Source organism: Colossoma macropomum, unplaced genomic scaffold, assembly GCF_904425465.1.
Source record: "Colossoma macropomum unplaced genomic scaffold, Colossoma_macropomum, whole genome shotgun sequence".
In the NCBI taxonomy this organism is placed as follows: Eukaryota; Metazoa; Chordata; class Actinopteri; order Characiformes; family Serrasalmidae; genus Colossoma; species Colossoma macropomum.
The window spans coordinates 34,903,095-35,047,273 of NW_023494805.1; the positions used below are offsets into that span (position 1 = coordinate 34,903,095).

The following is a 144,179-nucleotide window of genomic DNA, read 5'->3' on the forward strand; positions in this document are numbered from 1 at the left end:
TCAAATCCAGTGGTTTTGGAATTAGATGTTCAACAGGCATTAGCACTTTTTGAAATTATACAAGACAGTTTTGTGATGTAGCAGAATGGCTGTTTGAAAAAATACATTGCTTCTAAAAAAAGTCTCTGTCAGTGTGCAGCAGTGCTTAGTGAAGCTGGTAGCCTCACAGCTAACGTTACTATCTTTTCTTTGTGTCAACAGTACATGATTATTTTCTAAATACACTTCACAGTGTCTTCTAATGTTTGTGTTCTAATGTTAACATATAAAGTATTAGATATCATGAAAATATGGGGACTTGCAGTTTAACTATTTTAATGTATGAAATCTGCAACTTTTACATGGTGCTAGTATAAATGGGATGTCAGTATCAATAGGTATAGCACATATGAATGTGATGCAGTGTGATGGGCTGAAAGAATAATTGGTTTTATGTCAAAATCACAATTTAAAAGAGTGCAATTGGGAAAATTGAACGTAATAACTTGTGAACTGCATGTAGATAAGCTAGACTGATCACAGGCAACCAAACCTCCATGTGTTGTAATGTCACAACCACAAACTTACTAGCAGTCTGGCACACTACACTCAGGGCATGGCTGGTCAACACCAGCAAAACTATGTTGCGTTCTGGACGGTGCACTGGGTGACCAGCTAAACCAGCTTGCATACTGGTCTGTGCTAGTTATTTTTCAGCAGGGGGGTCAAGCCCCAAATCGTTCATCCCGAAAGGATGTCCACATACTTTTGGCCATTCTGTGAATCTGAATTCATCCTACGAAACAGAAGCTTTTGAGGCACCGAATAACAATCCAGCAAAACTTTTACCTTCTGTGATTTACAACGTTAAAGCCCAGATTGTGTGATAACTGAAACGCTTCTTTCTAACTCCACCCATTTAAAACCCTTAAACATCCGCTCAGCTACATCTCCTCTCTGCCGTGCGCGTGAACGCGCGCGCGCTCCAGCGCGGGAAAGAGGAGGAGGAGGTGAGTGAGTGAGTCAGTCAACGCGCTATAAATCCTAAAAAAGAGCGAAATCTTCCTCCTGTTTCACTCCAAACGGGGTTTTCCTCACAGACCTTGTCGTTCAGCTAAAAGTGACTGAAGGTTTCAGTCAGTAAGTCTGGCTGAAAACTTTCAGTCACTCACCGGGCGAACTGCAGGCTAGCGCGGCTACTTCATTTAGTTTTTCTTTTCCTTTTTAAAAAGCCTCCTTAAGTCGTCCTGAGCGCCTTTCTTTAACATTTCGTGGTAATATTCTGTCCAATGGTTGTGAACAGTATGCCAAAAACGCCCTCAAACTCTCTGGAGAAACATCTGGATGTGCTGGAGAACCCTGTGATACAGGTAAGCCTCGAGTTTTTTTCCATATATTTCTCATTTCAGTGAGGTAAATAAAGTTTACTCCGCTGATAGGGGGTCTCAGGTCTCTCTGACCGTTAGTTAATGAGCACGAGAGCCGCAGGCTAAGTGTGTTCTCTGAGGGCGGCTGTGAGGATGTAGTCAGATCACTGCTGAAACCAGCTGTATCTGTTGTGGGACAACAAAACTGGAGAGCGCTGATCAGAGACCTGCTCCCCTGTCTGAGGTGTGTTAGTTAAGTTACAGCAGCGATTTCCAGTCCTGCAGTTCTGCTCTTTATAGACTTATCTGCGCTCAAACACACTCAGACGAGTCCATCATGTGTTTAAAATGGGTTTCTTCAGAGCTGAAAACACTGAAATGCGCAGAGCAGGAACACATCAGGACCAGGACTGGGATCAGTGACATCTCTCTCTCTGTCCATCTCTTTTTCTATTCTTTTTTCCCCTCTTTCCCTCGACCCCTCTTTCCTTCTCTCTCTGTCTCTAACTCTCTCTCGCTCTCTCTCTCTCTGTTTATCTCTCTATGTTTATCTCTGTCTCTCTCCCTCTCTTTCTCTTTCACTTCTCTTTTCGTTATCTCTGTCTGTCTCTCTATTCTCTTTTTCCCTCTTTTCTCTCTCTCTGCCGCTCTCTATCTCTATCACTCTTCTTGTCTTTTTCTTTCCCTTCTCTTCTCTTTCTCTCTCTCTCTCTCTCTCCCCCTCTCTCTCTCTCTCTTTCTCTTTGTTTATCTCTGTCTCTCTCACTCTCTTTCGCTTCTCTTTCTCATAATCTCTGTCTCTTCTCTTTTTCCCTCTCTCTATAGCTCCCTCCCTTTTCTCTCTCTCTGGCTCTCTTTCCCTCTCTCTATCTCTCTCTCTCCTCCATCTGCTCTTTTCCATTCCTCTTTCTATGTAACTCTCTCTCTTTCTCTCTCTCTAACACTCTCCGTCTCTATGTCTCTCTTTTATCTGTCATTCTCTTCTCTTTCTCTTCTTTCTCTGTCTGCCCATGTCTCTCTCCCCTTTTCCCTCTCTCAATATGTCTCCCTCTCTCTCTTTTTTCCTCTCTCTCTGCTGCTGTCTCTCTCTCTGTCTGAACTTTTGTTCTGGAGTGGACAGCGCTAAAATAAACATTACCCACCCTGCTTGGCTGGTCTCTTAGTAACAGGCAGACTGGCAGCCTTCACGACTGTGCTTTACGTGGCCTCAGGGAATGTGCTGTTGAAAAAAAAGACATTAGTGATCAGGAATGTTTTGCAGTTGCCATTGGTGACATGTCAGTTCGTTCAGTCTGGATTTGAGTTACAGTATGATCACTGAGAACTGTCCAGCCTGGCCTGCTTTTCCTGTGCCAGCCACTATAGAGCAGTGTATGTGTGTGTGTGTTTGTGAAGAGAGAGAGAGAGAGAGAGAGAGAGAGGGAGAGACAGAGAGAGAGAGAGAGAGAGGGAGAGAGAGAGAGAGAGAGAGAGAGAGAGATTAGCATCCAAAACCAACAGACTACATTCACAAAAAAGGAACACCCATCCAGTTTGTTGTTTGAGTCACTTTCTGATCTTGTTACTGTTTTACCCTTTTCAGTTTTTGTCCACTTCTTTCTGCAGTCTCACGGAAGAAAAATTCGAAGGAAAGGACGATTTAACGGTTCAGATGGAAGTACGTCCTCAGATACCACAAACAACAGCTTTGTGCGGCAGGTGAGATGATACCACATGACGACTGTTCACTGTTTGCAGGTTGAAAAGCCTCAACTGACCTGGCCATGCTCCGCCCCCAAATGTGTTCTTTCATAGCTACTCACTGGTGTGTATTCAGTGGGGCATGGAGGTTGGGGGGGGCATGATCCTACAACTTTTCAGAATTATACAAGATAATTTTGGGGGTCTCAGGGTGGATTTTTAAAAATTACATAGCTGTAAAATACTGTCAGATATCGATTATTACATACCTGTCAGTTACATTTTAAAACTTACTAATAAAATTGTTGTTTTCAAGACATCTTTCAAGATTACTTGTTAACTTACATAACAACAGTTTTTAATAATTCTTCTTATTTCTGCTTAATTATCATCATTATTGAGGAATTTTGTTAAAATTTTTTCAACAAATCAGATGAAGAATAGTGACACAATGGAAAGAAATAATGCTGCTGTAATCAGTATCACATTATTATTGCTGTGAATGCTATTTTTTGTTTTTGTGTGTCAATAATTACATATAAAGCATTATACAAATATCATATCTCTAGTTGTAGGCATACTGTGCTTACCTAGTTTTAATTTTTGTTAGTTTCGAATTGCTATATGTAGGCTTTAGCAATGTTGGCTATACCGTCATTGCCCCCCCCACTTGTCAGACTAAAGTTGCACCCCTGTAGTTAGTGTTGTGCTATTAGACAAGCTTTTGCAGAATGTTGGCAAAAATGTCATTTAGCATAATGAGAAATTAGCATTCTATATTATATATATAGTATATATTATATATATACAAACACACACACACATATATATATATATATATATATATATATATATATATATATATATATATATATTGTTGCAATGTTAGCATGGTGGCAAATGTATTGTCATTTCCAATTTTAGTTTCGATTAGTAACAACTACAACAACATAGTCCAGCTTAGTAGAGTACCATTTTAAACTAAGAACTCAATTCTATGTAGCAAATCTAAACTCCAACCTAAATTTCTTACATTGAATGGGATCTCGAAACAGTCGCTACAAAGGAATGCTTTGTCGGTTGGAGCTTAGATGAGTCAGTTGCCTGAGTTTGAGTGTGAACAGCTGATAAAATAGATGTTTTTGCAGAAAATTAATGCAAGTGCTTGCACATCTGTAATAATAGTGTTGTTTCAGGGCTTGAAGTGAAGTGGGGGATTATGAACATTTACTCAAACACTCGTAAATATTCCAAACAAGCATCTACTTGTAGGTTGACATCTACTTACCAGTTTGTTTTGATTTATTAAGTGTAGTTTTAAAGGGCCAATATCATGGAAAACTGAATTTTCCTCACGTCCTCATTAAATAAGAGTTTTGTGTAGTATATGAACATTACTGAAGTTTTAAAGCGTACCATTCACTCTCCAGTCCATACAGTCCATCTGTTAAAACTGAGCGGCAAACACAGCCCATTTTGAACTCATTATTTTCAAGAAATCCTCAAAAATAACACATCTGCATACATGTATAGATGCCTGTTCAGTCTACAGCAGTTTAGCCTCTCCTATTCATGTTGAAGTTATAAGTTATAAGAGTGTTTCAACCCAGGCTGCTTTTTGAATAAGTATACGGCAGCCAAAAAGAATAAAGGTTATGTTTAATCTTTAAGCCAAAGGTAAAGATAAAGGGAAGTTGGAAAAGGGTCATGTAAAAATACAACCAGACAAATGTCAAAGTGGACAAAAATACCCCCAAAATACCCCCGAATTGTTAATTATTACTTGAACTACTTTGGTAATCACTTCCTATCTCTCTCTCTTTTGTTGCTGTGTGAGTGCGTCAGTGTGCACTGATATGCACAGATGATGATGATGCAGTGTGGGCGATCAAGCATTTTTAGCTGCTTTTGAAACTCCTACCTGCAGTTACATAAGCTGAGTAGAAGCTTTGGATGATGGTTAGGTCATGCTCTTCAGGTCATTAGCAAAACGCACAAGCACACACACTCATCAGATTGGCACTAAAATGCAGAACTGCCAGAGAAGGTGATAGATGTTTTCCTTTGAGAGTGTACGTAGTATGAGTGTGAATGTTTGTATGCCGTCAAGCAGAAGGCTGCAGTAGGAACACAGTGTTTATGGTCTGAAAGGCGTCTGGTCTTTGTTGCTTTGACCTGCTGCTCCACTCCTCTCCTCAACACAAACCTCTGCAGGAATGCTTCTGCCTTTTTAGGAACAGCGACACACACACACACTCGCAAAGCACAACACAGTAAAGAGATGGACGCAGGCAGATTTCCGACCATTTTTCATCTTGTTCTTAAGAGTGTGTTTGGTTACACACTGGTGGCTTTGTAGTAACGTAATGTTACATTACGCTTTCCTGAACACATCGCAGATATCGTCAGTATTTTTAGAACACTGGCACATTGCATGCTTCATAAGAACAGAGATTTAGGCCAGTACTAGAGAGCCTGTAAATAACAACCGATAATGTCAAATCAATGAGCTACTTAAGTCTGTGCATTACAGCGATTTTCCCACGGTTAAAGAGGGGGAGGTCAGTAATTTTCAGTGCACTTTTGGTAATATTTGGCAAATATTACCAATACAATATATATAATTGAAGGAATAAATCTGGACTCTGTGGCTGCCTTAGGCTCTGTAAAGGAGATAAAACAAAGTGGACAACCCAATATTTAACCAATCAGGCCAAGGAGATGGATCTAATTGCCTGTCAATCGTGTTGCACATCCACAGCGCAGAGAGGAAAGCCTAACCACACAGCTAACGCTTTAGAAACCTGAGTGACCCATATCTGTAACTAGTTAGGTCTGAAAGATGTCTTAAAAAATCCCCACCAAAATAGCCAATTTTGCGTCTACCTGTAACGGCTTATGCTGCCAAACAAACTTGAAAAGAAAGGATTATGACTTCCTGATGGTGGACAAAGCTAAGCAGAGGTGATTTATAATCAAGCCACATCAAAAACAAATAATTTTAATCATACTAGCAATGGTATTTCTGGATAACAATACTTTTATAACGCTACCTGTCAATTCATTTTCCAACTTAATTGAAAATAACCTTTTGGAGCTTATTTGTTTGCAGACTCTTGCATTGACAATGCTGCTTTTATCCACTGTCTTGAAACCAAAACATTTCAAAATGAGTTTTGTTGCATTTCTTCTCAGTTAGTATCTTTTGGAGGTGCAGAAGCACATGCAAATGCCATTCTTACGTTTTCTTAAACTTGAGGACAGAATATGAATCCAATTTCTATTGTGTATTACAGATACTGTAGAAAACTTGTACCATGATGTTGTTTTATTTATTTTGCCATTGACTTCAGTTTTGTTCTCTAACAGTAAAAGGTTTTGCAATGTTAGATTTTTGCTTCATTGCCCACTCCTGGTTTGGAAAATGGTTCTACTTACTGCAATGTCTTGATGTACTAGGACTGTGTAATCTCACAGTCCTGGTACTGGTTAGGTATACATTTGGTCAACAAATGCTCAAATATGTGACAGAAGGACAACAGAAACTGAGACAATTAGATAGAGAGAAAAAGAGGGAGATATGGAGGGGCAGCATGATTTAAAAGAATAAATTCACAGCTAACTTAGAGTACTTGCTGGCATTTTTTCACCAATAGACCACAGAACCATGCTACACCACTTTTCTGGAAGGGGCCTCCTGAAATAGCTCCCCTTCCAGTAACTGTTCAGTTGTTATAAAAAAGGCACTGTTTTTACATTGTTCTGTCATAACAACCCAGTGACCTTATTGTGCCACAATCTCACTCACTCTTTCTCTCTCTCTCTCTGTGCCTGATAACTCTGACTCATATACCAATATACCAGTAACCGACCACTTCCCCTACCACTGAGGGCTCAGTTTCATCTGTTTCATGTCAAGTACACATGACAGTGGACCCAAGAGGATTTCATTTTTTTCAGTTTTCATGAATTTCAGTAACTTTGTTCTGACCCAGTTGAAGATGTTTAACTGTGCTGGAGGTGTCAGCGAGTCAGATGCTTACTTTCAGCCATTAGGGAATGAGTCAGACTCCTATCATGCCTGTGGGTATGTTTCAACCAATCAAAGAACTGGAAGGGTCGCAGGGTGATAAGCAGGGGATGGTGATCCATCACACTCTACTCCTACCTCTACACTCAGCTCTCAGAAGTGTGTGCATGAGAGAGAGGGATGATGTAAAGCTGAAATGGTTCTGTGTGAAATATAGTCTGCTGCATTACCTGGGATGTTATTGCTAATACTACAACTAATGATTATAATCATTTACAAATTGTCTTAAATTTATAACTGTTCCAAAAACAGTACGATGTGATCCACCCATAGGCATTTTTGTGAACAATTTCTTATGCATCCTGGAAACATTAGTGCTTTGAGAGTACCAGGGTTGCCCAGTGTTCATTTTTCAAAGTCACTGATGGATCTTTGTTAAATATCCTAATAGACAATGTTATCGTTTTTGGGTGGGAGAAAAACAAAAAAGAGTTTTAAAAAAGTATTGAATAGTATTGCTAATACTTTATCAGCATTGATAAATGATTATTTAATTATGGATATTTTGAGGGCATACTAAGCCCATTGTTGGCCTAACAGATTACCAAAACGCATTTATTTCTTAATTACAAAATGGTGCCCTTTTTTTTGGAGGCCAAGGTTTCTTTCAGTGGAGGCATTGGTTGGAATAAACAGCGCAGTGCATATACCACCTATCTGATATTACTTAATCAACTGCTCAGTAATATACTTTGTCTTTGACTGCACTGCCATAAGTACACTTAAAAAGAACTCAATGTATGAAGTTCTGGCTATTTTTGTTAGACATTCCTTTGATTCTATTACCTACATAATGTTTCATGTGTAAATAGTCTGATTCATGTTTAGTAGTTGGGTGTCTGTGATTAGGTTTCCTGAAAGCAAATTATTTGTTATGAAAGAATAATAAAAGCAATTGTATTTAGTTAATGATTGGAAAAATGACCTACTTATATTTAATTGGGGTGATATAGATAGTGTTCATCCATAAAAATGCACTGTGAGAAATCGGACATGTCTTTACGCCTGTGCTTGAAATCAGTAGGGTGGTCCTGAATACCATTTTATGGGCTCTTAAGCTTTGACAGTAATCAACAGCAGATATTAGAAGCTTTGTCCCATGGGGGGTGGGTAAGAAAGTCGTTCAGAAAGTTGTTCAGAAAATTCCCATCTTACACGTGTTAAAAGCACATCCGTACAGCTTCGCTCCATCTACCATGCCTGCTAGCTTCTCTTAGTGCTAGCCTCTCTTAAGTATGAAAGGCGTACATTGTGGCCCTAGAGTCCAGTACAGTGGGGCAATGGTTACAGCCGCGCTGGGAATACATGCTGTCTAGCACAGCGTTAGCGTGATGTCAGGCGCCTGAGCTGAGACAGTATATATCTCCACATTTTAACAGTGCAATTAAAAGTATAAATATAGTATAAGAATATACGGACAAAATGTATTGCCATGTATTGCATTGTCACCACGCTGCATTTTAAATAGTTAAATTTTTTAAAGAGAAGACATGTTTATGCTGGCCTGTCTATGGTTCATTCATACAAGGACTTTTATGTTAAGAGCCTGGACTGGTGGGTTTTCCCGGAGTGTTTGTACCTGTTAGCACTGGAGAATCTCTCCGTGTTTGGTGCTGTTTTCAGTAAATTAAAAATAAAGCTGCATTATGCACCGTAATCTTGAGTTGCCTTGCGATCTACAGTATTTACAGTATTTATTATGGTATTACAGTTACAGTATTTTGCAGTTCAATGATAGCCTACATTTAGCCAAAAAAAAACTCTGAATCCCAAAATTAAAATCTGAATACCTACCCAGTGAATGCAAACCTGAATATTAGGGTCCAGCCATAGAAATCAGGGAAAGCTTGAGTGCGTTTTTGGCCTAAAATAGTTTCGAAAAAATACCACAGCACTGGTGAACTTTGACTCCAATGCTTCCAATAGAAGTGTTCTTCTATTGTTACAAGCTTGACATTGTAAAAATAGCAGAAGCACATTTGGTGCTATATACAACCATTTTCAAAATGGTTCTATACAAAACCATGTACATTCTTCATCACTCTTCATCCATTGTCTTTACTAAAGAACCCTTGAAGAACCATCTTTTTTAAGAGTGTATATTAGTTTGTGAATCATTTAACAGAGTAATGAGCTGAGGCAGTGACTTTACTGCATAACTTGTCCCTTCTCCATAGCTTAAAAGGAGATTTAAATGGGTTCTGACACTGAGTTTGCCTGTCTGTCTGTTTTCGCTTATACGTCAGTGATCTCTGTGGTTAGGGAGGGTGGAGGGTTTTTTAATTAAAATAAGAATAAAATAAATTCATTTGAAATGCAAGGTCAAATGCCAGCTTGCTCTTGTTGTTCTGGCAGCCATAATATTATCTGTGCTTCTCTCCTCTGTCATTCAGACTTACTGTGCAAACCTCATGCATGTTCAGCTGTTTTGTTCCATTGCCTATTTGCTTTTATTTCATCTTTCTGAAACAGTGTTCTGATGTGCTCAAATGAGTTTACCATTTTTATTTTGCTGTAGGCTGTCTGCCATCACAACAAATGTCATATGTTATGAGTTATGACATGACAGAATGACATGTTTGTACTAAAATGTTGTTATCTTACCACTGCTTTAATTTAATTTAATTTAATGTTACAGGCGCAAAATCAGTTTTCCACAGTATTTTACTTTTGAGCATTGATTAACCTGTGCTCATCTTCTCTAGTTCTGTATTTGTGTGATGTACTCTGTAAGTCAAAAAGTTACACTGCTGTGAGGAATTGATTGCAATCAGCCACTAATGCAGCCTGGTACATTAATGTAGTCTGGTACTGATGTAACTCTGAGTGATGGAGTGATGTGATCGGATATCGTTGGTGATTGACAAGTAACCCAACGGTAAGCTTGCTAACTAATATTTAATAATATGTACACATGTTTTATTCCTTTCTACTGTTAGAACATTGGGTTATTATGGTGCCTTTAAAAACTGGCAACACTTGAGGAAATTCCCTACTGTCTCGTCATGTTTGCTAGAGTGTGACTTACTATCTGAGAAAAATTTGCTGCACAATGTCCTGGTGATAAATTAAATTATGAAAATAATGAAAATATAATGGCCTGTGATGGACTGGCGACCTGGGTGTATCCTGCCTTCCGCCCAATGACAGCTGGGATAGGCTTCAGCACCTCCCGCGACCCAGAAGGATAAGCAGTTTAGATGATTGTGTGTGTGTGTGTGTGTGTGTGTGTGTGTGTGAGAGTGAGAGTGAGTGAGAGAGAGAGAAAATATAATACTACATGGTTTTCCGAATCCATCTATAGCTTAATTCAAGAGTGACTCTGCTATAACGATAGAAAATGTGGGCGTGGCTTTGTCAAACACTTGCAGTCTTGATGTTTCTCCAGCAAGGGGTGCTATTAGAATGTAAGTCGTTGTATAGGCATGAAGAGACATGGATCAGGTCCATCCATCCATTTTTATCTCCCTTTGTGTCTGTGCAAAGTATGGCTGACATGATTATGTTAGTAATCGAGTATTCTAATAATGGGCACTGACTTGGATTAAACATTGGGTGGGGACAGAAACATAACTAGGTACAGGATTTTTTAAATGGTGACCTAATCCAGTGAAATATTTTGGAGGGGTGTGGACGTATGAGCAGGAATTGTGAGTAAATATTTTAAAAATAGGTACATTTCATATAGGGAAGGAAGGGTCTACCCATTGAATTAAGAGAGTGTCAACATAATTACAAAATACTTTATTGGAAAAAAGGAAAAAGAAAGCCCTTAAAAAGACTTCTTTAAAAACATGTAAAAACAGTATATGACAAAAACGGTACGTTGGGCTTTCTTTCTTGATGTAGGAGAGACGAGTAGGAGAATTTAAAATCTGCAGTATCGTCATGCAAACTTCCAAAGAATCATTGCTGATTTACTGAGAACATAAATTCAGTTATTTCTTAAATAGGGTAACTGAGTAATCATGACAGCCCTAGTGCTGGACTTGACTCAACATATTTCATTCCATCTCCTGGGGTTGCTTTCCAAAAGAACTGTACTGTTTATTTCACCGTTACAAATATGAATACATAAGAGGCTCTCCAGAGGCTGGTCATCATGAAAGAAGGCACATACACACGCATGCACAACTTCTAACAGAGGAGGTATTGGAGTGATGGAGTGTTATTTTAAACAGAAGTCCAAAGTGACTTTCACCTGAGCCTTTTCAGCAGCTGTATGTGAAGAAGTTTACATAACTAACATAACTCATATCTTTGCAACTGCATGTCACCTCCTGCTGTTTATAAAAGTGAAATACTCACTTTCTATTCTCTCCACTGCTCCAGTGCTGCTCTCGCCCTCAAACATACAAATGTTTATACAAATATAACGTAGGGCCAGATTTATCAGTCCCTTGGGTATGTGTTAATGGAGTTGCATTTAACACTCTGAATGTATAATCTTCTGGCTTGCGTGTCTTTATACAGCTTTCTTTTAGTTAAAGATTTATGTAATATTCCACTGTTTGTATTTTTGAAATTAAGTCTACATAAAAAGACTCTGAGTGTCACTGATGCAAAGCATTGCTTTTTTGAAGCATCAAAAACTATCTGAGCGCTAATACCACCCTTTTGTAGAGGTTTTTTGCAGCCTTCTAACCATGAATGAATGACAGACACAGACAGACAGACAGACAAGCTAGTTACATTAGGAATTGTATCGATTATATAAGGTTATATCATTTTATAAGGTTATATATTATATAAGGGTATCACCCACATTGATGTATAATTCCAGTTATATAGAAGTACCAGTTATATAGACGCGTTGCTGTTTTCCACATTTTAGATTAACATCAGACATCAAAGTAATCAAAAACAGATATGGAATTACTACAATCAGAACTATTGGCCTCCTACCAAATATTTTTTATTTTTATTTTTATTTTAATTTTTCCTTCATTTAACCAGGGTAATCACATTGAGATTAAAAATCTTTTTTACAAGTGAGCCCTGGTCAAGAAGACAGCACACAAAACAATCAACAAAGAAACAAAACCACTGCAACCAACAAAATCAAATCAGAGTCAAAACCAAAATAAAAACAATGATAAATACATTATAAAATATATAATATATATAAAATAACAAATACATTGCTCCAATTTCAATGTTTTTACAGATTATTCCATGCAGATGGAGCACTATATAAGCTGTATAGACCACCTTACTTCATCACAGAAAACATGTTTCATTAATTTTAACTTATCATTTAAAATTTAAGCATTTAAGCATAAACCTTTAGACTGTTTTAAAGGTGCAAACATTTGATGGGTACTGGATGTGAATTCATCAATGTAACTATCACAGAGTACTGAGTCTACTTTTTTGTACAGGATTTCTTGTTTTTTTATTGTAGTGGCATACCTTTTTCATGGTGTACACAAACCTTGTGGAAATAATTGTGATTCTTTTATTATGACACAGAAAGCATGGAGCTTAATACAGAGTAGCGTGTAAGGCTTGTACGGCTTGTCACTTCATTTTATGCATGTACAAATAGGCATAAAATAAAGAGAGCCAAAATTAAATTTGTAAATTGTGGACAAAAGTTGTGAAAGCACAGCAAACACGGGCTTTGGAGTTGAAGGTGAAGAAATTAAGGTAGCTAGCAGAAATATGAATGCATGAACTGACATGTCATGATATAGTAGACCATTCTGTGTGGTATATTAAAAAGTCCACCAATCATCACTTCTTATTGTTCATATAGCACAAATTCCATTTGAACATGTTTGAAAATATATTACAAAATATAGGGCCATTTATACTCACTGAGCTGGAGGCTTAGTATAAGGGCAGATTTGTTAAAAGAAGCATTAATTTCTGATGGTCTACACACAGTTTGCACTGGTGGGGATAAACAGTGTTCATGGAAACAAACAAAGGTGAGGCTGTTAAAACTTTCATGTTATATGTTCATGTGTCGACATCAGAATAGTGAATTGTGTTCTACATATTTTGATTTAGAAATTTTCTCAACATTTTGACTTAGCTTGTAAGTCAGAATAATGAGAAAACGTAGAGAAAGTACAAAAAGGACAAAACATTTAGGTCAAAGATAACCTAAAGCATCTCTGAGCCCCAGCAGTGGCCCCCATGTTGGCCCCTTAAATAAGATAATGCTGCTGTCAGAACATAACCTTGTATCTCCATTGTTTTTCAGTTTTTGACATAATCTGAAAATGCCTGTTGCCCTTTACATTGTGTATACATTTCATGATGAATGGACCAAAAAAATGGCCCATAATGACTTGCAAAACTGTGTGGTTCCATTGACTTACATTAAAAGTAAAGTAGATTTTTTCCTTCTTCTGTAAAGTTACCATTTTGGAGATATGAGGTTTTGATTTGACAACAGTGATAAGCTTTTCACAGGTGTTAAATACTGTGCACAATCATCAAGGCAGTATTTATTGTTAGCTTAGGTAAATCAGAGTAGGTGCTTCATTATAATAATCTCCTCCCAGTGTTTTACACTTTGAGTGGGAAACACTTATAAATGCACATGCAGTGAGGAAGAAGTGCAGAAGAGCAGCGACTGCCCATTTGGTCATTATATGTGCACTAAAGGACTATTGCACAGCAGTGACTTTTTAATGCCAAAATAGGGTTTGCAATGGCACAAAACATTACCCTTTAGTTGTTGAGCCCCTGACAGTATGATTGATACTGGCTCTGACTTATTTTCACTCAAATCTTGAACATTTTCAGAATGGGGAAATTCTGTGTTAAAATCAGGGTGGAAGTCTGAGCATCCTAAATAAAATTGGGAGATGGTGCTTATATAACAAGAGTTTAATAATTTTTTTCCCCAATAGACTTTGATTTTTTTCAATCACAGTACAATTATGGGACATTTATTAAGGACTGTTTAAAGAACTTGGACTATTATGAATTATAGCACTGGCCTTTTGTTGATTGGTCTGGCATGGTCTAAATGCACTCTTGTTGTTTGAGTTATCTATTTATACAGGCCTTGTAGACAACTTGTCTTGTCTAAATTTGAAGAGCTTTGAACTCCTTTTATTTAGATCTCTTTGTAATCTTCTAGTGTAAATAGATGTGCAAATGGAAATAAATTTGAACCTTGGAATAAGTCCTTGGTGTAAATCTTTGATGCTGTAGAGTGAATATATGAGCAAAAGCACTTTCCCTGTCCATATCTGCCCCTTCTGTACTTTTCATTGGGGGAAAGGCTTATGTAAACCGGCCCATGGCTTTTCTTTGCTGTGCCCATATCAGATCTGGCCCACTGGAGACTCTTACATAAACCTCTGCCAACCAGACACAAGCTCACTTCCTCTTTTTTGGTCCTAGTAAGGAGAGAACTCCCAATAACAATGTCTCTGAACATCACCTTTGATCTTGCTGGAATGACACAGTAGAAGTAGCAGAACAGTTATTTGTGTGGGGGTGCTCGCTTCTGGTTTTTTGAACCCATTAACCTTACTCAGTTAGCGATGTGTGCAATTTGGCCATACCTTAAAACATATTGAAACAAACTAGTCATTTTCTGAAATAATTTTGCAATAAATTATTTGTGCCCTTGCACATGTAACACTTTTTTTTTTTGCTCTAAATTTTCACCCACAGGAAATGAAACTCTTGTCAAACTGAAAGTGTTCTGTGGGTCACTTTGTTTTTGCCTGGCTATCCTCATTTTGGGAAAGAAGAATTTTTTTTTATTTTTTTTAATAGTTTGTATTAAATATATTAAAAAGTATTAAATATTTCAGTTGGAATGAGTCAGTTATTCCAGCCAAATCTCAAAGCAACACTGCACTCTGGTGGTGAAGGTATGTATCTGCAAATAATTGAACCCCTCCTACCTGTCCCACATGCCCTCTACACTGCTGTATGACACACTGTTCTTATGTGCTTTTATCAGCTTGGCTTTGTAGCTTATTCAAGACTGTGAAAAAATAACCTCTGCAAAGATTCAGTCTTGTGAATAATCATCATATTTAGACTGAAATATCTGCTTTTTTAGCTCTGTGTGTATTTTATCTCTTTGTGAAATTGGTTTTCTTGCAAATGAAATTACAGTCCTGCTGATTTCTGTTATATTAATTTCAGATTTCTAGATGTCCATATGTCAAAATAGGTCAAGAAAATATAAAGGTTTGTACGATGTCTTTTCTCTACATCAGTGATCTTTTATTGTTCTCACTGAGAATATTAGAATACGAGCAGAGTCGCAGAGAAAATGGAGAATGAGAATGAAATGAAGAGATAACGAAGAGTCAGCACTCATAAAGAGCTTAGAGAAAAGGAAAGTGGGACAGAAAAGAGAAAGACAGAGGGATAGAAAGAAAGAGTGAGGCAGAAAACCTCCACTGCTGCATTTTGTCAGTCTGCTGACTTGTCCTTTAGATGTCGTCTGCAGGACTACAGGAGTGTACTGAAATGAGTCAATGCGGAGCAGTTTAGATCCAAGCAGCATGTGCAGCAGGCAGAATTTGTGAGTTAGCGAAGACTGCCGCAGTTGCAGTCCTGAGACAGAGAGAGCAGGGGATGAGAGAGAGAACAGGGAGATGGAAAGAGTGAGAGAAGGGGGAATGGTGCGTGAAAGAAAGCCTGAGTGAGGGAAGTAGGGCATTCTCCTGGCTAGACCTGAACAATTGGAGAAATCCACAGACATGCTCTCAGATTTCAGCTCTTTTCCTTTTTTTCAGTGGATTTTCAGGATGGAAAGGCCACTCTTTTACTCACTGGTTGATAAAACCACACGCACACGCTTACACACACATCTCCTGCTGGTGAAATAAAACCAGGGTCCAGGCTTTCCTCAAGGATTTCCAGACTTTCCTTAAGGATTTCCAGACTTGCCTCAAGGATTTCCATACTTTCTTCAAGGATTTCCAGGCTTCCCTCAGGGATTTCCTTGAGACTGCATACACACATGGTCACTTTATTTTACCTTTGCACTTCTCTGGAGGACATGTTGGTGGAGTGGTTGATGATTTGTTCGTCTTTTGGATGCAGTCAAATCAGCAGCGTGAAAAGACAGTAAACTGTCTATTGTGGAAGCACAAGTGTCAGGTTGGTGTGTACAAGGCCTTGTTGTGACTTCATGGAGCACGATGGAAGTTGATTGGGTGTCGTGAGGGGACAGCAATAGAGGCAGCCGGCTGTCTAATTGCAGCGCCCCTTCATGCTGTGCTGTGGGCGGGGTCATCAGCGCGCACATCGCCTCCCTTATGTGAGTCGTAATAGGTTAAAACTGTTAGGTTATGTTATGTTGTGTTCTCTTTATGCTAACTTAGACTGTTAGTGTGTACTCAGCACTATGACATATTTTTAGAGGTTGATTGATCAGAAGGGGTGAGTTCAGGTTCAGAAAGTAAAAATCCTCCCCAGGATTTTGTTCTGACTGCCTGGATTTTCTAATAAGCTCAAACCAGCAGTGTCTATGTAGTTGAAACAAAATCCTGGGGAGGATCTGAATTTGTGAACCTGAATTTTCCACATCTGCATATTTTTGAACCTTTTCAGTTTGTTTTGATTTTGAAAAAAATCTGTTATTGTTTAGTTTCGTTACAGTCACTCACCGTAGCCTGTGTTGCTATCAACATGAATGTGTTTAATCTACTCCCAGAATTCTTTGGTCATTTGTCACCGCTTTGCAGAGAGCAGCCTGATTGGTTAGATTCAGATCAATACAAAATTAAACCAATCAATCAGAAAGAAGAGTAAAGCAGTGTAAAGAGACAAGATTATTATTTTTTATTCAATGTGATACAGGTTCTCCCAGAAGGCTTGCAAATTAGGCATCTCTGTTTTCACGCAGAAGAATGGTTAGGGTAATAAGTTCATACCAACAGTATATGTCAGTGTTTCCCATAGGCCTGAAACAAACCTAGGGGAGCACCATGGGGGTATGGGGGAGGTCATTTTAATGTAGGTATATCATAGCATTTGTTTACTTATTTAGGTATTGACAACCCCAATTCCAAAAAAGTTGGGACGCTGTGTAAAATGTAAATAAATGTAAATAAAAACAGAATGCAATGATTAACAAATCTCATAGACCCATATTTTATTCACAATAGAACATAGAACACATATCGGAAGTGAGACATTTTACCAGTTCATGAAAAATATTAACTCATTTAGAACTTGATGGCAGCAGCACATCTCAAAAAAGCTGTGACAGGGCCATGTCTGCCATTGTGTAGCATCCCCTCTTCTTTTAACAACAGGCTGTAAATGTCTGGGAAGTGAGGAGACCAATTGCTGGAGTTTTAGGAGAGGAATGTTGTCCCATTCTTGTTTGATGTAGGATTCTAGCTGCTCAACTATCCTGGATTTTCTTTGCTGGGTTTTTTGTTTCATGATGCGCCAAATGTTTTCTATTGGTCAATCATTCCCTGAAAGAGATGCTGTCTGGATGGGAGCATATGTTGTTCTAAAACCTCTATATACTCTTCAGCGTTGATAGTGCCTTTCCAGATGTGTAAGCTGCCCACGCCATAGGCACTAATGCAACCCCAGACCATCAGAGATGCAGGCTTTTGAACGGTGCACAGATAACAAGCTGGATGGTCCCTCTCCTCTTGAGTCTGCAGGACACGGCATCCGTGGTTTCCAAAAAGAATTTAAAATTTTGATTCATCTGACCACAGAAAGGTTTCCTATTTTGACTCAGTCCATTTTAAATGAGCTTTGGCCCAGAGAAGATGGCGGCGTTTCTGGATCATGTTGACATATGGCTTCTTCTTTGCATGATACAGCTTTAACTTGCATTTGTGGATTGTTCACAGACAATGATTTCTGGAAGTGTTCCTGAGCTTATGCAGTGATTTCCAGTACAGAATCATGAATGTTTTTAAAGCAGTGCCATCTGAGGGCCCAAAGATCACAAGAATCCAACATTGACTGTTGGCCTTGTCCCTTGCATACAGGGATTTCTCCAGATTCTCTGAATCTTGTGATGATATTATGTACTGTAGATGGTGGGATGTCCAAAGTCTTCGCAACTGTACGTTGAACATTTTTCTGAAGTTGTTCAACAATTTTTTGATGCACTTTTTGCAGATTCGTGAACCTCTGCCCATCTTTGCTTCTGAGAGACTCTGCCTCTCTAAAATGCTCTTTTTATACCCAGTCAAGTGTGTTAGCTGCAAATTGCCCCTCCAGCTGTTTTGTATTAGTACCACTTACTTTTCCAGCCTTTTGTTGCCCCTGTCCCAACTTTTTTGAGATGTGTTGCTGCCAACAAGTTCTAAATGAATTAATGTTTTTCATGAAATGGTAAAATATCTCACTTTCAACATCTGATATGTGTTCTATGTTCTATTGTTGATAAAACATGGGTCTATGAGATTTGCTAATCATTGCATTCTGTTTTTATTTACATATATTTACATTTTACACAGTGTCCCATTTTTTTTGGAATTGGGGTCATTAATAAGGCAACAGATAAGAGAACATTAAACCATCCATTTTTAGATGTGAAGCACCTCATGGACTTAGGGCTAAAATGATGAGTTAGATTGTGGAAATGACCACAGGTAAAAAGAGTAATGCTTTGCATCAGTGACACTGTGTGCTCTTGTTTATTCATAACAATCTAAAATATTTTCTTTTTGGATTTTTTTTCGGTGGGATGAATCAGATAGTGTTAATGTAATTCTCATAACCATTATAAGCAGAGATAACACAACGTACAAGCAGTGCAAAACACACTAGGAGTGGTGCTAGAACAGACAAAATGTTGCAGTGCCACATTTAAAATAATACGGTCAAAAACTATGAATATTATGATCATACAATGATTTCTAGCCAAAGGCTTCACACCCTGCGCTGCACTAAATCCAATTAAACAGGACTAATATGTCTGCATGTAAAGACATGCATTTGTTTAGTGTTCTTTATGTACTGACAATATCCACAGTGTGCTCAGAAATCATTTATCACGATAACAATGAAATCTAGGCATATTGCTTCAGCTGAGTAGCTGAAGGGCGTCTCAGTCACGTTTCAAATTAAAATGAAAACGTAACAGAATCTCAGTCACCTTCTGCATTCTAATCAGTTCATCTGATTATCTGAAGTAGTTTACTTTGTTTTCCTAGGCAGTGGACAAAAAGGAATGGCTGACCTTTGGGGGTTAGCCTTAGCCTAGCATGGACACAATACCAATTGCAGTGCTTTTTCTGATACCACCTGATAAGTCACCTGACTCAGTCAGCTATGGGCAGCAAGCCATGGACCAGCTGGTATTGAAGCGTGAATGACTGTAATGTTTACCTGATTCCAGCAGTGTCTGACAATCAGAGGCACAAGTACACAGACAAGCGTATTTGACAGATTACATGAGAAATTTGGTGAAGCTGAAGTTGGCTTCTTAATCGAAATTTCCCTTCCAATTTAAATGGTACAGCAGTTACATTTAGGTGCCTGTACAGGTGCCAGAATGTAACTGCTGCTCAATTTAAAGTAGAACGGAATATTCTAACAAAAAGTTGCCCAATAAGAAGCCAACTTCAGCCTTGTAGAAATTAAGACGTGAAACAACATGTACCACCATACCATGGGCCTAATGTTATTGATTGATTATGCCATGATATGCATAACCCCCAACTACTAAGTAAATGTTCTTTGGCAATAAAAAAAATAAGGTGGGGCCATAGCCATGATCCATGGCCCCAGTGTTTTCCTGAAGCTGTTTAAGCTCTAAAGAGATCCATTAAGATCTAGAAGATTTTGCTTGCTGCTACCAGTTTAGATGTCAACTCATCAGAGAAGAAGGTTTTATTGTTATGTGTGCTAAACTACTGAATAATATGGGCTTTCATTTTGTAGGAAGGGGTGTTAGCACAGCATGGTAAATCAGTACAGAGAATTCAAGGAGCTACACTGACCAATGACTAACGTTAGGATTGCACATTGAATCAGGTTAAGTTAAAGGATGCACGTTTCCCTTTGAAGTGAGTAAGTGAATGAGAATGACTTTAAAGATTGCTTTCCATTTAATAGTTTGTATTTCACATCATTTTTTAAATATAAATATGTCATAAAGCAGAAATAAACACTTGTTTATTTATCTATTTTCTCAGTATAACCTTATTTTATAGACTTTTAAAACCACTAGAGGTCATCCTCACCATTTTACCTTGCACACATAAATGTACTATGGAACTCACCTGGATTACTATCTACAAAACAGACAGCATTGTAATATGACAGATGAGTGGATCATATGCGAGACCAAAAAGGAGAAAAGAGAAGAAAAGGAGCATGTAAAGTTATGGAATGGAAGATAAAAATAATTCCTTATATTAACAGAAGATGCAGGAATAGATTTTTCCTTTGTGCTTAGATTCTTTGCGCTTTGTGGGCTTTTGCGGTTCTGCATTTCAGCATTTTGAGAATCCTGCAGTATTGTTCAGGTCGAGGCTGTATTTCTGACAAAGAGCCACTCAGGAAAACCTGATCTTGTGTGTGTGTGTGTGCTCACAGTCCTGAGAGGCTTCCGTAATTCTGTGTTGTGGCTGAGTCAAACTGGGGAAAGCCGCTCTACTTTGCAGTGGAATGTCTAGCCCTGAACTTGGCCGGATGGAAGTGCATTAAACGCTCCAGCTAGAACGAACCCAGCCGCCTGCCACATTCCACACACACAAATCTAGGCTAATTAAATACAGATCACTTCTCTCTCCCTCTCTCTCTTTCTCTCTTTCTTTCTCCTCTCTCTGTATACCAGGATATACAGTATTGTGCAAATGCCTTAAGCATCTGAGAAAATTATTTAAAAAAATGATCTAGACAGTGTGTAATTATTTGTTAAAAATGCTAACATTAGGATAAATACAAATAAAAATACATTGTGATTTTATGAGTATGAGTGTTATGAGTATAAGTGCAGTATTTACAGTTATCATCCAGTACCTGCTTCAGCTAATCAATCCTTCATTAAATCAATTGTACTACTGATGGAAATTAACATGTGATTCATGTAACGGCTGGAGTTCACTGAGATGTCATGAACCAAGGTTGTGTTCTTTTAACCGTATTCTTCTAACCAAGATATTTAGAGCATTTTTAAGAAAAGTTTACTATTGTTATAATGTATGGAAGAGTGTTTACAGAAAAAAACACATTCAATGCAGATGGACTACAGTCTTTAATTGTAGAACTACAAAGTGCACCAATATGGTAAAAGGAGCTGAAGAAATTGACAGTGGGTGATATACATATATACACTCATACACGTGCACACACACACACACACATACACATATGTGTATATATATATATATATATATATATATATATATATATATATAGATAGATAGATAGATGACAGAGAGAGGGAGAGAGAGAGAGACATATATATATATATATATATATATATATATGACAGAGAGAGGGAGAGAGAGAGACAGAGAGAGAGACATTTATGCATGTGTGTGACATGTTAAATAGTCTTCACTGTTAGATGTGGTGAATCAAAATTTTTTTATTCTTTTACTTTTTACAGAGAATGAGATCATTTTTTTGGTCTTTGCATGAAATTTCATAGATTTTTCCAGAACGCTGATTCAGTTATACACAGTACTGAGGTCAGAGAAAGAGAGAGAGAGTGAGAGTGAGAGTGAGAAAGAAAGAGAAATCTCCTTGGCAGTGCATCTGCATTCCTGTTGATTCCCAGAGGGACTGGAAGTGCATGGAGACTTCCGGATAATTGCCTCACAGACCAGCGAGTCTCGTGTTGTTTCTCATTTGTCTGACGTACCAGAGGGGCAGTTAATGGGGTTAACAGGAGATTTGAGTTATTGTAACGTCACTGCTCAGGAAAGAGTGAGACAAGTGTCTAGATCCACATGGAGACCAGTCTGGAAAGAATGACGCAAAACTAACTGTGTTATGTCACTGTGTGTGTGTGCGTGTGCGCCTGCGTGCATTCCCTGGCCAGACACTGGAAGGTATAATGATAATCTAGAAGACATCTGCATTTTTATTTTCCTTTTCTTGCAAGCCAAAATATATATGAGTATGTTCAGTCTGCTGCCTGCCTTTACATTTTATAACAGCACACTTTGATTTGAATTATTTTGTCATCTGAAAATGTGCACAATTAAATAAAGGCTGTTATAATTAGCGCCTGAGCGATCTGAATGTTTTATCACAGATAGGATACAAGCTAAAAGCTCTGATAACTTCTAATACTGACAGATTTAATTTAGGCTAGCATCGTTCAGCTAGCATCTGTGGTAATTAGCTAATGTCGCCTTACCCTTCCTATGATGACAAAGAGTTTTTTCTCCTCTTTATGCAACACCATGGGATCCTTTACCCACCCTGACATTAGGCTTCTGTGCTTTTAAATGCTTTGAGAAACTCTTTAGAATAGGGAGAGGGGTTGTGTATGAGATAAATATAAATGTCAGGAAAGCACAAATTTGGTAGTTTTTCCACCAGTTTAAGTGGAACCAGAAGTTCAGGCGAAACTGTATAAGGATCGCAGCTCATTTTATCGACTTTGTCGAGGTAATGTTTTTTCTCTTCCAAAGTAAGGTGATTAATTTTAGCCATCTTTCACCTCTGGTTATCTTCATGCAGAGCAGCGAAGCCAGAAATTCGGTCCCAAATATGGCAGCCACAACATAAAAATCATGTGACTAAAACCCTGGATATTTCTTAAAAATGTACAAGAGTAGTTTTAATATTTCCTTAAAAATTGTGAACTCTGTATGGTGTCACAAAATTTTAGAATGTTGTCGTGTAGAGTTTACCAGAACGGTTTTGCGTTGTAACATGCTATCTCCACGCTAAAGGTTTGGTTTGGATTCAGTTTAACCATAATGGTGTTTTAAACTTTCTATCGGTTGTTATTTGTGTTAGGAGCACACTTTCTTTACAATAACTGTATCATTTCTACTTAGTAAGTGTTTACTTAGAACAGAAGATGGATATATTAGATAACTTGTATAGGATAATGTTTGACCTGCAGAGCGTTTGCTCAGATTCTGAAGAATGTGATGCGACCTGTTGCTGCCCCTTAGCAAGATATTTGCTCAGCAGCTGTGACAGTGGAAGAACTAAACAAACTGTAATTAGCCAGACACTAACAGAACACAGTCTGGCAAACAAGATGGGCTGTGAAATGCTTTACAGACTGGCTGGAACAAATTGATATTCAGGTGAATCTGGAAAGTATTGAAAATAGGGATGCATTGATACCATTTTCTTCGGAGTACGAGTACATAATTTTTTGTGCTCGGCGATACCGAGTCTGATACCATACTGAGTGACCTACTTAGGTACTTAAGTAGCTGTTAGTGTAAATGCATGCAGTGTACCTTAAGAGTTAAATCATTAAAGTGTAGCTGATTTTAAATGAAGTGCATTTGCTATATTATTTAACACTACCTTAGATTGAGTAGCGCTGATGGAGACGATCGGCTTTGTTGGATTTGTTCCATATCTGAAAAGTGCTTCTGTACAGCTGTTGTTTTGCTCCTCATTTGTGTCTTTCTACAAAGGTCTCTCTAGCACAGAGACAGCAGTGATCACATCCGAGGCATCCGAGGAGCTCACTCGTGGATCTTATGTCTTCTCTGAGTCTTTTGTATGGCTGGTTGAGCTGTAGTTGAATATCTTCTAAAGCTAGACATTTACTGTGATTCTAGAAATCTTGTTCTTTGTTAACTCACACTGTATGTTTGAAGAGACCATTGTTTACAGACAAAGCCTATGATTAGTATACTCCCACTGTATGCAAGCGCTCCGTCCATGAACAGTTTCAAATAAAGCTGCGCTGCGTGCAGAGTACTGAGCAAACAAGCCGAGAAACTGAGCAGCGCTGCTAACAATTAGCACTGAAGCTGAAAGCAGGCGATAATATACACAGTAGGACAGTACAGTCTCTCTACTGCATATTTTACCAAAAGAAAAAAAATAACTGTAAATCACTGTAATGTTTGTGTCTTGCTATTCTACTCAGTCAAACAGATTAAAGTCAGCATAGACAGACTTTGGTAGCAAATTTCGACTGTTTATCGCCTCTTTAGCTGGCCTACGTGTCTCCAGACGTATTGGGGAAGTGATTGTGATTGTGTGTGTTTATAAATGGGCCGAATCATACAGTGTATTCCTGGTGGGAATCTGCCAAGGGGGATTGTTTAAAGTGACCGATGACTTTGTGTCTGACTGCCACAAAGTCAGTGACTCCTCTCTGTGTAAGCAGAGACTCCTTCTCTGTATTTGTTCATTAGTGCAGCTGTGTACACTCAGCTTATGTTACAGCTGGTATTGCTGATTGTTTATAAGTACAAGATTGAGTAAATGAACACAATAGCGGCTCGTTTAACCGATACCAGTATCGGTATTGATGCATCCTGAAAATTTTTGCTTTACTTTTCTATGTTTTGCAGAACTGTTGTATACAAGCAGTAAAACACTCGAGGTTGTGTGTTAATGCGACCGAATCACATTGGTGATGTTGTTCAACGTAACACAGGCCACAGTGCGTCAGTATACCAGTAGAGGTGGTGTATCATCCAGCACTAATTACAGAGATATTTACTGGCGGTTTAGTAAGCAAACGAGTGCTTTTGGAGTTTTATAAGATACATCTGTGGCATTGTTTCTGTAAGAACTTTCTTTTATTATCCTTACCACTTCTTTTTTTGAAGCCTGTGTGCGAGAGTGGTTCAATGTGTGTTTGTGTAGCATCTTGTCAGTTGTGCAGTATAGCGAAGATATGACGGGTTTCACATTAAACAGAGAGCCAGATGGTTGAAGGGTCTAATTAACAACCCTGTTTGTTTGTGTGTGTACGTGTGTGTGTATAAATGATCTGTGTGCACAGACATTACATAAAACTCAGCATTAGGAAAATGATAAAGATTCTTCTTTCCTACGTATGGAGAAGTTAGAGACTCTCTAACTTTATTAACGCATGTGATTGTGTGTGTGTGTGTTTGCACATAGACACTTCTATGCACAAAAACACTAACAGCTTGCAAGGAGGCGATGGGAGACGGCACTGATGAGAGGATATATGGAAGTGAGAGAAACAGTGAGAAAGACAGCAGAACAGAAAGAGGTGTGGAGTACTAGTGAGTGAGAAAGTGAGTGAGAAAGCAGTGAAGTGCTCCAGCTGAAAGAGAGAGAGAGAGAGAGAGAGAGAGAGAGAGATAGAGAGAGAGAGAGAGTGTTAGGACTGAAGTGAGAGAGGGCTTGCAGTTTCACCTCTCCGTGTTTATTACAGTAAACATGACTTATCGACTGTCAAATAACCACCTGTCCCTCACTATGACAACTGTGACCAAGCAGCACAAAACCATCCCAGCGGGGAGGCAAAGAGAGAGAGAGATATTTATAGGGGTAAAAAGAGCATAAATCTGAAGCATCATTTTTTTACATTGTCAATTCTAAAACTGCTTATCAAAAATAATAACAATGCATGAAATTTTTTGTTACATTCTGCCAAAAAATATCAAGCTATTTTCAAATGTAATATATGTATATATGTATATATATGTATATATATATATATAATGTATCCTACTACAGCTACTGGAATCATTTACATAGTAGTAGGATACAGACAATATATATATATATATATATATATATATATATATATATATATATGTGTGTGTGTGTGTGTCAATATATTGTTATAGTATCTGTATCTACTATATAAATGGTTCCAGTTACATATGTGTACTCTGTGTATTTTTTACATTTAAATTTGGTACAAATATTTAAAACTAAATAAAAATATTATCGTGCCAAAATAATGTAATCAAATTGAATGGTGGTGAAATTGGTGTGATTTCATCATGCATTTAATGTGTTTCCTAAAGAATCATAATCAACTCAGATCAGAATACTGTGAGATCAGAGATTTCCACCTTTGGAAGTAAATGAAAGTACTTGTGCTCAAGAAAAGAGGACAAAACATGAAATGGTGCAAGGATAGCGCTGAGGTCAGATATGTTCAGCACGTTTAAATCCCTGCCCCCTGAGTGTACCGTCCCTATAGATAAATGGATAATCCCTAGTTTTACTTCTCTGTCATTGGCCACCACATCTGCCCCATTTCCCCACCCTTTCCGTGTGTTTATGTAGTAATACCACAGTAAGCTCACTCACGGCAGCATCCGCCAAATCCCCGCTCTCTGATTGGTGGCTTTTCTCTGGCCCTGCTGGGTGGGGCTTTGCATATTCATATCAAGTCATCACTCCTCCTTCGGCGCTGAGAGTTACCACCGGCAACAAGGAGGAATCGAAGGTGGAAGTGTATGGAAGTTTTCTCACCTCGTTTTACAGGATGCTTTACTGCTGTTAGAGGAGTATGAGCTAATCTCATACATTCTCTGTCTGTTTGCTGCTCCATCATTCTTGCTTTTGCCTCAACATTACTGAAGTTGCCATGTCTAGGCTTCATGTTATCAGGCAATGCCCGGTCATGTGAAGCTAGAAGTTAAGGTGGTGGTTTTGATGAGTGACCAATATGGCTGACCTTCATGGAGCTCCAGCTGGACCCCCTGGATCCTGCATGTGTTCCTCGAGCAGAGGGCAGTGAGGCCTTTCCTCCTACCCCTCTAAATTGGAGCCTCACACTGCCATGCACAAAACACCCAAGAGCAAGAACGTCTCCTGGGTGAGTGTGGGTTGTCTGGATACGGCCCGGAAGGGGAATTGGGAAACTTTGTGCGTGTGTTTGTGTGTGTATGGGAGTGGCACCTTGTAATCATCTTCCCTCACACTCTTACACTTTAAGTATTAGTGTGAGTGTAAGGAAGAAATGTGATTACATGTGTCAGTGAGTCCTAAATAGAAGACACTCTCAAAATTACTTTTTGTATGGTGTTATCTACATGGTAGAAGGAATTCTGTTCCTCATGCAATCATATAGTGCTGTGTGATGATAACAGTTCAGCTGAGGCAGCGGCTTTTGACACATTAGACAGAAGACAGTGTGGAGAAAGAATCTATTACTTACGCAAGCTGTGATCCAAGCAAGTCTTCATGTTTCTGTCACACTTTCTTCTTTCCTCTACAGGGTGAGTGAATGTAAGTGGAAAAGTACAAGTGAATGCCTCGAGTGTGCCACTCAAGTTGCTCACAGGTGGTGGCAGGAAACACAGATAGACTTTGATGGAAACAGTAGTGATTCTGCTGATTAGCATAGTCATTTGTGTCGCATTTGGGTTGCAGAATTTAGTTGTGCTAACTGTGATTTTAGACTCTGCAGTTAATCACGTTAACCAGTGGTGTTATTCTACATCAGTGGTCATCAAACCTCTCTTTTCCAGCAGAGTTCAGTTCCAACCTGCAGCTAACATGCATCCCTCCCTCACCCAACATTCAGGGGTGGATTTAGTGATTCTGGGGCCCTAAGCAAAAGACAGGAATGGGGCCCACTGGATGTACATTTTTAAATTAAGTGAGGCCTCCTGAGTGGCATATCGATTTACACTGCAAAAAACTTGTATCTTGGCAAGCGAACTCTTCTGTTGAAAATATCTAATATTTCTCATTCTGAGATTGTTGTAAGAATAATATGATTATTTAACTTATGTGTAGACATTAAAATTTTATTAAGTGAAATTATCTCACTATATTAGCAGGTAATTTTGCTTGTTTTAAGAAAGATGCTTGAAACAAGCTAGACTATCTGCCAATACAGTGAGATAATTGACACAAGTGTCATGTATGGCCTGCTGAGCCTGTGCAGCACTCACTTCTGACTGAAAAAACAGTTATGACAATTTTTTTGCTTTCTTCCCTCTTTCACCGTGAGCAAGTGGTGACAAAACCTAAATGCTCACATTATTAAAATCATGAAGCTGTCTACACGTGCTGTGAGAGGCAGAGCGCGATATGACCCACTGTTTCTGATAGACAAAAATAGTTTCTATTTTTGACAGCTAGCATCTCTCTGCCATTCCACCTTCAGATGGATTAGGAGAAACTCTTCTATGAAGCGGAGAAAAGAAGGGATCTCTATGACCCTTCTAGTAAATATTATAAGGATTTTAACAGAAAGGAAACAATTTGGGGAGAAATTTCCAGAGTGCTGGAAGTTCAAGGTAAATGAACACTGTTTTGTGTCACTGATTGACTTAGCATATACACATTAGCAGATAAAACCAAGCTGCCCAACACAGTAGTATAGCAAGGAAACTCCTGTAGGGTTAGGGTTAGTGTAACCTGTAGTCTCAAGCTCTTTTCTGATATGTCTGTGGTGTGTACATTTTGACTTGACATGAAGGCAAATTGGCCATTTCCAGTGTAGACATCCTGAAGTCTTTGCGATACCACATTTTCACACTCGCTTGCTGCTGTTTTTGCGTTCCTCTGCTGCACTTGGATAACTTTTACCCTCTCAGCACCCAGAAAATCACTCTGAAAAACCTCAACTCCAGAATGGAGATCATTAGCATCTGTGTGTGTATATATATATATATATATATATATATATATATATATATATGTATATTTCAGAATAGATCATTGAACATCAGCACATACAGTATATCTAATTTGTATGATGAACTTATGTGCAAATGACTAAATAAACAAATGAAGAAATCTTATCCATCCTCAGCCCATACAATGGGAACATTCTTATTAACGCAAGGAATATTGTTAAGATTTCAATGATATTTTAGATGATGTGTTATAGTTGTGTTTGTCTTCAGACATACAAACCTTACACTAAAAAGGACAAATCATTGAAATGTGAACACAGTGGCCTACTGTACATATATAAGGCTAATTTGTGTATTTTCTTTTTCCCATCAGTGTTCAAAACACTAAATATTAAAATGAACTGTTTCAGCTGCTTTTAGTATTTCTGAATTTGGTGGTATTTTTACAGATGTGCTGTTGTTGTAGTAGATGGGGGGCTTCCTAAGACGCCTATGCTCTGGAGCTTTGCAGTACTATGATTCATTTCTGAGTTACAGGCTTGTAGTTTTTGATTGACAAGGGAAAAAATGGCAGATTTGTTGTAAGGTATTAGATTTGATTTTCCAGAATATTAAAACACCACAGATAGAGCAAACCAGGTGAGCAAGCAGTATGTGTATGTGTCATGGATATTTAACTGTATTGTGGAAAGTGAACTTTTCAAGGAGTTGAACAAGTATCAAGAGTGCCTATGAAAGCTGAGTAATATAAAAATTCCAATAACCAGTATTATCAGCTGAGATATATTTATCTTTATATTTTATAAATTATATTTTTGGATTTTAGATCGTAGTATACTCCTACTTTTGGAGTTACTGTTAATTTAATACTGACTGATATTTACATGTAGTTGTTTTTAGTGTTTAGTTATTTAGGGGTTCAGATTAGGTGTTAAATAGTATACTACAGATGAAAAGTTTACAATCGCTTGTCATATTAATTGCTTTTTTATTTGAAATAAATAATTAGAATTGATAAAATATGTATTTAAATACTATAAGAAGTCTTTGTCATTGGACCACCACTTTTGAAATATATTTTGATATTAATTGTATTATAACTTCATTTTTGATGTAATACAGCTTTCACTGTCATTTTATGGTTTTGGTTTCTAATTACCTCTTATTTTCCTTTTTTACATCAGCTCATGAGTCAGAATCATGTTTTTCTTTACTTATTAGTTAATTTGATGACAATCAGTCCATCCATTGTTTGATTAATGGTATATATTTGCTAACATCACAAGTAACATTAAAATATATACAGATAAGACAATACACAGTTGCATCACAGACTGAGTGAGTATGTGTGTGTGTTTGGACTGGTTATGTGTAGCACTAATCTCTTCTTGGCTGTTCATCTCTTGTCTTGGCTTTGTGTGTGTGTGTGTGTGTGTGTGTGCAGCTGGCACAGAGATTAATGAGAGTGGTTCTGTTATAATCAGCTCATGAGGGAGGGACCTTCTCTGTTACCCACAGTGCCCTTTGTCTGATTCGTAGATGATTCTGATCCTTTGACCTCGGGTTCATCTTCAGTTTTCTGTACTTCTGTATGCTGATGTCGAATAATGTGGTAAAATGCTGGTTAGTTTATAGTCAGTTGGTTGGTTGCTAGTGGTGTCAATTTAATAATTTAATGTGATATGATATGCATATTAATAATATATTTACTTTATTTTGTTTGTGATATGAGGTTGTGTGACAGAACACACATTGATTTATCTCTGACTTATGTAAATTGTTTTCACCAGACTTTGCAGTCTTTGCTTTACTAATTGGATTTTGACCAAAGAAATAAAGGCTAGGTTACGATGCCATTTCTCTCTATACTCCTTTATCAAAAATTTATTCTGTTGTGGTGCAAAAAAATACGATACATATTGTGAAATCTGTATATTGTAACACCCCTAGCTTCTGTATTGGTCTGTTTGATTTAGGAGCAGTTGTCCCATATCAGCACTGATATGGGAACTGTGAGCTGATGCGAATATCCAGTATTTTTCATACACATATCTGCTGATACTGATGCCAATACCTGAACATATGAAATGTAGAAAATTTTTGACTAAATCTGTCTGGATTAGCATTATACAGAGATATAACTATATATAGACCATATTTCCATATATACCATATTTCTATATGATTATAAATGCAGTGAAATAAATAAAATGCAGATATTTTAGCACAGTAACCCGGCATCGCCTAAACATTCTACTGTTGTATGAAGTAAGTAAGTAAGTAAGTAAGTAAAGTTTATTTATATAGCGCTTTTTACAACAGGTGTTGTTACAAAGCAGCTTTACAAGGAAATGTCCATTACAAAAAGAAATCCGGGTCCGAGCCCCCATGAGCAAGCCAGTGGCGACAGTGGCAAGGAAAAACTCCCTAAGAGAAACAGGAAGAAACCTTGAGAGGAACCAACACTCAGAAGGGGAACCCATCCTCCTCTGGTCGACACCGGATAGTAAACATTGTTAGTATAAAGTATTACAGTACAAAAACAGGGTAAAAGGTGGAGCAAACAATTAATTTGAATAGTTTAGTTCATGCAGCAGCAGCAGCAGCAGCAGCAGCATCAGTGGGGTCAGGTTGTGCGGGTGAGGTTTGCACGGCGAGCAGTGGCACCCGATCAAGGCAGAAGAGGCAGCAGCATCAGACGCACAGGATGGGCAGCTGTTCAACTCGGCAAAGGAAAGAAAGGAAAAACACACAGAGTCAGTTCTGCAATGGGTGATTGATTAATTTGAATTAGTTTAAATGATTGATTGGTTCAAGTGAATAATTTTGATTAGTTCATGTAGCAACAGCAGTAGTATCAGTGGGGTCAGGTTGTGAGGGTGAGGTTTGCACGGCGTTGTACAGCAAGTACAATAAATATTAGTTTGAAATATCTAAATATCAAATCGAATCATCTGTATAATGCCAATCATTTTTAAGAAATTATCTGCCGATACCATTATGAATAAGATATCCTTATGCATCTTTACTACATGTGATTCAGTAACTTTTAACTAGTAAGTTTTGTTTGTGAAAGCAGTTGTCAAAATTTTGTCAAAATTTTGTCAAGATTTTGTCAAAATTGAAGTCAGTTTTATAGAAAACTGCTGCTAGACTTCACTCTACACAGATTTTCTCTGCTCTGCTCTCTCTTCAGCCATTTGTAGTGCACAGTAGACATATGTTATACATAGATGTCATATGATGATGCAGGCAGAGTAGATGATGTCTGAGCATTTGAAAATAACAGGAGTCATTAGGTTAAGCCAGTCCATTTTAGATTGATACAGATGCAAGACGTCAGTGTGATATTACTTTTACTGAAATAGAATCAAGGTCAGCATTTGACAGGGATAATAGTTGGTTTCAGGTTAAAGGTTGAAAGTGTGATTGGGTGAAAGATATTCAGTGAGAATCAGCAGACTTACAAATTACATCATTTCCATGCTTAGCCTTTCACTTGAGTGCAAGTTGTTGCACATGATTCATTATTTCCATGATTCTGCAGTTAGTGTAAAGAGGCTGTTTCACCTAATAAAAGCTCCCTAGACCTTCTTACTCAACAATGTCAAGATTCCCTAAATAGTCATACTGTTAAATGGAAAAGTCTGTGAGAAAATGAGCAGAACATCAATATGAAAACTTTTAGTTTCCTTTTAATTAGGAATGTAGGTCATAACAATGGAGACACTCTGGACTTCAACTATATATGGCAGTGGGAGTCCATGTTCATAATTTTACAACACAGCCAAACCGCTGGAACACTTACACTTAAGCCATATGGAAAACAGAAACAATGGGAAATTCACTCCACATTGCCTAAAGAGTTATTAACACCCTGTAACAATAGTGATCAGTAATAGTAAAACATTACATGTGGGTATTATTAATATCATTTGGCTTGATTTTAGAGGTTAGACCTGTCAGTTCTCTTCATCAGCATGAGCGATTATTAGCTGTTACTTGTCAGTCATCAGTTACATTACCTTATTTCCCAGCCTCAGCAGAATGTGGTCATTTTTGAGCTCTTATTTTTCCACTTCTCCAGTTTGAAAACTGTGTGGGTGGGCTTTAATATTTAGGAGACCCCATGATGCTGCACGGTGAGAGACATTAGGCCACCATAAAGGGTGCGATGAATATTGCAGACAATTGGCGAGTTAGGAAGAAGCTCTAAAAGTGATGTGATTGATTTGTCTGATTTGAAAACAATGCAGTCCTGCCAGGAGTTTGATATGTGGAGAAAATAGCTAGATGATTCATTGCAATTAGATCAGTGACTCACATAACTGGTTTCAAAAACTGTCTGAAAAAGTTTAATGAACTAAATATACACAGACATGACTTGCACTGCAGCTATAAAAAACTATAGCCATATTTTTCCATCTGATTGTGTGATTGTGTGAATATGTGTGATATTTCCTTTATCGGTCCAGCAGAAAGTTCTGCTGCTCTGCTGTTCACAGCCTTGGTCTGTAAACAGCTTTGTTTCACTTAATGAGTTTTTTTTTCTGTCTCCTCATGTTTATTCTGTTGTCTATTATAGACCAATAGCTAAAGCCTAATCTCAGTAGACGTGTATTTTGCTTACTTTCATTTATACTAATTTTTTTTATTAAAACTAAAGACTGCAGTCTATAGTTCATTTAACTGCCTAGAATTGCGTCGGCCTGCAGTTGTTCCTGTAATCAGTTTCATGTGAGCTTTAAGCTGGAACAGATTTGCTTTACATTGCCTCTGCGGTTGTCGTGGTGATGCTGCAGTCGAGGATGTAAAGGTTCATATGCCCACATCAGCCCGTTTATCTCCGCACCAAAGGATTATGTTTCCAGATGGTGTCTGGAGCGCATCATGTGACTCACCGCAGCAACTATTCAGTCTGTTATGATCATCCGTCAGCCTCCTGTGGTCAGCTGACAGTGTCCTGTTATCAACTTGTGGTCAGTCTCCATTCCTGAAGGGTCAGTATGTAACTTGTAGCAGTCTAGAGTTTTTACTTTCATTTGGCCATGCTATTTAAATGTGATTATGTAATTATATAATTAATTACATAGTTGATTACATTAATTATGTTTACATTTGATTTACATTCTGTAAATTTGCACTTCCAACTTTTTTTGTTTGTTTTGATATGAAGTAACGACATAGCAAAAAAAATATAAAGGATGATATTTCTTTTTGCAAAGAGTGCAAAGAGTGCAAGCAGCAATTGTATCGAACTTGGATTAAACTACACAGTGAAAAAGGTGATGCATTTAGTTTACTTAATGGAAATGTGTCATGTCATTTATACACACAAGTAAACTTGTGTTGACGTAATATCTATATTTTGTTCATATGGAATGATGCACACATATGGGTCAAGTTCAGTAAAGTGTATCATGTTTTTCAGTTAATTCAGGTCCTGCTCTTCTAGATTTTAAGGACAAAACACCAGGCTTCGTTCTGTTAGTATAAGTGTATACTTTCCTGTAATGCTATCTAGTTACTGTAATAGGAAGCCAATTCTCTAATGCTAGACAGAATCTGCATTATTGATGTGGATCAGAGTGGGAGAAGTGTAGCCAGCCAAAAGCAGCACTTTGGGAAAACAAGCATGTCCAAGAAAGTTAAGGTAATATCAACAATTTCATGTGTGCCATTTTATTTTTTAATTTCTGTTTTTATTTGGATCTGCTTGCTTATATGCCAGTTTCTAAGCAAAAATAGAAAATAATGTCTCTAAGTGAGTACAATACTTTTCTCTTTAATCCTTGTTGAATTTATCAAATTTCATTAGTGTTTAAGCTAAATGCATGCTAATAAGATACATGTCAAATGTAACGGTATAATACATCCTGTTGTTTTTAACCTTTTATGCATTTTATGAGTGCTCGTACATATCAAGTAGGAAGTAAAGTATTAGAAATGTTTTTACAACTTTGAATAATGTTTCCAGCAGAACAGGTGCAATGCAGAGGAGGCTTAAATAAGGTGGTTATCTTGAAAGGAAAGATTAAAGGTTAGAAAAAGTTAATGTTTTATAGAAAATATAAAACTTATAAAAGTGCTGCTTTTCATTCATGCGTGTTTGCATGTTTGTGTGTGTGAGTGAGCTTGTTTGGAACAGAGACAGAACACGCTCTAAAACACATCATAGTAACAACAAGATAGTACAAAGCACAGCTAAGTTACATCACATAGGAAGTTTTATTTTATTTTACACTGTATAGATAAAATAAAACTGTCAACATAATTTTGGGAATTTGCTGACTATCTCTTCACAGACTTACTGAATGCGTTTACATGCATGTAATAAACCAATCATAATTGGATGTCTGCAGTTATCTGATTATTCAAATGGTCATGTAAACAGTATATTCAGATTTCTTCGACTGTAAGAAGAGTGAGGTCTAGAAATCCAATTAAGAAATCCGATAAAGAGAGATGGATTTTAGCTCAGTAATCAGATTTCTCAGCGCATGTATGCTCTTACTTGGATTTCTTTCAGATATCTCAGTCTGCACATGTGCGAAAACAGACCAGGGTACCAGAAATAAGCAAGCAGCATTGCTGCAAGATGGCAGCAATAGACTTTTAGAGTGACGCTCAATCCAACTACATGCTTGATGAATGAAGGATTTAAATATTCTTCGTCTTCTAGATGATGTATGTTAATATTTTCAGGTAAAGTGGTGCAATGATTTAAAAAAAGCTGAAAAAAAGGCATGAAGTTTGAGTTTTACATTACGTTTACGTCATGTCTTCTTCTGTGAGTTCATTGGCTGGTTGCAAAGCAGAAATCTGATTACTGCCCGACTCATATAGACCCAGAGTTTCCCATTATCTGATTACTCAAATGCATGTAAACGCATTGATGGGATTACTGACAAAATCTGATGTTCTTCAGTTATCAGATTATTAAGTGCATGTAAACACTCTCACTGTTTTCAAGGTTTGAAGTGAAATAAGTTAACCCCTAAAATGACCAAGGCCCACAATCTGGCCCAAAATTTTATCACGCACTTTTAAGAATAGCTCAGCCAGTTTGCACTGAAGTCCCTGTAGTTCCTGAACAGTAAGTCTGGGAATTTAAAAGGGGTTAGTATGTGACTAGGATTTGTAGACTGGGTTTAATATAGTATGGTAATAGTAAGTAAGATTGGGGCTGGGCAGTATGATTATATATATATTGTTATTGTGATAAATTATGTCACAGTAGAATGCAATATGCTTTCCTGAACAGTTGTGGATGTTGTCTGTACTTGTCAGTACTTTTCATTATAAAGTGAGCAAAATAAGTTGCAGTGATACCAATACAGTGTGTGTGTGTGTGTGTGCATGTGTGTGTGTGTGTGTGTGTGTGTTTGACCATATGCAAATGTGTGGTGGTCACTGTGAGTGGAAAAAAGCGAGCATCTTTCCACTCAATGAACTAATGAATGATGACAGCATATTGGCACCTAGCCCTTAAACCAAAGGGTGTGCGTATGAGAGAGAGAGAGAGAGAGAGAGAGAGAGAGAGAGAGAGAGAGAGAGACAGAAGCAGAGGGAAAAAAAAAAGCAAAGGAAAAAGAGTTGTTGTGTATGTTGATGTATTACTTACAGAATTATATACAGTGTACATGTGTTTCTGTTTTCCGGTTGCTTTATGTGTGATAAACAGCTAAATGCTTCAACAACACACCTCCATTTCTGTATGTGTGTGTTTTTGTGCCTCAGCTGGAGTGTGTAGTGAGTTATTGCAGTCACTCAGTGTGATCAGTCAGCTCACGCATGCTGTTCCAGGAAAGTATCCAGAATGTGTTATTTATGCATGTATGTATTGTTAGATGAGTGTAAGAGTGAGAGGACTGTTAGTGAGAGTTTTAGCTCAGCATTAATGCTGCGCTGAGACAGCGTCTATGTGGGTCGTTATGGGTTATGTAAACGGAACAGCAGTGATATAGTATCAGACTACATTAGGCAGGATTTAAACTTGGTCACTTTGGGATCGCTGGGTTGGTCACTCTGGGATGTTGGACAAGCCTACAATGTCTCCAAGACCTAAAGCTGTGTTGAATAGGGTAAGACTCTGTGTGTGTGTGCTTGAGTATGTGTTACACATTGATAAATGCAAAAGTTACTTGTTAAAAGGCTTACACCTACATGCTTTGAACTGCAAGTTTATTCAGTGACTAATCCAATGACTTATTATTCTGTAACTAGTATACATTATCCTGTAACTACTGTAAATTATTCTGGAACTACTGTAAAATATTCTGTAACAACTATAAATCATTCTGTAACTACTATAAGTCATTTTGTAGCTATTGTAGATTTTTGTAGATTTTGTAACTGATGTAGATTTTTCTTCTTTTCAATAATAACATTCAGCTGACACTTTGTATTCATATGTTCTTGAAGTCTGGATCTAGATTAGTACAATTTTGCAGTAAAATCAGATGGACTAGAATTTGATTAGCACCAGGTAATAGAAAATGTCATGGCATTCAAATGTCTGTATGTTGTACTCTATTGCTCTATCTACATGTTCACAGATATTTTTGAAAGAACAAAAAAAAAAAATGGGCTCCAAAAGCAGCATTTTAGGTCACTGACAACAGAGTTTTTGGAAAATGCTCTCCTGGTGGATATATTGAAAAATTTATTTTAAAAAAATGTGTGTGATCAGGCAAATTGAAAACACTGATACTGCAGCATGGTCATTGCTGTTCTGCTGTTCCATCAATTGTTTCAAAATTTCTGAATAATTTGGACATTGAGATGTCAACAAAATCATTCAGAGTAGTTTCATTTGAAATGCTGCATTCTAGTCAAACCCACCAATTCATTTTATTACAGTGGTGGTGATAGGAACCAGGGGTCACGATGTCTACAACACAAATATAGCCATTTTATCTAATATCCAAAATGCCCAGTGAACTTACATGTCTTCTTAGTTTGTATATGTCTTGTTAATAATGATACAATAGTGGTGAGTTTTTTGGGTACTATTTTGCCACACAAGACTCAGCAAAGCTGCTATAAAACAATGTCTCAAGCATCAGGCATTATATTTCATAACATTTTCATCTAATAACTTTCTGTGAGGGAACTGTTAGAGGCATTAAACTCTTCAGACGTCTGGCTCCTGTTACCGCCACTGTAAACAGCCTAAGTGAGTCAGAACTGTGAAATGGAACATCTTAAAGATTTAATCACTCAGACATTTTGAAAATTCTGTGGAATTCCCCTTTAAGAACTCTGTGCTTCTATCATACCTGATGACTGTAATATCAAGTTTGATTTCTTAATTTAGCTTTACTTTCTCATTTAACCATCAGTGCACACATGTGAATCCCCTTGTTTTGGTGCTCCTTGTTTCCTTATAACTTTAAGACACTGCTATTTTGTTGCTGGGTTTTCAGTAGGTTATCATGTCATCACTACAACTTTGTTCAATATGCAAGCTTGTAATATTCGTATCAAGATGTTTGTCATAAAACTGTGTGATATTACTGCTTTCTCCTGGGTTGGCATGCTCATGTCAGCATTTTTGAATCTTTTTTGCATTCTTGTGTGGACATTTCTGTGTGGAGATTTTCAAAAATGCTATTGGTATGGTTTTCAGTTCCTGATGTGTGGACGAGGCTTAAGTCACACCTGAGCAATGATGATTTTTCAGAAAAATATGAACAACCTTAAAAGCTTCAAGCATCAAAAACTTGTTTCCCTCAACTCTGAGATTCCATAATGCCCAGTTTTTAACATGCATTTCCACTGTTTTCACTACTGTGTTGTCACCTACATATGCCGTTCAAATGATGACTGAAGACTCAAAGAAATTCTTTGCTTTTAAAATCAGGTCCATAGCTCTAACCTGCTTGGATATGTGCATTAATAAATCTTCAAAGTAATCATATTCATTCAAAGCTTACATTGTAGAACCAAACTTATCGTTTGATAAAGTTTTAATAGAGTTAATAGTTTTAACGTTTTATCCAAACATCCCCATCATCGAAAGTAATTGTGCTTATAACTGGATTGACAGACAAGCACATAAATCTAATGGTTGCTCTGAATACTGATTTTTTCTCCCCTCAGCATTAGTCTGTGGCTAGTTTCCACTTGCTGTTTGGGTTTACTTTATTGCACAGTAGTTACTAACATAGAGCTAATATGTTTCCTCTGCAAGCAAACACTGCATCTTTTCACAATGCCATTGTCAAAACATGCTTAGAGGAGGGTGTTGACCGCTCAGTTTTTGTTTATCTAGATTCGCTAGTATCCCCTTTGTACTGACAGAGAGAGAGGAGAAAACTAGGGATGCACAGTGATATCAGAATCATATTGGTATCGGCAGATAATTGCTTAGGCAATGCTGGGCTTCTGTGCATTTTATTTATTTTACTGCATTTGAAACCCAATAGAAATGAATGCAATATTTATCTGTAATGTCATGTAGTCCAATTTCTACATTTTGTTAATATTTATGTATTGGCATCGCTAGATATGTACATGAAAAATGTCATTGGGAACTAATGTACTGCAATGTTTCTATAGTAAGGAAAATGCAGGACAGAAGAAAAAAGTGCTTCATTTTCTGGCTTATTTCTTGGTACATGCCCTGCTACTTTATTTTTTAGCAGTTTTTTATGAGTTGGGTGTTTGTTGGCAGATGCTTGAAACAGAAGTTTGACTTTTTTTAGGTCTAACAGATCTGAGGGCATCTTAGAACAGATGTGCCCTCTCTTTCTCACTCTGTTTCTCCTTTATACGCATGCATGCGCACACACACAAACACGCTCACTCTGTGTAATTACAGTGTGTCCTGGAGCATCATTACTTGGGTGACCATGACAACTGCTCTGATGGTGTGTGTCTGTGTGTGTGTCCAGTGTGTTTGTGTAAAATTAAGTAATCAGAGCTGCTGAGGTGTGAACTTGCTGTCTTTCTCACTCACCTTCTCACATCTTGCAGTGACTCAGACACTATCTGAATGCTAAAAACAACTAAACATCTGAGGCCAAAAGGACTGAAGCCTCCCACTAAAAGCAATATGACTTTAAATTCTTCTTTTAGCCGTGTTGCATACTTGCATTTAGGGGTGACCCCTGAAAGAACAGGTGGGTGGACATAGTGCTGAATCACAGTTTCAAATTCTGAATCATCAGAAGATATACAGCTTTTTAGAAAAGATTGTTAAAAATACAGTACATTTTTAGAGTATTGAGTATTCTGCAAGAGTCTGTAAATTACAATTAATAGTATCTATAAAACTTAAATTCTACGAAGGAAATTATGTAGCACACAACGTTTACATTTAAATTATGCTAAATTCTATAGATTAGGTCTGATGACTGAGCTGTGTGTCTGTTTGTGTTACTTGTTTGCACATAAAAGCACATTTTTGTGACGAGCCCTAAAATATATACATTTTTATTCTTTCTCTATTAATAACCAAAGTCTGACTGTAGTGGTTGCAATGGTGCTTTGCCTGGCGTGGACAGCTGGCAGATCTCTATCATCTTTCTTGTGACTAGAGCAAATGGAGATCCAGCTAATACTTTCTGTCTGACAGGAATAGGAAGAGTATGTCTGTGAGAAAGTCATTTTGGCAACTATTTAAGATCATTTTAAGCTCATTTAATAACTATTTTGTGCAGCCTCAATACCTCTGTCTGACAGATACAGACTTTTTAATCAGTGTTTCAGTTCACACTGGCTGTGTCAGACATGCATTGTACATCCACCAAAAAAGGAAGCCTATTTATTCTTCACTGTGCGAGTGAAACATGAACTCTCTAAAGATCCAGTCAAATCACACAGTCCCACTTTCTCAAGTGTTCTAAACTAAATTTAAAATAATTTACCACTGAAGTCGATGGAGCCCTGCGATGGACTGGCGACCTGTCCGGGGTGTATCCTGCCTTCCGCCCAATGACTGCTGGGATAGGCTCCGGCACCCTCGCGACCCAGAAGGATAAGCAGTTCCAGAAAATGTGTGTGTGTGTGTGTGTGTGTGTGTGTGTGTGTATGTGTGTGTGTGTATGAAGTCGATGAAGCCAACTCCTGACTAAGGCAGCTCCAGAGCCACAGATGCAAGAATGTAGCAAAAATGAAAGTATCATAAATGTAGTTTACACACTTTTTACAGGTGTAGCAGATCATATTGATATGATATTCCACTTCCACTACATTTACCTTATGTGGAATCTAGCCTAAATCATTAACATGCATAAAAAAAAGTTATAGACAGCTAATGTTTAAATAGGAACAAATACAACCAGCTTCATAATAAAGCTTACAGAGCAGCATGTAAAACGAAAATAATACAAATCATAGGCGAGAGGAGTGACTGGGGTGGTCTACAAGTTGCTTAAGTTGAACTGTATATATCTTAAAAACAATTTGAGGCCAGAGTTTGGGTTTACAGTGTTTAGTGACATGGAATAGGTAGAAGGACTCGTTTAGGCCAGCAGGGTAGTGCTCTGACGTGCTCACCAAACATAAAAATAATAAAAAAAAATACCCCACAAAACCAAACTGTTTCCTGCATTTTACAAGCCATCAAAAAGGACAGGTTTTGTGAGTAAATAATAAGATTCAGGAATACCGTTTTACTTTCATGAGCTGATTGTATCATTATGTCTATAATAGTTGTTGACACGTTGATTCCAAGCATTTTGACTCTCAGAATTGTTGGCCAACTACCCTAACTTGTAGGCGCATCAGAGTTGATGAATCGACTAGTTTTGAGTTAGCTCCCCATCACTAGATTGGACACATGCTGATACTCGTATAAGGATCACCATACTTACTATACTATAGACAATTTTGACACATAATTAAAAGAACTGAAAACTATTGACTCCAGACACACTTATTAAAGAAACCAATGGGCAGGTGCTTTGACAAACAAATACTTGAGTATTTTAATTATTTGAAATATTCAGGCCTTCCCTATGGTGTAAGTATTTAATATCATTGTGAACAAAATGAAAAAATGAGAGAGTGCCCTTTATATTGGGTTAGAAAACAACTTGCGCTATCTTTACACAAATTAAACCTTTTTCAGAAAAGCCATAAAATGCAATTTCCACCTGTTTTGGGGGGTCCCTCGATTGAACACTGAGACATTTTTATTTGTCAGTAATGTTGATGGAATATATTTCAGTGGAAATTTGTATGATTTACAAAACTGGAAGAGAACCGGATGTTCAACTTTGTACTTGAGCAAGCAAGTCAACATTTATAAAAGTGTTTTATGGTGTTTAAAAGCTGTTTTTAATTGCAGCCATTGTGCATGATCTTTTGATCAAGAAAGCTGCCATTGTTTGTTTTGTAAACCATGATAATCCTAAAATATTATGATGCAGTTTACAGTCTATAGCTCTGTGTGTGAGTGTGTGTGTATGTGTGACACATGACACACTTCCTGAATATGATCCCAATCCCCTTAATGAGCTTAAACCTATCTGTGGAGCTGTACACTGTAAAAAATGGCTCATCTGTTCAACCTAAAAAATTACTTCATGTGGTAGCAAGTAAATTGACTAGATTTATTCAACCTAAATAAATACTTTGAATGAATGATTCTTTCAATCAATGTAATTTTTTTAATTTGAATAAAACTAGTTCAATTGCTTGTTACTACATGAAGTATTCTTTTTTCAGATTGATCTGATGAGCTATTTTTTCTAGTGTAGATTCTCATGTTGTAGATGCCTATGATGATGTACAATATGTATTACAATGTTTAGTTTTGGTGAAGTTTGACCAGTTGAGATGGACAATATGCACCAATTAGTAGTGCCACATTTTAAAAAGCCTATGAGAAACTGAATTCAACACTGCTGGTTGTTTGCAGGCTTGCTATCTGTTATTATGATACATGCATTTAGGCCTTTACTCAGTGACAGTTACTGCAGAAACAGCCTCTAATGATGGTAAAACTCATTTACTGCCAGTTTAGAAACCAGTTATTCATTTATAGATTTATTTCATTTAAACCACTGGAAGACACAAGTATTCCCATGTGAGAATAATTGAACTTTTCAACATTGTGTGATATTCTACCTCAATACCAAATTTATTGTAACTAATTGTAGAGACCTGGCTGTTGAATATGCTTGGTGCTACAGACAGATGTGCTTTAAAAAAGGCCAAATGATACAGTATATATTTTAGGACATCCTCAGACCACAGCATCAGGTTTCAAACATCAGCTTAGAATTTGGGAAAAACTCATGAGTAAAATTACGTCTCAGCTCTTGTTCATCATGCAAAATGGGCCATTTAAAACAGCCTTAAGCAAAACGGCTTCAGAGAAGAAGGCATCAGGCTAAGCAAAGTGGTTTCAGATGGTAGAGATGGACCAAGCGTTTTTTGTCATACAGATTGTTCTTTAGCACAATCGCTGATGCCAATTCTGATCTGGGGTGGAGACAGAGTGCCAAGGCACTGCAATCTAATAAACTTCTAGTGCAAGATAAAATATTTTAATGCAGAACAAAGTGAGCATCAGCAACTGTTTTTTTCCACAAAGAGGAACATTTTGACTTTCAGGCTCGGCAGTTCCTCTTCTATTTGTGTTTTCATGCTTCCTTCATGAGTCACGTTAGTTTTTCAAACTTTACAAATAATATGAACTTGGTGTGAGTCACATATTGTAAAAACTGTCGGACTGACAAAGTGTTTCCTGTCACGTGGCAAAATTTGGCTCACATATTTTGCATCATTGATTGGCTCTCACTGCCAGCCAAATTAAAAGAATAATGGTCGATCAGAGATCATCTGTTTAGGCTGAAAATTGTCAGATTCCAACCTATAGCTGATCTATCTTTCCATTCCTATCTGATTGAGTTTGTTTAAATTTGCGAATTACAGTTTTGTGGCTAAATTGAAGATGACAGTAAACTACAACCACAATTTTTATTTTTAATATGTCCTTTTATTTCACAAAGATTAAGCTTCAGCTTACATGCTATTACTGGTCTTCCGGAGCTATTGAGCCACTGAGTGGCCTGCGGGGATGGTATCAGTCACAGTGGATGACCCTCACGTATCTGTGTAAAGATCAAAATTTATACCAACAAAGTCATGTAGTGATGATGTGACATAGGCAATAATCCATATGCCCTGTTCGCATAGAAGACGCCCTCCAGGAATTGTCTCGTGGAATCAGAGTGACTGACAACTGAGGATCTTGTAAACCTCATAGAACCACAGTTACTGGTATTGTATTTGTATATGTAAAGCACAGTTTATTACAAATGCCAACAAAGGCACAATAATTGGGATTTACCATTGACCAAGTAGCTATTGCACAGACATTCATCAATGAAACATTTTTAGAGACTTAGACATGCTTTAAGCCACCCAATAAACCCAGCCGAGTGCTAGTTGCTGGATGGACTTTAAAATGACCTCCACTATGTAGTGTGAAAGCTTCAGCTTTGACAGAAGAGCCCTTTTGTTTCTTCTGCTGAAGCAAAATAATAGTTTGTCTATTTGATAAACATAAGCTTGGATTGAGCGCATCAGTCCTCTTGTCATCTGTGAGGACTCCAGCCATCTCGGCAGGCATAGCAAGCGCATAAACAGAGAGTGCAGTTCTGTCCACTTAATGCCTGCTTCTAGCAATGTGTTAAAAAGTGGACCCCTCAGAACTTCACCAGGATACCAGACCAATCAATGTCCAATCAATATGCCAATTTATGTTTAATTTACGGTAATTTAATGTGGGTTCTTTGAGATGGTTTTGCATCAAAAATATAACAATTCTGAGCCCTGAGGCCATATTACAGAAACATTACAAAAACTTCTTGTCTTTAATCTTAAGGTCTGACAAGGTCAAGATAAGGTTTTTAGAGATTCATGCAACAGAAGCAAATCCTATCTTAATTTACTCAATCAGGCTCAATAATCAATTGTTGTATCTGTTACAAAGCAAAAATATACGCACAGCTTAAACGTAAACACGCATTCAAAAAACATATATGTTAGTTAGCTAGATAACTACCATTGTAAAAAATGTCATAACAAAATTATAATGCAATGAACTGGAAGTTCGAAAAAGTTATAAATATTGTGACTGCGCCCCCTGCTGTTTAACCATAGCTGCTCCCCAGTTTCAGTTTTTGTTTATCAAGGCTTAAGCCAGCGTACGAGCCACACTAACTTTATAACTCCTAATAAACAGCCACATGTTCAACTGTGTCTCCTCATTATTCATCACCATTACTGCAGTATTTGATTTCATCAACATTAGCACATACAAGTAATTTGAGGGAATCTGCAGTGTCAGAGATTTTTTGCATTAGAAAAAAACATCCTGTTCACAAGCGAAAACCACTGCTTTTGCAATACGAATAAATATAACACTATTATGCTAGCTAATGTGAACTTGTCATACTTGTCTAAAAATGAAAACATTGTCTTTTAAATATAACGAACAGTTAAAACAGAAGTTAGGACAGTATTTAGGAAATACTTTCTTGTTTTTGTCTTGTTGGGATGCTTCTGTAACTCTTTGTTATTTGGGGTAAGGGTAAATTATGAATTTAGGAACTGTTATTCTGTAATACCTACTGCACTAAATCCAATCCTAACTGAAGTTGTCATGGTGACTAGACAGATAATGTTTTGAATGTTTCTGTAATACAGCCCCAGGTATCCATATTTATGGTGCGCCACATGAGCTAATGCAGTAGAATAAACTCTGTGTAATTGGTGGCTACTGTGAGAAGTACAGTCAACAACGTGTCACTTACATAAGTGGTGCCGGCTGTGTGAGAAAATACAGTTTTACTGTATAGTACCATCTATACAGTTTCTATAAGTGTAGAAACGTTTTTCAACTTTTTCCTTCAAAAACAGTTGTGTTTATTCGGGTGCATGTTTATATGAGTGAGTGAAAGATGAAAGAAAAAAGGACAGCCAGAGAGAAATGAAAGATCAACTGGTAGAAAAAGGGCAGAGATTGTGTTCTGCAACATTAATCAGGTTTAAAACTGGATCGGACATAAAATGTGCCACTCGCAAGCACACAAACACCAAAACAAATGTGTTCAGAAAAGCTACTTTTCTTTGTTTTAATTTAGTTCAGTTCATTTTCTTTAAATTTATTATGTCCTGTTTTCTGCTACAGCCTTATTGCTTGACTACATATCTCTTCAAAGCTTCAAAAGCTTTCAGTATTACTAATGTGGCCCTCGCCTTCTGTAGCTTCTGTTTCCTCATCCTATAAAACCTCTTAAAAGTTTCATTTGAAACGGATCTTACAGACAGCACACTGTGACTAAGGGACACATGTTATCCATGTGCTGTGTGCGTTTGTTAGAGGTCTGCTACCCGACCCAAATCTGACAGGGCCTGACAAAATATCAGGTTTCGGGTCTGTTTTTCACATCCAACATCAGGCTAGAGTTAAGTGATTTTTAATATAGTAGATTTGTTTGTATTTGAACACATCTTTTTCTCTGTCTCTCTGTCTCTCTCTCTCTCTCTCTCTCTCTTTTTTCTCTCTCCAGTAATGTTATAGTATATAGATTCATTTGGAATAGCTCTGGGGTTTAAGGAGTGGGTGAACATGCCCCTGAATGAATCCAGGGATGAAGTACAAGAGTACATCACTCTCAGTCAGACCATAGTTGAGAGAGTTGTGTTGGGTTGGTGCTCATAGTGAATCTCTTGCTTGTTAAACTCACCCAAAGTGTGTTTAGCATTTCTGCAAGTTGCAGCAGTAGTGACAGGCACCTTAGCACAATGGGGCTGACAGGACGTTTCTGTTGTATCAGCAATTCCATAAAAATATACGGTAATAAATGGAATGTCATGGAATAACTGAAATTTGATGGAAGGATCAGGCTGAAACGCTGCTTTTTTCCACTCTAATGTCCTGTGTATTCCCATCTCTACCTTTTGTTTCCCACGACAAAGTTCTCACAATCCGCACCACCACCCCATTTCCTCCCTGTTCCTCAGTCCTATGCCAGTGCTACTACAGTGATAAGGGGGGGGTCTTGCCTTCAAGCTCCAAGAAGAAGCTGCCCAGAGATCTCTCCTGTCACTCAGTCTGTCTCCTCTCATGCTACCACCATATGTTGAAGGCACAGTCCAGTCTCACAACATGCATTACACTGTATTACAATTATGTAAAATACCAGTTTATCCTAGCTTGCCATTTTGTGTCAGTCAGTGCAAGCCCTGGGTAATAAAGAAAATCAAACCATTATCCATGACTTTGGGACCTGATATGACCAGGCCTGAGTGATACTGCTAAATTTGGACCAAACTGACTCAAACCTGCACAGTTGGATTATTGCAGACTTATTATCTCACTGATTTGATTTGTCACTAATTGCTTGAGTTGATTGACAGAAGATATCATGCTGGGATAAACTGAGATTTTAGACGTATGAAACACACTAACATTGTTTATTATCAGTGTGTTTTTGAGGAATGGTTGACTGCAACTGCAGAAATTCTTAACACAATACTACTACTACTAATAATAATAGTAATAAGAACAATAGCTTATTTATGGACGCTTCAGGCCATATTAACAAACAAAGAGGGAAAGATGCGGTGTGACCCCTCCTCCAATCCAAGACATTGCTCTCATCATACCTGGTTTCATTCAGGGGCATGTTCACCTGCTCCTCAAACTCCAGAGCTATTCCAAATGCAGCTATAGACTACAAAGGAAAAAACAGTGTTTAAGTACAAACAAATTTACTACATAATAAATCACTTATTAGAAAACCAACGCAAGCGCCCTAGCCTTATGTTGTACAGAAAAAAATAGCCCTAAACCCCATATTTTGGTGGGACCTGTTGGGTTTGGGCTGGGTAGCGGATCTCTAACACACACAAACACACATAAAGCACATGGAGAGCACGCGCGAAAGAAAATGCAAGACAGTACAAAGTTTACTGCTAATAATAATACATAAGAAATCAATCATTCTAAACAAACTGAGTGAAAAATCAGCCCGAACCTGTCAGGTTGCATATTTCTGGTGTGTGTGTGCAAATTTTGTATTAGTCTTAGATTCATATTAGGATTAATAGATGAGATTCATCTAAACAGTGATTTGTTTATGTTTTTCAGAAACTCGATATATTGCACACGCACACACAACTGTAGCTGCTTTTAGTATTTTCTGGAATTTTCAGTGCTGACATCTTTCTTTTTAACTCTGTGTGCGTGGGGGTGTTTTGTCATGTAGTTTTTGTTTTTCTTAGCGTGGGAAACAAGCAGACTAGCTTAGGGGCTGAGAGACAGACAGTGAACTAGAGAGAGAGAGAGAGAGAGAGAGAGACAGAGAGAGAGAGAGAGAGCCAGAGAGAGAGAGAGAGAGAGAGAGAGAGAGAGACAGAGAGAGAGAGAGAGAGAGAGAGAGACAGAGACAGAGAAAGAGAGAGAGAGAGAGGAAGAGGGGGTGTTCATGTCAAGAAAAGTAAGAGTCAAGTAAAGAAAAGTTTTTTTAAAGGAAAAGTAAATCGTTGTAAAGATAAATAAACTCGGTCACGTCACGGCAGACTGTGTACAGTGTCCTGTTCTATCACACAGTAAAGTCTGAGAGGAACAGGAAAAAGAGTCAAAGCACAGCCCCAAAAAAGAGGGAGTGAGGCTCGTCCCCCTTTCTCTCCTCCTCTTTCTGGGCCTGTCTGAAAAGTGGCTGGGTGGAGTAGCAAACACACACACACACACACACTTACACACACTCGCAGAAATGTACCTCTCAACCAGCGAGGAGTCCGACGTGGTGAGTCCCCGTTTAACGACGTCTTTACTCACACACTCGCTCTCACACAGGCACATATGCACAAACACGCGACGTTCACACAGCGTTAGACACACTCTTAGTGGACGAGTTTGATAGAGACCATTCGTTTGCTTTTCATCCAAACAAAGGAGTAAAAATCCGGCTCTTTTCTGGACCTTTCTGGGCCGGAGTCTCGGGGCGGGAATCGGGCATTTCCTGAACTTTCTGGACAGTTTTTTTCACCTACTGTCTTGTTATATGCGTGTATGTGTGTGTGTGTGTGTGTGTGTGTGTGTGAGTGTGAAGGCATCACTGTGAGGCTGTGATTGTCATAACTATGAAGCAAAGGCCTGTTAACATCTGGTTGGAACTGAATAGGATGAAATACTGACACTCACACACTTACACTGCAGGCTCTGGTTTCAAAGTGTAGCTGTAGATGCCGGGCAGACTGAAAGCATTGTTTTTCAAGGTGTCCCTTCGCAGTTTATCACATGTGCCAAACCTTTTTCCTGTTCTCCTTCTGTTGATACTTAGCATACTTTAATATTTATTTGTTCAAGGTTAATTAAGTTAGGTCTTGTGCAGATTAGTTTAAAAACAATGACTGAACGTTTCCGCTGCTCGATTAATCTGATTTGTATGTTGTTTGGAACATGTGGATGTTTAGCTGTATACAAGATGTACTGCATGGCGCATGAGTGGGACATAACGGAGTTTGTACATATGTACACATTGCTAAAGGAATTATATCCTAGGGCTTGACTGATATATGTTCTATAATGATATACTGTTATTTTGACATAAAACTATATTGCTTTTAGCAAAGCAAAGTATATGATTAATAATGAACATTATGTGCATGAGCTGCTGCCCAAAAAGCAGTATAGTTTCTGCCCGAGCAGTATGTGTTATTTTTACTATCAAGTATGTGATGCTTCAGATTGTTTTGGAAGAACAGTTTCATATCTGATTAATGCTCAGAATACTTTGGTTTTGTTTTAAGACAAGAAAATAGAACAAAATAGTCCAATCAAAACAAGCTATTTCAGGTTTGTGAAACATTCTTTTCTCCTGGGTTCATTAACTTTATTAATGCTCAATTACATCACGTCTCATACCATATTAATGTGACATATTTTGAACATATCATGATATTGAATTTTATTACCATTGCCTAGTCCAGGAGAGAAAGAAAAAACGAGATAGAGCTCATTTCAACTCAACCTTGGCTTCTCTCACTCATCTTTTTCTTTCAGCCAACGTATAACTTTAGCTTTAGTACCAGAGCATCAAAATGAGGGCCTAAAAGCGCGGACACATGAGAAGATATCTGTGAATAAAGTAAAATACGTGAGAAAACAAAATACAAGATGGTATGCTGGTAGCCAATAACAAATAAAATATCTATTGTCACACGGAATATCTGTCTAGTGAAAATATATTGCGACTTGTTTTTGACCTGCGACCTGGGCTGTGCCCTGCACTCAGTGAAAAGTGCACCTCCAGAAAAACACAGTTTGATCCTCCACTTATCTATTAGTCTGTGAGTCCACTGTAGTTCATATAGCAAACCATGTTAATATGCTGTAATGTGATGATAGATGTGTACTGTTGAACTGTGCGTGTGTGTGTGTGTGTGTGTGGCGTGACTGTAGTGTATGACTCTGAATGTCAATATGTAGACACAAAGGCAATTATTCACTAAACAAAGTGTCTAAATGGGTGTAATTTTGGATTTAGTGAACATCCATGAATTATTACAGTTAGCATGCTTAATTATTTACATGCACAAACACTTTGGATTTCAGGTATCTTGTAAGCACTGAAAGACTTTAATAAGGTCACCTTTTGATAGAGTCATATACATGTATATATCACTGTTGTTGGAAGAAAACCTTGTATCTCCATTTTTGTCGTTTTTCAGTTCTTGACAAAATTTGAAAATACCTGTTGCCCTTTACATTGTAAGTAAATTTCATGATGAACTAAAAGAAATGGCCAATGGACTAAAAGAAATGCCCAAAAATGACTTGGAAAAAAGTCTGATCCATTGACTTACATTAAAAGTAAAGTAGGTTTTTCCTTTTCCTGTAAAGTTATCATTTTAGAGATAAGAGGTTTTGTTCCAACAGCAGCGATATGTAAAGTTATATATCGCTGCAGTGTGAACAAAACCTCGTATTTTTGTTGTTTTACAGTTTTTGACATAATTTGAACATGCCTGTTGCCCTTTACACTGTATCAAAATTTCATGATGAATGAATCAAAAGAAATAGCCCAAAATTACTTGGAAAAATGTCTGGTTCCATTGACTTACAATAAAAGTAAAGTATGTTTTTCCTTCTACTGTAAAGTTAACATTTTGGAGATATGAGATTTTGTTCCAACAACAGCGATATATATGTATATACTGGGGATGTAAACATTTATTGTTTAAACATAATGAGCAAAGTATTTCTGAGTTATTACACTTCTACAAATTGTTAAAAGACTTCAAGAGCGATTAAAAACAGCTGCAACTTTGGCATACAGCTATTAGCTTCACCAAGGCTATCCAAAGCAGATATTAATTGGTTTATGCCAGCGTTTCCTACCAGCTCCTGGAGGTTCCCCCCCTGAAGAGTTTAGTCCTGTTCTAATCTAAAACACCTGATGCACATAATCAAAGTGTTTAGAGGACTCAGATTATTTGGGGGCTGTTTGATTAGGGTTGGAACTAAACTCTGCCTGAGGCTTGAATGCTTGATTTTTTTAACATCCCCAGTCTAACCACAGGGACTGAATTATGATGAAGTAAGCAGATCTATTATAAGCACAGAACATTATTTAGGGTTGTCATAATTTCTCGATTAAAGTCTAGTTGAAAAGGTAATTAATTAAAGCTTAGCTTTTCAATGAACCAGCAGTAATTAACTGGGACTTGGCATGATAATAATGCATATTTTATGTCCCTTACTAGTCCCTCTTACAGTGTGAAACAGAGCCTGATTAACACGCTTATTTATACAGTTTTTACCACATAGTGTTTTTGTTATCTTTACTGAATCTTTCTAAATCATCACTGTCAAAACAAAATCTCACATCTCCAAAATGGTAACTTTACAAGAGGAGGAAAAAAACATTCATAACATTTTATTCCAGTCAGTTTAAGACCATTTCTATTGTTCTGTTTATCATTATTTTTTTTACACTATGTAAAAGGCAGCTGGTGTTTTCAAACAATGTAAAAAAAATGAAAAACGACAAAAATGGAGTTACAAGTTTTTGTTCCGACAGCGACAAAGTGCTCCTAGTTTATCTTCTTTGAAAGGCTGTACATGATTTATTATTGTTCAGTTCATTGTTCTTAATTGGCCTTTTTAAAAACCTCTGATTACTCAATAACATGTCAAAATAATGGGTAGATTACTTGATTACTAATATAATTAATGGTGACAGCTGTACTATTATTTAATGCTTTTGTTTTGCTTTTATTTATAATGCTATTATGTAATGTTTTGCAATAGCTTTCCATTGTGTCTGTGTGTGTGTCAGAAGAGGGTGATTGTCCAGCACTAGCTAAAAGAGAGAGATGAATGATTCACGCCATCAATGCTAACCTTGAAACATTTCCCATAATGCAATAGAAAAAAATCACTAAATCACTTTAGTGCTTGTGTGTGTGCTGAAGGGGACATTGACATTGCCCGGTGTGTGAGAGAGTGTGTGTGTGAGAGAGTGACACACTGCGTGATTGGGTCAATATCTCTAGTTATCTGTAGTGCACGGTGGTCTATAGATCAAACCACAATACAACCGCTGGGTGGAACCAGCACATCAGGAAGGATCAATGTGTGTATGTGTGTTTGTGTGTGTATGTGTGCTGGGCTGTTCTGGGCACCAGCTTTTTGTGAGGACTCGATTAAGAGTTTGTGCCAAGCTGTCCATGGGCACAGCTGTTCTATGTCATTTGTATGTATGTGTATGTGTAACGGGTGAATTCAAAGTTAATTTAATTTGGGAGCTGACACATGAAAGTGCCCCAATGCCTTTTGCATTTGTCATATTGTGTCCATTATCATAAAATCCTAGGACAGCCGGCATTCGTCCTTAGACTTATTAAAGCAAAAAGCTGAGGTTGTGTGTTACAGTGATTTTACTGTAATGCCTGGCCCCGGGTGGCTTGTTGCTTTTAAGTGAATGGTAGCAAAATGCCATTTTTACCAATTTTTGGTAAATAATTAAATGTATTATTAATAATGATCGCAACAATGCCAACAGTAGGCTATGGTTGACAAGCAACATAACTCCAAATACATCAGCTTCACATAAGTGTATGTGAAGTATGCGCAATCTTGCGTTCAGTATGCTCTTTTTTCTCCATCTTTTTATAAATAAAACAGTTTTATAACAATTTTAAAACTTGACAGCACAGACATGTTTTTGCATTGAAATCACAATTACAAGTTTTTGTTTTTCGTTGTTCATGTCAGATAAAAGCCTCCAGACGTTGTAGGACAGTACAGGAACTGCTTGGCAACTACTTGGCCAACAAGATAATTACATTTTAGTACATTATTTTTTCAAAATAAAGTGGCAGTGTGTGATTTGGATCTCTTTTTTTTTTACTCATACATGCAAGTAGAAAAAAATAGCCTCTGTGCATAAAAAACGCAGCAGGCTGGAAGCGCTTGTGTTTTGACAGGTGTAAGACGTGCGTCCACAAACACATTAATGAACAAATAGACTTGGTTATGTGGTCTCTGACACTGGGTGACAAGCTACAAAAATAACTGCTACTGTTGTTTTAAGCCAATGCAACATGTTTACCAATGAATTTGTCAAATTCACAGCGACACATGCAGCACTCACACTCTCTTTATCGCTACTTATCCATCTATCTGTAGTCTGCTTGCCCCAGATTTCCTCTTTATACTATGCAGCATCATGATTCAGTAGTGTTGCATAATTCAAGGCTCTTGACAAAGTAGTTTCACCCTCTACATAAAGACACAGCTCAGAAGTGCCTTAGTATAAAAAGAGAACCTCAGGTATCATTTACATAGCATAAGAAAAACACTGTGCTTCTATCCTCCAAGCATTTGATGTTCGCTTGACCTTCGTTCCCACCAAAGGCATCTCATTATGTGATTAATGTGAAATGCACCCAATTATTGTATGTCATTTTAGAATTAGTGTAATTATGAGCTTCTGACTGGGGACCATTAAGATGTAACTCATTCAGTCAAATGGTAGCCTTGATGTTATTTAATGCAATAAATGAAAGCAGTACAGCCAATCTATATCTGTACCAAAAAGTAGTAGTAGCCTGCTTGACCAAACAGCATTTATTAGGGATGCACCTATTATGATATTTTACAGAATTTTTACAGGGTTTCAAACCCAAACTCACGCTGTGTTGGCTAAATAATCACACTAGCACATTTCCAGTACTTTCTATTTGCCAAATTTATTTTCTTTTTAATAGGCCTGGCATTTCTTAAACATCAGTTTAAGAAAGAATCAGTTGCCTATTTACCTATTTTAACATGAACCAGATAAAATGCTTAATTGAAACCAAAAAGCCACTGGCTATTTAGCACAATGAATCATGCATAATTATGCACGTAGTGTCCAAGTTTGGTTTAGGTGTAGCTGCAGCATTCAAATATAGCATGAGAGCACTTACTGTCTCACATTATCTCACATTATCATTATCATAAAATTACAACACAGATCAGCCAAAATAATCAACTACTTTTTTAAAATAAAAACTTATTTGCATCTGTACTAATCGTATATGGTCAGAAACACACTTACTGCCAAGATAAATAATAATTAAGTCATGTGCTTAGGTGCCCAAGATTTTGAAAAGTACTGTACATATTTACTCTCAAATATGAGCAAAACCATAACATTTTACAGTCCTGTTAAAACATAACAGCTGCATTTCATTGAATGGTTATTCTGCATATATTCTTCTGTGATGAAACGGAACACATTCTCGAATAGTGATTTCAGTATTGCAGTATTGCAGCTTGAATAGTTAACCAAGGACTCAAGTACTTGCGTTCTTGCTTAATATATTTATGAATATGATGTGCCTTTTTGAAGAAAAACACTCATCCATAATCACCTGTAAATATACAAATATTCAAAGTGTTCACTCATAATTGTAAGATAAGACATTGTCTTAGGTACTTTGATACTGTGGTTTGGTGGTTTGCGTTAATTTTTAAAGCTTTATGGTCTCCCTTCACTGATTTATCGTGAGCTATTTCTGTCTCTCTCTCTCTCTCTCCTATACTCGCTCGCTCTGTGATGTGATGTGATGTGTGTGTAAAACAGGCTCAGATTGAGCATGCTCACAGAGTCTCCAGAGAGAGAGATGCACTGTATACACTGCTGAACTTTAGAGTGATGAGGACAGGGCCACTGTATTGCTGTGTGCTTTTGTATCTACCTTGTAGTTTGTGTGTGTTTGTGCGCGCTTTTTTATTTACGTATTTATTTTTAATATTACACAGGGTTTAATGTGACTGCAGTGTTCCAAAGACAGAAACATTTGAACTAATAAACACAAATGCACACACACACTGAGATTCACACACAATCACATGCGCGCACACACACACACACACACAACTAAGCAAACATGCACAGACATTAATCACAGCAGAGAAAGAGCAGATGGAGGTGCTGTGAAGAGAGAGAGAGCGAAAGAGAGAGAGAGAGAGAGAGAGAGAGGGAGAGAGAGAGACAGAATGAGGGAGCAAGAGACAGAAGAGAGAGAGGGAGGATGGGAGGGGAGGGAAGAGCGAGAGGGAGAAGAAGGGAGGGGGGCCGAGTAAGAGCGAAGGTGCGGAGAGAAAGCAGAAGAGAGGGACAAGTGATCGAGAAAGAGAGAGAGGAGAGAGAAAAGCAAAACACAGAACAGAAAACGTAGATGACTAGAGCATCAGCCTGAGAGGCAGCTGCGCTGGACGAATGAGGAAAGGAGTGAAAGAAAGGATAAATGGATAGAATGGAGGCAGAGAACGAGTGAAAGCAGCTCACTGCAGCACCTGTGAGCCACAGCCAGAAAACAGCAGCAGCAGCGCCGTCATCATCATCATCATCCGCAGCAGCACTCCAGCCTCATTGACTTTGCTTTACCAAAAGCCAGACGCGATGGCAGCCTTAACCCGTAGGGCTGGAGGTCCGAATCGCTAATTGAAGGATAAAATGCCCACCAGAGCCTCTGCACTGGCCCCTAAAGCCCTCATTCGTTCAGCATGCGCTGGGATAGCTCGCTCACTCGCTCACGTGGAAACATCGGAACTCTCCGTCCCCACGGCAACAGCCACAGTGCAGCTAGCCCTGTTAGCATTAGCTCAAGCAATAGCAGGGACATCAGGTAGCAGCTCACTAAGGAGCTTAGAGGGCAAGTACAGTGCTGACATTAACTCTAGTAAGTGGTCGTAGTAGTAGTGGTAGTAGTACAAGTAGCTCAACAGACATTTAAGCATGATAGAGATTATGTTATGTTTAGATTTGTAGACTTTTTTTAATTACCTTAACTTTAGCTGTTTTTTGAGGGCTTTAGGGAAATTGAAGAGACTTTTTGCTGTATTTACACTAGTTGTAGCATATGTATCACCAGTATGAAAAGCTAATGTGCTCTCAGGTTTAGTTTAATTGTTTTCCAGTACTTTAGTTGTAGCTGTAGTGTTAGTTTGCACTAGGTAGTATTTAGTAGTGCCTGTTGTATGATTGTAATTAGTGGTCAGCTGCGTTTGTGGTTGGTATGGTGAGGAGAGCGGACGCTCTTACCCTACTGGCTGATGAAGGCCTCCTGGATACGGCTGCTGAAAAGAGCAAAGGGGGGTCGAGTCAAGAACGATATTGGAGTAAGAGGTTTCATACCCTACTTTTACAAGAGTATGCTGTTTGCTAACCCCTTAAACTGCAGGCTTATTTTTCCTTTTTTAATCTTAAGACTTTTTATTCAGAAACTAGCACAAACTTTCAGCATGAATTATGAAACAAATATGTAAATTATGTAGTTATGAGAGCAAAGAACTAAAAATGTGGACCCATGTATAGAGCCTTAGGGCTTAAGGGGTTAAATGAAACTGTGTGAATGTGTGGCTATATATTGTTTGGAGTGGATGGGTGTTTGTGTATATCATGCAGTATGAATGAGCTTCTAAGTAAATTATGGAACGTTCATATCTTAGTTTAGGCTGTGACTGCCGAGTGTCCTTAGCTGAACCTGCACTGTGTAAATGCAATTTAAGCCAATGAATCTTGCTATAATATTTTACTGGGCATAGAAAGACATCCGTGGTGTAAACGCTAAAATGACAACAGCTTATGTGACAGCAAGAGGCAAGGGAAGAGAGAAAACTGAGCACATTGCTGGCAGTGAGGAAACATTTAGGTCACATTTGAGTCTGATGTGTGAAGTGCATGAGAGTTAAAGGAGAATTCCACTGATTTTTCAACATTGTGAACAAAGTCTTGTAAACAAAGTCTTTCAGAGTGGTTTAATGTGGGTATCAGGTATCAACTGTAACCATTTTATTTACTATTCAAAATGACCAGAGAACCTACATGTGTTCTCAGTTTCATATGCAATGTTATTAATGGTAAAATAGGAAGGAAAAATCTTTGGGGACTATTCTGCCGTACAATGCCCTGCCTGTACCTCTGCACCAAAAATGGATTTTAAATGGATGTCAAAACATTTATAAAACAATTTCTCAGGCATAGGGCAGCATATTCATAACCATTATGAGTAATTGAGGTTTCAGAGGCATTAATCAGCCTAGTTCCTATCACCACTAAATTGAACAATTCTGACTTCTCTAGAATGAAGCATTTCACAGCAAATACTCTGAATGACTGTTTACCTCTTAACGACTTAATAATTCCATGGTTGACGATTAGACAGCAACCACATGATTTGTTCAGATATTAATGATGTGCAAAAATAAACACGCCTAATGTGTTTCTATAGATGTAACAGTTCTTACAAAACCGAGTGGTAGGCTCTAGCTGAACGATAGTATATCATACTATGTGCGTATTTAATTTTATGTTCGGCGAATGGACTGAAATAGATAGAAAGATAGATAGAAAACAGATCAGAGAAAACAGATCAGAGAGTTCCAAAGAGCTGGTTTCTTGGTATGTGATCCAGGCGCATATACTGGTCAGTACTGTGTGTGCTGAGATACCTTCTTTGATCTCTATTTAGATTGGCAATGTTTATTTATATCTAAGGAGCTTGATGTGTGTGCATGTGTGGGTGAAAGATGTAGTAGGGGTCTAAACCTCTGGCCAGAGAATGAAATGATACAATATTGATATATAAAGCAACAACATAACTTGTTTATTGTCTGAGAAAGTTTTCCATATGATCTAATTCAGACTGGTATGACAATGTTAGCAAAAACAAATTTGTTACTTATTAAAAAGGGCAGATTTCTGGTAAGCAGTTAAACGATAAAATGTTATTTTTAACAGAACCCAGAAGTGTATTTTTGTTACTGTTTATTTGGTACATGTTGTAATGACTCATACATATGACTGCCTAGATTTTAATGAGAATCCATGTAGTGAACATAGTATCCTTGCATGGTTTAGTTTCAGTTTACTGAATTTATAGCTTTTGACATAACCCTCTGTGTGTGAGTGGGTATATATTCATGGATATATATGCATTTACAGATTTAAAAATACCATTTCACCGTAACAAAGGGAAGTTCTAATGCCTCAGTGGTAGTGCAGTCAGCCTAGTAAGCCAAGATTCTACAGTTTACTGGAGTATTCTGTGAAGGAATGAAGGAATGTTTTGTGAAATATACACTAAAACTGAAAACATATGATTTCAGCACACATGTTGACTCTCAGTCACTTTAATTTTGTGAAGCCATTTGATTGTTTTGCTAATTACATTGTTATTTCATACGTTCTAATCTATAAAAAGTCCTTGCAATGCTTTGTGATTGCAGATGTTGTCATTGTTCTTGTAGTTTGAAAATATCCCTTTGTTCTCTCCATGTGTGCACAAATCAGGGATTTATTATAGAGCTCAGATATAAACATATGGAGAAAGTGCCATATTGTTTCATGATTGCAAAGTGTAGATGTAAAAAAATAGACATTGACAATCCTTCTATCGGACATGATTAATGACTAGCCTGCATTAATTTGACCACAAGTATTTACGTTGGTTGAATCATGTGAAGGCCTTGATTCATTGAAACACCCACAGAAATTCATGTGGAACATCTGAGATTAGTCAGGATACGCATCGCACCCAGTAGGAAATTTGATTTTTTTAAGGTCAACCTTTTGCGATATTAGTACACGTGAGGACAAGTCGCTAAACTTTTGGTGCCGTAAAACAAGGGTACGTCCTCTGGTCCATGCTCTTTTAACGTGCAAAATACAATTGGTAACACAAGCAAAACAAGGTAACTGTACCAAAACTGTAGCTAACGCAACTGTTTTTATTGTTGTTTATTTTTACTGCATGAAGTTTATTTTTCGCACACATGACACACATACACATGATTAATTTGAGTTTTTGGGGGACTTGGCTTGGAAATTTCACGCTCAGTTTTACACGTCTGGCCCTGCGAGACTGAGGCCAATGTTGCGATAACTAGTTACAAATGAATTGTTATGATATAGCATAGATGTAATTACAGTCTGAGTCAGTGTCTAACAGTCTTGAGCTCTATGGAGCAGCCCTGGGTTAAATGTCTTAAATAGTGGATCCGGACTTGTCAATCTTGCCATCATGACAGACCACAAGGACGCAGTAGAGCGGCCACTTCAGCACACCTGGTGCCTTGCTGTAGGGCACAGTGACAGTTGGCAGAACGTGGATAAACTCAACCACACTTCATTCGCACATGCCACATCTCATTCAAACACTGTGTCCACGCTTGCTGCCACCGCTGATGCTTGTCTCTAGTCCATGATAATATTTGAACCTCTGCCCCTTCAGGGTGCAAGTCAGGAGCCAGAGTCTTTAACCACTATGATGTTATCGTTCAGCACTATTGAGCACTATTGTAAACTACAGAAACACTTACAGGGAAGCTTGTAAGGATATACACAACATATAATTTATCAGGTATTATTGTGAGAGTTCTGCATTTGCAAAACTGAACCAATTTCGAATGTTCCAGAAGACTTTCTGTGGGTGTTTTGAGGCATCCAGTTGTTTACGTGATCCAGCAAGTGTACATACTTTCAGTGTTTGGCCAAACCTGAGAGATTCACCAGTGTGTTTTATTACAGCCATGTGCAAAAGTTTGGGCGCTTGTGACATGTTTTGTTGATTTTCTAATTTAAAATAAGTTAACACATTCTCTACAGAAAACACAATTCTGCACACTGTAATGCACAACTACTGTGTATTTACTGAATTTAACATTTGAAAAATTAATAAAAAAAATAAAATGTGGCTTGTGCAAAAGTTATGGCTAATTTTACATTTGTTCTCTGCAGACATTGTTAACTTATTTTCAGTTAGACAATCAAAAAAACATATAATTTGACCGGGGCTCTTCAGAGTTTTACATCCGAATGTGTATTGTGAGTAGGAGTGTAACAATATACAAATTTCACAATATGGTATGTGCTGTGGTTTTAGCACCACAATACAATGAATTCATACAGAAGTGAAAAAGAAATGCCAACACTTATTTTGCTTTAATTGTCTTAGCCAAAGTTCTTTTACCAAAACCAGACCGCAGCTCCTAATATTAAGAAAGTGGAAATCTGCTTCCCTGCCCAGCTTTCAGAGACGGTTAGTGGTTAGCAGTAGTTAGTAGTTTCTGCTTTACAAATAGAAAGGATACATACTATAGAATAGGACCACAGTGTGAATTTGAGAGAGTCTAGGGACCTTTCATAGTCTTAGCCAGGTAAGCTCCTGATTTAGCTTTTAGTTCTTGTTGTGTTGCTTACAGAGCTCCTGTAATTCTTAACTCAATGAAAGTCTAAATGCTTAATTGTAGTATGTGTGTTTTTTTTGTATGTTTGATGTTTTCTCCTTTCTTTGTGTACATATTTCCCTTGGAAGTCTGTGTCTCTGAAATCCTTGTAAAAAACGTAATTAACACAAACAAGTAATCAAGTCATTTTCTTAGAAGAAAAATAAACTGAGATAGATATTTAATCTCGTAAATGGACAGGACCCACTGGTGCATCCAAAGTTTTACTACGCACTTCTATAACCTAAGAATAACTCAGCAAATTTGCACAGCAGTCCATGTAGTTACTGAATAATAAGCCTTTTACAAAGGGTGAAAGTGTAAGTAGTTTCAACTGCAGCACATATGTTTTTTCTTTACTTTTATGGTTACCTCATGGAGTTTTAAATTGAATTTATGTCATAATAGTATAAAATTTACCAGTATTCAATTAACAGCATGTATCACCTCGCAACCCCTGTGAAGAAAAAGAACATTAACACCATAATTGTAAGACAGTGTAGTATCACAATGTAGAATATTGTGTAGCTGTAGTAACCTGTGAGTAAAAGATTCAGTTGTGCATTGTACTGTTTGAAGTATGCTGAATGTGATATGTTGGTTAAGTTTGTCCATCTGCTCTCTTCATAGGGTTCGGCAGACTCATACACCAGTCGACCGTCTGACTCGGATGTGTCTCTGGAGGAGGATAAAGAGGCTCTGCGCAGAGAGGCTGAGAGACAGGCTCAGGCACAGCTAGAGAAGGCCAAGGTCCGCTTCCATTCACCTGTCTGACTGTGTGTGTACATGTGTGCCGTGTCTTCTTCTGTCTCCATATCTAGACACATGCCTGTGTGTCTGTCCTGCCATGTCTGTTTGTTTGCTCATCCGGCTTCACTTGTTATCAGTGGGTCTGTGTGTTGAAGAAAGACTTAAAAGTAGTGTACTCTATCTCAGTTGTCACATTTACACTCTGTGCAGGTACTGGCGTACTCCAGTATTTGAATACTCAGATCACTATACAGTAGGGGTGTAATGATACACCGAATTTCAAGTTCAATTTGATATGATACAGTGTTGTCATGATACAATACATTTTTTGAACCAGCAAAAATAAGGAGTGCTTGAATAGGTGCCTTATATTAATTTGTAAATGTGTGAATGTTTGGACCATGCCGTCAAGGTTGAATTAGATTTTTGATACATATACACCGGGTTGGCTCAGATGAATGTTTTCAAATTGAGCTCCCAATGCATGTCCTGTAAAAAGTAAAAATCACAGCAAAGTATACAGAAAAGGAAAATATACAGACCAACAGGACCAACAATGTGGAACGCTGATGTTGTATTTGAACTGGGTGGTAAAGTGAGACAGTTTTGCTCATATTTGTGATTAAGTAAGCATATTTTTCTTTGCTACTACAAAACAGAAGTATTGTTCTGAAAACGTGTTGTTAAGGATGATGTTAAGAAGTCAGAGTGTGGCTATAACTAGAATATGTACCTTAGCTGGTGTTAGCTAGAGCCCAAAAACAACCTGATATTTCTGTGTTAGCTCTCGTGGTTGTGTTGGCACATTAGCTCATCTGAGGGCAGCTTCTATTACTCATCCAAAATGAAAACCTAGCGGTTTCGAAAGAATATCCTTTGGCTGTTTTTGTCTCTGCATCTGTTCTCTGTACTTGTCTTTTCTGTGGACCCAGGCTTGTTAGTTAAAGTTTTATGCAGACATTTGAGTCTGAATGCAGATTTGAGTGGTTTGAGGCTGTTGGAGACAGCTGAACTGCTATTGTTATCGTTCTTCAAGCTAAAATGTCTTCAGTGGCTCTGTTGTCATATTTCTTAAGTTGTTTACACCAGAATCTGCATGTGTGTGTCTACAGTGGTCTGTTCTTTATAGTGTGGTACTTGGTGATATCTTACTAATGAAGTGAATGTCTTTGAAATTACTTAGTACATGCACATCTATATACATACTAGGGCTGTCGCTGTTGATTATATTATATACAGAATCTACTGATTACTTTGGACGATGAACAGAGTAAAAATGGACTTAACCCCTTAAAACCCCAGGCTTATTACATACTAAGCCTTATTATTCAGTACTTACAGAGACTAGCAAACTGGCCTGTCTTAAGGGGTTAACTGAAACCGATAACTGATATAATCACTGTCGCTGTGGGACAAAACCTTGTATCTCCAAAAAGGAAACTTTACAGAAGCAAAAAATATGATTAGCTTTTGATGTAAGTTAATGAAGCAAGATTTTATTGTGAGTCTTTTTGGACCCTTTCTGTTGGTCTGTTTATCATAAAAAGTTGAGACAGTGTAAATGACAGCTGGTACGCTCAGATCATGTTAAAAAAACAACAATATATGGCAAGTTCTATCAAAATAATGTCATGTTTAAATGTAGTCAATAGCTAGGCTGCTTCCCATGGCAAAGCATGTTGATGTGACAGTCAGTTATGATATTTACACATTATCCATTGCAAGAACAAAAATGTGTAGAGATAAATGCTGTCTGCTTCTTCTGTTGGAGAGCAGTTAAGGTTTGCTTACCAGTTAAAAACTGGAGGAGAAGGCTAAAGCTCAAGCATCTCAAACTGCAGAGAGACATTTGACTTTAGGTCAACAGAAGCCTTAAAGACAGAGAAAAATGTTGTAATTGTCAGTAGCACAATTTATTATGCTTTATCATGATGCAAACTGCCAACTTATCACTGTAGATTCATCAAGAAGATACATTTTAACAGATTTTCTTCAAACCTGACAGCCCGTAAGCATCTCTCTTTGGTTTCATTTGATTTCTAGTTATTGATCCCAAAGTTTCTCTTCGATTTATAATGCACAGCACAGCATAGTGTCATAGAAGGCAGCCACTCCTGTCCAGTTTACTGTGGTGTAACTAGTTCTACATCAGTACTTTAGATGTGAGGGACGTGTACAAGATTGCATGTTTTGGCTGCACACTTGGGAAAGTGTTACATTGACCTACCTGCATTTCTCCAGCACCAGCAGTAAAGTTGTTTTCCATCTATCACAGTACAGAACTTTTTGTATTTCGGAGGAGGTGGCCAAAAGTGTCTGTCCAAGGACAAAAATAAGGAGGGAACGATCTGAATTTGGAGTCCCAAAGTGCTCTGGATATGAAATCCCGCTTTCTTTGTCTATCCCAAATGTGTCAGCACTGATTTTTTAACTAGTCTCAGAGAGCGAGTGGGGAGTGTGACCTAAGAAGCACAGTGAACCGCAGTGACTTTAAGGCTGTTTCTAAGTTTTTCTGGAACAGTGTTCGCTGCTGCAGTCCTGATTTCAGTGACCTAGTCAATGCATGCACTAACTAACCCTTCATTACCAAGTAGCTATTTCTGCCTTTTAATCTACTCTTATACATTAATACAATGATCTAGCAGTGCTGTTGTGCATTTAGTGGATATATAAAGAACATGAACTAACAAAGCTGCAAATATTGTTTGTGTCACAAGCTCATGTTTTGAGCAGGAAAACATATAAGTAGGAATATACATCAAAGGAAATACAAATGAAAGGAGAAATGGGAATAGACATAGGACAGTAGATGATGAGTGAGAATAGATGAAGATTATTAGTCATTAATAATGGAAGAATAGGTTGAGGGGACTGCTTTGCATCATGCTTTCCCGCATTCTTTCTCCTTCTCTCTCTCTTATTCTCTTTCCCTCTTGCCCTCACTTTCTTCACTGCTCTCTTTCTCTTCATTTTCATTGTCTTTCTTTTTTCATTCTGTCTCTCTCTCTCTATGTCTCTCTCTCTGTCTTCCTGTCTCTTTCTCTCTCTCTCTCTCTCTCTCTCTCTCGCTCTCTCTAATTAACATAGATAACTTGGGTTTTCAGATAAGCTGTTATGGATTAGCTCTGTCTGTGGTTATAATAGAGCTACTGTAAAAATAGCCTGTCAATGAACTCTAAGTGTAAGTTTGTGTGTGTGTCTGTTTGTGTGTGTGTGTATATATTTAAAAAGACCTTTAACTGTGATGGCAGTGTGTTATACATGAGTAGTGATGTACTGTCTCTTCATCTTTATATCACTCGCTTCTCTTTCTCATACACAGACAGCCACACAAATCTCATCACCCACGCATGTAATCTCTCTCTCTCTTACTCTCTCTCTCTCTCTCTCTCTCTCTCTCTCTCTCTCTCTCTCTCTTACTCTCTCTCTCTCTTTCTCTCTCTTCCTCTCTCGCTCTCTCAGAGACCCACACTCTGTTGCCAGGAGGTGTCTGGCTGCTGAATTTTAGACACAGCTCCAGGGTTACCTCAGGTCATTTCCTTCTTTCATTTTTAGTAAGAGCTTTCTTAGAGGCAAAATGAGGCAGGTGTTCAGAGTGAGGCGATTTTTCATACACACACACACACACAAACACATTTTTTTCTCAAGTCATGCTTTCTTTTTTTCTCTCCTCATCAGTCTATCCCCTTTTTCCTTTTTTCTCTCTCCAGCTATGTTTTTCTCGGCTGTGTTAAATTTAGCATTGGCCATCAATGTCTTCTGATAAATGTGTTGGACACATGAATATTCATAGCAAGGCCAGATGTCCACCAGCATATAGACACAGGGAGGGGACTGAGTGCTCATTAACCTTGTACAGGGAAATAGCCTTATTCTAACTAAACATATGCACACACACACTCACACACACATACACAACTAATTGAGCTTTCTGAAAGTCTGAAAGCCAAAGCACTTTGAGACATTAACCCACAGAGGTTGAGAGTTATTGATGTTGTTTTACTGAACTATTTAAGTGTCATTATGCAATTAAATGAGTAACTACATAGTTATTACATAATGAGTTACCTTTACATTTGGTTTATATTTTGTACCAACAGGTTCGAGTCTTCCTGCTTGTTTCAGTGAGCTATGGGTGAGAAATAATATCAAATTACATTGTTTGCCTGGCCACAACTGCAACTTGTTACCATTAAACATGTGACAGCTTATGGCTGGACTCCCCTGTTCTTCTACGGGAATTAGCTTGATCAAGAAATATATATTCTTTGAGCGTACAGTGTAAGTATGTTATATATTGCTGTTGTCAGAACAAAACCTCATATCTCCAAAATTGGAACTTTACAGGAGAAGCAAAAAGCCTGCTTTGCTTATAATGTAAGTCAATGGAACCAGAATTTTTTTCAAATTAATTTTGGATCATTTCTTTTGGTCCATTCATCATGAAATTTACACACAATGTAAAGAGCAACAGACATTTTCAAATTATGTCAAAAACTGAAAAACGACAAAAATGGAGATAAGAGGTTTTGTTCCGACAGCAGCAACATGAACATGCTAGTGAGATTAACCTCTTGAGGCCAAAGCAAAAAAGAAATGCTTTTTCTGCTATTAAATCTGCTTTTCTCCGTTAATAATAATGTTGTGTGAACATGCATGTGTTGTAACCAGTTAAAAGGAACAAAGACAGATTCTGTCATTGTATCACTGATGAGATGTTTGATACACTCTTTGGTTCTTTAAGGATTCTTTAGTACAGGGAAGGGTTATATAGAATCATGCCAACTCAAAGAACCATTTGAACAATGTGTGGTTAAACTGTTCTTATGGAAAATCTGTTGTATATTCTTCTTTAAACACGAAGTTGTTCTGTATTGCACTGAAAAGGGTTCTACTATCGTTACAACTCAAATAACCTTGTTTTTTGTGTATAGGGTTAAAGTAGTGGTTCATTTCCTTTTTTGTAATGTTGCTCTCTTAACCTCTGCATTTCAGTTTCTCATTCTTATAACTATACAGCTTCCATATTCATTTCACAGTAGTGACTGAATAATACAGCTGCAGTTTCAGGGGCGCAATAGATACAGTCTTACTATGCAGTCTGTATTATTTTTAGATGAAATGGTAAGGACTGAAATTGATGGGAATGGAAGAATGGAAGGACCTCATCCTCACACTCTCTCTGTTTTTCTCTTTCTTAAGCTTACACACACACACACACACACACACACACTCTCTCTCTCTCTGTCTCTCTCTCTCTCTCTCTCTCTCTCCCTCATGCTCCTGTGTGGTGTCAATACTGCATACATTATGGAAGCCTGTGTTGCATAACAGATGGCCTATGAGAAGAAGAGAGGTGCATAGAAAGCAAAATAGTGAGGAGGAAGGGAAGGTAGAAAGAGAAAGAAGTAAAATATAACCATTAAACCTTTCTGATTATTTTATTTCACCTCACATAACGATTAGTGTCATTTCATTAACAGGAGAGATGCTCTGTGTTTAAAGGTTATACTGACATAGGTTTGAATTAGCTCCTTGTAAAATAAGAGAAGAGAATGGAGGGAAGGAGAGATGGACATCAGCATTCTTAGCAGATCATCCACAGCAGAAAGGTGATGTGTGTGTGCGTGTGTGTGTGTGTGTGTGTGTATGTGTGTGTTTGACGTATGAGCAGCTTACCATCACCCATAACATTAGAGGACACAGTGTCCTCTGTTTGGCATACCCATAATTCATTCTGTGTGGGGCCGTCATGGGGATGCTAACGACATTGAGCCAATCCCTTACTGTTTCTGCCCTGCTACTGCTTCTCTCATTAACACACACTCACAGTTTTTGTCAGTCTGTATATGAGGAATAACAATAGTGCACTGAAAAAACTGATCCACTAAATTGACTGATTCAAATGTGTGTCATTTATGCATAATTACACATATATTCATATTAGTGCTGTCAAAGTTAACATTAATAACACGTTAACACAACAAATTATTAATAATACTAATTTTTATCTTTGTTACCGCATTTTACAAGTTTGATCCTTCAAACCATAGTTCAAGCCTAAAGCCCAGCTGCTTGCACGATGTTGCTGTGACTCCATGTCCGTCTCCTGTTGACATCGCTTTTAATGACAGCTTTTAAATGGCATGCTCCACCGATGGCTTTTTTAATAAAACCAAACTTATTTCCAGTCACTGCCATGATGAATTTGATTTTTACCAAAGGACATTGAGTCTTGAGTAAGCAAAACACAGCACTGAAGCCAGCAATACCAGTAATATCAGTAATGTTAGAACAAGAGGACGCCTTCAGCAGACTATGCTGGACAATGCCCGCAGGAGAACTATGGATAAATCAACCAGCAGCAAACTAACCAAAGCAACAGGAAAGTGGAAATCTACAGTTACCCTTGAAACAAGATGTAGCAGTATGAGAGGCACACAGTCACAGAGGAGTTGCCACTGTGGCTCTCACTAGATGTTGCAGATGAAAATTGGAAACTGTATTTACCCTACGGAAATCATGATTTCATGTTCAGGTTTATGTGGACCCTGGGTTCAGATGATGAAAATAATGTAATTGAATTATGGAAACTAATTAAGAAACCTATTTTGTCAACTCTTGTAGCTATAACCATTTTTTAAATGGAAAAAAGATCTTTGTTTAAAGTCAAATAAGAGAAATGGAGCTAGTCACCATTAACTACTCAAACCAATGCAGTTAATTGCAGGCAATTATTTTAATCATTTGACAGCCCTAATTAATATACATCAGATATATCAATATGCTTCTTGCCTGAAGGAAGTAAACTGAAAGACAAAATTCATCCATTTAGAAATAACACATTTAAATCAAGTAAACTTAATCCCTTCCTTTTAATCATCCCAAAAGGAAAGCATTAAGAGGAAGGGAAGCTGGGCTTTGAAGGATGAACTGGAAGGGATTGTAGAGAGAGTTCCATTATATAGTAATGCAGAGACAGCGAAGCTAAAAGATTGGTCCTCAGCAGTCATCTAATTTTAGGGATAACAAATCAACCCTTTAAACCATAAGGCTCTGCATGCGGTTCCCCACTTCAGTTTCTCACTCTCAGAAATTCATATTGTTGCTGTCAGAATAAAACTTTGTATCTCATAAATGGTAACGTTACAGGGGAAGGAAAAAAACAGTCGTAACTTTTAATGGAAGTTAATGTTTCCATCAATCCATTTATCGTGAAATAGACAGCTGGCATTTCAAAATATGTTAAAAAGACAAGAATATAAATACAAGGTTTTATTTTGTTCTGACGATATGTTACATATTAGTTTCATAGTATGCACTGAGGTGTTAATAATTATTCATATAATTAGGCTTAGGAACAATAATTTGATACTAGACCTAGGGTTCAAGTGGTTAATACATTAGAGCTTCATATTTTTTTTCTGATGCACCTATATACGTCTTTTTGACATCCGTCCAACAGCATCACTGTATGCGTGTATAATACTGGACACCACCTTCCCTTTCCCTCCCTTTTTCTTTCCCTGAGAGCTGAGGTCATTCAGGGTTCACAGGTGTCATATCATAAGTCTTGCTGCAGCTCTTTCATAACATTCTGTAAGCATTTTCACTGACATTTCGCTCTGCATGTTAGTCAGGTATTAGATCTGTCTGTTCTGTCCCATTAAGCCTTTACTTCACTAGCTTTACCCTGCATGTTCAGAAGAAAAGGGGCCAATGTCATCATCCCTGTCCAACACATACAGATTACTGTAGTAACATTTTATGTCATTTTATCTAATTCCTTCTCGTCAGCCCGACCTATTTTTAAACCGTTTGTAGTTTTGAAATCCCCCTCCCTTCTCAGAAATGTGTAATATGTTGGAACAATGATGGGATTTCAGCCCTTCTGCCTCTTAAGTCATCCAAAAACACTGAAGCACTGGGATTTGTACCTCCTCTCTATTGATTGATTCAGTGAGCTGGATAAGCCAGAGTGGAGAAGTGGAGAGGAGACGGTGGAGAGGAAGGGAAAAAGGAATAAATCTGTAAACTACTCTTCAGTTTTCCCTCTTTTGGCCTTTGAGTTGCTCCAACTGTAACACTATGCTCATCTCTAGGTGTCTTGTGTTGGTGTCATAAGAAGCAACATTTTATTTTTACACACAGTACTGTGCACCTAGTGGAAGGTGACTGTAGATACTGGGCTTCCTTGTGTAGAGGTTTGAATCGTTCACCAAATGCATTGACAGATATGGTCATACGCAAATGTTTAAACATCCAGGGTCAAATTACGTCTTGTTGATTTTCTATGTGAAAATAAGTACATATCCTTTACAGAGAACACATTTAAATATGGCACATATAAGTGCAAAATTTCTCTTCATTTGCTGAAAAGAAATTATGCACTGAAAATAAAATATATATATATATATATAAAATGTGCCTTAACTTTTGCACAGACCATATTTTTTCCCAATAAAATGTAACATTAAGCAAATAAACAGTAATTGTGCCTTAAAATGCAAATATGTGTGAACTTATTTCCACAAAACAAAGTTTTACAAATCAGCAAAGCATGTCATTTTACCACTGGTGCCCAAAATTTTGCAGATGAGTTTGTAAACAAATAATTGCTTACTAGCCAGATAAATGGCTTGTTGGTTGTTCTTTAAACTGTGTAAACATTTCGTAGTGAATGGATCAACAGAAATGTTCCAGCAGTAATGAGAACAAAATCTTGTTACATTAACAGATGATTTTTTTCCTATCTTCTATATAGATACATTACATTACAATGCAATGTATTTTGTATGTATTTTGTTGCTTTCTAATATAGTCAGCTTTACGTTGGCATTACTACCACCAAACCGTCTCCCTCTGTGTATACAGTATAGGGTAGCGTGCCCAATGCATATCAGTAAAACCAATAATTGATATGATCCTACCTCTTATCATGTTAGTGAAATTTACTGAAACTGTTTTGAAAAATCTTTTGTAGTGATGTCTCCCAAGAGACACTGTAGGTCTGCCCTTTGGATTTTGTTATGTTAACAAGTACTATTATTCTGATGTTTCACTCTTTGTTGCCTTCATGAGAAGTTTAATATTTAGAACTTGTAAAGCGTTTCAGCACTTTAGTCGCTCAATATGTAGTCATTTTAGCCATTAGCCTGCATCTATAGCTTAATGCTTAGTGAATAACTTTTCATAACGTCCTTTTCCCTGTGATTTTACACCATGCTGTCTGAGTTAGCACTATGTGCTCTATTAACGTAAATGTTAGCGTTCACTCGTGACTCATGTGTGAGTCAGACTCCATCGGTCTCTCTGAGTGAGGGCTATTTTTAGACCACTCACAAATGGTGGCCAGCCACAGTGCCACACGTTTACTCTAATAAAAAGCTGTTATCTAAACAGAGCAGGGGTGTACAAAGTACAGAGAAACTATCTATAAGTGAAAATATGGGTACTAGATATTGATGTGATACCACTTTTGCTTTTCCCATACTGACATTGACATTGAAACCTTAAGTGTTTCAATCCGATATTTCTTGCTTAAAAACCACTAAGCTTTAAAATGACCTATTTTCAGTTCACTTAAGATGAGCATCTATCATAAAGAGACTACTCAAACACTACACCCCACAGGAACAACAACAGCTAACAAGACAATGTCAATATGTGCTATATGAGACTAGATTTGTTACAGGATTGGATCTGATTAATTCTTTTATTTGAGTGGGATTTTGACACAGCACCAATTAGAGATGGCATCAGTATCGATGGGCATTGTTATTGGGCTGATGTCAGCAGAAAATGCTGAACCATATATCAGAGAGAATAACAAAATCAAATTTGATACAGTACCCCAGGTCTTTGAGATTTGTAATGAGTATTTTGGAGATCTAAACACAAATGTAAGGAGTAAGAAGTATGTTCTTACTCTTGGAAATGTAACTAAGTAAGAATATTCAATTTCAATAATTTTTGAGAAAAGGACAAAAACTAATAATACTAAATATGTTAATGAAGTAAAATTGCTAAGTATTTTCCACCTCTGAAACAGAGATGCTACTGTTGCAAACTGCTGTGTTGTTTAGTGTTTTCTAGCCCAAAGAGCTTGAAGTGTCTTTACAGGTCCTTACCATCTTCTTTCTGTGTTTTCTTTTCCATCCACCGTGAGCAGACAAAACCCGTAGCGTTTGCTGTTCGGACAAACGTCAGCTACAGCCCTTCCCTCGAAGATGACGTCCCTGTGCCTGGAATGGCCGTCTCTTTTGATGCTAAAGATTTTCTTCATGTAAAAGAGGTCAGTTATAAGCACACATACACACTCAGTTAATTAATTCACTCAGTTAATTAATTACACACATAATGTTAATTAAATGTATTGCTAATATTGAGCTGTAGTATGAAGTGTTGAAGATATAATGATGATGATGGTATGTTGTCTCGCTGTGTGTGCATTTCAGAAGTTTAATAATGACTGGTGGATTGGCCGCTTGGTGAAGGAAGGCTGTGAGATCGGCTTCATCCCCAGTCCAGTGAAGTTAGAAAACACGCGCATCCACCAGGAGCAACGAGCCAAACAGGGAAAATTCCACTCCAGGTGTGCACATACTCTTATAATAGGGATGTGACAACGCATAGAATTTAAAATTTGATTTGATACGATACTATGGTGTCTCGATACGATATATTTTATGATACACTAAAAATACAGAGTGCCTGTGTGTGTGCCTTATGTTGATATGTTAATGTTAATATGTTAATGTTTGCACCAGATGTTCAGTTAAATTGAGCAATAAAAGTAGAATTTAGCATAAGCCCTGCCCTCTACCCGTCCACTTTACTGTGATAGGCAGCACACAGATGATAAATATTAAATAAATAAGAAACCCTCAGAAGAGAAGGGGACAGAAGCAGTATTAAGTTTCAATACACTGTTTCCATTTATTTTGATATGTATTAATATTGTTACACTTTTAATTCATACACAGGCATATGACAAGTTGTCTTACAAAGATGACAGAATACAGAACAGTCTCTCTCTCTCTCTCTCTCCCTCTCTCTACCTCGCTGTCTCTCTCTCTCTCTCTCTTTGTAGTAAATCAGGGGCAAACTCCTCGTCTAGTTTAGGGGAAGTGGCTCCAAACTCTCGGAAGTCTACTCCTCCGTCCTCAGGTTAGTTACCACTCTGGTTCATTTCAGCACTGAGGAAAAAAAAAAACATATCATTGTCTAATATAACATAAAACCTTGCTGGATCAAAATTATATTACAATTCTTATCAATTCCTGAATGGTAAAAATTTGTATATTAAAACATGATTTGAATTATGCTGTGACTATGCTGTGATCAAACACACTTCTTTGGACCTGAGTTACAGTAAGCTGCTCACTCTCAAGTACCCTCGCAGGCTAGCCTAACTTTTCACACTTTTATTTAATGTAAACTTCAATAATTTAGACTAGGAATGCAGTAGACTTGTGGCTAAACTGAAATTAAATGAAGAATATGTGATACGTGTGGCACTTTGATTTTTCAAAAGAGAGAGAGAGTAGTTCAACCTGTCACTTTGGCAAGTAGAAGCTTTGGCAACCTGTAAGCAGGAGGACCATAAGCATCACTGCTGTATTGTTTTTAGGAATAGGTTTTGAAAGTTACATTTAAAACCAGGAGTGGTTTTCATTGTGTTTCAACATTTTGAGCAACTTTAGTTTGATATTAGCATGCATGCTAAAATTTCTTTCCAAATTCCATACGGTTTAATTCTCTATATTATCGCTGTCATATCAAAACTTTTTTACACTATTTCAAATTCAGCTGCCCTTCACATTGTATGAGCATTTCATAATAAATGGATCAGTTGAAATGGTCCAAATTATTTAGATCATCTTGTTGAAGGAACTTGCATTAATCTCTTTTTAACATTTTTTACATGAGTTGTAGACGATTTTTTGATATGAGGATGGTACAGTTATGCTCTCTGTTTTTTCTCAGCTTGGCCACCTTTGTGGAGAGGTGTGAAATGTTTTCACAGCAGGGGGTTCTCACCCCTCTCACCCCTCGTTGCTCGCTAACAGCTCATCACAGAGCCACAACCTTACACACAGAGAATCCAACAGTGGCCTGATTAATATAATGAAGTGTTACGAGAAAAAATGTATTCAATTGAATTATTCGACAGTATTGCAGTTGATTTCCATTCCACCAGTAGAATAGCTGTTAGGGGGCCTACAGAAAGCAGGTTTCCTGCTTAAGTTAGCTTTCTGGAGACACACAGTTTTGTTATGACAGCGAAAAATGCTTTTGTTACAATATGAATAAGAACTTATTGTGATTACTGATTATTTGATTTGTGATATATTTTTTCCTTTTGTGCGTTCCTTGTTTGGTTCTCCGAGCCCCATATGTAACTGTGTATGTGTGTATATGTCTGTGTGTAGCCGTGGATATAGACGCTGCGGGTTTAGAGCCGGAGGAGCCCGACCCTCCTCCCCAGCAGCGTTCTCCTAAAGCCAGCCCAAACACAGTCATATCCCCTTTAGCCCGCGAGAAACGAATGCCCTTCTTTAAGAAGGTAACCACAGCGACGGGCCCTCCCCTACTCTGCACTCATCCGTATGGCTGTTTTATTGCACCTGCCGCTGTGCAGCATCACGCAGTGTCTGTCCGTCCGTCTGTCTATGTGGCGTCTTTGTCTGTATGTCCACGCAAGAGCCATAAAGCATGCTTGCTTGGTCTTAATCACCTGTTATCTTTCCCCTTCCTCTGCTGTTTTCTCTCTCTCTTTCTTTCTTTCCTCTACACTGTGCCTCTTTCTTTGTATCTTTCTTTCCTTCTCTTCCTTTTTCTCCCTTCTCTCTTTCACTAAATCTTTTCACTTCCTCTCTTCTGTCTCTCTCTATCCCTCCCTCCCTCCCTCTCTCTCATCTCCTTAGCTAAACAGAAGCAGAAGTCGGTAAGTTAGGTCTGCTCTGAGGCCCTACAGGTGTCTCCTAAAGCCTTTAGGGCCCACTGGAGTTTCTGCCTTGCTGTGTGTTTCCTCCCTTCTCACTAACAGTTCTCAGTAACTCAGCTTGGCTTTAACCTGTATGTGTGTCTGTGTGTGTCTGTGTGTGTGTGTGTGCGTGTATTACAATGAATGGGAACTTATGGCCATTTTATTTTCTCGGTAGACCTCGGCAGACCCAAAGAGACCTTTGCTCACAGATGTATTTATTCTAAGCAGTACTTGCAAGGTTGGGTAAGCTTCCAATAATCCCAGTGAACCTACTGGGAAAATATGGTACACAATTTAGTTTTCATCAAAATGCCTACATTTGGAAAGCATTAATAATTTTAGCTAACAGTTTGTGTAGCTGGTCACACTGTTAGGAAAGAATGTCATTTTTCTGTTGTCTCAGAAAAATCAAAAGTAATCCAAAAGTTTAGTTTGTTTACACGGTCACCACAGTGCATGTTTTTCAAGCCATCATTCATTAAATGTTAAGCCATTTATCTACTGAATGCTAAATGTCAAAACAGTGCTGCTAACTAGGACAGATGAGCTGGTTAGCCTTTGCTTAGCTATCATAATAATAGCTCTGTTATGAACAGAACATGTTTATTTCTGGCTAAAGCACTGGCACAAGTTTAGATGGTAATAATTCAGCTCTGAGGGAGTAACGTCAAGCAACTGAAAGGATAAATTAAACCTGTTCCTTAATGTTTGGATCTGTGCCTGATTGGCTAATGTTAGCTTAGCAAGCAGGCTACAAACCCAAACAGTGCCACATGCCACAGGTTTAATTCTGACTAACTTGCTCTCTGCTGAAACAAGTGTAGATGATAAAAAAGTAACGTTTGAGAGAGCAAAACCAGTCAAGTGACTGGTGCAGGAGTGACAGAAAGCCAAAAATGAACTTGTTTTGTGGTGTTTGGGACTGTAGTGTATCTATTCTCTGTTCTCAGTAGCGGCTTCTTGACAGCTAAACATCCTTTCAGACCCATAGAGTTGAGTTGTCTTCTCACACTGGAGGGACAGACAGAAGCATCTGCGGAATTTTTCAGATCTGAAGCAAGAGTGGAGCTTGATTTTCTCCTCTCTCTAACCATTGAAAGCTTTAAACACTGTTTATCTGTTGGTGACAGTGTTGGTGGTCTGCCAGGTTGCTAGGAGTCCCATTTTTTCTGTATCTTTTAATAATTTTAACTCCAGTTTTGGAATCTTTCTCCATCCTTAATGCAAGGGGATTAACTTATATTTAATCTCCTCAGAAATATCTTCTAAAAAACGTAACAGCCATTTTGACTAGAAATTAAATAAATGAAGGGTGGTCTTTGACTTTTGCATAGTAATATAAAACAGCACCATTTATTAAAAAAAACATTGTGATGTTCACAGAACAATTTTGGACTGTTATGTTGCTTCACTGTTATAGCCTACTGTTAAAGAACCACATAGTTTAGTGAAATAATTGTTTACTGACATTTTTATTATATATTCAGAGTATATGCCCTTAACTGTGGTAAAATCACTGTACTGCTTGGCTCTCTTTGCTTATTATTTTACTTGACAACTCACTTTGGCAACTTAAGTTCCCATTCAAAATGCATCTGTGCTATATTCTGTTAACATTGTAGCTCATGGTGTTGTTGGACTGTTTTCTGTTGGACTCACATGTTTTTATAGTACTTAAATGTGTGAGAAATTGAATGTAGTGGTCAGCAGTCCTGTATTACATCTCTTTTAGAACACCTTGTTGTGTTTATTTGTTGAAAAATATAACTCATCACCTCTTCTGAAGAATTGCTAAGTTGAATGTAATGCAGTAATGAAGCAAGATCAACCAACGCACTCTGAAATAAGAGCTGTTCTCATTTACATCATTATTATTAGACTAAAACCATAATAATGTATTCATAATTGTTTCACAATTATGTGACATCTAATCCTACAAGTCTATCTCTGGTACGAGCTCAAGGTTTTTTACAGATAACGATGTCAGTCTCAGCCTGTTAATTATTCTGATCCAGTTATGAGACGCCAAAATTAATTTGTAATTGCAACCAAAGAGGAAATTCAGTCAGATGATAATGAATGTCAATTAGATGTTACAGACATGTTGCTTTTAACTGATAATGAATGTGAATGAGGCGTGGAATTGTTGCTTCATTGTATACATATTTTCCCTCAGGGCACATAAATAAAGGAGACTTGCTGGCCAGTGGAAGTTTATGTTGTTCTTGTGCCTCCTGCAAAATATACTTGAGATAAACTGTTATTTTTGACCTTAACAGCAAAACTGTTCAATCAAAAAAGTATCCAGTGGTTAAATCCAACAACCAGCATAGTTTACAAGTCTGAAGAACTGCATTTGTTCACCTTTTAACAGAAACATCTTATTATGTTTTATTATGAATTAAAGTAAACATGCTTCTGTCAGATTTAATCACTGGAAAAAATGAAAAATGTAAAAAAAAAACTTTCTAGAGCATTTTTATACTTGTACTTTTTGGCCCCACTATATATTAAGTGTCTTTAATAACTGTGTAGTTACACATGAATAACACATGCAACAACACTGTAACTATTGATGATTTAGTCAGTGTTACAAATGGATTACATAAATATAGACTATGTAATTCCACGTGTATCAACTTCAGTTTTGTCTCATGTAATTACACAAGTGTATCTTTTTGATAAACTACAGATCAGAAGTCTTTTCCAGCAACAAACGTAAGTAACCTAATCACATCACATTGATTAGTACCATTCTGTAATTACACTGTACCTTTATAACAACTACACAGGAACTTTCCTGTAGTGTAGTGTTAAAGTTACACTTTATAATAAGTGGACAGTTCCTGTGTAGTTGCTATATAGGTGCTGTGTAATAATGGAGTGGTAATCTAGATACACTTGATACACTCGTGTAATTACCTGAGGCAAAACTGAAGTTGATACACATGTGTAATTACATAAAGTGTACTTCTGTAATCCATCTGTAACAGTGACTAAATCATTAGTAGTTACATTGTTGTTGCATATGTTGTTCACATGTAACTACACAGTTATTAGAGACACTTAATATAAAGTAGGACTTACTTTTTTACACTTTCTAGAGCATTCCCTTTGGAGCATTTATGCTGTGTTTCTGTATGATTCTTTAGCGGTGGTTTTCCGTTGCAGTGCTTGATCATTTTTCATTTTTCCTACTATAATACACATGATTCAACTCTACTTAGGGGTGGGCAATATATATATATGGAAAATTGTGTAAAAATAATTATTTTCTGAGCACATTGTGGATATCATTACTTAAACAGCACTGACCAACTGCATGTTTAATTACAAAGAGAGCATGATTAGACCTGTTTAACTGGATTTTAGTGCAGTCCACTAATGAATAAAAATCATTGTGCTCATAGTTTTTAACAGTATTTTTTTCAAATGTGGCTCCACTATTAGTTTTAATCTATTCGAGCTTATCAAACCTGAAAAAATAATAAACATCATGGTGCTTAGTATCATGTGAATGTCTATCACCCCCACCCCAACTCCACAACAAATTATGAAGCCCTTCATGCTTGAGTCATGTGTGTTAAGAGCAGGGAAAACACAAAACAGAGTGGAGTGGGACTGGAAACCGCTGTTATATTGTGTGTGTGTGTTTGTTTAGTAACAGTGAATGTGATAGTTTATGTAAGTGTCTCATGTGGTGCCGTGGGTTTGGCGGAGTCATGGGGGGAGTGTGGGAGAGAGAGAAAATGACGTGTGTTTTCCCGCACTCTGCAGACGGAGCACATCCCCCCATATGACGTTGTGCCCTCCATGAGGCCGGTGGTCCTGGTGGGACCCTCGCTCAAGGGCTATGAGGTCAGCCTCTCCAACAATGACTATAAATCAGCCGTCATAAATCTGCACTGAATCAGGTCTTTGGCAGTGGGATTTTCACTGACTCTATGGAATGTTTTGAGATTTTCCTGGCCACATCCTGATTCTTGGTCCTTGCTTGGCACTCATATTTGATGAACTGTATCTAATCAAAAATGTCTCTTAATTCATCAAACATCTTCATTTTTAACGTTTTTAATTTTTTGACATACAATACCAACTGACCTTTACACTGTGTCAAACTTTTATGATTAATGGACCAATAGAAATGTTTCTTGGAATGAATGATTTCTGCATTACCTTCCATTTTTCCATTTAATTAGTTAAAACTATTCTTTAATTAAAATTAAAATTACCATTTTGGAAATACGAGGTTTTGTTTTGAAAGTGATGGGTACATCATTTCCACATGAATAAAATACATTGCACCAACAAAATGTTGTCGTTCAATTAAGTTTGGTAAACTGCAATTTTCAGTTGAATTCTGTTTGTTTTACAGGTAACGGACATGATGCAGAAAGCATTATTTGACTTTCTGAAGCACAGATTTGAGGGAAGGTAAGAGCCTCTGAAAGTCCCTGTCTGTGTCTCTCTGGCAGCCTCGTCAGTCCTCCTTTGGGGTAGTTTATGTATTAGCGTGTGTGCGGAGCTACTTTAAATAGTCTCGTCTCATTGCCTTAATTGGCCATGCTGGACCATAAGCACAAAGCTGGTCTGCATGCCTGCGCTTTCTCTGAGCTGGAGCATTCCCAGAGCAGGACCAGTCCCTCTTCCCACTGCACTACCCTGAAAACACACACAGCTGTGTGGTGCAGCGTATCAAATTATGACCATAGTGTATATTTTGGTGACTTTCTAATGTAGTAATAATGCAAATGCAAAACATCATTGTCTGGTTTCCTTTGCAATTTATTTATGTACTTGGTTGGCATGAATGTATATTGCAGTATCACTTTTTTCCTGTTGTTATTTGTAGGAAGCCAATTTTTTAAAATATCCTCACTTGCCCCTCTCTCTCTCTCTCTCTCTCTCTCTCTCTCTCTCTCTCTCTCTCTCTCTCTCTCCCTCTCTCTCTTTCTCTCTCTCTCTCTCTCTCTCTCTCTCTCTCTTTAGGATATCCATCACACGGGTGACAGCCGACATTTCTCTGGCCAAGCGGTCTGTTCTGAATAACCCCAGTAAACACGCCATCATTGAACGATCCAACACGCGCTCCAACCTTGGTGAGTGCATTTCTGTTATGAGTGTATATAAGTGTGGTGTTGAACACTGTGGTATCAGATATTTAAATTTCAATTAATACAAATAATTAAATCATGCTGCCTGAAATTACACCAACGAGAACCTTACGAATTTTTTAAAACCACATTTCCAGAAAGGGAACGTACGGTTTATGTAGTTTTTATGTATTTCACTTGCTTCTAGGAACTACTTCAATAAAAAACTCTTTTTAAATTAAAAAACTTTTTTTAACCTATACTTATTTTCAAAAGGCTCCTTGTTGTTTTAACTAGAAAAACCCTTTCATATAAACAGAATATTGCAGTTTAGTGACCAAATTTTGAGCCAAATTTCATGATTCACTGACTCCATGCTACATTTCTAGTGAGTCTAAAGATATATCGAAGATATATTGAATAATCGTTATTATTTTACTAGCTTTTAAGAAATACTTCAAAGAAAACTCTTGAATAACTTCAGTTCCCAAACTTTTTTTAAATCCAGGACTGTACCTTTATTTATTTCTGAAAGGCTCCTTGTTGTCATGGTACGCAGAGCGACCACTGCTAGCAAAAATGTAATGAACCCAGGTGCACGGAAGGGCATACACACGTTTTTATTTTTTACACCATTAGAAAGGGATATTCATATTTCATCTTGAGTGGACCAATAGAAGTGGTCCAAAATTACACAAACCTCTTTAAGTTAACATCCATGAAAGTTACTGAATTCTTTTGTTTCTTCTGCAAAGTAGATACAACGTTTTGACAGTAAAGCTAATATCACATTCCCCTCACCATGTGAAGAATACTGTGGCCAGGGGTCACGAGGAGGGTGCAGGATTTTAGATAGTATGTGTGTGTGTGTGTGTGTGTGAGAGAGAGAGAGAGAGAGAGAGAGAGAGAGAGAGAGAGAGAGAGAGATGGAGAGAGCAGGAAGCTCGTTATGATTGTTAGTTTGGCTTGATTAACGAGGCATGATTAAGATCAAAGACATTCTTACAGCATGACCTCCTGATTGCACTGCTGTTAATCTCTTGTACAATCACCATTCAACACACACACACACACACACAGTGCACACACACATGCTTACTCACGAACCTGCAACCTGCAGATTCAGTTTATTTCAGCTTTATTTACACAGTTGATATGTGTTTGTTAAATAGAAGTTGACACAAAGCTGCTAAACAGAGACCCAGGACCACTCTTATTGAGCTGACTAATAGTCACACAAAACAAGATATTAAAATTTTAAAATGGCATCGACGAAAGTTTAATTAAAGCAATGGTTTGCAAAATTACCTGGACCACCCTACCCCAAACCCCCTACCGGCAGTAATGCAGTCAATCAGCCAAGATATGTTTGGTGTCTGAAGTTTACTTCTTTAGTTTTTTACTGGAGCTATGAGACTGATGTAGCTAACATGTAATGGAAGCTTCTACCCCACCAGTTAGCATTGTGCAAACAGCATGCCTAAATCATCACACAGTTGGCCTCTAATCACAGTAGGCTGTTAAAGTCATCGTGAACGGGAAATCATAACACATTTTTTTTCTGTAAAATGATGTAAGAAAAACTCGGTATTAGGGAGGGCCTCTGAGCCTGCTGAGCCTTTTCACATAGTGGTTGGGTGGTGGGAACGGGAGTTAAAAATTATATTACTGGTTAGCTTATTTATTTTTCCCCACTTGCCAAAGCACAATAACGTAATCAAAACTCAAACGGTGTTTTAGAGGCAGGCAAAATCATTACAGGAAAACAAAAAAAAAAAGATCTTTTAAATGATATGAATTTTGTCTTTTATTTTGGCTTAAAATGACCAGGGTTGTGAACTAACAGAAGTTAGTAAACCCACATTCTTACTGCCCTTCTTTGTGCACTTCTGTGTTAGCTGAGGTACAGAGTGAGATTGAGAGGATTTTTGAGCTGGCGCGGACGCTGCAGTTGGTGGTCCTAGATGCTGACACTATAAACCATCCAGCTCAACTGGGCAAAACCTCACTCGCTCCGATCATCGTCTATGTCAAGATCTCCTCTCCAAAGGTACACAAAAACACACAGATCATATACATTTTGTCACTCTTTTGGTTTTCTCTCACTCCTTACACCACCACATGGGTCTGTGAGAGTGTTTCAGTGTGTATAATGCATAACTGTGACCTTGTACAGTATGATAGCTCAGACAGAAATAGTACACAAGAGAAACACAAAATACTTCACTCGTATTATACCCTGTAGTGATATAATACCACATTTCTCTCTCTTTCTCTAAAGTTAAAAATTATGTTGGTAAATCAGACGTCAGACATGTTGTCATATACACAGCATAACAATGAACAATGAAATGCTGAACATGTGGACAAGACTCCACATAACTGCCCATATCTTACTAACACCCATAAAAAGAACAGTTTAAAAAAATGAAATAAATAGCAGTTAAAATCTCCCTCACTCAGTGTGTAGAATTGTGAAGAATATCATGACCCTTAAATATATTACACACAGACAATGAAACCCCCTAAAATACAACTAAGAGTCCATAACAATAATATTGCAGATAATCCATAAAAATGAAGAATAATGAAGTGTAATAATTACAACAGTTACAATTACAATTACTGCCAAAGTTGTTGTCAAATTATAGGAAGGGTGGGGAAAAAATACATCACGACACATAAAGAAATGTTGAGGATACACAATACATGTCACGATATTTTGACATATAGACTCTGTACTAGTAGCCACATTTAAAAACTGCCATGAAAAACTATCAATACAGTGATTGTTATCTAATAGTTTACATACCATGCCGTACTAAACCCAGTTTAACAGAAATAATTGTGCTCTCTTCGTAAGGAAACATGCACTGATGACGTTTAGAAATGCCTATTGTGTCACGATAACAGAAGTTAGCATGATAACGATAAAATATTGTCAAGTTGCCCACCCCTGCATTATAGCATGTTATGATAAATATCACATATATAGTGCTTACATTTTCAGCAACCACAACTTAAAACATCTTCCCACCTACTTGCCATTATTTATTTCTCTGGAACTGAAGCTAAAGAGGTATATTGGTTTTGCTGTCATGATGATACTGATGCTGTATATGTGTTTTTCAGGTGTTACAGAGACTGATAAAGTCTAGAGGGAAGTCTCAAGCCAAACACCTCAATGTGCAAATGGTGGCAGCAGACAAACTGGCTCAGTGCCCTCCAGTAAGTACAGTCACACAGACAGATAGGTGCATGTGCTGACATCTCTCAAACTTATAGACAAGCTCTAAAATTGCATCTAACAGTTCTAACAGTGAGAAAATGCATGCCAGTGGTATATGAATGTGTGTGTGTGTAGTAAGTGAGTGGGTGCGGGTAGTGTAAATTTTGCAGTCTTAGTTTAAGCCCTAAAGCCCTATGTGTGTTACAGCCCTTGAGGCCTCTGTGAATAATCTGTTTGATTTTGAATTCATACAGAATGAATATATAAAATGACTAAATGGGTCACCTTATTTTTGACACCAATTCCAGTAGTTTCATAACCCAAAGCTGGGCTCCACTAATGCCCTGACTAACTTTCAAAGGTTATATTTATCCACTCTTTTAATAGTAGCCCACTGAGGAGTCTATGTAACAAACAGAGGCGAAAGAGTATTAGTTTGATGAAATCAGCTGAAGTTGCTGTCTCATTTGCCCTCTTTACTCCTTCACTTCCTGTTATGTCTTCTCTTTCCCCTATTTTGTTTTTCTTTCTTTTTGTCTCCACCTTTCACTCCTCTCCTTCTTGATTCTTTTCTTCATTCCCACTCTCTTCCATTAATCTTTCACCAATGTCTCTTTCACATGACTTTTTTTGACCTTTACCCACTGTAGGAGCTTTTTGATATCATCTTGGATGAGAATCAGTTAGAAGATGCCTGTGAGCACATGGCAGACTATTTGGAGGCCTACTGGAAGTCCACTCATCCGGCCAGCAGCGCTCCAGCTAACCCAGTCTTAGACAAACTTGCCACCTCCACTGCGGCTCAGTCGGCCAGTCCAGAAACACTGTCCAACCTGCAGCTCCAGGTGCTCACCAAGCTCTGTCCTGCCAACACATCAGCACACAGTGATGGAGGGAGGGAAGAATGGTTTAAAGGGTTCATATCCAAGATAAATGAATTTTCCTTTTTTAAAATGAAAGTTTGGATAAGCTGTAAACACATTTGCATTTGTAAAATGTACTGTTCACTACCCAGTCTATATAATCCATTTCTGAAAACCAAGCTGCAAAAAACAGCTCATTTTGAATTTATTGCAACCTTAAATGCATTCCCAAGATCGACCATTTAGTGTAGCTCCACCCATTTACATAGAAGTGATAAGTACTATTACTGCACATTTCAGCCCATACTACTTTTTTGAATGGGGCACAATACAAGGCAATATTAGAGCAGAGATCACATGCAAAAATTTGTGAATATAATACAAGAAAAATGTCCAGTACGGGCCATCTAAGAGAGATAACTCTACAGAGAGAAAAACAGATGGATGTGGATGACAAGGAATTAGACAGAAGTCCAGAGTTGTAGTGGCTGGAGACAAAGTCAAGTAGGATGAGATAAAACAGGACAAAGGAAAAAGAAAATCCTGAGCAAACCGAACAGAACTGAGCTGAGATTCTCAAAGTGGAGCAAAGAACATAACTCATAGAATCACTGAGGTATCTCTGCAAGCCATCGTGATCTTTCAACTGCATATTAACTTTACCACTGTTTTCAAATACTGTCATAGTAATCATTCATCATTGTTGGGATGCTAACCCCTAATTATTTTTGTATCTCTAATTACACCCAGAGTTGTTTGAAAACCACTGCATATCAATATTATATGTGTGTTGGTGTGTGTTATATTCTAAACATATCGATCTCTTTATTGACTGCTGTGGCTCATGTTCAGACTGAAGAGGCTACTCCAATTGCAGATGGGTAGCCTCAGCCATGGTGAGTGTGTGTGTGCTGATGGGTCAGAGAGAGAGAGAGAGAGAGAGAGAGAGAGAGAGAGAGAGAGAGAGAAAGAGAGAGAGCAGCTTAGTTGCTTTTTGCACTCAGACTGAATTATAGTTTTACTAAAGCCAGTTTAGGGGACTGAAACTGCAATGACCAGCCATTATGGAATGAATCCCATCAGTTTTAATTACTGTTAAAGTTATACCAGGTCTAATTATGCAGTATGTTCATACTACAGATATTTGAGATTTCTACTGAGTGTGAGAGACACGACTGAAACTTTTTCTCTGCATTTCGATATCTGCTTTGCAGTGGTTTGCAGTGTTCTTTTGTTCTGGATGCACATCACTCAGTATGTTATGTATGTGTGTCTGAATTTTGGAGGTTTTTATGGATTTGTGTGGGGTGTAGGAATACTCCTCTGCCACATCTGTAGCAGACAGTCAGTTACCACAAACATTTGGGTGTCAACCTGCAATTAGAAAAAGAACTAAAAATTATGTATTTTTAGAAACAAATTATTTTTTACTCAAAGTTCCAGGGCTATCATAATTACTTGACTAAAATCGATTACTGGATTAAAAAATGAATCAATTAAACTTTCCGTTCTCTATGAATCGGCTCAGTGATTAGTTCACAACGTAATAAGGCTGTGTTTAGCAGGCTGAAGATCTTCCACAAATGACAGCTATCAGCACTTTTGTGTGCATCACTGAAAGACAGGAAACCTACATCAGCAGGATCTCACTAATGAATGTATGTTTGTAGTTACAAATTACATGTATACGAAGTGAAATTAAAGTAAAAATGTATATAAAGTAAAAGGTTTTGTTTAACTAGGTCTAGGCTGAACAGATTGGCAGACAGCTAAGAGGCTAACAGACTACTCTTGTACTACTCAGCTAGTTTACTGAAGGAATCACTGTAAAACATACTAAATATTTTACAGTGATTACTTCAGTACACTAACTGTAAAGAACCAACTGAATGTCTGTTAAGTTTCAAATGCTTCAAATGCCTGTGTTAGCAGCTAGGTAAACACCATCCCTATATTACTCAATTAAGCCCATTTTTATTGTCTGACCTGAAAAAAAGACACAACATGTTTGCAAACTGAAAATAATTGTGAAAATAATTGCTAGATTACTTGATTACTCATATAATCGATAATGACAGACTTCCGTTAAAAGTTCTTTTACTAAGAACGGCGAAATGCGTCAAAATTATTGTCCGTGATAATCGACTATGTACTAAGCTACAGATGTGACGGATAGAGATTAGGTAAAAAAAAATAAAAAAAAAAAATAAAATAAAAAAGTTGAGTATTTCTTTTAGGAAGTTAGAGCATGCTAAATCTGTGGAGTGCAGTAACTCTAATTATTATGTTTCAGTACATTAATGAATAACTGTGTGTTTATGTGTGTGCACTTGTGTGTGCTAACCCAGGGCATGGGGAGCAACCCGAAAGTGGAGAAGTCGCTGGGCGAGCGGAAGGGCTCTCAAGAAGACCATCATCACCACCATCACCGTCATCACCATCGACTGCAAAAGCAGGGCAGTCTGGACCACGCCGAGGATGATGACGCTGAGGAGGAAGAGCCAGTGGCCATGGAAGAACAGAGACCGTTACGGAGCGGGCGGAGAGCACCACACGTACACCACCGCTCTTCATCCACACGGACCGAACACCACAACCATCACCATCACCACCATCATCATCACCACCACAACCGCACAGCACGGACGCTTTCCAGGCAGGAGACGCTGGAGAGCAGAGATTCTGCTTACACTGAGCCACGAGCTAGCCACGCACACACACACTCGCACCCACACGCGCACACACACCACCCCCGCGAGGAGGAGGACGAGGAGGAGGAAGAGGAGGAGGAGGAGCCGCCTCTTCAGCACAACCACCATCACCATCACCATCATCACCGTGGAGACAGAGAGAGGGAGCATGAGCACAGTGAAAGAAACAGCCGGCAGCGTGCTCCACAGAGACCGCAACGAGAACGCTACCACGACTAAGAGAGACAGCGCTCCGCTGAGGGAGAGAAGAAAAGAGGAGAGACAGAGTGGGCGAGAGATCATTACATAGAGTAGTGACACACCCACACACAAACACACAATCACAACCACAACCACAAACTGCATCAAACGTAACACACATGCGCCATTATAAAAGTAAACTACTGTCAGGTCCACAATTATTGCCAACATTGATGAGTTTTATAAAAAACATCATAGAAAACAGTACTGAGATTAGTTTTAGCAGGGCCAGATGTGATTCCATAACAAGAATACACATCTGGGGACAACCTGTTAAACTTTTGAGGCGAAATCAAGGGGACACGCCCTCTAAAACCCACCCCCAAATTCCTCTAGTCTGCGCTCTTTTAACATTTACCGTTAGCTAACAAAACTGTTTTCCCTTTGCATGTATATCTATGTGTATAGATTTTTAGAGCGGCTTCAATTTATAGTAGATGTAGGGTTAAAAATTGGATAAAGATCTTGTGCTGTAAATAATCTTTATATCTTAAAAATCAGTGAATGTTTCATTCGTTTATAGCATTGTTACTATATCAGTAAAACTAATTTGATCTGGTGGCATAATAATCTAAAATTAGCAAAAACTACTATATGAATCTTGTTTTAAGCACTTTCTTAAAACCTCATTTAGTACAAAAGTTCTTGAAAGGAGAATGCTTAAACAAGCTTCAAACAGGATACTACAGATGTATTGCTTTAAAGTACAGACAAATGTCTTGTCTGAATTGGTTTAGAAATTTCACACTCAGCTTGTTCCCATAAGTCTACATTTCCACTTACATTTAGCCCAAAATGTTCTTGTTGCGAGATCACGTCTGGCCCCGTGAGACTAAACTGAGATATGATTAAGCAGCACAACACAAGGGGGATTGTTATGGCAAATAACATCACAGCTGTGATTTGGTCACACAGCATTTGGGATAGGATAACACACTCTTGAAGTGTTCTATTGCTCTTCTACAGCAGTTTGGGAAAGTAAAGAAAAAGTAAATCAAAGAAGGCCCAAACATTGTGTCAAATGCATGTTTTCAACAATGGCAATTTCTTAAGCCAAAAAAAGTAGTTCTAGCAGCTGACTGGTTTTGTTTCTTACAAACTGGTGGGCAGCAGAATGATATAGGTATGATAAAAAAACGTGCTGTTACCAGATATAACAACACAGGAAGAGCGCTTTACATATAATAAAAATGAATTGGAAATGACAAAAAGGTGCCACAGTCATCACCATCCCAAATCATTTTTTAATCTTTTTTAATAAGGCTGTAGGAGTTCTTTCAAAAACCTCCAGACTCCTGGTATTCTTAATGATTGTACTTGTTTTTATTCATGAACTGCCCAAATGATTTAGAGGAATGTCTGGGCTGATTTTTTAGTACCACCTTTGGCAGAGTCTCAGCTTCTTGGCAGAGACAGTCGAAGTTTTGGGCTACTTCGTGGAATTTATTAACTACTGATGTTAAAAAGAGCCCCTGGACCACTGGCAGCAGATCAGCCCCCAAAGCATCAATAAATTACTTATTTTATGGTGTGTCCCATCCCTATTCAAATGCCAGAAACGTCAGTGGTCTGCATGGCACATGGCATAACAAGTTGTGGTGTCATCTGACCATAAGATCTAGTTCCATTCAAGCTTCAAGTTTAGGTTTACTGAAACCGAAGAAGCAGTAATAAAATAAACGTTAAATGGCCAATATAACAGAAAACCAAACGTTCCTCACTTCTTTGAAATAAAAGAGTCTGATGTGATATGTAAAAAGTTTCAAAACGTACTGTTCAGCTCTCAGTCCATATGTGGAAACTAAGCTGCAAAAATGGCCTGTTTTAAATTTGTTGTTTCTGTGATGTCAAAACATCCAGTGCATTTACATATATCTGCCTGCTCGACATACAGCAGATTGGCCTGCCATTTCACACGGAAGTTGTAATAAGTATTTCACCCTGAACTTTTTTGAATGAAGCCCAAAACAGTCCAGCCATTAAAAGGACCTTGAAGGGGGGAAAAATAAAATGTAAAATCTTAATGCAGGATATCTGGACCTGGCAGTATATTACAATTACACACACACACACACACACACACACACACACACACACACACACACCATGTGCTGCTATCCTCTCTCCTGGATTCTTGGCTGTCAGTTACTATGCCTCCTTTGTAAAGACTGGTGTTTTTAAAGATGACTAGACTCATGTAAAAAACACACGTATCCATGCATACTTGTTCTATCTATGTGTGGACACAGGAATATTAAACAATAAACTGAGTAATTCTTCATTTCCTTTGACATGAATGATCCAAGTTTGTCTTTCATATCTGGCTGGTCTGTCAGTAAATCTTTTTTTTTTTCTTTTCCAGCTTTCTTCTGTTTCTGGTAGATAATTTAGCTAGGTATATTTCTATTGCATTATGACTACTGTTTGGGTTTGGTTAGAAGGAAATACTAATTTAAGTGTAACATTGTGATGTGTGACATTTTTCTTGCATTTTAATAGTGACTGAATGATGTTTAATACAATTGCACAACTGTGTTTTGCCTTACACACCAGAAGAAAAAAATCCAAATAGTTTGAAACACCTTTTTTGACTGCTTGCGACATTTTATTTTCAGTTTTACATTTTACATTTAATTTTTCCAAAACAAGATGGAAATTTTCTAAGACTTACTGGAAGGTTGTGTGATGCTTTGTGCGACTGACACTTTGCAGTATCTTCTTAATGTCCTGCAGGAGGCAGTAGTCTGTCATGTGTGAACTGTCTCTGCTTCTTTCAGAAAATGAAGGTTTGGGATGAAACCAGATGTTCTGCAATATTCATAACCGTGTTCTTGCTTGAAGAGTGAATGGGGAGTGTGCGGATTTGGGTTTGTGGTTCAGAATGCTCTCACAGGAGGAATGTATTTGGACTAACTGTGATTAACAGAGGGTCACAGTATGCTGAAACATAGAGGACACTACTAGGAAATTATCTTCTACGCCGCAGTAAAGAAGTCTCCAAGATAAGAATAAGCTGGTTACATTTACCTCAGTGTGAAGTTTGACTGTTGTTACTGTAGCTCAAGCACAATGCAGAAACAAATGCACAGTTACTTAAGCACTATTTGAAAGTCAAATGTTCAATAAACTGAATGTGCAGAAAGATAAAATAGCCTGTGAGGAGTAATGGCTGATATCAGGATGAAAGCTAAATGAGACCGTCTGGCATGATTTTGCTTGCTTAAAGCTAACTTGCTTTGACTAGCTTCCATTCTTTATTAGCAGTCTTTGGGGTGAAGTGGTATTTTCAGTAGTTCATAAAGAGGAATTCCAACATTTTTTCAACATTTCTGCATGTTTCAATTGCTGAGATGTAAACCATCATTTAGAGTGGTTTGCTGTGAAAACTATAGAGGAAATATAGCCACTTAATTTACTATTTGTCTTCTGAGTTCTTATATGTAATTTTCATAATGGTGAAATAGTGGTCAATCTCAAAAGTGGTCAGTCTTTTTGTACAGGTTTAAACTATTTCATGTAACAACTTTCTGTGAGGGGGCTTTTAGAGGCATTAAACACTTTGACGATTGGTTCACCACCACTGTCAGCAATTCTGACTCTTTAAGCTTCTCACATCACAACACTCCAAATGACTGTTTACATCTTAATAGGTTTTGCAGAAATTTTGAAAAACTGGTGGAATTCTCCTTTATTAATGTACATTTATTCATATTTAATTAAACTCACTCTGAGCTGGTCCTAAATGTTAAAAAGCCCGAACACAGCTCTTTGTAATTGCTAGCTTCATTACTGCCAATGGTTATAAAAGATGAATGTCAGCTTTATTATAACATGATGTTGAGGGCCTTTCAATACAAAGTCAAATTTCAGTTCATCTTGATTTGAACCAGATTGCCTGCTTGGGTGTTTGCGAGAGTGTGCATATTTTCATAAAACTGCATCTGTAAGCTAATGTTGTGTTTAAAATGTGCATGTGTTCTTGCCAAACTTCTTTGTGCATCTGCAAGCTTGCGCAGTGTTGCAAACGTGTGTCCATGCTTTGATTCTATCACACATCCATTGATTTGTGCAAGAGTTAACTTCAGTGAAGCAGAGTCTGACTTCCTGTATTGCAGCCTGAGCCCCATAATTGCTCTCTTGACCCATTCTCAGCTGCACTCCAAAAATAAGCAAGTCTCAGTTCACTCCCTGATCTCTTTGTGCGTTTCTTCAAAGCGCTACGTTACATAATTTGTAAACAGTGTAAATACATTTCTACATGGTGTATATGTATAAAAAGAGGAAAAAGGGATTAAATAATAAACTTAACTAAATATGATGAGTAAGATTTTGAAAAATATATGTGTTTTGAGCTTTTTTTAATATATATATTTTTGTTTCATGACTTTTCATGATCTTTTGTCTGTGTGGTGGGGTTATATACTGTGGTGAAAGATAAAATGTGCAAAATGTGAGAGAAAGAGAGCGCAGAGGGGACGAGACAGCATTAAAGAGAGCATTAAAAGCATGAGAAATGGAGCCGGCTGGTGAGGTATAAATAGACTTTTCAAAAACATCTCAGAATGTCCCAGGTGGGAAGGCCCGCCCCTTTAAGTCGTCATAACGACGCGGATGACAGCGGCGAAGCACGAAGGAGACTAAATTTGGCAGCAAGATGCTTTCTTCCACCCCCGTGTCTACACGAATCTAGCCACAGCCTGTTTTTCTTAAATCAGGGCTCTCAACTGCTGTCTAACTCCCAAACACGACCTTCAAACTTTTCCCCAAAGCTGAATTTATCATAATAACCAACATTAGAAAGCAATGTGTCATAATAGCACACAGTGTCAACTGTAGTGCCCTTTGAAGAGTCATGCAGCCAAATGGACTTCACTTGGGCGCATGACAGTTTGTGATGCAAGTATATCGATACTTTGACTCGGCAGTTAATCACTGTTTCGTTAGTATCTGGTGCTTTATTATTTAAAATATTCTGTTTATTTTTGTTTTAAAAAACTAAAAAAGCTAAGCTTGTGCATCTGCCCAAGCTTGTTGATAACCAAACTTGTTCATTTTTATGATACATTTTTATTTATGTTGATAAAAAACAAAACTGATCTATTACAGAAAACAAAAAAAAATCACTGACTTAACTTAAACTGTAGCATTCAGTCCATCCAGAATGCAGATTCTTAAAATACTAATAATCCAAAATACAGTACATGATCAGTAATTAGCTGTCTGTGTGTTTGTGTTGATACTTTCTTGCCCCTCTGCCTGCACGCTGCTTCCTCACAGTCCAGTGGGCCCGCAAAACCCACCGTCACCATAGCAGCTGTGTCGTCACTGTTGTCATGGTAACGGAAGCAGAAATGCACATGGCACCACCCTTCATTTCTCCTGCTGTGTTTTCTCCCATTCATGCCATCCATTCACCCTCCCCACTTCACCCTCCACCCCTCCCACTCATTTCTCTACTTGCTCCTCTCTGCAGGTGCTCCTCCTGTCTTCCTAGCTTGTCCACGTGTGGCTGCAAACGGAGGTGGGTTTGAGGGGGGGCCGTGCGTGTGCATTTTTAACGTCTGTTATCTCTTGATGAACTTCGCTATGAAGAATCCTATAGTGTCCGTGCTGGCTTTTAGGAGGTTTTCCGAGGAGTCACCACTGCTGGCTCCACCCCATGCTAATTCTGGGCGGAACCTTTGCAGCAGCCGTCGTTGGTCATGTGACAGTGTGGCTCCGAGCATGCCCTCGGAACCTAGATGAGGCTCCTGGAGGGAACAAAGAAATTAAAAAATCCAGCTCAAATTCTGCCGTCCATCTGTTTTTCTGCTTTTTCTATGTCGTTCCAAATCATATCATTATAACTAATGATCTTTAATGATCTCTGAAGTCTTTAATGAGCTGAATGAGGTGTGTTAGAGCAGGAAAAAACATGAAACAGCAGTGCAACACTGGAACACTACTTCAGACTTTCACTTAAGGATGTCACGAAAATTTTAGCTGACGATTAATTGTCATATAAATAATTGTGATTAACACAATTTTGCTTAGAATGTCCTCCATTCACACTGTTCTAGAACGTTCACCCCATTCACACTGTTCTAAAACGTTCACCCCATTCACACTGTTCCACAGTGTTCTCCTCCATTTACCCGTATTTACATTGTTCTACAGTGCTCTCCATTCAAACTGTTCTACAACGTTCACCCCATTCGGACTGTTCTAGAGTGTTGTTTCTATTCACTCTTCTAGAATGTTCTCCCCATTCACACTATTCTTGAATGTTCATCCTAATCCACAATGCTCTTGCATGCTCTCCCTCATTCTCATCTCCATTCACAATTACAGAATGTTCTCCTCCTTTCACACTTTTCTAGGATGTTCTTCTTTTTCTCAATAATCTAAAACAACTGCCAGCATTAGAATGTTGGTGGATTTAAAAAGTCAGGAAGTGTCAGTATGTACTCATCCTCTTACCTGTGGTTCGAGAGTTAAACATGGAAACGTTTTCAACGCCCAGGCTACCTGCTCCTCATTCTCAGCCAGTGTCACAGTACAGGTACTATACACTAACACACCTCCCTTCTTCAAGAGTCGCACAGCCTGTAAAACACATACACACAGTGCTATGAACAGACAGAATGGATACAGTGAAGATACTGCACAGAATAACCACACACTATCAAACCAATCAGACCTACAGCAGGTACCAGACACCATCTCCCCAGACCAGATAATTCAGAGAATATGAATACTATGCAATGCCATAAAACGGACTTAAGGGGATATCACACATAGACACGTACATAGAACTACACTCTAAAATATGTCCAACACAGTCTATTTGATGGTGCAGTCACAATACAAGTAAACAAAGAGCTCCATCTACTGGAAATGGATGCATATCACAGCTGGTGAGGCGAGCGCAGCTTGTATCTTGAACTGTGCATCCTTGTTTCTTTCCCTTGCATGTCTTTCTCACATCTTAGCTTCTTTCTCTGGGACGTGAGGAGGAGATGCAAGGATGAGATGGGAGGACGATGGAATAATAAGTGTGTATACACTTCCAACACCTGTTACTGGGCTTAAAGCGTCTGCTAATGATTGACACTTATATCCTAAATGATTGAAAACTGACTAATCAAATAGGCATTTTCTTGTACTTCTGGGCCTTTATGCACCAAGCGCAATTTTATTTGTGCAATTTATTTGGACATCAATGAATTAATTTAAACAAGTGTATAATTGAGGACATTGCATACCAAATGTCATATATCACAAAGTGAAAATTCAACATTATTATACTTTCCAAGGTGAGATGAGCGCACTCTGGCATTGGCACGGGGACACCCAATCTGATGGACCGGCTGCATTGCAGCAACAGGAGATTTTTGATCAATGTCAAGGGGATTAAGCTTGTCTTCTGCTTCATCACAGTGGGGGTGTCAGCATCCCCAAAAGCAGCTCAAACTGAGCTACATGCAAAAGCGCTCATGAAGTTTCGGCACCTGAATAAAGCAATGTACTTTTACTTTTCCGAAGCAGAAAGCAGCTTGCTTAATGCCACATTCACTCGTTTTCAGGAGCAACGTCTATCATTTTGCACTTCTACCTATTTGTTAAGTTTTTTGCAGTGGATATAATACGACAAAATTACAAAATATGTTGTGTGTGTGTTTAGTTTTGATAAAAAAAGAGTATTATGCGCTTTAATGTTCTTCACAACGCTTTTGGTGTGCCAGAGACCACCCTTCATTTATTTATTTAATATATACAGTGTATCTACCCTTTGCCTTTATTACAACTTTCACTCTTTTTGGGAAACTTGTTTTCAGTTTTTCAAAGAAACCTGCAGGGCTATTCCAGAGTTCAGTCTTAGAAGTTGGTTGTATTCTGGTCCCTGACTTGTCCACAGTAATGCATACAGTAACATATACAATGTAGTTTAAAATATTCTAAGTTACACAGCACTTCAGATGTACAAAAGCACTTGAGATTTAACATTTCATACATTTTGCGAATGGCAAGAAGTTATTAAATGATAAATAACATACTTTAGTTATCTATTTAGTGCTCTGAAATTTGATCACCACATTTGAAATATGAGGCATTCTGGATGTTAAATATTTTCGTTCCTGATGCTGTGTGGCTTTCTCAGTCATTTCAGAATCATCTATAGCTCTGCTCATTATTCCAAACACATCTAATGTTTGTTATTATTTTATAGCTTCCTACAAATTATTTGAAACCTGTGAAGCTGCATGGGACCTGCATACTATAGAAATGTTATATGAGTATTAACATACAAATCAGTTTCATCTTGTTGAAAATATTGATTAAAACTTAAGCCACAGCAACAGCTTTATTAACTGTAATCTGTAATCATCCAATGAATAAAAAACTACCACAGGTGCTACAATGAAAAATTTTTCAGCTTATGATACACTTATGTTTCCTCACATTGGAAGCCTCCTCTCTCCTCGATTCCTCTGAAGGCATTTAAAGAATTATACATCCTTAAAGATGGCAAACTTCACTTCAACTGATTTTCAGGTCACATGCTGGAGGATGAAGAGTGAGGAATTAATCAGTGTTGATATCCACCCTCTGTGTGTGTGTGTGTGTGTGTGTGTGTTCCTACCGTAGTGAAGAGTTTTCTCTGTAGAGGGGGGTATGAACACACTTCTTTGAGACTCCAGTTAATGGCCATGTTGGGTCTCTGCCCCAAACCACTGCAGGGAGCGTCTAACAGTATCCGGTCAAAACTTTCTTCTTGGAACGGAGGAGCGTCTACAAACATCAATTGACACGACACATCAAAAAACTGATGCTGATAAAAATGTTCATTATTTAGTAACTGAAATTCTGTTTACTCTGTGACTTTTTTAATAAACTTTCTGTTTAAATCTTTTTCAGTTTTTATTAGATATGCACCAATATTTCCCCGAAAAATACATTTTTGCCTCAAATGGATCAAAGCTGAAAGAGTGAAAATATTCTTACTAACGAAAGCCGGTCTGTTACTTCTCTGCACTATACATTTTGTACATTCTGAAAATAACTTAAATAGTGATGTTGAACTCTGGCAATCTACCTGTATCAGACTCCTGAGTAAGATCAGAGCTCACGGCGTGTATGCTGTTGTAGCAGTATGCTTTAATACAGTCCAACTGCAGAGTCTGGGCATTCTGACTGATCTTCTCCAATTTGGATTTAATCTTCTCCAGAGCCACTACCACTCCCTGTCAGGGATACAAGGTTAAAGGATGAGTTAAATACAGAGGCTGGGAAATATACAATGATCTTATAGATAAAGAATTGCATCTCAATTTAATGACTAAAAACAGTTATGAAGAAATCCTTTTTTTGGTTTTAACGGTACTAGTACTGTGATTCTATTGTTTCACACGGCAAGATATACCAACCAACCACTTCATTAAGTACACTTCCTTGTTTCTACATTCTTTGTCCATTTTATCAGGTCCATTTACCATATAGGTGCACTTTGTAGTTCTACAATCACAGACTGTAGTCCATCTGTTTCTCTGCATTTGTTAGCCCTCTTTTACCCTGTGTCAAATACACATACACACCTGATTCCCCATGAGAGCTGCTATGTGTGTAGTTTTCCCTCCCGGAGCTGCACACATGTCCAAAATTCTCTCACCAGGACGAGGACCCAAAACATGCCCCACCACTACTGATGGCAAGTTCTACACACACACACACACACACACACACACACACAGCTCACATCAGCTTAAATATTTTTTTATTGTATGTGAGTATATAGCCTTCTGAGACACCCAAAGCCTACCTGCAAAAACAGTTCATTTGGGAGTACACCATCAAAGGAAGGGCTCTGGTAGAGAGCTTCCACCATTCTGATAGCCACACCCCTAAAAAAACAGAGAGCAAAAGATAAGTATTAGAAGGAATTCCATCAATCTTTCAAAATTTCTGCATAGCTGAGATGTAAACAAAGTCATTCAGACTGGTCTGATGTGAAATGGTTCATTGTAGACCAACTCAGATTTCTTTACGGTGGTGGTGATAGGAACCAGGGGTCACAATGTCTACAGTACAAATGTAGACATTTTATTTACCATCCAAAATGACCAGTTAACTTACACATGCCTTCTGAGTTTCTATATGTAATGTTGCTGATGGTAAAAGGTGTAAACCTAAAAAATATGTTTTCTCTGGATATTACATTTTCTTACATTGTGTCTTTCTGCAAATAATGCATTTAAATACACGCATGTGTTTTGGTAGTGATAATTCTTAATTTTACACACTGATTTTTTAGACTTTGGGACATATTTACTTCAAATCAATGGGATCTAACTGCTCACCATGTGGCCATGAGGGACAAGGATGCAGTCTCACTTCCTGCTCTAAAATGCAGGGGTGTGGCTAAAATAAGGCTCCGTCTGTGGACTAAAGTCCTCGTGTTTCGGTAATGACATGAAAAAGTGGGATGGCATTTTTTGAATAAAGTTTTACTTATGTAAATTAAACTCATGATCAATCTAAATCAGGGGTGCACAGTTACAGTCCTGGAAGGAACACACCCACTAAACCTGCTAGCTAAGACATAAGTGTAATCAGGTGTCTGGTAAAATACAAAAACTGTGCTGGACACAGGCCCTCCTGGCCCAGAGCTGTGCAACCCTGATCTAAATCTAAATCAAAAACATGTATTTACAAAAATGTAAGTTTAGAGGTTAGGGTTTGGAACAGACACCTCCCAATAGAAGGTACCCTATAAGTGATGATTTTGTATATATTACTATCTCAATTACTGCATTAGGTTTAAAAAGATCATAATATAACCCTTTTACATATCTAAGGTCTGAATACTTCATTGTTTTTTACAGTGGGACTGCAGTTTGAATTAATTCAGTCAAATGGTCCATGTAGCAGAGGAGGGGATAAAACAACACAAAATAAAATTAAAAATGGCTGTGAATTATGTGAGAGAGAGAAATAACAGGCATTGCATATGACCACATTAATTATTGCAGTTTACCTTATCGGTCCCTCTGCACAAAATATCTCAGCACGGTCCATAGCGCAGACTCCATTACCCAGAAACACTTTCTTCCCCTGGAACTCTTTAGCTCCACGTGTGCACTTGCCCTCCACATCAGAGAACACTGAGACTGTATCACCTGCCTTCATAACTGACACACAAGAACACATGGACATTCACAAAGCCTTGCTAATAGAAGGTTTTTTGATATCTGATGCTCTGAATGGAAATTGTTCTACTATGATGCGTAATTAGCATTTGTACATATGTACTCTTACACTTAGGTGCACTAAGGACACCAGGAGCGAAGACATGAGCACCTCTCAACACAGCACTGCCACACTGAGCTCCAACGACCACTTCAGAATTTAACACACTCACGTCCCTGTAGAGAAAACCACATTCACACACAAATATTACTGCGCAAAAGTCTGTAATCACTTGACATTCTTCATGTTATTTTATGCAGTACTGTGCAGAAGTCAGAGACCACCCTTCATTTATTTATTTAATATATACAGTGTATCTACCCTTTGCCTTTATTACAACTTTCACTCTTTTTGGGAAACTTGTTTTCAGTTTTTCAAAGAAACCTGCAGGGCTATTCCAGAGTTCAGTCTTAGAAGTTGGTTGTATTCTGGTCCCTGACTTGTCAGTAATGCATACAGTAACATATACAATGTAGTTTAAAATATTCTAAGTTACACAGCAAAAGTACTTCAGATGTACAAAAGCACTTGAGATTTAACATTTCATACATTTTGCGAATGGCAAGAAGTTATTAAATGATAAATAACATACTTTAGTTATCTATTTAGTGCTCTGAAATTTGATCACCACATTTGAAATATGAGGCATTCTGGATGTTAAATATTTTCGTTCCTGATGCTGTGTGGCTTTCTCAGTCATTTCAGAATCATCTATAGCTCTGCTCATTATTCCAAACACATCTAATGTTTGTTATTATTTTATAGCTTCCTACAAATTATTTGAAACCTGTGAAGCTGCATGGGACCTGCATACTATAGAAATTTTATATGAGTATTAACATACAAATCAGTTTCATCTTGTTGAAAATATTGATTAAAACTTTTGAATGGTATTGAATGATGGATGCAAAATGTTAATATGCATTAATTATCATTATTAGTAACTAAAACTGAGCTCTTTGTGAAATGAATGCCTTTCTAAATGCAAAGGACATGTTGATTTCTGTGGCATGCAGATGATGATCAGTCAGTCAGTATCCATAGTCATTGTTAATGAGGGGTCTTAAAAGAAGATTTCTAGCAGACTGACCATTTGACTTTGGAATAAAGCACAGACAATAACATCAGCCATAATCTATCATCTTGTTGAAATCATTTTTTTCTGTATTTATTTAAGATTTTAAAAAGATAAGTGATCAAAAGTGATAAAAAGCAATCTGATTACAATACTTTACTATAGTAATCCTTTGGATTAGGTTACTTTTTAAGAGGTAATCAGTAATCTGTACCAGAATTAATTCTTAAAGTAACCCTCCCAACCCTGGCAGAGCCTGTATAAAAATCTGATAATGATGTTTTGCGAATCGAAGAACCTCCGAACCTTTCAAATGAGAATCACACACAGAGAGCAGGGAGTTGCCTGAGGTAGGTTATGCAGTGTCTTGGCTGTGGGTTGAGCTGCCTTTGCACTGCTATTCTCATGGTCTTAAATAACCATGTGGGAAGCCAACTGCAGACCACGGACGAAACCAGAGAGATGTTTTTGCTGTGTGTATGTGTGTGTGTGTGTGTGTGTGAGAGTGAAGGAGTGGTTGAAAAATACAAAGGAATAAAAATTTAAACAGTGGGATAGAACATGACAGCAGTAAAGGAGAGAATGAGTGAGACAGATGGACAGAGTTAAAGGATGAGTAAAATCTTGAGAGTAAAATGGCTGGCATTTTCCCAGCAGCCATTAGGACAGAATTCCAATCATACCTAGGTCCGCTGACTGGAAGCAGCAGCACATCTGGAAGCAGTGGGTGACGGAGGATGGGAGCAGTAACACTGTCGCCATAACAACTGCTCAATTGTTGCTGGGAGACAGAAAGATACCCTCAGAGGTCACAGAGTTCACCCCACTGTTTACATGTGCTTTGTGCCACTCTGTCAAAATAAATGATCAGGCAGAGAGGCCTTGCTTCACGTTGCAAAATATCACACTGTACGAAAGTCTACAAAGCTTATGGCAACTTTACAGCCTGAAATGAAAACAAATGCGAGAAACTGAATGTGAACTGAAACCGTTTGACTCTGTGAAAATTCCAAATCCTTTCAGCTACATTAGAGAAACAAACAAGTAGGTCACAAGAACATACACAGAAAGTGGTCAAGACCGTGACCGTGACATATCCTCCATTAGCTGAGTGAAGTGAAGGCGCCAATATTATTCAGAAAAATGAACAAAGAAGTTCATGTGAATTGGAAATCTTCCTTCCTTCTTCCTTAACATGTTGTATTTCCAAATTAAACAGGACGTTCAGGTGAGAAATAATTGTGGATGGGACATGATTTTATTTTTTAGGATTTAACCGAATAGTGAAAAGCATGTGTCCCGAAAAGACCCCCGAGTTAGACTCTGACAGTCAGCAGAATCCGTCTGTTTTGCAAAAAAGCCTAAGATAAAAACTAAAAATAAACAAATTTTGTCAAAAATGAAGTACTACATCTGTAGTTTCTGTAAGATGATTCATTTTTGGGTGAAAGCTTCATTTTAATATGCAATGTTTTTATTTTAATAATAAATTCCATTAGTAGTTGCTGGTGCACTACTGATAGCAGGTTTTTCCCAGTTAAAATTCCCAGTAAAAATTCTTGACACTTGAAGGGTAATGCAGTCCCTGGAGAAGTTTTGATAGTTTCCATTATTGACATTAAGCATAAAAGTGATATACAATGGCATATGGCCAATAAGCGCTTTATAAAAAAATAACAAAAGCCAATGTGGAGTATGGTGAATTGCATCACCATAATCAAGAGGAGATAATGTTGCTTCAACAATCCTTTTCCTAGTGAGCATCGGAAAACACATTTTGTATGGATACACGAACCCAAATTTTTATCTGAATTTGTCTGCGAGGTTATTGATATGGCATCTAAAAGTACATCTGTCATCTAGCCATATGTCAAGGTACTTATATTCAGTGACTCTTTCAATGCTGGATCCTTTCAAAGTACTGATTTTCAAAGTGCTAAAATCAATGTTAGATGCTCTGTAAAAGCTTCTGCGTTCAAAACTAATTTAGAGCTGTAAAAGACAGTTTGTAAGGCATTAAAAGAGCTCTGCAATTTTTCAATTGTTATTGAGATAGAGTCGGTAGTGTCATCTGCATAGAAATGGAGGTGGCGATATCATTCATATTGATATCAAACAAAATCGATCCAAGAATGGAGCTCTGAGGAACACCTTTAGTTACTGATAACAGGTGTGATTTATTTTGCTTTATTTTGATCAACTGCATCAAAGGCTTGGAAAAGATCAACAATGGCTGCAAAATGGCTGAACAACTGGCCTAAAATTGATTTCAGGTGGACTTTAATGCTTAACGTCTTCCTTTTAGTTAAAAAAAATCACTAAAATCTATACAAATAAATATTATAGTAGGTGAGCTTAAACAGTTAAGAAGACCTGAGCATTTGTTTGACGTATCGTTAAAGGTGATTTAAAATATATATAGACGGATTAAATCTGAAAAAAAACAACAAAAAATACATATATAATGGAAATTTATGTATTTTCCTAATCTTGTGAGGATGTCTGATCCTCATATGTATAGACAGGCAAGCACGCATACCTGTGTGAGGTGTTGCTCCAGTCTGTACTGAATGTCCTGTAGGCTGTACATGTGTGTGCTGGCTCTCAGACAGGTGAGTGAGGGTGGGTGAGACAGACAGGAAAGCAGAGACCTGAATACTCGCTCAGCTTCCTCCTGCCCAAGCTCAGCCACTAGCTGCAGAGAGAGAGAGAGAGAGAGAGAGAGAGAGAGAGAGAGAGAGGGAGAGAGAGAGAGAGAGAGGGAGGGAGAGAGTGGGAGAGAGAGAGAGAGAGAGAGAGAGAGAGAGCACAGCAAAAGTAAAACCTAAATGCGCAACAAATAATTACACACAAAATGCCAACAGAGGAAATGTTGCCACTGCCACAAGAAAGAAGTTCTTACTTCTTTGTTTGTGTATACATTGTGGAGATATTCCTGCACTTCAGGCCTTAAGGCAATCTGAGGGAAAACGTTCATGTTCATCAAGGACATCATAGACACTACAAGAAAAGAAAAATAGTTGAAAAAATTTAATCCATTGCACTGATGAGACTACTGTAATTCCTACTTTAGCAATATGGAAATGTTCATAAAGTGATCTGAAGTGGAATGAATCAAATGAGTCTCATTGACATTTAACCCTTTGAAGTTACTCTATATCAATGTTTCTCAACCCTGGTCCTGGAGGCCCACTGCCCTGCACACGTTTGTGCTCTTCCTGCTTGTACACACCCACTTTAACCCAGTAATGGGCTGTTAATGAGCTGACTAGTTGGATCGGGTATGTTGGAAGCCGGGAAAACACTAAAAAGAGCAGTGCAGTGGGCCTCCAGCACCAGGACTCAGAAACACTGATCTATACCACTTCCAGCTTGTCCTCATACACTGTTTACGGAAGCTTGGTCTCACAAGGAGGATTAAATGGGAAATTACACTCTTAAAATGATGATTCTTCAAGGGTTCTTTATAAAAGGCAAAGGGTTCTATTTAGAACCATTAAATGCCTAAATGCTTCTTTAGATTAATGGAGAACGTGTTGTTGTATTTGGTTCTCTACAGAATCAAAAAGGGTTTTTCTGTTGTTACAAGCTTGACATCGTAACAACAGAAAAACTCTTTTTGGTGCTATATAGAACCATTTTCAAAAAATATACATGGCACTTATGGTTGTAAACAGAACCACTGCATTTACCAAAGAACCGTTGAGACACAGAGTGTAGCAAGACGACACCTCCGTTTTCCAAAAGGAGTGCGCAGTAAGACATTACTGAACGGGAGTGTTTCTACTGTATTTACTATAATAGATTACTGAGTTGTCCCAGACAACATTGAACAATCCTCATATCGTTACTCAAACTCAAAAGTTTCACTAACATACACTCTTTTTGTTTCACAGTACAAGACGAGAAGAAAATATTTTCCAAATTTCACACTAGCTTGCCTGCACGTTTCTGCACCGTAGCATCCTCATACGTCATCGCTGGGCGTGTTTCTGAGCGAGGGATGATGGGAATTGTAGTTTTGCTTTAGACCTACTGAAGCTCCACCACAGTAGGTGACGGTAATGAACCTTTTGTGGTCGGTGAAGCGTCACAGAAGAACAGGACGGTCTCGGACGCTTTATGGTTGGGGGATGGTGCTGGTGTTGGAGCCTGGCGGAGTTTCAGTGCAACAAGGCGAGTGAGAGAGCTGGTCATCATCTGTAGCTTAACTACGCCGCTTTACTGCCCGCACAGCACAGCGCAAACTTTCCTCTCGTTTAAGGGCTGACTGGATAAAAAAGGCTCCGCTCCTGGCTGAGGAGGAACTGAGATTTAGCAAAGCCGCTTTGGCTTTGGCTTTTTAGAACCTTTGCCAGTCCACGTCGGAGCCCAGGAGCAGCTGGAGCAGCAGTGAAAGCACACCGGGCTTAAAGAGCCACTGTGTCCCGGATTCCGCCACTCACTCCGTGTGGGAGATGATGGTGATGTGGAGGCGCAGCTGCTCTCAGCAGACAAAGAGCTGAAGGGACACAGAGGGTGAACTAACTGGCCTACAGGGTTCATACACATCCACTTACCCCAGAAACCCTCTCGTGATGTCGACGTGAATCCTAACTGCTTACCTGGGCGACTGGAATATGGGACTTGTGTAGCTAACGTTAGCTGGACGAGTTCTCTGCATGAACATAACGGGTTAGCGAGCCAGAGCTGTGGAGCCACAGGCCTCTGTAGCCACTCACCTTGTTTTTTAGCCGAGTCGAAGAAATTAACCTGCCGAATTATTAAAGGAATCCAGAGACATGGGCTTAATTGTGGCCAAACTTTGGAGTTTTTTCTGCAATCAAGGTAAGTAGCTAACTTGGTTGGCCTACTCAGGTTTTCCTGTTTTTGAGTTGTGTATTAGGAGAGTGGCCAGTTAAGAGCTTATCGCTCGCTAGCTGGCTAACGTTAGACCACTTTCTTCTAGCTGGATAATCTGGATATCACAGTATTTAGACAGCTAAAGGTAATTAAGGGTTGTTTGCTATTTCGAACAATAATGTAGTTTTTGCCCTGACCAGACTGTTCAAATCGGACTGAAAATGTTAAAGAACAACATTGTTCAGTTCAGGAGTTTGGGGTGTATCATGCTAGAGAAAACTGTAACATATGTTGTATTGTTTTTTGTCATAATTAAGCTTAACAGCCGCGTCCGTTAGCTCTGTAACGGTTAAAGCGGCTGTCCATTTTGCACAGGTGCTCAGCCGATCGAAAGTTATTTCACCAATTTCCCAAATTTCTGCATAATTTTGTGTTTGAGATGTAAACACAGTCATTCAGAATAGTTTGTAGTGAATTGGTTCATTGTAGAGAAACTTGCCGACTCAAATTTCTTTACAGTGGTGTCGATGGGAACCAGGAGTCAGGATGTTTACAATACAAATATAGCCATTTTATTTACTATCCAAAACCACCAGTGAACCTCCACACGTCTTCTGAGGTTTTATATGTAGTGTTGATGATGTAGCTGAAATAGTCATACATCTGAAAACATATGCTTTCTTTGGGGACTATTTTGCCTTACAACGCCCTGCGTGCACCCCCCCCCCAGCCATGAATGTGTCAAAATAAATGGATTCAAATACATTTTAAGCTGCAACTTTATTACTAAACTGTCCTAGAACTATGTCTCAGGCATCATGCAGCTTATATCTAACCATTTAATGTAATAACTTTCTGTGAGGGAGCTGTGGTTCCTGTCACCACCTCTGTGGACAATTTTTACTTGGCAAGTTTCTACAGAACGGAGCATTTCACACCAAAAAACTCTAAAGGACTGTTTACACCTCAACCATTTAATTATTTAGAAGTTGTGAAAGTTGGTGGTGGTCTCCTGGGCACCATTGACTTCAGTACTCTGGACCTTGTACTGATGTTTGCTGTTAGCAACCTTTTACGTACACTGTAGACATTTATTTGAGGAAAAAGCAAGAATTCACTTGATTTTTTTTTTTTAAACTGGCAACTAAATTTTGTAAATTTAAAAGAATGAAAGAATGGCCAAAGCCCATTTGCTCACTTCTTCATCCTGAATTGTGAAAGACTGTTTTATCGCATTCCCTAAAAATGATAAGTAATTCATTACTGAGGTGGAATGTTTTGACTCAAATGTCTTGGTCTTAACTTTTTTTTTTAAAGAGGAGTTTCACAGATTTTTCAAATTTGTGCATAATTCAGTCATAAACGGAGTCATTCAAAGGTTTGTTGTGATATGGTGCATTGTAGAGAAACTGACCTGCTTGGACTTGTGTACAGTGGTGGTGATGAGAACCAGTGGTTACGATGTCTATAATGCAGATATAGCCATGTTATTTTGGATAGTAAAAAACAAATGAACCTACATGTGTCTTCTGAAATGTTATAAATCTGACATGATTTTGCTTTACAACACGCTGCTTGTACCTCTCTGCCTTTTAAAATGCATTCAGGCCAAAATCCTCTCACAGAGCCATAGTAAAACAGTGTCTGTAGCTTCAGGCAGTGTATTCGTAACAATTTCATGTAGTAACTTATGCTGTAGTTTTTAAAAGCGCTTTTTAAATGTCTAGTAAAACCAGTGTGGTTAGTTTCTGTAGGATGCCGCATTTCACATCAAACCACTCTGAATTACTTTGTTTGCGTCTCAATGATTTACTTATCCAGAAATGTTGAAAAAAGCAGTTAAACCCACCTTTACTTTGATACAGTAAAGGGGACTAAGGACTGATGCTCGGGTTCAGTACTGGGGAGTATATCGTCTGTTCTGGTTTACTGATATTGGTGTGACATAATAAACTAAACTTTTAGTGTTAGTGCTGTTGATTGATCAAGAAAGCTTAGCTAACTGCTATGTACAGTATGTGCTGGATTCTCCTGATGGTCTTAAAAGATTACCAGTATTCAGAAAGCATTGGTCCATTAACGTAACTACTGTAAACGTGAATATCATCTGGTATATACTGATGAATTTGATCAGTACCACCAAGCCCTTCAGTAGCAGGCAGACGCTAAAATGAGTAGCTTGGCTAATCCACAGCTGTCTCCAGGTATATTTTAATCTCGGTGAATACAGTCGTGTGGGACAGTGGGTGTCAGCTTGTTTCCTTTGGAGAGGTGAGGGCAAAAAGCTGTCGTGGCCCAGCCCCCAGTGCTTTTGTGCTTCAGAACAGACGCTGGGGTCCTCTGACTCAAAGGACGTGACAGAAGGCATGATGCCGTGGGTGACCCGGTTAACAGAATGTATGCAAGGAAAGCGTATTCCTCCCATATTGTCTTCCCATTACATTATTCACATTATGTCATTGTTTTCCTGTCATGTTATTCTCAGCGTGAGCAGCAGGAACTTTCCTCAGGATAAGCAACTGCGAAGGCTGCACAGTGACCGCAGTTGGTTTGTCCAACATATTGAATGTTTGTAAAGAATAATGTTTCAAGCTAAAAAATTTTAAGCTTCTCCCACCTTTTAAAGGGTTCTTGAGTTTAATGTTTTTGAAAGATATTTGGCACTCAGTCATATTTATTAAAATTCTTGTTTAATGTACTTTCTCAGACTGTTCTGGAAATGGAATCCTTCAGCAGCTGTTCACTGCTGTTGCAAAGCCCACAAAGGACTTTGTGCACGTAGCTTATGATGATATTTATTTATTTAAGCATCAAAGCTTTAAATATGATTTCCAAACTGGTGATCACTGATCGGAATGTTAAAGATCCGTCATCCTAAGAAGGTTTCCTGCCTGAAATCTTGAGGCGTGTGACAGTGTTTTATTTTCAGAAGGTGGTTTTGCTGACTTTTTCTGAGGCTTTGGTTTAACGGACTAGTCCTGAACAAACATTCCAAACAGAATCTCCAGATCCCTGGAATGTTGGACAGATGTTCCAGAAGGAACACTGTTGGAGCCATGGGGAGGTGCTATTCTTGTACACAGTATTCCAGAAGTTGGTGTTGCTGTATAACCACTGAAATCACTGTATGTGCTGTGGAAGGATTGTCACTTCCTGATGTTTTAAAGCTTTAATGCTAGCTTACGTTACCATTAAGGAATTGCCATATTGAAGTGTAGTAGATGCACTTAAAGTGCCCATATCCTACATTTTTTCTTGTATTTTTTCCCTGTGAGGTCTGCTTATTATATTTGTGTAATTTACATACTTAAAAACAGTCATTCATAGTTACATGACCATTTTTCAGCCTCTCATTATCCTTTAGAATAAAACGGGCTAATATTTTTTGTAATATGACTTTAAGTCTGGTATATTAAATGACCTCATGTAAATAGCTTCACTGTGAGTGAGTGGGGCTAAACTGCTATAGGCTGAATAGCTGGATATATGTAAGTGTTTTTTTACATGTAAACAGCAGAATCAAAATGGGCTCTTTCTGCAGCCTAGTTGCCAAATATGGACTGCATGAAATGAGTGAATAGTATCTTGGTTGTGGTGTCTGTCAAATATCGTTTGAATAATGCAGTGAAAAATCATGTATCAAATTTGAAATGGCCATCTATATTTTCTATGATGTCAGCCCTTTAAGAGTGCCTGCCATTTCCTTCATGCCATTTTATTGAATCTATTGATATTGAATATGCGAAATCAATACGCTAAGCAGAACTTGAGCAGTAGCCTTTCATGATTATTGACCCATACTTAGGTGGGTGATTACATTTAACGGAAATTGCTGATCCAGGATAACTTGGCACCTGGAGAACACTGATTTTGAAATAAGCGTGGACTGGCTGACTTGTGAAGGTGCTGTGATTAAAGCAGGTAAAGGAAATTTGTAGTTAAATATGGTTGGTTGACTTTTGATTTAAAGTCAACATGAACTGGAAACATTACTTACAACTTACAACTACAGTGATTTTTTTGTACAGTGTTTTACTAAATGTGCTGTACTAAATCCAGGCCTAAACAGGCCTTATTATGCTTACTTTGTAATGGAACATGTAGTTAGTGTTCTTCAACTACTGACTGTATCCACAATATGCTCAGAAAACCATATTGCCACATAATCTATCTGTCTACGAAAATCATAATTTATCGTCACGTAGTCCACCCCGACAGGAAAATAAGAATTTTGTCTTTACAGTAATATGATTAATTGTGTTTAATATGACCAGGGACTTACGAACAAAGTAAGAATGTCAGTATTGATTTTGGTTGACTTTAAAGCCTGTCAGACATGCATATCTTTCAGTGAAGAGTGTTTAACAAAGTTTGCTAGCTAATTAAATGTACAAGCTACTAGCAACATGGTTTGAGTTATCAATGGAAAATTAAACATGGTGCTAGATCTGCTCTTCTGCATAAGTACAAGCATTTGATACAGGCATCCTCTGCTTGTATTCTGTCCAAGGACTGCTTCAAGAGGAAGTGCTGGATAGTTTTGGCCTAATTCCCCTGAGCTGACTGCAGAAGGAGGTCTCTGGAGAATGGGATTAGTAATCCCATTCTGTCTCTTAATTCCCTGCATTACTGTCTCAAGCAGCACTCATTACCCCATGTTTCACAGCGTGATCCTCTCTTAAACAAACAACTGTGTCATTCACAAGAAGTAAGCAGAAGAATAAGTAAATCAGTTTAGTAGCCAAGTCGTTTTAAGGTCCACTTGCTTATCTTCAGTTAAATAGAGAGGTTATTGGAAAAGGGAAGTAAAATTTCTTCGTTGCATGTGTTTGAGATCACGAGATGAGTACGAGACGAAAACACAATGTTAGATCTTGTTTTGTAGTGAAGTCTTAGTCACTGCAGGTTAAACCAGGGTCTCAAACTCAAATTACCTGGTGGCCGCTAGAAAGGTAGCCCAAGGAGGGGCAGGTAAAAAAAAAAAATTACATGTATGAATTTTATCATATCATATGTACTAATTTAAGCACATCTTAGTCATTGTTTATTAGCAATTTTTATCACCGCAAACCACAGCTGCTGCTACTACTACTACTGTTACTACTACTACTACTACTACTAATGATGATGATAATAATAATAATAATAATAATAATACTAATAATAATACTCATTAGATTAATATATTCTTAGTAGTAGTAATAAGGGCGGCACGGTGGCGCAGTGGGTAGCGCTGTCGCCTTACAGCAAGAAGGGCCTGGGTTCGATTCCCGGCCGGATGACCAGGGTCGTTTCTGTGTGGAGTTTGCATGTTCTCCCCGTGTCTGCGTGGGTTTCCTCCGGGTACTCCGGTTTCCTCCCACAGTCCAAAGACATGCAGTCAGGCCAATTGGATGTGCTAAATTGCCCCTAGGTGTGAGTGTGTGTGTGAATGTGTATGTCTGTCTGTCTGCCCTGCAATGGACTGGCGACCTGTCCAGGGTGTATCCTGCCTTCCGCCCAAGGACAGCTGGGATAGGCTCCAGCACCCCACCGCAACCCAGAAGGATAAGCGGTTTAGATGATGGATGATGGATAGATGATGGATGGATGGATAGTGGTAGTAATAATGTTCAATAGCTTTTTTACTGTTCAATTAAATCAAGAACACTTATGTTTAATAGAATTATTTGAGACTCTTATGCTGTGTTTACATGTTAGCATTGAACTACTGTTATATCCTGAAACTGTTTGAAATGAATGCTGATATTTCTATTAGTGTCATTTGAAGAATTTCAGTAAGTTCACATAAATGTATGGGCACGCCTGGACTTCCCCTACCACCATTTTGTGCCCATCATTTCTAAAGAAAATCAACATTTATTTCACTGTTGCGGTCAACTGCAGAAGCTGGGAACATTGAACAATGGAATATCCGGTTTGGCGGCGACCGCCTACCACCAACATGTAAACACAGCATTGCGATAGCATTGACACTACTGCTGAATGCAGTGAAGTTAATGAGTGAAGTGTTTGTAAAGCAGTTAAGCCGGTGTTCTCAGTGATGATACCAATCACTTCTTAATTCTGAAACTGCAGAGACCTGTGTGTCATGTATGAATCCTCTAAGGCACATTTAGCTACTTGTCAAAATTAGATTGATAGCTAAGTTAGTTATGGCTAAATTACATCCATGCCCTCTCAGTGTGTAGCATTCATGCTGCATCAGGTTTTCAGTTAAATGATTTCTCTTGCTTTCAGTGCTCTGTGTTTACTGTTTAACAATGTAAGCATCAGCCTATGTTCATTTTTATATAGCTCATTTTAGGTAACCAGTCACAGTGTCTGATGGGTAAAGCAAATCTTCCCATTAAGCATAAATGTTCAGCTGCAGAGAAAAGGAAGAAAAGATTTGCAGGCCAGATTTAAAAATAAAACCTAAATATGTGACGGGCCATATGAAGCCTCCAGTCCGCGGGCCACCACTTTGAGACTCCCAAGGTAAACAATTTGGAACATCTGCTCATCTGTACATAAAGTTTTCTCAATGTTTGTGCCTTTTTTTTAAGCTGAGCATAAATACTGAGATAACGAAGTTTAAAGCAAATTAAAGTTCTTTTAGGTTAATATGTAGTTACGAACCCCTGACATGCAGTGTGTGACCTGCTAGCATCTTTAGGCTGTTGGTAGCTTCATTGACCTACTCTGCCAAGTCTTGACAGCAGCCTTGTTGTTTGTTTTGAGGGTTTTCTGACTTCAGTTTCCTATTCATGTGAAACGGATTTAAATAAGGAGACTAACCTGAGCAGTTTTAAACCTTTCACTTTTTCTTACTGAACATTGAACGTTTTAGTTAAGTGCGCAGTATGTTTTGGACCAGCTGCAGTTTGAACTTCTGAACCTCCGCCCTCTGAATTTGGGGCCTTTCTTTGGTATCACTCAAGACCAGTGAGCCAGTTCCAGAGGCAGCCATGCATGCCCAAGCCATAACACTGACTCATCTGCTTAGGTTCATTTGTAGTACCTCTTTTTCCCTACACTCTTCTTGATCCAAGTTTATCTTCGCCTCATCTGTACCTAAAATTTTGTTCCAGAACTTGCCTCTTTCATGTTTGTGCTTCTTTGCATTTGCTTTGTATTTTGCATGTTTTCTTCAGAACTGTAATGCTTTTTTTCCTACCATAAGTTGCTGCAGTTTTTGTGTTCTGAAATTGGGTTAGTCTGCATTTTCCATCATAGTAGATCTTTTTTTCCAGTGCACGTTGTCGCAAAGCCCCTATTGTGCAAACTAAGCGTGACAGTGGCAAGGGAACAACTTTGCATGAGGAAGAAACCTTGAGAGGAACCAGCACTCAAAGGAGAATAATAGTCAGTTTCATCTTGACTACTTTTTCGAAATTGAAAATTATATTGCAAACACACCCCTTAGTCTCCCTCAAGAGTCGTTACGTTTTGCACCCACCCATGTTCAAATGGCTGGGAGGCCCATAGTGAACAACCATGACCCAAACATTCTTTTCCTCAAATAACATTTCTCCTTTGCCAAAATTATAAACTTCATATAAATTAAAATTGATAAGCCTTTTTAAAGGGCACGTGTCCTACACTTTTCTTAAATCTTATCTTAGGTTTGTGTAGGCTTATGAACCAAAAACAGTCGTCATTAATTTAGCTTTATCCTGTAGAATTAAACAGGCAGTGCTTTTAAGGCTGATATATGTAAATGAAGCTCTTCTCTGATTGGCTGCTGTGTATTGTGCCTCATTTTTAAAAAAGCAGCCTGGGCTGAAACACCCCTTATAACTATAACAGACAGATGTACGAAAATGGGTTTGTTTTCATGACCTCACAGAAACAGTAAATGCAGAACACAATGTTTTGCAGTTTAGTTTCCATAAATGGACTGTATGGACTGGGAGTAAGTAGTATGCTTTGAAACCTTGGCTGCATTTATACACAACATCAAACTTTTATGTCAAAAAATTGAGGAAAAATCATGTTTCAATTATATGGGCCTTTCTGTGTGTTCTGATTTATTATTCTGAAGGCTAGGCACGGATGCCGGTGTCTTCATTCATTCATTTATTTATTTATTTGCTAGTCAGTTTTGCTGATTTGTGCCAAAATCACAGTCTGGGTCACTCATCTTTGAGGAAGTAATAATGGTGTAGCATCCAGTATCGTATTGTGGAACTGACTTAACAGAACAGAAGTTGTCTGACTTGGCTTCCTTCCCCTGGCCTTCCGGAGGTGAAAAGCCAGACTGTTTCGACTCTGTCTTCTAGTCACTCTCAAAGGATTGTCCTTAAGTTGGTCTGCCAGCTTTGATCCTGGCCATGACCCATCATACTTTCCTCGGCTAACACTAAAGCGTATGTGTGGGTCCACTCGGCCTCCTATCTACAAAGAGAAAAATGGTTACTAGTCGTAGGCCCAGGGTCATCATAGAGCTAAACAGCTGAAATGAGCTTTGAGACAGGACGTAAGATTGCACTGAATGGGAGGAAAGGGTCCTCTACTACTTAAAGAGCCCTTGGAATAGCCATGGGAACAGTTGGAAAGCACTTTATTTGAGCCCTTTTGCGCTGCTATTTCAGCGTTTTTGCGTAATTGATGTGAACCATACAAACAGTACGCAGACTTAAGTCTTAGGTCATCTAAATAAATCAATAGCCTATAGCCTGGCACTGTGTAGAAAATTGATTGCCTAGTGGTACTTTGTGACCTGATGTTTCACAATTCAGTCTTTTCTAAAAGTTTGCTCAAATGGCAAATTCCAGTTGATTGAAGTGTGTGTGTGTGTGTATATATATATATATATATATATATATATATATATATATATATATATATATATATATATATATATATATATATATATATTTTGGGATTTCATGATGCATTGAATTGTTTTCCAAAGAATAATAATCAAAACACTGTGAGGGTAAAAATTAACTTTTGGTTGGTTGTTTTTTTTGTTTTTTCTTTAAATGTTTTTAAACCCATTTCTTCAATGTGTTTTGCTCTTATGTCTGCAGAGCACAAAGTCATCATTGTGGGTCTTGACAATGCAGGAAAGACCACCATTCTTTACCAGTTGTAAGTAATGTCTGCTTTATGAATTGTGTAGTTTGCTCTCATTGTTCAGTTCCTGAAGAGTGAACCTTCTTTATTTAAGTGCTTCTGTTTTTTTTTATGCAGCTTAATGAAGGAGGTTGTACACACGTCTCCAACGATCGGCAGCAATGTTGAAGAGATTGTGGTGAAAAACACACACTTCTTAATGTGGGACATCGGTGGCCAGGAGAGTCTTCGCTCATCTTGGAACACCTACTACTCCAACACTGAGGTACACATTTCAAAATTGCTCTCCAGCAACATTATAATGTTATCTACCCAATTTAGACTGATCATAGAGACCCTGTAAACAACAGCAACGATAAATTACCTCACATATATTTGATTGGATGTCATCCCTTTATGCCATTGTCTAATGCTGCATTGATTCGATACTTTGAAACGGATCATCACCGATACTGACCTTAATAAACAAATCGGATATTGGTCAGATGTGTCCGGTACACAGTCGTTACAGTTTCTTCATATTTTTGCATTATCAATTTCATCTAGGCCTAAAAGTTATAAAAAGTCATCAAGATGACAGCATAAATAAAATTAGAATAATGTGGTTAAATATGAAATGAATAATAAGGGTACCTCGTTTTAAAAATCCTCAATTTAAACGTCAGCTAACAAGACAGCAACAAACATCTGCAATAGGGAGGTATTTTATGCTTGATACAACTGCTAGTAGCACAGCCACTTTATTAGTAATATTTGCACCTTTACCTCCCATGTAGGGAGTTGTTGTCTGAGGTAAGTTTGTTGTCAAAGGAGCAGACATTAGAATGTAATGAGTTAAAGAGTTAAAGGGGGAAAAGAGAGTGGCAGAAAAGCCAGTCTCTTGGGGTTAACCATTGGCCTAGCATTGAACTAGTCGGCTGATGGTGCGCACCCCTCGCTCAGCCTGCTGCTTCATACAACTCTGAGTTCTCAGGCTCCAAGCCGAGAAGCTCTGCAGCTTCTCGGTTAATACTAAGAGCTTGAATGGCTTGTAATATTTACCAAATTCCAGAAGCGTCTGATGACCGTAGATCAAAGTTACTGTGATATAAACTGTCAGAAATCTTAATTATACTGTGATGTACATTTTTGGCCATACCACCCTCTACTATCTCAAACCAAATAGTTTTTATGTTATTAAAACATTTACATAGTGATTTCAAGTTGATGAACAACAGAGTACAACTGACTATGCTACAAAAAAAATGTGTTAAAGTGCTTTCACTGGGTGTGAGTTCAACAAAAGCTAACCTGGATGGCACTGGTGTGGGTTTGTGTGGGTTTGTATGTGTGCTAAGCCTAGCTGTGGCTCTCTTGTTACATTGATGAATGGTGTGAACAGCAGTCCATCATCCGAAGCCCAGCTGGTGTGTGCATGTTGGGCTTAGGGGTCAAAGTTCAGGGGCTGACAAAGAGGACTAAAAGGGGAGGTCACAGCCATTCAGTCCGAAAAAACAAGTGTGCGCGGGTGCGGCGGTGGGGGGCGGTTACTGAATACTGTTCCAAACCGCTGCAATCTGTTCAACACGCATTCATTCCCACATGCTCGTGCTTGCATGCAAGGACACGCAGTGCCGCTCACAATGTGCACTTTCCAGCAGTGCTATTGTTTGATGCTTTTTTCAGAGAGGTAGCTGTAATATGACCTGTTGAATGTTTTGTGTGTGTGTGTGTGTGTGTGTGTGTGTGTGTGTGTGTGTGTGTGTGTGTGTGTGTGTGTGTGTGTGTGCGCGCTTGTCTTTGCTGTAGTTCATCATCCTGGTAGTGGACAGTACAGACAGAGAAAGGCTCGCTATCTCTAAGGAGGAGCTGTACAGAATGCTGGCCCATGAGGTAAAGCCTTGTTTACACCACACACACTCAACTCTTTATTTTCCTAAGCCCGCATAAAGATACAAAAGCTTCATTCATCTCAACCTTTACTGCCCACCATTTAGCTCTGTTCAAATCAGTATGGCTAAACCAAGGTAAAATGTGCAATTGTCAAAGGAATGAAAAAATCAACTTTACACAATTTTCCACTCCCCACCGATGTAGCTGAGCAGCCAAGACATGTTTGTGTTCAAATTTTGCTTCTTTACTTTAGCGCTGGAGCTATGAGGCTAAAATTGTGATTTATTAAGATTAATTACATCACAGTATGCTTTTCTGAACATGTCTTGGATATCAGGAGTACCTTAAACATTTGTAATTACAAAGAGAGCATAATAAGGCCTATTTAATTAAATCTGTTTCAGTGTATGATGTGAAATGTTGATTAAAAATAGTTGTATCAAACTTAATCCAGTTTATCCAACCTCAGAAAAACTAAATATCATGATGTATATTGTGTATTGTTAAAATGTCTCAAAGTATCATGATGTATTTAAGACAACAGGTGTCGTGCCAAATTCCAACTCATCTGCAGGGGTGAAGTTTTCATTTCCATAGTTCACAGTACGTCATATTGTCCCCTAAGCCTCATAGACAGGTCACCTTAATGAAGACCTGGATGCTGTTGGACAGGGTTGAGTGAAGTTTTGTTCAGGTCGTATTTAGAGGAAACATTTGGGTGACTATTGAATTCAGGTGTTTGTTAGCAACGTTAGCCTCCATATCTCCAGCGCTAAACTAAAGAAGGATAATTTGGACACCAAACATGTATTGGCTGATCAGCTATATCTGATGAAATGGTAAATTGTGTAAATCTGATTTTTCACCAAACCATTCCTTTAAATTGTTAGGAACTACTAACAAACCAAATCCATCAGATTGTAACCTACTTTATTGGAAAGACAAACTAGAAAGCATTTTAAAAGAAAAAAAACACTTTTTGGCCAAGTATCAATGTAAATGTGTATGTTTATCAGACTTTTACTGTCAGAGAGACCATTAGAAGAGTTTATAACTTACACAATCATGCAGACTGTAAACATTTTAATTGACTTTTGAAGTAATCCTGACAGTCCAGGTGATCTCAGTAAAGAATGTTGTGAGGCTGCTGTGTGTTGCCTGAGTTCAGGTTGCTGTCTAGAAACCTAATGAGAGTACAGTCTTATACCTTTTTAGCTTCTTACGGTCTTTGGCTTTGCCAAAAAGTTTAGCATTCACAGAATGCAGAAACAAAGAAGTGGTGGTGTGAAGTGTGAAGAATGCTGATTGTAAAAGAGAAACAGCTGCAAGTCCCACTTTAATGAGAAAAATGCAGAAGTGGGAGCAGTTTCTGCTGCCGTGCTAAGAAGTTGTAGCCTTTCTAATCTGAATTTGTTCCTTGTGTGCTTTTGGAACTTATTGCTAAAAATAGATGTTCATTCTGCCTTATTCATCTAAAGTAGTGCTCCCCAGTCTTTGTCCTGGAGGACTGCTGCTGCTGAGTCAGATGTTAGATCAGGAGAGCAAATAAAACAGATACTTCAAGACCAAGATTGGGAAACACTGGTTTAAATGTTCAAAAGGTTAATGTTTGACTTGCATACATTTATGTTAATGCAGTGTGATTGATGAAACTTTTTCTTTATTTTTTTTTTTATTTGTTTTTCAGTTGAATTATATTTAAAGTTTTTATTTTAAAATTGAGCAAATGCATGATATTTCCAGAGTCAGTGAGTAATGTTAAATAATAGTAATCTAAATATTGACCAAAATAATTGATTTATAATTTATGCCCATAAATGAGCAGCCCTAAGTTGTGTATACTGTAACAATTCATTCGAAAACTCTACACAAACATGCTGAGCTCATTTCTTTCTTTGCTTTCTTTATTTATTTCTCTCAGGACCTCCGAAAAGCAGCTGTGTTGATTTTTGCCAATAAGCAGGATATGAAGGGCTGTATGTCTGCAGCAGAAATCTCCAAGTACCTGACACTCAGCTCCATCAAAGACCACCCATGGCACATTCAGTCCTGCTGCGCACTTACAGGAGAAGGGTGAGACACACGCACAGTCACTTACTCTCACACCTAGTCTTAAAGGGAAACTTCACAGATTTTTCAAAATTTCTGCCTAATGTGTCTTCTAAGTTTTGTATGTAATGTTGATGCATAATATTGATTGTAAAGTAAATCTGGAAAAACATATTTTGCCTTACAACACCCTCCATGTACATCTCCACCAGGAGTGGGGTTAAAAGGGATGTTTTAGGTTAAAACTTTATCTCAGAACTGTCATAAAATAATGTCCCTGCTTCAGGCATTCAGCGTATAACCATTTTGTTTAATAACTTACTGTGAGGCAGCTTTTAGAGGCATTCCTTGGACGTCTAGTTCCTGTCACCACAAAGTTTCTCCAGAATAGTGCATTTCATGCTGAAATGTTGAAAATTGGTGGAATTATGCTTTTAAAAGAATAACTTGACAAAAAGTTGCTCTGTTTTCCCCCCTAAACCAAATGTAGTAGATCAGCCAAGACATATGTAGTGTCTGATGCTTCCTTCTTTAGTTTTGCACAGGACCTATGGGACTAATGTCACTAGCAAGTAATGAAAGCTCTGACACCGTATGAGGTACTGCTATTGGACAACATATATGAAAGTTGAGTTGGCTCAATACTAATGGTTGGGTATTACTTGTTAGCTATATTAGCCTTGTAGCTGCAGTCTTGGCTGATCAACTACATTAAAGAGAAAATTGTAGTGATGCGCTGATTCGCTACATACATCGCTTTAGTAAATGGATCAGATGTTGGCTGGACATGACAGATCCACTGTCATTACTGTTTGTTAGACACAGTTGGACTAAGGTGGTAAAATGTCATTTCAAACCATGATACACATCAAATTTTCACTTTGTGTATTTTTAAATTAATTTCAGTTAATAAGTAGGAAAGATCATATTACAGGGAAACTCGCTTGTTTAAGACAACAAGTGTTCCTTGCAAATGTGCCATGAGCTGTGATTTTCTCAAAGTGCTGCAGCTTGTCAAAATAAAAGTCCCTCTCAACAAATTATAACAGCTCTCAGCAAGCTCTCTGCTTCTGTTGTGTTTCATAAATATTTCAGACTTTTACATTTTTTGTCAATGTGATGTACGTGGTCACAGTTTTGGGTGATTTTGTGATAATAAAATGATAGTTAAGATGTCCACAGTGATCAAATTAGTCTTTGTAGTCATGAAATAAATTAAGTATATGGGTAAATTTTAAATACTTGACCGTGTGCCTCATGCTAAAATCTTGCAGATTTATTAAAATAGATGTACTCTTCAATTGTAACAACACATTTGGAGTATTATATATTATTTATGGAGTATTATATATTATTATTTAGTGCCATCAAATTGATTCTGACTGTTGACGACATGGATGTTGTTTGTCCAGAATATTCTTCTCTTTGGGTCTTCAGGCTTCTAAATGGCTTGTTCACGATATCTTTGATTTTGTCCATTGATCTTGTTGCTGACAGATGTCTTCCTTTTTTTTACCTTCAATGGTTCCAAGCATACTTGTCTTTTCTAGTGAATTGGTTCTTCACATAGTATGTCTAAAGGCAGATTTTAAAATGTCAAAGAAGAAAATATCAGAAGTGTACTCTGTATCAGGTGATATAATGAGTTTTGGTAATGGGAATTGGTTTCGAGAAAGAAAGTCTGAGTAAATGTCTTTTTTTGCCTAAACTATTGCTTTAACATTCATTGAACTACTTGTACTAATTGCTTTCATTTTAATTTCAGGCTTTGCCAGGGCTTGGAGTGGATGACCTCAAGGGTGGGCCTCAGATAGCCTCCAACTTCTGTTCAGGACTGACTTACTGACAGCCTTTACCACCAGCTCTGGTGGCACCTCAGCCTCACCCTTCTGGCTGCTTTTTTTTTTTCCCCCCAATTTTAACTCATGATCAACGTTCACTTCTGCGGTTGACCTCTCTGGACACCTACCTCAGCTTGGAACGACCGGCTGATTGGTTGATTGGTTTGATGGACTACTTGGCTTGACCAATCCCGTTTCAGGATCAGCTTAACTATGCCTCTGAAAGAAGGGAGTATACAGCATCTGAAGTATTACTGCTCACAGAGAGGCATGAGTGTCAGTCAATCTGGTTTGGAATAGAAGTTCTCTACTATGATTTAGGAACAACAGAACAGTTGGGTTTTCTGGTGTATTTTATTGGGCAGAACACTTTAATGGATGCACATGTTTGCCTAGTGGAGAAATTAATTACACCTTAATTTTTTTTTATTATTATTTTTTTTAAGGTCAGATCATGGGTCATGAAAGTCTTTTTATGTTTTAGGGGAAGCTTGTGTGGGGTGTCTAATGCACCCAGAAACACCACTACATATCATGAACATTTCGAAGCATATCGGAACATGCGTTACATATCATGTAGTATTACCTCAGTCCCCCAAACTAAGAAGACTGTGCCGCACAGAATAAAAAGACCCTGTCATTTCAGCCTGCCTGTTTCATGACCATTGAAATGTGGGAACTTGTTTGGCTGTTGATAGGGACTCATTTATTTAATGATATAGAAATTTAAGGTTTTGAAAAATAGGATGAGAAGTGGCCACCATGTGTTTTTCTCGTCACATAATATGAGCCAGTTTTCTAGAGTTTTCATAAGACGACAATAGTCATACGTACTTCATGGTGCTAAGGGAGTTCTGGTGGGAGGATTCTAGGTACCAAGTGTGATTTAGTCCATGTCCTTTGCCTTGTAATCCACCTGGATATGATTTGTTATATTGTGGTCACTTTAAAGCAGAGATCACCAGTCCTCTCCACAAGGGCTTGTATGGCTGCAGGGCTTCATTCCAACCAAGCAGGAGCTTCTGTCATTTAACAGATCTGTTGTTGAAGACTGAGACCAACTGATTAAACAAGTGGAATCAGGGTTCTGTCTCACGAAGCAGGTCCAGCACAGAGACAGCACCTGACTGAAGTTCCAGTGTCACAAAGCCCAAAAAAAGCAGAACTACAGTTAACTTGTTTCACAGTGACTGTTAATCCAGGTTTACATACTCAAGCTGTAGTTGCACATGAAAGCATGATGTTTATGATGATAAGCCAGTCACATGAAACATGAGGAGGAGTCGAGTGTTTTTTTTTGCTTTTTTTTTATTTTTTAGAAAGGGGTAAAAAAAAAAATATCATAAATGTGTAGAAAATTTATAACCATTAAAATGCAATGCTGTCTCCACTGCCACTGCATCAGTGCTTATTGGTTTCGTAATTGCTTTGTATTTTTAACATCTGTATATTTTTTCATGTGATTGACACCATAAATGTCACGAATGAGGGGAAAAATCACCAGAGGAGTCCACCTGCAACATGCCTCATTGGTCAGAGGCTCGCTCTGATTGGTCCAAAAGCTGTCTATAATCTAAAATCCTAAACTTAACCTGCCCTGGAACAGGTTAGGTGTGGAGTGTTTGTTGCCATGGTGATGTGATGTATCCTGCTAAAAAAAATTACCCCCTTTGTGAGCCGGAAAATGCAGGGTTAGATCGAACTACTCTTAAAGTTAACTGGCTAAGCAAGAAACCTGCAGCCACACTGTCCCATCACTGATAAGACTGACCCCTCCTTTGAAGTTAAAAGGATGTGGAAAACTGGTTCATATTATGTGTTCCTTGGCTTTTAGTGAGTATGATACATGGATTAACTTGAAATTCCTGATCTACCTTGTTGCTAGCTGTTGCTCCATTGTTACATTTCAGGTACTGGTTCAAGATTTAGGATCATTACTGACTTCAGAGGAAATGCTATCTCTAAAGAACAGGCAGCGTGACAAGGTGTAGCATTTACTGTGTAATTTAAAACATAACAGCAGTTGCTGAGGACCTGACACCTTTTTTTTTTTGTTTTTTTTGTTTTTTTTTTTGGTGCTTGTGTGTGCGATCATGAACATTTGTGCTGCTTATATTAGCCTGCTCACTGTTCTGTTTGGAGGCAGATGGCCTTTGTTTGATGCAGATGGAAATGTGCTTTTGTGTGGATATGATGAGTAAATTGTGGTCATCCCCACCCCATGGCTCTGGCACAGGAAATGACCAATATTAAGGTCACTTAGTTACCATGGCAATGTCATGTTTAGAAACTATGATGTGAAGCTCAATTTTCTACAAGCTGTGCTTCAAGAGTTGTTTTTTTTTTTTCATCATGTGTTGTTTTAGCCTGTTCATGCATACATCATGTCAGATCAACCATCTGCAGCAGAATGCTTTTGTTTGGAGAGGCATGTGCATATGAGTGTTCATATGTGTGCATGTGTCCATATCTCAAACTTGTCTGAGTGAGTTTTCAGTATTGTGTTCAGTCTTACAAACAGCTTTAAATTTGACTAAACATCTGCTCCAATTAGGGGGCTGTTGAAGACCCTGAAACCCTGACCCTGATGTCCTCTGTGCTTTTAGAAAAGATGGCTCTTTAGTAAATGGAATGGTTCTGTTAAGAACCGTGAGTTCTATGTAGAACCATTTCATGCTTAAATGGTTCTTTGCATGGTGAAACAGTTCTTCAGATTGATGGGAGAATGTGTTGTATATGGTTCTAATATAGAATCTTTTTTAATCTTTTTGTGGTGCTACGTAGAACCATTTTCAAAAAAGCTCTATGTAAGATGCACTTCACCGTGCCAAGAACCACTGAAGCATGAAATAGTTCTCAATACTTGTGGTTCTAAATAGAATCATTTCGGTTACTAAAGAACCCTTATCAAACCATCTTTTTCAAGCATGCATGACTTCAAAGGAATTGCTGTATAGTTGCAAAGTATCAATATATGAATTGATCAGACACACACTTTGGCTCAAGTGAAGCTGAAAAAGACTATTCAATCTTACCCACGTAGAGCTGAACAGTTTGGGGAATATGTGTGGTTTCTCAGCAATATTGCAATTTAAATGCAATTTAAATCTCCAGGCCCTATTTTGCCAAGAAGACTAGCACATCCATTTTTTCCAGCTTAAAGCTTGAATATAAGTTCTGCATTATTATGTTAAATTTCCCACATAAAACCTAAGACAACTTTTAATAATGCAAGGTAATCAAAAATTACAACTCTTGACATTTGAAAATTGCGCTCTTTCAGATTGCATTTGTGATATAAATGATTAATCATTCAGCTCTACGCCCAACTGCCACAAATTGGGCAGCTGGCTTTTAAAACCCAGCCCATTCTTTGTAAATGAGTTCGCAAGTATATGTAACTGTTGTTAACCTAATCTGAGTGAGCAGCGGTGCTCATTCTTCTTTGTTTAACCACCAAACACTACACACCTGGAGTCAGTGAAGGTTTTACCTCACTGTCTTTAAATGGTGGTTTAATCACAAGAATGTGGGATTATTTTGTGTGTATGAGTGTGCAAGGACTTTGTTTTTGTTTTTTTTTGGTCTGTATGGATTGCGAGGGAAGCCTGGTATCTTTCTGCAAAGGGTCAAAGTTCACTAAGTGGACTGTTGAGTTATGGCACAGATGATTTTATCTGTGGTTCCATTGATCCCTCATTTCAAAGGTCAGCCCATTCAATAAGCTCTCAAATGTGCCATTTCAACGTGAGCAGAAGTATGTACCGACTTTCGTAATTCTGTAATTTTATAATAAATGCTTTTATTTTGAAAGTCTGTTCTGTACTTTTGTAATTAGTATTTGATTAATTATTATTATAACAGTATTTAGTGTGTTCACCCTTTGCCTTTCATACAGTATCCTTTCAGTTTTTCAAAGAAAGGGGGATGTTTTTTGAACTGTTAAGTTCAGTCTTAAAAGCTGGTTACATTTTCTGCTTCTTACGATCAGAATAATTCTAGACACATTCAGTGATGTGGTCTGGACTCTGGGGTAGATCGTCCATTGATAGGACAACAGAAATTCTTTATATAAATTTAACTCCAGATTTGGGGACTTTTTTTCACTTATTTTTCTTTGATTTGGCTTTCCCTTCCTTATGCAAGTATTTTATATCTAATCTCCTTTTTTAAAACTTCTCAGTGGATTTTAGAAAGACAGCAGCCTGAATGTTCCTCTTACGTGGTTTGGATAGTTTGCAACCAACAAATACAACTGACAAAAACTACTGAGCATATGTGGCTGAGTAGGGAGACAAAGCAAAACGTACCCTCTTCTTTTTCTTTCTCTATGTTGGGTTGATCTCAAACCCTTTTGGCCACACACAGCACATGACACAGCAGGGTTTCACACTGATTTCAGCCTTAGCCTGCAGCTCTGCGGTGCCTCTGCTGCGTGTTCTGCAGACGGGATGTTTATTTATCTCCGTCCCTCGTGTGTTTTCTCTGTTCCATCACAAATAAACCATGAGCTGCCAACAATTAAAGCTGCTTCCACAGCTGAACATGCCTACAGAAACTGGGTACTAGACAATACTGCTGAAAGTGAGTCAAATGTGCCAGAAGTCCAGAGAACTCTGACCCAGTGTTCTCCAACAAAGACCAATAATAACTGATTGATTAGAGCAAGAACAGGTTAACCAAATGAGTTAGTGTGACTAGGGGAGAACATTTTAGATGGTGTAAATGGAGGTTAACATTCTAGAACAATACCAAAGGTGGAGAACATTTATACGACAATTTGAACAAAGGGAGAACACTCTAGAACAGTGCCAAAGTAGGAAATGACATTTTAGAACGGTGCAAACAGAAGAAGGACATTCTAGAATAGTGTAAATGAGGCAAGAACTTTCTAGAACCGTGCCAAAGGGGAAATTATGTTTTAGAACTGTGCAAACAGGAGGAGAACTTTCTAGAACAGTGTGAATGAAAAGAGCATTTTAGAATAGTGCAGAAGGGGAAATGACATTCTAGAAGGACAAAGAGGGACATTTTACACTCTTAAAGAGAGATGGTTCTTCAAGGTTTATTTAGTAAAAACTGGTTCTATATAAAGCTATAAACACTAAAGAACCATTTGTATGCTTAAAGGATTCTTTGCATGGTGAAAAGTTTCTTTAGATTGATGAATCTGTTGTATATGGTTCTACATAGCATCAAAAGGATTGTACTATCGTTACAAGCTTGGCATCTTAACAATAGCAGAACCCTTTTTGATGCTAGAACCATTTAAAAAAAATGTTCTATCTAGAACCACATACAACACATTCTTCATCAATCCGAAGAACAATTTAATGCAAAGAACCCTTTAAGCATAGAAATGGTTCTTTGAGTGTTTATGGTTCTATATAGAGCCATTGTCTTTACTTAAGAACCTTTGAAGAACCATCTTTTTTTAGAGTGTAGAGCAGTGTAATTACCGGAGCACTTTAGGGGACAGCATTTTTGGACCGTGCCAATAGGGGAGTGGCATTCCAGAACAGTGCAAACATATGAGAACATTCTAGAACAGTGTCAAAGGGGTAAGGGCACTGTAGAAAAGGGTGAATGATGAGACAACATTCTAGAACAGTGCCAAAGGGGGAGAGCATTCTAGAACAATGTCAAAGAGGAAAGGACATTCTAGAATGGTGTGAATGTGAGGAGAACATTCTAGAACAGTGCCAAAGAGGAGAGAACATTCTAGAACAGTGAATGGAGAGAGAACATTCTAGAATAGTGCCAAAGGGGGAGGACATTCTAGAACAGTGTGAATGGAGGGAGAACATTCTAGAACAGTGCCAAAGCAGGAATGACATTGTACAATACAGTGGTAATGGCAGTGGGGCTGGGAAGCCTGGTGTAGAGTGTTAGAGTGTGCTTATACCATTAAGGCAGCCCTTTGAAGTAATAAGATTTGTTATAAGCTCTTTCTGCAGCAGTTTGAAGTTGGAGAAGAGAATTTGGATGCAGGCGCAAGTTTAGTAGAGAGTTTGTTGTAATTCAGTCACAGTTCATCCACTGACCTTTAGAGAGTTTCCAATAAAACCCTGGAGCTTTCACTATTAGGATGCAGGTTGTGTCAACAGTAGAAATGGCCTTCCCCAAAATCCATACCAGTTAATGACCATGTGACCTCCTTCCACCGTGCTGTAAGGCAGTTGTTCAGGGTGAAAAGTCTGTTCAAGGTTTCTTTCTTACAGTAGACAGAACTCTGCTACATAATTTATCCTGAAGGTTCCATCATTTTACGAGGCCTTCTAGGACTACACTTAAATCAGTACGATCACTCTTTTTTGGGCAGCTGGCTCAACTTTACTGCACTAGACAGAAGTCAGAGCTACCAAACAGCTGGAATACAGTTGGACTCGTGTGAATGAACACATAAGGCTTAGAATGCTTTAAGCCCTCAACCAGAGCTAAAGCCATGGCTCTAGGAGTGTTCCTGCTCCTGATGACCTGAGTCTGAAGTGTGCTTCATTCTACACAAACCTACCTGAAGCTCTGGGAAATCAGCAGCTTCCATGTGAGCAACCCAGTCAATGCATCACTACTGACAAATCCAGTAAATGCCATAAAAATGAGTGCCATGCCAACATATTGTCATATCTTGTTGCTATGGGTATGAAAATGCATCAGTGTATTGATCTGATGGTGGTGATTTAACTGCATACACTGCACCTATAATCCCCTAAGCCAAACATTATTATTTAGATATTAAGTTAATATTAAGATTTATTTTTCAGTAACTAATGTAATGTAAATTGAATAACTACTATAAATGATTCAGTAACTACAATAAAATATTCTGTAACTACTATGAATTATTCAGTATTTATGATAAATTATTCAGTAACTACCATCATTTATTTGGTAACTACTATAAAATATTTGGTAATTACCATGAATTATTCAGAAACTACAATGAGTTATTCAATAACTGCTATGAAATATTCACTAATTACTATAAATTATTCATTAAGTACTATAAATATTTCAGTGGCTACTATGAATTACTCATTAACTTCCATAAGTTATTTAGTAACTGCTATAAATGATTGCGTAAATTCCATAAATTATTTGGTAACTACTTTGAAATATTCAGGAACCACTATGAATTATTTAGTAACTACTATAAATTGTTCAATAAATGCTATAGATTAGTCAATAATGAATATACAGAGCCTTAGGATTTAAGGCTTTAAGGATTTAAGGATTTAAGGGGTTAAAATGCTCTAAGATTTTATTCCTTTTATTCATAATCATTAGAGGAAAGGACAGGAGGCAGTGCTGGAGTCATCTTGGAGACTAAACAAATGAAGATGAATGAAGGCGTCCTGATGTGAGTATTAAGGCTCACTGTGCTGGTTTTCCCCTCTCGGAAGAGAGCTTTTAGCTTTTCTTTCAGCATGTCAACTGAACTTGAGGCTATATCGCAGTGTGGCAAATAGAACGATCCCCCCTCTCTCTCTCTCTCTTTCTCTTTCTCTCTGTCTCTCTCTCTCTCTCTCTCTCTCTCTCCCTCTCCCTCTCCCTCTTTCTCTTTGCTTGAAGTGACAGTACGAAAAAGATTTCTGAGAATTTGTGTCATGACTGTCATTTAATCTGTGTGTTTACCAGAGACAGACAGAAATAGTGTCTGACATGCTGAAGGCCTATTCATTTCTGCATTTACTTGTGTGTGTTCGCACAGTGCTCTCTCTAAGTAATAACACACTATTGGAATATGAGGCATCTTTGTTTCTCCTTAATGAATATTGATGGAGGTTAATGTTTAGGGTAAATGCTGAAAATGCAGGCAGAGACAAGTAATTGTCTTCTTTGCTTTCACAGTCTTTTGCTGTCTGTAATCCAAACCACATTTTTCACATGTGAGTGTTTGAACTGGCTTTATTTCTCCTGCGCTGTCTGAGTCTGCCGTCCAAAACCATCATGCTGAGAGATCATCAAAGGCAGAAAACCCTGCGTCACTTTGAACAGCCTTTCTAATGCTTATACTACTCACAATATACAGTCTGTAATGTTTTTATAAACTGATGCAGAGCCAGGCTCGTATAGGGCCTTCTGAGAGGCTGCTTTAGAAATCACAGAAACTATGGTCACATTATACTTTCATTTTATATTTCATTGCTGTCCATTGTTGATTTTTTCTACATCATGTAAACACATTTAATGTCTTTTCCATTGTGTGAAATTTTTATGCTGAATGGACCAACGGAAAATGCTCCAAATCACTTTTTTTTACATTATCTTACATTGAAAGTTAAGGATGTTTTTGCCTTTTTATGTAAAGTCAGTATTTTGGAGAAACTTGTTTTCTTTGGACAGCAAGGATTTGCAGTGTGCTGTTTGGGATTTGAGATATTAACTTATCTTAAAAGCCCAGAAACTCCTCTAACTTAATATCTCTGCCAGTTTGCAGTGTTTTCCAATAATTACTGAATAAAATGCCTTATAATGTAATATAAGCCTGGGACTTTAAAGAGTTAAAGCTGTTTTCCAACCTAATCTCTATTTGCCACATCTGCAGCATTGTTGATATTTCCCCCTGACTCATTGACTGAAAACACATTTATAATATAAATTTGTTTCGAGTCAGTATGATTTCCGTTCTTTTGGAAGTTTAGGGAAACATCAAAGTTACTGTTCATGGTAACCAAGGGTATGCTACAGATGCACCAGACAGAGATTAGAGTAAAAAATGCTTTTGTACTGTAGTATTCCTTTAATGTATCATCGCTATCACTATAAAATCTATAAAATCTTCAAAATGGTAACTTTACAAGAAAAGGAAAAATGTTCTTACTTCCTTAACGTTCCAGACTTATTACATACTAAGGCTTATTACCTATTAGCTACAGGGACTTCAATGCAAACTAATGGAGCTATTCTTAGGTTCTAGAAGTGTGTAATAAAACCTGTTAGCAGGCCCATGGCTCGGTAAGGGGTTAACTCTAAATAGAAGACCTTTTTGTCTAAGTAGTTTTAGAGCATTTTTATTACTCTGTTTATTACGGTATTTCAACACATTATAAAGGGCAGCTGGCATTTTTGCATCCTTTAAAAAAAAAAAAAAAAGGTTTTCTTTCAACAGAGATGACATGCTTAACCCATAAACCCTTGATTATACCACAAGTCCACAAATCTGAATTGGAACTAGACCTTAAAGCAGCACTATGTAAGATTGTTGTTGTAAGATGTTTGTTAAAACTGAAAGAAGCAGCATTACTGAGTTGTTATAAAGCTATGGTGTTTGTGTGCTACTGTGAGTCGCCCTGCAAAGCCTGAAATTATCATTTAAAAGTCAGAGGTGTTGGGTCAGATTTTGCTGGAGTTTTTTGGACCACATCATACGTCTGTACATATTAATGTCACACGCACAGACTCAAAAAGAAGCTTCAGCCCATGTTTAGGTCTAAAATGTACTGTTGAAGATATGATGACAACAGTACTTCATTCGCACATGCGTCACCATGTTTTGACTGGGTAAATTGTTTAAAGCCATTTGTCTGGGCAATAACTGTGTCTGTGCTAGATATCATTAGAATAAATCACTAGATATCATTAGAATAAATACAAACAAACAAGCATAAATACTAGAAGTATACTTTCTTATTTTGAAAGTAGTTGATTTCTTGTGAGCTAGTTTAAAGAACAACATTTAGTTCCAGATGTATCTACAACGTCCCCAGCCATCACATGGATTTGTTAAATTCCATTACCGCTCTTGATTTAACATAATGAAGTATTGATTAGCCAAACCTGGAGGATAATCATTACCATATATAGGGCAATATTATAACCCCTTAAACCCTTAAACTAAGGGTGTGTATGTGGGCCTCATAACTATAAACTTATTAGTTTAATAGTAGTTACTGGATAATAACTCTTAAGATTAATGACTGAATAATAAACCTTGGGTTTAAGATGTTCAAGGTAAAAAAAGGATATGTAACAAATAATGTACCCTTAGTAATCTCTTTCCATCTGCTTCAATATCAGTTTAACAAGCCCTCGACCACTTGGCCTCGTCATTTCCCTGCGGGGGGAATCCCAGAGGCCATTTTAAAAGCAGTTCCATTACTTTATTAGCTCAAGTGAAGTGTGTTAGATGAGCCCTTGGAGGGGCGAGGAATAGAATGAACACCAGTGTTGACTTCAGCAGCAGAACTTGCCCAGAAATCCTTGCAAACTGACACATTTCTCATTTCGAAGCTGAAAGAAAATGGCAGACAAAGCTGTTTATAAGCCAAACCAGTGAACTACTTTAAAATGCTTAATATTTCAAACCCACAACATTTAATTTGCTGGGCTTTAGGTTGCAAACTATTCCAGGACTGCTGAGACAGCTACATCATTTTACTCTGCTAGCTTGCTAGATAAAGTTCTGTAACAGCAGTAGGCCTACAGCAGATGGACAGTGCTCAGTTTAGGGATTTCCCTGCTGTAATAAGCCTTTACCGGCAAATCATCCAGCCCTTCAACATTGTTAGAGGTGAATAAAATCAGAGAAAACATTAAGCTGTACAGTACTTATGACCCTGCAGCATTGCCTTCACTCCAGTCTGACAGCAGGGGGCGACATGGCTCTGCGTAGTCAGTAGAGCACTGTATGGCATATGTAAAGTGTACACTGGGTTTGACATATCAGGTAGTGTGACTGGGTGTCTGGCAGCTGTGTTAGGATAACATACATCAGTGTGTCCTCCTGCTTGATGAATGTGCTGAGTAATTTGTCATTTTACAGCCCATATGCATGACAGCTCACTGACAAAGCACAGCTGTATTACTATAAGAATGTGCAAACACAAATATTTATTTTTGGGTCATATGGCATCATAATCAGTTGTGCAGAATGCTTTGAGACTGTAGATGATGGCTGAATAGTGACTACACTGTCCTAAATTTATTCAGGAACATATTCCAAATATATTTAGAACACATTTAGATTATATCTTAATAAGGCACATGAGAAAAACTACTTTACTTAAATTACACTGTTCCTTGCTATTACTTGTTGGGAGTTTTCTTCATGTTATTCTTCTGTTTATGTTTCCTTTTAATGCCTCACTCCACTGCTGCTCCCACAATCTACTGAGTTCCAGTACCGATGCTAAGCTTATCACTCATGAACATGAACATGTCTACTACTGAGGAGACTGTTCAGTTCAATCATACCTCAAAAGAGCTCAGTAATGCTGAGATTAGTAACTGACTCGAATCATATTGATTTATCAGTCTACTCAGGCTTTAGCAGAGCTCAGTAACACTGAGATTAATAACTGATCATCACATTGATTTATCAGTCTGCTCAGGCTTTAGCAGAGCTCAGTAACACTGAGATTAATAACTGATCATCACATTGATTTATCAGTCTGCTCAGGCTTTAGCAGAGCTCAGTAACACTGAGATTAATAACTGATCATCACATTGATTTATCAGTCTACTCAGGCTTTAGCAGGAACTTCAGTGTTAGTACAGAAGCTGAAGTTTCTCTTTTGAGTCCATCTTAAAAGTATATTCCTAAAAATTAGAAAAGTAACTGTATTGTGAATACAGTTTTTACATGTAACTTGGACTGAATACATGAAGGCCTGTTATGTGAAAATAATACAAATAATATCATTTGTAATTGCAATAATGCACAATCAATTCTTTGTTAATACACTGTTGTGCAAATTATTGAACATGAATTAATCACATTTTTAATTTCACATTTTATTAATCTGTGATTGGTACTTTATTCCTGTGGTATCTAGCATCATGAGAGGCTAAAAAGTGCTATACAAGTATTTTATGTTGCATCCCATATTCTAAAGATGATTTCATATCATTTTGGTAGCCAAGAACATATAAGCACAGGATTTTCAAGTTAGTTTTAACAACCAGGTACAGGTAAACTGAACTGAAATGGAAGAGTTTTTTTTTTTAATTTAAGGTGCTGCATTTGTTATCCAAATTGAAATCGAAAACTTATTAATAATGAGATTTTTAGTGATTTTTACACAACACAACTTCAAATATTTACTAATACAGTGCATAAAGAATAAAGCTTAACAAATAGTGTATAAACCATTTAGAAGGGTATATTGTGGGCTTTACTGTACAGAGAATTAGACCCATAGACTCAGACTGTACAAAGAATTAGACACATAAACCTCCAGTATGTGTGCTCCAATATGGGTGCTTGATGCAGTGGGGTTCAAAACTTGAGAATAAGGGATTATTTGTGATGAGGCTCAAACCAAAATGCTTTGAAAGTCATGCTAATCATGCTACAATAAAGGCTTGTCTAGCCCCATGTTTGTGTGTGTGTGTGTGTGTGTGTGTGTTTGTGAGTGTGTGTGTTTGTGTGTGTGTGTGTGTTTGTGAGTGTGTGTGTGTGTGTGTGTGTGTGTTTGTGAGTGTGTGCGTGTGTGTTTGTGAGTGTGTGTGTGTTTGTGTGTGTGTGTTTGTGAGTGTGTGTGCGTGTGTTTGTGAGTGTGTGTGTGTTTGTGAGTGTGTTTGTGAGTGTGTTGTGTTTGTGTGTTTGTGTGTGCGTGTGTTTGTGAGTGTGTGTGTGTGTTTGTGAGTGTGTGCGTGTGTTTGTGAGTGTGTGTGTGTGTTTGTGAGTGTGTGCGTGTGTGTTTGTGAGTGTGTGTGGTGTGTGTGTGTGTGTGTGTGTGTGTTTGTGAGTGTGTGCGTGTGTGTGTGTTTGTGTGTTTGTGAGTGTGTGTGTGTGTTTGTGAGTGTGTGTGTGTGTTTGTGAGTGTGTGCGTGTGTTGATAGAGTTTAGCTCTCATCACTTTAAGCTGTAACGAAAGTGATGACAACCTGATCTCCTGTACAATTAGAACTGCCAATTAGAAAGGCAGTTAAGTGAATGTACGAGAGAAGAAAGCGGATGCTGGTGTTTGCCGCTGAGGTCATTAATGAGCACACGTATCTCACTGCCCACCTGCTTTACTCAGTGAGGAATTAAAGTCAGTTTGCATTACTCAGAGTGACAACAAAAGCCAGCTGTCCTTCTACTAATGAAAGGAGTGAAACAGGCAGAACAGAAGAAAGTCTACAAAGACTGAGTGACAAGATAAGCGCATTAAACAGAGTGAGTGCTTTGTACATTTCTGAGCCACACTGCAAGACAAATGTTTAGATGTATGTTTCTCATTACATTATAGACACTTACACTTAAATGCTTCAGATCTCTTTCTAAGCAGTGACGTTTATGCCTATATAAGCATTTATTTCCAAAATTTCCAAAAACAGTTCATTCAAACAGGCTCTGCTTGCAGCTTAGTTTCCATATATGGACTTTAAAACAAGTAAAAATGCCATATTGAAAAATATCAGCTATATTGACTGGATTTAAGATGATTTTACTTGCCAAGATATAATTTTGCAGTGAGTCACTTACCAAACCTTAAAGCACAGCTCAGAGTTTAAAAGTGAGTAAATATTTCTGTTTTAGGTTTACGTTTTAATAAGCCCACAGATCTCCAGCCCCAGCAGCTGATTAGAGCTCTAATGCTGTGAGTAGGCCTATTGATTGAACACGTGCTGAACATAGAAAAGCAAGATTATTCCTCAGTGATTTGATTCAGATTGATCTTAATTGCTTAGCTCTGACTCTGACTGGGTAGATAACTGTTCAATCATGTAGCCACATCAGTCCCTGTCATTATCTATTTATCAACTACAGCGCTCAGCTGTGCCTGAAACACCAGATCAGTGAGATCACTGTATTTACTGTCATCCTTCGCTCTGTCTCACTTTTCTTATTTTTCCAGAGGGGCTTCTATTTAGTGATGATGCAAATCGAGCAGCGCTGTAATGCTGAGCTGCTACATTCACTAGACAGTGATTTATACTCTAGTGTTAATGCACACTCACACTTAACTCACTCTGACCATTAGATTTATGGAGGGCCTGGAAAATCATCTTTGACTCTCTCTCTTTGACTCTCTCTCTTTCTCTCTCTCTCTCTCTCTCTCTCTCTCTCTCTCTCTCTCTGCATCTCTTGTCTCTATCACTGTTTCTCTATCTGTTTCTTCTCTTTCACTGCTTTTCTCTGTCTTCACTCGTTCTCTGTTTCTCTCTTTCTTTCTCTCTATTTCTCACTGTTTCTCTTTTTCTCTAAACCTGTTTCCGTTTCTCTTTTCTTCTGTTTCTCTTTCTTCCTCCCTTTCTCTCTCTTCCCCCTCTTACCTCCACCTCTGAATGCTTTTGTGGCTGGTGCTCTGGCTGGTGGATTGGCCGAAATGCTATATCTGTCAGCCCCCCTGTTTCCGAACCTGGGATTACTGAGGGGCAACTTCTCTCTCTGAGTGGGTTACAAAAGTTGCCTTTCTCAACAGCTGGAAAGAAGGCTTTGTACCAGAGCTGTGTTATATACTTGCACTTTCGTGAGCTGAAGGAGAGATGTGACTCCAAATGGAGAGCCCATCTCGCTGTCCCTGAGGGTCTGAGGCCTTCATGGAGGCTCTTGTACAAAAGCCCCTTGCCCAAGCGTTCAGGAGACCTCCAGTGGAGGATCCTTCACTGTACTGTACCCACAAATGGGTTTGTGTCAAAATTTAACCCGGCTGTTCAACCACTCTGCATTTTCTTTCTCTCTCCCCTCCCTCTCTCTTTCTCTCTCTCTCCCTTCCTTCCTCTGTCTCTCTCTCTTTCCCCCTCTCCCTCTCTTTTTCTCTCTCCCCCTTTCTTTCTTTCTTTCTTTCTTTCTTTCTTCTTCCCCTCTCTGCCTCACTCTGTTCCCCTCTTACTGTTTCTCTTTCTTTTTCTCTCTCTTCCCCTCCCTCTCTCCCCCTCCATCCCTCTCTCCCTCCCTCCCTCTCTCTCCCCCCTCCCTCCCTCCCTCTCTCTCCCCCCCCTCTCCCCCCCTCCCTCCCTCCCCTCTCTCTCCCCTCTCTTCCCCTCTCTCTCTTCTCCCTCTCTCTTCCTACCTCTGTTTTTCTCTTTCTCTCTTCCCCTCTCTTCCCCTGTCTCTCTTTCTTTCTCTTTCTCTTTCTCTCTTGCTTTCTTTCTTTCTTCCCCTCTCTTTCTTTCTTCCCCTCTCTTCCCCTCTCTTTCTCTCTTCCCCCTTTCCCTCTCTTTCTCTCTTTCCCTCTCTTTCTCTCTTCCCCTCTCTGTCACTCTCTGTCTGTCTGTCTGTCTGTCTCTCTCTCTCTCTCTCTCTCTCTCTCTCTCTCTCTCTCTCTGTCTCTCTCGCTCTCTCTCTCCAGTGAATGACTGATGTAGAGGGAGACCCTTGTTGTAAACTCTGACTCAAATCCAGCCATCATTAACATTTAATAGGTTTAAAATGTGAAGTGAATTTTAAGCAGAATAGCAGACAGAGCTTTTACTTGAGGCATGACCTCCTAAGTCGGGTGCATTTTCTCCTCTCAACTTCTCATCTAACGTTAATTCATTCTCTGAGGAATAACTTCAGAATGAGCAGAACATCTGAGGACAGCCTTGTACACTTATTACAATATACTCACTTTCATATGCGACAAGGATGAAACACGACACTGCACTCCTGAACGCAGCACTCGGCCTTTGTTGGGTATTCGCACTCACACACACACGGATGACAAACGGCCTCATCAGTTCCATTCACCCAGGGAGAAGAAGCTTCTAGTTTGAATTCAAGACACATACGTTTAACACAGGCAGTAAAACGGTCTCTGGCTTCTCACTGTCACTGTGCAATCATTACATTTTATTAATCGACTGGCCACTATAGAATACATTACATTAAGGCAGACGTGTGCTGTAGGATTGATCGGACTGGCTGACTGGGAGCCATTACTTCTAATTAAAACACTGTGATTATGCTGGCCTGAGAGAAATGGCTAGTGTGAATGAATAAATGGTTTTAGTGGTAAGAGTGGTTCCTGGTCAAATTAGGGAGGAAACAATGCTGTGATTTGATGTGTACAGGCACAAACTAGTTATATCAATAAATGCTCTACTTCTGAATGGTGCTCATTGCTGCAGTCACACTTCATTCTGTATTGTATGTACTGTATGATAAGCAGGTTTCTCCACAGGTACCTCAGGGATCATCACTGTCAGTGTGACTGACCATAGTATAATTGTATAACTGATGAATTGAAACCTATGATCAGTAACTACAGGCTAGTTAATAACTCTTTCAACATATTTTTGTTTTTTTTATATTGTCACTGTCCCAAAAAAAACCCAAAACTTTACATTGTGTGAAAATGTCAAGATGATTGGACCAATAGAAATGCCCCAAAATTGATTTGAATAAAATCTTTTTACATTAACATTCTAAGTAAAGACTGTTTTTGCCCTCTCTTTTTGAGATTTGGCCAGCTATGGATGACCTTTGGATGAGCTATTACCATCACAAAGATGAGATATACATTTCTTTACCCATAACAGGGTCATAATAATCATAATTACAGAAACAGGTACAGTTTAGGACACTAGCTTTATCTGTACTTTTGTGCTAGAGTATTTAAATGTAGTCGCAAAATTGCATAACAAATTATGTAACCAATTACATTTTATTCAAATTCTATTGACACATTTAAATCAGCATTTCTGATGTTCTTTTGTTTGATTTGATGTCAAAAATATGAAAAAAGTGGCTAAAAGGTGAAAGATTCTTGGTAACACCTTACTTGAGCTCTACTACGTAAAATTGACATAAGCATGCCAAAAATAATTTGTTAAAAGTGTTATGGTCATTACTACTGCAGGAACATGTTGCTGGTGATATTCTGTGCTGGACGGTGGTGTTGACTGGGGGGGGGGTTATGTGTCTACTGTCTGGAGGTGTGTGGCGATTGGTGACCTAGCCTGCCTCTTGGCCATTCAGCCAGTGCTGGACAGTGGTGCTCCACTGCAGCTGGTTTAATAAAAGAGCTTCTCCTGGCAGATGTCATATGCTGTCATAAGTTTTCATAACAGATAATATCCAATAGTAGAACAGTGTCACATTAACGTTATCACTGATTATCATGACAGATGATATATTTGATGTCATGATGGCTAACAGGAGCACACAGCAAAAATGAACTTGTGACATAAATCTGTTACAGAACAAAATCTGTCATGACAACTCAACATGCTTATGGCGTTATGTCAATTAAAAATATTACCAGATTTTCTCTCCACAAAACAAGACTGTGCACACAAATAATAACTTTCATCAGAATGAAATCATTAAGTCAATTGAACTTGAATCACGTTGACTAAACGTTTAGAATCTGCACTTTTGACCAAGTTTATCTGCTTATTTCAATGAACTATGAGTGAGAAATAGTTATTATAAACCTACATCATGGTTTTGGGATCACTGATGATAACTTTGACTTCTCAGAATTGATCTGTGTTTATATTCTGAAAGTAGACATAGATGCAAATTGGAAAGTCCCTATTTTTCAATGGACCTGTAACAGAAATTTCTGCCACTACCAACAGCCATGGAGCTTGAGTTATCTGACATTCCAATTTGACTGCGTAGCCGTGAGAGGCTCTGGAGGCATGGCCATGCAGAGGGCCATGTGAGGAGGCTCATGGGAGGGTTATTTTTGTTGTTAATGTTGTTGTCTGTTAGTTTAAGTCATTTATATGTGTTATTTGTGTTATTCTGTCTTGGGGGTGTCAGTGCTTTTTGTTGGGGGTTGTCACCACAGGGTGGAAGCCTACAGCTGGTAATGACCTGGTTAAATATCCTTAACTGGCCCTTGGCTAGTACCTAATATGGATTATTCTAGAACTTATTCATTCATCCGTTTTTCATCTCAGCCACTCTTTCTCAGATCATTGTTTCACAAATAAATAAAATTCCTTGGGATTTTGTGATTTGTTTCTCTTTGCTTTTACTGTGATGCTGCAGTAAACAACCAAAAAACTATCCTTCAAGTTTTCCCCCTCATTTTGTGATTTCTTCTTGTAACCGTACTCAGGATGATGGGGGGGAGGCTTTCCATAACCCTTGCTAACGCTGATAAGACAGGCAAGAGGCAGCGGTGAGCTGGATGTCTCTCAAGTGAGCTGTCTGAGAGTTGGTCTGTTGGTCTCATTGTTATTCAGTTATGAAGCTGAGGCTTGTTGGGTGCAAAAGCAGACCACAAAACATGCCTCTCCCTCTGAACGATTCAGAAACACTGCACCAGTTCATAAAAACTCAACAAAAAGAGCCATACCATTTTTCATTTTGCATACTAACCTTTCCATTTAATGAAAAAACTATGCAGGGTTAGCAGAAAGTTTGAGAACAAACTTGAATTGAATGTCCTACAGCATTACAGCCATTGAATGATGATGAACATATCACTGTTTTTATGGATTGAAGGTGTTAATTGTGAATTATACTTTTCTAAAGAACTCCTACACCTTTGCTTTTCAGTGTTTCATTTTTAGTTTATCTGTTGAATAAAAATGAATAACCTCTCTAATTGTTTCCTCTGTCCAGAATGGGTGTAGTGAGACACTTTAACACAGGAAACACAAACAGAAGCCAAACAGCAGAATTATGAGACAGGCAAAAAGAGACCACTTAAGCAACAGGTGAGAAATTAAACAGACAGTCGAGACAAAATTCCAAGAGGAAGCTTGTAAGTCTGTTAAGCACCAGCGGCTGGATTGCCAAGCATCTGTGTTGCAAACATTTACGGCAGCACATTCCACTGCAATGGACATGTGGACACTTTTTTATGTGTTATTTTCAATTCTGCACTGTAGTGTTCGTTTTATCTTTCCAGTTTGTATTGTACACGATGGCGGTGACCCTTTGGAAGATGTATATGGTCTTCCACAATCTTTAGTTGGCACTTTTGTGAACATAATTCCTTCCTTTGGAGCCCTTTCTCATCCCATATGCATAGTCAGTGCTGTTTGTTTGCCAGTTTGTTTTGGGGAAGGTATCAGTAATTGATTAAACAAACTTCTCACTTTTAGGATTTACAAGCTGCCATGTAAACATTCTTGTAAAGCTCTGGGCACCACTGGTCAAATTAATTAGTTTTGTTGATTTTCTAGATGAAAATAAGTTAACACATCCTCTACAGTGAACACATTTCTGCACGTTTTCATTCACAGTTACTGTTTATTTGCTGAATTTAACAAATCAGAGAAAATAATAAAATGTGGCCCATGCAAAAGCTATGCCGCAGTTTAAATTTCATGTTTTATTTTTTCCCAATATGTTAAAGCTACATTATAAAATTTGGAGATTTGGAGACCCCTCTGGTGGAAATGTGCAACTGCATGCAAGATTTTGTGATCTTAGTTTGGACCCACTTCCCTTCAGATGAATCTGATTACTGCAGGAGCATTGAAAGAGCTTTTAAAGAAAACCCAGTCAAAACCTGGTGAAGAACGTGTCTTCTAAGCATGTAAGTGACTTATCTATTATTGTCATCATGTCTTCATCAGTAAAATAAAGCAAGAAGCCATGAGAGGCCATGTGTTACTGTGATCACAGGGAAGGGTGTTCTTAGGCACGATGTGATGTGGAGTGTCTAAAACCTCCTTCCTTGTGATCATATCTTAGAAATGCACAGCCTCAATGGCTTGCTCTTGTAAAACACCAGCCAACATAGAATATGATAAAATACACATTTTTTCAGAAAATAAGTTAAGCTATTATTAATCATTAAAAGACATAAACAAATATTATAAAGTAAAACGTAGTTCCTTTAGAGTGTGGTATCATTGCCAAGCAATCACGGACCACTGAATGAGGAGAAGAATGTGTGGGCGCCCATCACTGTATGTGGTGGTCATTTCATTAACTTTTTAACTTTTTGTCATATAATAATGACCACATGATAACATAACATGCAAAAATCTTCATTTATAAGTACCTTTTGGGCACCAAATTACCACTGCAAATCTTACACTGCACTGCTCCAAAGGTGCCTCTCTTCCACACTGGGGTTTAATCTGGAATAACTCCCTGTTCTCTATATTGTATACTATGTAGGAATTTATATACTGGCTCCTGCACCCCAACAGTGCTTAATATTGCTATAAAACAGTCATTTTGGATTCAGCCACATCCATATTCAACAAATAGTTGAGTATTTAGCTGTAAAAGCAAGAATTTCAAAACTTACATAGCACACTGCTTAGGGAGTACAGAGCCATTTGAGATTCAGCCTGGGTTTGATGCAACTTCTGACTGAAACGCAGACATTTGAAATGTGAAATCCATTCAAGTGACATTCTTTGGACTTCAGTATTGCAGTTTTACAGTGAATCATATCATAAGTACTTTAACTCAAGTTTGTGATGTTAATGATGGAGTTAGTCTATTAGCTATCTTTAAGCCTGTTAGCTAGCTGACCAGCCTAGTTCTAGTTAAAACAAAAAGAGTTCTCACTTCATCAGTACACTCGGTGGTCCATGCAAGCAGCATTAGAACCAGAGATTATTCCATTAACAGCTTAGAGAGTTCAGAGTTCAGTTGTGAGGCGGTCATAGGTGAGCGTATGTTGTGTATTTTACAATGGCTTTAAATGCAGCTCAGCCAATCAGATTTTAGGACTGTAACTATTAATTTTAGAATGTTGATTATGCATTTGAGTCCTAAACTTGGAGCTGAAGCTTCTTTTTGAGTCTGCGTGTGTGACGTCAATATGTAAAGACATATGACAGCAGCACGCACACGTGATAGTGACATATGATGACTCAGTGATGCTACTTGATTCAATTTTAACAAAAAAACCTTACATGGTGCAGCTTTAAACTCTGTAGAACTTCTTTTCATATAGAAAATCACCTAAACAGGTTCTTTGACTGCCATATTCAAACTTTTTTCACAAATCTGTATTTCCTGATGAAAAGACAGGTGATGTACTGCATAAGCATGCACACATAAACAAATGTGTACCATTGTAGTGCCCTGTTGCATTTAGCTGTGAAAGTATTCCTCTTTTTTCACATCCCACTTTCTCTCTGGGGGCTAAGCCGTCTTTAAGGGTAAAACAGAATCTCCCCAGGTTAGTAGAACATAGACAGGCATCAATGCTGACTCTGTTGTTAACAGTGTGCTCCCTTTGTACTGAGGTGGTTGCAGTTTTCCAGTAATCTCTTCACTGCACCCAACAAGAAAAGGCCAGCGTGGAGACAGAAGGCAGTAACAGGCAACAGAGGTGAAAGAGGTCTATGAGATGAAAGGCCCAGATGAATCACGTCTACCCTTTCACATGAATGTTCAAAATGAAGGTTAAATGGTAGGTAGGAACAGCGAGAGCTCTCTAATCAAGACCACGAGGACTTAGCAGAGGAAATGCCAATTATTGCCCCCCTTTAACAAAGGAGAGAGAAGACTCTGCCTTAGTAATTAAAGGCAAATGGGTCTACAGGGACGAATACAAAGTGCAGACTCATGGCAAGATCTGTCAGAGCCAAATTGAATTCCCTTCCTGTTCTTCACTGCCTCCAGCAGTTTGTCTTTAATAGAAGAGTGTGCTTTCTGAGTAGAATGATGGAGGGATTTAGCTAGGACTGATAAAAATCTGAGCTATGCACACTACTGAAGGCTGAGATTCTGTGCAGGAGCACTGTGGCTGTCTGTGGATCAGGTTCTACAACCAGGAGAGCACCAGCCATACTCAGAGGTAAGAGTGGGTGATGTGATGTGTTATCCTTGTCATAATAAATTAAAACACAATACGCTTTCCTGAAGTATTATCAGTGTTCTAGTACTCTGACAAGCTATCATTATTCCATGATCTGCCAAATATACTGACTATTGTGAGCTTGGAATGGTGGCAAAATCCCATTCAACCTAATGAGCTCAGATTTGTCAAAAACATAGCGTATTGTGTGCTGTTTAAAAAAAAAATCCTTCAGACCAACTTTAATTTCTGCAATCAAAATAAAAATTTACTTTTAGTTGTGATATGTACTAAATTGATTGTTTAAAAATGCACATATATAGATATAAGCAAGTGTAGATGTAAGCAATAGCAATAACAAATCAAACAGGGACAGTAACCCTGAGAGAGAGAGAAAGAAGGAGAGTACTTGGTAAGAATGACCTCAAGTACAACTTGGAAGAGCAGCAGAATAATTTTATTGCTGAAATATAGGTTACACTGCTGAATCGGTATCAAGGAATAGTATAGAATAGGATCTAATGATGTAAATGCAAATAGCATGATTTTACATTAAAGGTGCAATGTGTAAGATTTAGAGGGATCAATTAGTAGAAATAGAATATAGAAACTATGTGTTAATTAGTGTATCATCACGTGTAACTACTAATTATGTGGTTTGGTGAGCTTAGAATGAACCCTTCACATCTACATAGGGAGCGGGTCCTCTTCCAAACATGTTCCTACAGCAGCCCAGAATGGACAAACCAAACACTGGCTCTACAGAGTGCCTTTGTGTTTTTGTGTTGAAGCGGCAGCTTGAAGATGGTGGCACTATAGCACAGTTTAGAAGACGTAGAAAGAAGCAGAAACAGTGGTTGCTGCTGGTGCTGGTTAACCGTTTTGTGTTGTGAGAAGTTGTCCAGTGAAGATTTGGCCAGCTCTGTAGTTGTACTTGTAGTTGTAGTTTAACTGTTAGTAAAACACAGCTGTGTGTCCTTCAATATGTTAATCAGCAATCACTGTAAATTAAAACCGCGATTGGTTGATTCCTCTAGTAATTTCTAATTATGCAGGTATAACCTAATGTGTAAGGCCTTCAGTCCAGCTCCTGATGGCCCAAACAATGGGAGGGCTTGCTTGGCTGTATCTACTACTACAAGGGAAACAATCCCTGTGGAACTTTCCATTGGGTGTTTTAAGATCTTAAGCCTTTTATATTCAGCCAAAACTTGATGTGAAATATGATTATTATTACAATACTTGTGGAATTTAAATACTATAAGAATCCCAATTCTTTTAACTCTTTCAAAAGGCTTATTACTTACTAAGGCTTATTGTTCAGTAGCTACAGGAACTTCAGCGCAAACTGGTTGAGCTGTTCTTATTATAGTTAGATTATAGAAGTGTGTAATAAAACTTTAGGCCAGTGAGCCCTGGCTGTTTAAGGGGTTAAACAAAAAATGAATTAAAAATTGTAGACATGTATTTTTTGGTCCCCAGAAATCGTTAGACCTTCTATGAAAGCCTAGAAGAAGGAGGTTCCCTACTGTTTAATTTGTATGTATGTTAAATGTCACACTTTTTAGCTGATTAATTGTTGTTTACAACCTATTTTTCATTTGCTACATCATAGTCGAGCATTTTACACTGGGAATTCAACAGTATGTAGTGAATCTAAACCCCAAAGGATGTTCTTTAGTTTGAATGGGATTTTTGCCAGCATTCTGTAAAACTTGTCCAACTCCAAAAAAAAACCAAAAATTCTAAAGGATGGATGGGCTGAGGTGTTTGATATCTCAGCTGGCTGAAGGCCAGGCAGACAGAGGTCACTGAATGGCAGAGAAAGGAGCTTTAGGACTGTAATGCAGAATGTTAGCAGTGATCAGTACAATCTGTCCATCTATCCATCTGAGCTATTCACCACATATTTTTTTTCTGGTTTATATCTTCCTGTCCTGTTTTTCTCCATTCTTCCTCCCTTTATTAAATCCTAAGCCTTGGATGCTGTCATTCCTTTCTAAAACCCCATCCGAAAGTTACCTGCTCAGTGTCCTTCATCTAATTTAATCTCACATTCAGTGCCTTTTAAAATCCATTTGAGAAGAATTTGACAATTCTACAAGATCACTGTGTAATTTTATTTAATCTCTTTATATGAGACGGCTTAGCGTGAGTCATTAATATTAATATTGAGTCCCCTTAGTTCATTGCCTTAAGAAGATCTGTGACACAATTTAATTTCCTCAGCAAAATTGAATTCTAGCCAGAATGATCTGAAAGACAGTACGGCGTGTTCCCGCCTGACCTTAATGATTCTGTTCTAACCATAAGATTCCAAATGTGCTTCTCTTCTCTGCCAGTCTCTCTGATCTTAGTGAAGTTAATATTTATTCTTCATAATAGTTCTACAGATAGACTATTGTACAAAAGATTGGAACTACTTGTTATGTAATAACTGGGAAGAGTTTAAGGTAAAATGACATTTCCTACTGTTTATTTAGAGGTGCATTCTCTGTTGGCTGACTCAGGTTAGGGGGTTGGAATTTTGATTGCATATTGATTGTACTGACCTACTCTAATGTTAACACTTAGAAGCCTTAATTATCACCAGCAATAACAAAAGCATGGTGGAATTCAAAATTATTGTTTCTCATTTGTATCTCTTTGAGGCAAGTGGAGAAATTCTATTAGAAGTAAAGATTTTAAGCTTTATCAATGCCACATTTGTGTTTACAACTACAAAAGTTCATATTTTATTATATCATAATTCATATTATATTTTATTATTTAAATTTGATGAATATGTATTGTATACAGTGTTTTTTTGTCATTTTTTGGGTTCAGAACAAACAGAAAAAATCTGAAGTGAGGAATCAAACCTCACATGTTATTATGCAGGTATTTTTTAACAGAGTTTCAACAACGTCAAACATTACAAAAGGGTCCCACTACATTTTCAGAACCAAGTCTAGTGGGATGGATGACCTGTGGAAATATTTTAACTATTAGTCTGTTAAGGAATGAGCAATATTATTTGATAGTATTATGACACCTGACAAAATAGACAAGAATAAAACAAAATCAAAACATGCTTTGGTTAGTTAACCTGACCCTTATTACACACTGAGTAGTTAATCAGTAACTACAGGGACTTCAATGCAAACTGGCTGATCTATTCTTTAATTATAGTAAGTAGACGTGTGTAATAAAACTTTGGGCCCGCCGGTGGGCCCTGGCCATTTAAGGGATGATTCCAACATGATGCAGTAATAGGAAGTCATTTTTATACATACACTATATGTCCAAATGTTTGTGGACACCTGCTTGACTAGAATTTCTTCTGACAAAATGTATAAGTAATATAGTGAGTTTCTCCTGGGTTTGCTGCGTTCGCTCTACTCTTTTGGGAAGGCTTTATGCTAGATGTTGGAAGATTGCTGTGAGGATTCAGCATTCAGCCACAAGAGCATTAGTGAGGTCAGCTACTGATGTTGGCTGATTAGTTCTGGGTCACAAACATCACTGCAGTTCATTCCAAAGGCATTGATTGGTGTTCCATCAGTCCAGAGAACGCAGTTCTCTGTGCTGAGAGGCTTTATACTCCACTAGCAGACACTTGGCATTGGACGTGGTGACCTTAGACCTCAGGTGCAGCTACTGCTGTGCATCCCTATTGTAGTGTTGTTTTATGGACATTATACAAGCTGTGCTTGCAGTTGAACAGCTGTGTCAGCAATGGGTGGACCTTAAAGTAAAGGATTTCACTAATCACAAGGTGTGCATGGAATAGTTTTTGGACATATTGTGCACAGATTATTCTTTCTTTTGCCTGTGAACAAACCGCCTACTAGTGAGTAACCACACCTCCATTAACTTTGCCTGACCCAACCTGCCTGAGGAATTTGACCAGATGATGGAACAAGTGCCTGTTATGACAGCTCTTGTGGCAAATGGCATCAGGCTAAGGTCTATCAGTCTATAACCTTGTGGCCAATCAGTGACCCAATAGTGGCCAGTAACTATTGATCTTGCAATGACCTAGAAACTGCCAGAGAAACAGAACTCAATAAAAGTGTTCCAGGACAAGTGAGAATCTCTGTAAGACATTTCCTCAATTTCTCTCTCTCTTTTCACCTCTAATACAAGTGTAATTCTTCAAGTATGTTTGGAAAGACCCGAGCTGAGCTCATCAATTTTAGCCCTCTCAGGAGGAGAAAACAATCAAGGGTCCATAGCAAATTCTTAAGCCTTTACTTCTCCCTTACTGAACTGCGTATATTATACAAATGTATGTCAGACTATCATGGTACAAAATGCTACTCAAAAGTTCAAAATTAAGAATTCTTGAAACTAGCTGTGGGGGTTATGGCAAAAATATGGTATCAAGATGCTTGAGGGTATTTTTGTGATACTATTTTTTGCTGGAACAGAAAAACCACCAGTAGTACCTCTTTTT

The 144,179-nt window shown here is 38.1% G+C and overlaps 3 protein-coding genes across 7 annotated transcripts; 2 read left to right on the forward strand and 1 right to left on the reverse strand.

Moving 5' to 3' along the window:
* The first annotated feature begins 952 nt into the window (after positions 1–952).
* Positions 953–86,550, forward strand: LOC118826609 (voltage-dependent L-type calcium channel subunit beta-2-like). 3 transcript variants are annotated; one of them, XM_036597625.1, is made up of 15 exons: positions 953–1,349; positions 2,952–3,044; positions 60,940–61,059; positions 71,231–71,353; positions 71,517–71,653; positions 72,152–72,228; positions 73,494–73,627; positions 77,828–77,908; positions 78,426–78,484; positions 79,040–79,149; positions 81,042–81,193; positions 82,276–82,371; positions 83,023–83,217; positions 84,088–84,131; positions 85,584–85,666. In XM_036597625.1, the coding sequence occupies exons 1-14, from the start codon at positions 1,269–1,271 to the stop codon at positions 84,118–84,120; spliced, it is 1,491 nt and encodes a 496-aa protein (XP_036453518.1). In that variant the 5' UTR covers positions 953–1,268; the 3' UTR covers positions 84,121–84,131; positions 85,584–85,666. The 3 variants fall into 3 exon arrangements, with proteins under 3 accessions (XP_036453518.1, XP_036453516.1, XP_036453517.1); XM_036597623.1 differs by lacking the exon at positions 84,088–84,131 and having other exon boundaries at positions 85,584–86,550; XM_036597624.1 differs by lacking the exons at positions 953–1,349; positions 2,952–3,044; positions 84,088–84,131 and adding an exon at positions 55,161–56,202 and having other exon boundaries at positions 85,584–86,550.
* A 5,023-nt stretch (positions 86,551–91,573) lies between these two features.
* nsun6 (NOP2/Sun RNA methyltransferase 6) lies at positions 91,574–102,533 on the reverse strand. Of its 3 annotated transcripts, none has more exons than XM_036597626.1 (12): positions 102,429–102,533; positions 101,390–101,487; positions 101,027–101,182; positions 99,171–99,268; positions 97,482–97,588; positions 97,201–97,354; positions 95,986–96,067; positions 95,762–95,881; positions 95,263–95,410; positions 94,810–94,958; positions 92,646–92,771; positions 91,574–91,936 (listed from the first exon to the last, which is right to left on the reverse strand). In XM_036597626.1, the coding sequence occupies exons 1-12, from the start codon at positions 102,463–102,465 to the stop codon at positions 91,751–91,753; spliced, it is 1,461 nt and encodes a 486-aa protein (XP_036453519.1). In that variant the 5' UTR covers positions 102,466–102,533; the 3' UTR covers positions 91,574–91,750. The 3 variants fall into 3 exon arrangements, with proteins under 3 accessions (XP_036453519.1, XP_036453521.1, XP_036453520.1); XM_036597628.1 differs by having other exon boundaries at positions 91,751–91,936; positions 101,390–101,446; positions 102,429–102,461; XM_036597627.1 differs by having other exon boundaries at positions 91,751–91,936; positions 102,366–102,460.
* arl8 (ADP-ribosylation factor-like 8) lies at positions 102,230–121,146 on the forward strand. The gene is made up of 6 exons (XM_036597629.1): positions 102,230–103,314; positions 112,347–112,407; positions 112,510–112,657; positions 114,181–114,264; positions 116,186–116,337; positions 118,079–121,146. Exons 1-6 carry the CDS (start codon positions 103,269–103,271, stop codon positions 118,125–118,127), a joined length of 540 nt encoding a protein of 179 aa, XP_036453522.1. The 5' UTR covers positions 102,230–103,268; the 3' UTR covers positions 118,128–121,146.
* The last annotated feature ends 23,033 nt before the right edge of the window (positions 121,147–144,179 follow it).

Bases quoted from the DNA above. Each gene is read 5' to 3' on its own strand.
- LOC118826609 (XM_036597623.1), top strand. From the start codon at position 1,269: ATGGTTGTGAACAGTATGCCAAAAACGCCCTCAAACTCTCTGGAGAAA. The intron at 71,654-72,151 runs GTGTGCACATAC...CTCTCTTTGTAG, and splicing joins CAGGGAAAATTCCACTCCAG to TAAATCAGGGGCAAACTCCT. The intron at 82,372-83,022 runs GTAAGTACAGTC...TACCCACTGTAG, and splicing joins AACTGGCTCAGTGCCCTCCA to GAGCTTTTTGATATCATCTT.
- nsun6 (XM_036597626.1), bottom strand. From the start codon at position 102,465: ATGACGTATGAGGATGCTACGGTGCAGAAACGTGCAG. The intron at 95,882-95,985 runs GTAGGCTTTGGG...GTGTGTGTGTAG, and splicing joins CAAATGAACTGTTTTTGCAG to AACTTGCCATCAGTAGTGGT. The intron at 92,772-94,809 runs GTAGGAACACAC...TGTGTTTTACAG, and splicing joins AGAGAAAACTCTTCACTACG to GCTGTGCGACTCTTGAAGAA.
- arl8 (XM_036597629.1), top strand. From the start codon at position 103,269: ATGGGCTTAATTGTGGCCAAACTTTGGAGTTTTTTCTGCAATCAAG. The intron at 103,315-112,346 runs GTAAGTAGCTAA...TTATGTCTGCAG, and splicing joins GAGTTTTTTCTGCAATCAAG to AGCACAAAGTCATCATTGTG. The intron at 116,338-118,078 runs GTGAGACACACG...TTTTAATTTCAG, and splicing joins TGCGCACTTACAGGAGAAGG to GCTTTGCCAGGGCTTGGAGT.